The 122,888-nt window shown below is 40.4% G+C and overlaps 6 protein-coding genes and 4 long non-coding RNA genes across 20 annotated transcripts; 4 read left to right on the top strand and 6 right to left on the bottom strand.

Annotated features, from left to right (window-relative positions):
• Positions 1-4,461: 4,461 nt before the first annotated feature.
• On the top strand, positions 4,462-9,158 carry LOC145455320 (ectoine dioxygenase-like). 2 transcript variants are annotated; one of them, XM_080333288.1, is made up of 8 exons: positions 4,462-4,774; positions 6,040-6,145; positions 6,543-6,738; positions 7,338-7,429; positions 7,672-7,849; positions 8,486-8,622; positions 8,679-8,736; positions 9,006-9,158. In XM_080333288.1, exons 1-8 carry the CDS (start codon positions 4,768-4,770, stop codon positions 9,111-9,113), a joined length of 882 nt encoding a protein of 293 aa, XP_080189414.1. In that variant the 5' UTR covers positions 4,462-4,767; the 3' UTR covers positions 9,114-9,158. The 2 variants fall into 2 exon arrangements, with proteins under 2 accessions (XP_080189414.1, XP_080189415.1); XM_080333289.1 differs by lacking the exon at positions 4,462-4,774 and adding an exon at positions 4,815-4,884.
• Positions 9,159-11,784: 2,626 nt separating this feature from the next.
• On the top strand, positions 11,785-117,589 carry LOC145455305 (uncharacterized). Of its 2 annotated transcripts, none has more exons than XM_080333262.1 (18): positions 11,785-13,436; positions 13,889-14,081; positions 14,458-14,619; positions 15,946-16,067; positions 16,457-16,581; positions 16,843-16,998; positions 17,655-17,759; positions 17,818-18,018; positions 18,966-19,152; positions 20,231-20,301; positions 20,824-21,070; positions 21,657-22,683; positions 23,363-23,482; positions 23,538-23,651; positions 24,109-24,303; positions 25,133-25,253; positions 25,806-25,961; positions 116,977-117,589. In XM_080333262.1, the coding sequence occupies exons 1-18, from the start codon at positions 12,899-12,901 to the stop codon at positions 117,142-117,144; spliced, it is 4,008 nt and encodes a 1,335-aa protein (XP_080189388.1). In that variant the 5' UTR covers positions 11,785-12,898; the 3' UTR covers positions 117,145-117,589. The 2 variants fall into 2 exon arrangements, with proteins under 2 accessions (XP_080189388.1, XP_080189387.1); XM_080333261.1 differs by lacking the exon at positions 116,977-117,589 and adding an exon at positions 26,498-26,814 and having other exon boundaries at positions 11,788-13,436.
• Positions 13,226-17,724, bottom strand: LOC145455328 (uncharacterized). The gene is made up of 2 exons (XR_013920316.1): positions 17,611-17,724; positions 13,226-17,051 (listed from the first exon to the last, which is right to left on the bottom strand). It is a non-coding gene; the product is annotated as an uncharacterized LOC145455328 (long non-coding RNA).
• Positions 20,093-23,430, bottom strand: LOC145455326 (uncharacterized). Its single transcript, XR_013920314.1, has 2 exons — positions 23,308-23,430; positions 20,093-22,733 (listed from the first exon to the last, which is right to left on the bottom strand). It is a non-coding gene; the product is annotated as an uncharacterized LOC145455326 (long non-coding RNA).
• On the bottom strand, positions 28,835-64,706 carry LOC145455231 (uncharacterized). Its single transcript, XM_080333178.1, has 5 exons — positions 64,422-64,706; positions 36,606-36,668; positions 34,530-34,577; positions 30,159-30,302; positions 28,835-28,998 (listed from the first exon to the last, which is right to left on the bottom strand). Exons 1-5 carry the CDS (start codon positions 64,690-64,692, stop codon positions 28,835-28,837), a joined length of 690 nt encoding a protein of 229 aa, XP_080189304.1. The 5' UTR covers positions 64,693-64,706.
• LOC145455914 (uncharacterized) lies at positions 37,974-41,522 on the bottom strand. Its single transcript, XM_080333944.1, has 4 exons — positions 41,147-41,522; positions 39,946-40,054; positions 39,188-39,330; positions 37,974-39,133 (listed from the first exon to the last, which is right to left on the bottom strand). Exons 1-3 carry the CDS (start codon positions 41,425-41,427, stop codon positions 39,298-39,300), a joined length of 423 nt encoding a protein of 140 aa, XP_080190070.1. The 5' UTR covers positions 41,428-41,522; the 3' UTR covers positions 37,974-39,133; positions 39,188-39,297.
• LOC145455325 (uncharacterized) lies at positions 52,163-61,764 on the top strand. 2 transcript variants are annotated; one of them, XR_013920313.1, is made up of 4 exons: positions 52,163-53,178; positions 54,482-54,656; positions 58,651-58,770; positions 61,322-61,764. It is a non-coding gene; the product is annotated as an uncharacterized LOC145455325 (long non-coding RNA). The 2 variants fall into 2 exon arrangements; XR_013920312.1 differs by lacking the exon at positions 58,651-58,770 and having other exon boundaries at positions 52,769-53,178.
• Positions 79,827-81,721, bottom strand: LOC145455324 (uncharacterized). Its single transcript, XR_013920311.1, has 4 exons — positions 81,240-81,721; positions 80,484-80,571; positions 79,952-80,024; positions 79,827-79,886 (listed from the first exon to the last, which is right to left on the bottom strand). It is a non-coding gene; the product is annotated as an uncharacterized LOC145455324 (long non-coding RNA).
• On the bottom strand, positions 89,226-121,995 carry LOC145455317 (uncharacterized). 7 transcript variants are annotated; one of them, XM_080333279.1, is made up of 10 exons: positions 101,340-101,595; positions 99,491-99,553; positions 98,866-98,928; positions 97,889-97,942; positions 93,878-93,940; positions 93,009-93,071; positions 92,044-92,204; positions 91,890-91,986; positions 90,520-91,007; positions 89,226-89,283 (listed from the first exon to the last, which is right to left on the bottom strand). In XM_080333279.1, the coding sequence occupies exons 1-9, from the start codon at positions 101,575-101,577 to the stop codon at positions 90,889-90,891; spliced, it is 921 nt and encodes a 306-aa protein (XP_080189405.1). In that variant the 5' UTR covers positions 101,578-101,595; the 3' UTR covers positions 89,226-89,283; positions 90,520-90,888. The 7 variants fall into 7 exon arrangements, with proteins under 7 accessions (XP_080189405.1, XP_080189408.1, XP_080189406.1 ...); XM_080333282.1 differs by lacking the exons at positions 99,491-99,553; positions 101,340-101,595 and adding an exon at positions 119,959-121,910; XM_080333280.1 differs by lacking the exon at positions 97,889-97,942.
• On the top strand, positions 108,850-112,439 carry LOC145455319 (uncharacterized). Of its 2 annotated transcripts, none has more exons than XM_080333287.1 (5): positions 108,850-109,200; positions 110,367-110,529; positions 110,611-110,678; positions 110,745-110,917; positions 111,627-112,439. In XM_080333287.1, the coding sequence occupies exons 1-5, from the start codon at positions 108,957-108,959 to the stop codon at positions 111,858-111,860; spliced, it is 882 nt and encodes a 293-aa protein (XP_080189413.1). In that variant the 5' UTR covers positions 108,850-108,956; the 3' UTR covers positions 111,861-112,439. The 2 variants fall into 2 exon arrangements, with proteins under 2 accessions (XP_080189413.1, XP_080189412.1); XM_080333286.1 differs by having other exon boundaries at positions 108,859-109,200; positions 110,742-110,917.
• Positions 121,996-122,888: the final 893 nt, after the last annotated feature.

The following is a 122,888-nucleotide window of genomic DNA, read 5'->3' as shown; positions in this document are numbered from 1 at the left end:
CATGTTAATATTCTAGTTCGGAATACACGGTGTTGCTATCATTCCAATTCTAATATAGTTCGGAAAAAACGTGTAGCTATAATTTTGATTCTAATCTAATTTGGATATCTGAAATTTGTCTATAGTTGTCTAAATCTGTCTTGAAAGGCGTTTCTGTTGTAATTACAGCCTTACCATATTTTTAACACCCCAAAAAAAGACAGTTTTTGTCGGCAAGTTAAACGAAAGGAGAATTGTTACGTTTGAGTTTGATGTTTTACATTTCCATGGTAGTTGCTAGAGCAGGAGCGGGCAACTTCTCCCGTCGGCGGGTCGGATATGGCAAAATGTAGTATACTTGGCGGGCCGGATTCTTGAATCGATACATATTCGCCTATTTATCCACCTATACAAGATATAAATCGCATTTAATGTAAATTTTAAGCGTATGTCATTGAGACCAAAATGAATTTATTAACTTAATGCACTCCAATATAGCTGTTGAAATCAATGAGACATCATGTATGGTCGATCAAAGTTTTCAACAAATTCTTTGAACCCTCGCAGCATGTTGGACGTTCAAACCCGTAGTGAGGACTGCACGTGAACATAAGCTTGCCCTGCCCGACCCATTGCCAGACTGTGGTTAGGTAGGCTTTGCGTATGAGCTAGACAAGCGTCTGCAAGAAATAAGAACATCGCCTATACGCAGTAACACTAATTTCACACACACACACACTCACATTTGCTTTATTAATAGCCCTTTTTACATGAGAAGTTCTGCTGCAATTTTCTGGCTCAATCTTGAACGTAACAGACCCACGCATGCAAAACAACGGCACGTAAAAAGGCCCAGATGTTACAGAGAACGTCTACCCATATCTGCAATAACAACCGCAACAAAGAATGGGCTGGTTCGGAAATTTGTTGGAAACCCTTTTTCATACGAAACATGTAGCAATTGTAGCACGTTAGCGGAAATGAAAATCTGTGAAGTCGTGAACTGATATAACACGGTGGCTGTACGGTGCAGTGTGTGTTGTGCTCAGGGTTGCATTTAAAACAAACGGTGTTTTAAAACACTTTGTCTAAAACACGTTTTAAACAGTGAATTAAACAAAGGCCTTTAAAAAAAACTGTGTTTTTTTCAAGTTGTAAAATTATGCCATAATTGTGTAAAAGGGATGGTGTGAACCTCTGAAAGGTTCAGGTTCGTGTGAACGTGAACCTTTTTGAAAGGTTCTGTGTGAAATCGAACGTGAACCTCACGACGTGACGTGACGTCATATTGCTAATTCCAATTCGACGTTTCTGTGAAGTGGTAGCCTATATTAATGTACACGATACCGAGCGACGACTCAGGCTACATATTGCCGCAATGCTGAAGTACGCGTTGACCTGTTAAACCGCCAAATGTATCAGCTGGGGCAATCAAATGATATAATAATCCCATAAAATCAATATCTTCCGTCGCTTTGCAAACAATTTCGACGAGGACTTGCAAGGGAATATAAGCTTACGCCTTAACGGCCTAGGCCGGACGGGCAATGTATTCGGCGTCTGAGAATTGCTACGTTGATATTGAGCAGAGTGTGAAACTGGTTTCTGTACTTGCTGCCGATATTACGCCTTCAACAAGTTATACAGCAGTAGCCAACACCCCAATCGCACGGACTTGGTTTATGATACAATGAACATATGAAATCAACATTGACCCCGTACACCTGTTAGATTTTTTACATCAGACAACGATATCAATTTCATTGATTGGTTGAATAAGCATCATTCGCTGATTACCTACGTGTAGTGTATTCCGCTCTTGATGTTGTGTGATTGCGGGTCAAGCTCACAGCAGAGAGTCACTAAATTTTCCCCAACAGAAAGCTTGATATTTCGAGCAAACTTTTGTAACGAAGCCAGGAAAATTGTAGAAAATGTCAAGGTGGATGCTCGTTTAGTGTAATTTTTTTATGCTGCCAGCGCCATGCATATGAGTGGTCCGCAATTGAAATGCGATAAATTTCAACCAAAGATGCTTTAATGAAGCTAAATCTGTAATATATGAAAAAGGTTCACAGTGCAGAACCTATCAAGGTTCGTTTGTGAACGTGAACCTCTAAATTTCCGAGGTTCACACACAGAACGCGAACGTGAACCTCAAGTTCACACCATCCCTAGCTAAATACTTTCCAAAAACATGTTGTATGAGCCTACGGACAATTACCACCCGATATAGCTGACGTCAATCGATATGGGATGGTTGGAACCCTCAACATCGTTAGTTCAACATCAATAGTGTAGATCAGTGGTTCTCAACCGGGGGTCCGCGGACCCCTGGGGGTCCGTGAAGCATTTTCAGGGGGTCCGCGAAGCCTCTAAGTTTGCAACATGATTGATTACCTAATTTTTTAAGCTACGAAGTTCATGAGGCAGATTGGCTTCGTAACTGCTAAACCTTCAGGACTTACATAAACAGAATGGTCGTCTGAAATGAAATATCCACGCTAGTGGTTCTTAACCGGGGGTCCGCGAGGCCTCTAAATTTGCAAAATGACTTATTACCAATTTGTAACTTTTTTAAAATTAGGGAAATGACGAGACAGTTTCGCTTCAAAACTACTAAGGCTTCAGGAGTCACATCAATAGAATGACACTATATGATATGAATTATCCGACCATGCAAACTAACTTTTATTACCAATAGCATAGGCCTACTTATACAAGCATATTGTAGTTTAGAGATGTTTTGTTTAGGTTTGGTGAAAATTATTTTTTACTAAAAAGGGGTTAAATCCACATCATGGAATCCATTTTCTCCTATGTTATAGCCTACATATGTGGCAGTCCTGCTCTGCAATACTGCCCTTTATATCAGTTGTATAATAATTGCGTCGTGGTTTCACTTGCTCTTTTGTATCCAGCCGCTTCGGCGGTAGGAAACTTGATAAAGTCTCTCCAGCAGTTGCTGAATCGTGTTTGATTAACTCAGGTATTTTACACATATAACCACTATATATTCCAGAATATCTTGAAGATGAGCTGCAGACAGAAACGACTAGTCTGGACGTGATAATTTCATTGAAATCTATTTCTCAATTTGGGTGTCAAATAATATGTTTCGATGACACACGAAGGTGTCGTCGGAAGAGTCAGGTGGCAATGTTACATTCGCCTCCACCTTTACCATTTTGGAAATGGATTTTCGGAACTTGTTCATATCACATCGAAATGCGTGAATTTTCAAGACACGACCACATAATTTAAGAAATGCAGCTGCAGAATACACTTCGGAATAATAAAATTCCGGCCAATTTGTACATATAGTATGATTTTATTGTCAGGAACGGTCATTATGTGGCGGTTTATCACAAGCCTATAGTTGATATATGCAAATGACAGATGCCGGTGGCAAGACAATTGGGCTAAATTTGAACTAAAACTTGAGAAGGTCCGCGGGGTCCGTGACGGTTCAAAAGGGGTCCGCGAAGACAAAAAGGTTGAGAACCACTGGTGTAGATATTTCGTCAAAGGAGCTATATTTATCCTATATTTTCAATCTACTATGACGTCACAATTGAATCTTGGTGACGTCATAATTAAAAAACAACAACAAAAAACAATGAAAACATGTTTTTAATAAGGGGATTGTTACATGTTTGTTTTAAATTGACTTTACAACCCTTTGTGTGCCTTTTGATTCCGAGGTGATGTAGTCGTTGAATTTTATGGGACATTGGTCGCAATGAACATGAGCGCAAATAGTCTACTTTCATATATCCACAAGTGACATGTTACGATACCCAACCTTTGGCCTTAACCTGGCCGCGACCGTAATTTGACGAGCCCACGACCAATGTTCCCTCTAATTTTTGACGAGTATGCGCACACTCACAAACTCACTGCGCAGACCCTTGGACAACAGTGCGTAACGACTAAAAAAGGTCATCACTTCGTATTTTCTGTGCGCAACTTAGATTTTCTGTGCGCAGAGACCGTGTCAGCACTGCGCATTAGCGCACGTGCGCAGCTTAGAGAGAACATTGCCCACGACCCTAATCTCACGACACCCTATAGCCCAAATCCTCACTTTATAATACCACCACCTTCATTTAACAACACCCAACCCTAACCCAACCCTATTTTTACGATACCCCAACCATCCCAAACCCGATCCTATAAGTCAATTATAAAGCCCATATATTTTGACGCTTTCATAGGATATACCCTGATTGGTGAAGGTCACACTTTTGCGGATAAGAAATTACACGCTATAGGAATAGCGCGCTTTTGGCTTCTGTTCAAGATCAGTTCTCGCAAAAGTGTTCGGATTGCCGAGAGTCAGCCAGTATTGTGAAGTCTCGCACAATGCTGTCACGGGGATATTGTTCACGGTCGGCTTGATTTTGTTTGTTTACATTCCCGATCCACGCTCGGAATCGGAAAACAATTTCGCAGGAACTCGCGCCGCGTCCGCCTGCTAGTTTTTATAGCGCGAGGTGCGGACGGATTAAAATGTGAGCAAGGCACAAAGTGAGGCTTCCGTGCGAACCGCTCGCAGCTGCAACGAGTCAGCTTGTCTTACAGCTCGGATTTCTTCTATCGATTCTTCTTCGGATGAGCTTTGAAGACAGCATTGTCACAAAGAGCAATGAAAACAAGTTGACTCAACATCGACGACGTCATCTCCCGATCAAAGTCGCATATTCGCCTCGCGCGTCAATATTGACATTATTGTAGCCACTGCAAGCCATTCTGACGACCGAATAGCGGCTTTCAAATCGAATAACAATGGCAGGTGAGTCATTTTATTTCGCGTAATTTGTCGCAACGGATGTATCGAGTGAGAAAAGCGTATTTAACTATATCATATGTGAACCTCAGGTCTCAGATCACAATATTGATAAGGTAAATTACCAGAGCATTTCTATAATCATCAATGAACAATCTGAATATACTGTCGCTCATATCTTGCATAACATATCACAATCACGCCTCGCATAGCAGAGGATACGTACAGGGTGTTTGCCCCCGAATTGCAATCAATTGCACTTATCTATTAGATATGAACCTCAGGTCTCAGATCATAATAATGATAATGCAATGCGCCGAGGCATTCTGTAATATAAGCTACGGAAAATGGAACTGAATAATGTGAATAGAGTCGCTTATTATATCTTGCAGCTCATACCAATATCACGTTTCGCCTTGCGCGGGTGTACTTGAGGTGTTGTTAGCTCTCGAAATTTTAGTAAATTGCAATGAAACTATAACAATAGTCATTTTTACTTCGCTTAAACCAGTGGTTCCCAACCTTTTTCGACCGATTCGCCCCCTTTTCAAGGTCAACACCGATCATCGCCCCCCAAATTTTGTGTACCGAAAATTGGGGATGCAAATTGCAATCACCGGCGGGTTGACTATAAAAAAAAAAGTCAAATTTTCGGCTCGATGTCTGATTTGACACACTTTTGTAACTAAATTTCCGTGGGTTGACTAAAAAAAAAAAAATAGGTCAGCCGTTTTCACGCGTCATCGCCCCCCTATCGCCCCCTTCGCTGTATTCGCCCCCCGTCGCCCCCTTTGTCCATTTTCGCCACCCTGTCGCCCCCTTCGTCATTTTCGCCCGCCTAGACCGCCAAATCGCCCCCTGGGGGGCGATATCGCCCACGTTGGGAACCACTGGCTTAAACCGTTACTTTTACTCGAACGGAAATATTCGACGCCAAATACTACTTTTAAACAGTTTTATGTATTTTAGGCAAAACTATAGGCCTAATAATAACAACAGCTTGAGTAGCCATTTTAAGTATTCTAGTCCTAGTTTGCGCTACTTATCCGAGTGGCCTTGTTTTTGTACCACTGCTTTTGGATATATACTTATACTTAGTATTCTCTAATCAAAACCAGGCCTAAAATACTCAATTTTACTTATTTGGAAATAGCTACTTCCACTCGAGAAGAAATTTACGACTTTACTTCTGCTAAGCAGCAGCTGAAGTCAAAGTCTCAGCCTGAAAGAATTTGCTTTCACTTTTACACGATGTAAATCATAATTTGCAGATAACTCATCATGCCCGCCTACCTTTCATCGCCAGCCAGGCGTGAAGTTTGATGTCACAGACGAAATGCAACGCGATTACAACGAAAGCGGATTTGCGATTGTCAGGTAGGTTAGCCAGAATATTTTCATCTTTTCCAAATTTGATCGGAATTACAATGATAGCTACAGTTTTTTTTATTAGATTGGAATTGTAATTGGAATAGCTGCACACTTTTTCCCAAATTAAATTGGAATTAGAATTTCTGAATTCCTCAAAACTTGGAAATTGAACTGAAGGGGATGGCGAATGTCTGTCTCGTTTCACACTACAGTTCCAGGGATACCTAGGACTTCTAGACATCCCTGTACAGTTCTCCTGTTGCATTTTCAGGAAAAGCAGAAATTAGATTAGAATTAGAATTCGAGCACAGAAACAATTCACAAATTAGATCAGAATTAGATTCGCACTGATTACACAACTAGAATTATCTTAGTCGTCCAAGTCGTGATTTGTGTTCCACAGAAATTTGTTTTCCGGAGATGAGATTTCCCGGTTGCGGTCGAATCTCGAAAGTCCGGACTCTGAACTCATGAAAAGATCGTACTCGATTTCCGACGGAGATGGCGGATTCGTGAAGATGATTCTGTGGAATCACCCTGGAAATGATTACTCTGGGATGATGGGGCGCTGCGAAAGAGTTGTGGACACTTGCTCTAAGGTTCGAATCAGATCGCTTATAGGGTGGCGGCCTAAACATTACAACGGGATTTTTTTTAGAAAATTGGGGATCGATCGTATAGGTTGACTAAAAATATAGATCATTTTTCCTAGTCGACACCTTAAAACCTGCTTCCACGTATAATTTAGGTTGGGTTGACCTTGCCAGAAAATTCTAAAGTACTGTAGAAGTTGTCTAAAATTCTAACCTCTTGAGGAAGTAGTTTGAGTGAGCAAAGTCTACTTCAGTGCAGAGAAAAGGTAAACGCACTCCGTTACCGCATTGTAAGCCATTCCAACAGATGAAAATCGAAGATCCACCTATTCTTATGAATTTGTTTGCCTGCGCCACCCCAATAGATGATCTCAAAAAGTTGTTTCGCGTAAACAAAACCCACTACATCTAGGGATTTATCTCCATAAGAATGGGTGTGTTCCTCATTATCACCTATTGGAAGGGTGTGAAATCACAATGTGCTACCTTAAATGGTGTTTACGTGATTTCCATCGTACCATACGGTGAGAACTATGGGAGTATAGACCATTTTCCATCCACGGATATACGGTGCCGATGCTGAGTATGGATATTCTCTTTTGCAGCTTGCCGGTGGCGAAGTATTTCACTATCACACCAAGATGGTTTTGAAGGAAGCTTTCACGGGAGGAGCGTTCCAGTGGCACCAGGACTATGGGTGGGGCTGATTTAATACCCTCAAACTATCTGTAGAAGACTTGATAGCAATATTTATATAAGCTTGACCAATTATAGCGGAATGTCTGTAATGGAATTGGTGAGATGTTTTTTCGATCTCATTTTAATTCTAATCTAATTTCTGGTTTCCTTAAAACGCTTCAGGAGAGCGTATAGTGCGAAACGAACTAAGCTTGGTGTAGAAATTTGCACATATCTGCTATCCAACTTTAATCGTGACAGGTACTGGTATCTGAACGGGATACTGCGACCCGACATGATATCCGTCCAAGTTGCGATCGATGACGCGGACCGCGGAAACGGGGGCCTCCAAGTGGTCCGAGGATCGCACAAAATGGGGCGCATCGATCACGGAAGGGTGGGGCAGCAGGCTGGGGCGGACTTGGAGCGGGTGGAACAGGTCGTTGATTTTTCAGTTAAGATTAGGGGGTCTCAACCTGGATCACAAGACATTTTTTAGGGGGTGGGTGCAATGAAAAGAAGTGAATAATGAGATGACTATAAGCAATAACAAAAGAAATACAGTAAAATTCAATAATGAAAAAGCAAACTCTCTAAATTGCTAGAAAGACACTGGCTGGTTGAGATTTGAGAAAAATAGTTTGACCACATTTTTTAGGCAAATATAATACAATATTTTCATCTCATTGCTGTTACCTTTCCCATCCACATATCATTGTGAATGTGGATTTTCAACAATCTTTTGTATATTCAATATGACGCGTGACACTGGTCCCTTCACCCCCATCCACCAAATCAGCAATTAAGACATTGTCAAAGCAAAAAGTGAATATGTAATAACTACTATCATTATTATTGTGCGTTGTATTTACATCATTATTAATTCTTACTACAGTGTAAACTGGTTACAGTGTAAACCAGTTTTTAAATTAAAATATAGATTCTTAATTGTTCACAATGGTAGAAAAAATAGGGAGGTATGATTTTTCAATTTTTTTAATCGGGGTCACGGTGTAAAAAAGGTTGGGAGCCCCTGTTTTAGACATAATTTGGAATCTTTTTTTGTTACTGCCAGGCGTTGAAAGTGATGCAGAAGGTTGATGTCGATTTGAAAGCTGGAGACGGATTGTTTTTTCACTGCAATCTTCTGCACACCAGCTCGCAGAATAAAAGCCCGCGTAGACGGTGGGCGTACATATCTTGCTACAACAGGTTGGAAGAGTTGAATGTATGTACCGTTTGGTTAATCGAAAAAGTTCTATCCGCAGAGCTGACAACGATTCGTACAAAGACCACTTTCATTCGCGTTACACTCCGCTTGATAAGGTAATGAAAGTCAATCCGCTAGTTGCGCTGTAGGGCTATAGAAGCCTTGGCCACCCTTGCGCAGACATTTGCTATTCTCGTACTTATGAATGAACTCTGATTTGATATTAAATAATCTTGATTTTTGTTGTTTCTTTCTAATCCGGAATTGAATTCAATTTCCAAGGTTTTGCGAATAAAGTAATTTGAATTGTAATCCGATTTGCAAGAATATCTAATCTAATTTGGAAAAGGTAACAATTTTCTAGTTGTCCAACTTTGTTTGCGAGGTTCCTGATTCTGCCGTTCTTGGATGCGACGATTTCGTGACAATGGACGGCAAATGGTTTCACAGGCCTGACGAATCTTCGTACGATTACATTCCGGAGAAGAAATAATATATTTCGTTGGAACTTGTTGATGTAAATATACAGATCTGTAACCACGAGAGTGTTGTGGCCAGTCAGTTAGTGGGGCAGTCATGTCGTTGACATTTTCATCATTTCAATGCACCACAAGACTGCGATACAATAAAAGGATAGGAAGGTGTCGATGTCGAAACGACCAGGAGTATTGTCTTTTGAATGTAACACCAGTCCTGGCCTAATGGCATGTGACTAAGAGGCTTGTTCACTGAATAAAAAGTAATAGAAGATAACATAAAATGATTAGAGATGAAACCGAACGCACGGAATTTGTCGGTATAGGCTAGGTCGATATATCAGATCGTGGTCCGATAAGCTTGATAACTGATAGTATGTAGTAAGTAGTGTTTGTATTTCGACTTGAATGAGGGCAATGGGCATGCTCGACTATTCTCGACATACTATACCACAGTCGTGGTTTTCACGTAATTGACGATATATATATACTCTTGGAGGTTTATAACTTCAACATGCAGTTTGAATAATATATTGACATTGAAATGAACCCGAATATTTTCGGCTAACACTCGTCAGGGGTAATCGTCAGCAACTCGTAGAGAATTGGAAAGAACATTGTATATAAAATCAACTGTCGTACAAATATCTTATCCATTCTCTGCTATTTTAGTTGCTAACGATTGCAGCCGAAAAGAATCGCGGTCATTTCAATATGAATATTGAAATTTCGTGAAATTTCCGCCGAGCATATGTTAGTTGGACGAAAAGGACGAGGATTTTGAATCCCAGGTGAAGTATATTCGTTGAAATTCGTGGGACAGCGACCGCAACTGAACTGATAACAAAACTTGACAATTTCTATTTTCCTGGTAACTTTGTTCTATGTCTAGAATACCGAATCTTTTGAGTATAGTGATCGTATCTATCGCTTCATTGCGCGGTTCTCATGAATCGCTTCCATTGTCGCGTTGACTCCGCCACAGATAATGATGTCACCCATGAGTTCCGCGCACAAATTGATATCTCGGCTTATAGATCCGAGCTCGAGATTTCGAAATCGTCGATCAATTTGTGGACGCGACGTCTGATAGTCGTGAGATAGCTCGACCGAGATTAGATAACGCGTTTGGGAATATTCCGCGTAGTTCTTAGCTGCCAACTATGGGACAAAGTAATAATTAGTCGGCAGTCAACTACAGTTTTTGTTGTGGTTACGGATTTTAAAAGAAATAATAGCTGCCGAACCACTAGAGAACACGAGTATTCGTTTAACCGTGATGTTCTTTCGGGCACTGCTTGCTCAGAGTCATCACTACTAAGAGTGGCGTAGTCAGGGGTGATTTAGCGGTCGAAACCTGTACTGATGCCAATCCGATTCCGATGAGATCAACATTATTGAATATACAGTTAGTTGCGGACTTTTGACGGTCGTTATTTTAGGCAAAGTTTTATTTGTGAGTTTGGAAATGCGAATCTTGAAAATCACGTAGTTTATAAGTCTGAATCCCAACCGGCCAATCAGCTGATCAAACAGCGCGCGTTCACGGCGGAACGGATCCAATTCTTCGCAGTCGCAGATCAGTCGAAGGCCGTTCCATCTCCATTTGCTCCTAAAATCTGAAAATCGCTTGTCAGGTTCAGTCATGGGTGACAAAAGTACGATATCACACGGGCGCGTTGATTCCTAAAATCATATTTCGCTAAACAGTCAGTCATGCAGCGACATTTCCGTGAGACCAAATCGGGTTTGTATCTAGCGCATCGTCTTTTAAGGTCCTTGTCGCATGATGAAAATCATAGGCATGCAGAGTGACTGAAGAGTAACGGTTTAAGGTACGAGAAGGACATGTCAGATTGTGCCGAGTGCTGAAGAATGCTCATTCAATAGCATCTGCAGCTAGTCCGACTGCTGTATTGACTTGGCGTAGCACTGTCGTGCAACCGCTGCAGCCTTGCTCGTCAATTACTGGAGTCGTTGCAGCAGAAGTCCTCGAGATGCGGCGTTGGTGGCCGTTCGATAACGCAGCCATTGTCACTCGACACATTTGACCGGAGAAAACAAAATATTTTGCAGAAAGTTGGCGGCGTCGAGATTACCGGCTTCTCGAATGCCGATAACGCGACGACAACTATTTGCCTGGAATTTCGACGACGCTCTCTCTTACAAAGTTGGACACAAAGCGGGCGACAGGTTCGGATGTTGCGTGCAAAAGGCCGACTTGAGAATGGCTTTGCGCAAAAGTCAGCTCCGAAGGGCGAAAGTTCAATGAAGGAGCGGGCTCTGGAAAATGGTGATTTGTTAAATAGATGTTAAAACATCCCCGAGATGGTTTTCCAATCTTGCTTTCTAACAACAGAGATGCAAAGGGAGAATTGTTTTACGTCTTGGAAATTTTCACTGTCTTGTCGCTCTATCTCGCTATCGGCTCGTGTTTCTAATAGGCTCCCAGCGGGACGAAAGAAGCTCCTTTCTCCTTACGAGTAGCTTTTAAGTACGCTGGTAAATGGTGACTTGGGAATAGGACGAGGGCATAGTTTATGATAGTGAGCCGACGCCGTTTTCGATAGATAGAAAGGTCTTTCGAGAGCTTATTGGAGGTGCAGAACTTCGGCGTATAGGTCACAATTACGATGATGATTCCAATTCGCTGGTAAGCTTCGAAATAACCTCGTGAGGGTTTCACGAGAAAACAAAGTTAGAACGTGATTCGCGGTTTTGCGGCATCCTGGAATTTTGCGCGATCGGTCAATGTCGAATCCCACGAATGTTCGCTGGAAATTGCATACTGATCGCGACTTTCTTCCGGAGATGTCGGGATATTATTGTTGATCCAAAAACTCAGCAAAAGACAACGAAATTATTAGCCAAGTGCGGAAGGGGGGATTTTGGTGTCGAAACAATCGCGGTCAAAAAATAATTATCAAGTTGCTTCGGAATTGAATCTAGTTAGCTGTGGCTCCGTTAGTTACTTGCGGATATTTTAATGTCGTTTGTGCTAGTTGTAGTTCTAGATGCGAGTTTGTAAAATGGAGTATAGTTTGTAAAAGTCTGGCGTATATCAATAACTTATTTCTATATACATATCATTATATTATTCAATTGTATACTGTTAATTTGCACCTTCAAGAGTCCATTCGGTGATATCGAGATACTGCTGTTGATCCCAAACCCAGCAGTACACAACGAGAGGCTTGTACGCCCGTGGGAGTTTTGCAGATAGCAGCATTTACGTCACGTAGCGCGGCACTGAAGTCGCTTTCATGTCAATTTCTCGGCTTACGAACAATCGATGACGTTTGAGGGTCATGACCGCGTCAACAAGCCAGAACAATCGGCCGTTTTATTGCGTTGTTTATTGAATAGAGAGACAATAAATAAATACTGTATTACAGAAGACGTTATCACAATAAGACTTCCAACACTGCATTCATTACAGCATGATATAGTTAACTATAACACTTTTCTCGTGCCAAGTGTGCAGTTTCTTATTAAAAAAATTATCACCAAAAGACTGCGGTACAATGAAATGAATAGGAAGGTCTTGGACTAACTCTCGATAAGGGGCAAACGAAGAATCTTGGAGGCATATCAATTATACTGCGATGAATTTACGCTCTTAGTGTGGTACACTGTAACATAACTGACAGCGTTTTCTTATTTGTGTGTTAAAATCTAATTATTACAATTGGTATTTTCTTTATCAAAATATATTCAATCGCTGGCTTAGTTCTACTGGTTACTCTGCGGAAGAGAAGGCTGTCAATGATTCAGGGATTAAAGCGCTGTTAAGAGTGTAGTCATGCAGTATCCCGCCACCTATTCAATGCATTACAGTACAGTTTTTATTGCAATTGATATCATTTTCCCAGAGCTTACTTCGAAGCATAAGATGAGATTACGAGGCCTGCTGGTCCTCACCCTCCTCACCTCGGTATCGGCCGATACTTCGCGCCGATACGAGAGGCCGATGTCCAGCGAGGCGATCGCCCGCGCTAAATTGCGTGTTATCGCCGCGAGAAAAGCGCTCCAGCCTCGAGGATCGCGCGCCTTCACAGACTCTCATTGTCCGGAATCGTGCATTTGTGGCGTTGCAAAGCAAGTTAGTTGCAATGCCACGTCACTAAAACGAATTCCTCGCGGTTTTCCTGCAATCGTGGAAAAACTGAATCTAGGAATGAACAAAATCGGTTCTCTGCAAAGAAAAGACTTCAAAGCGTTCGGTTCGAATTTGCTCGAACTCGATCTACATGACAACGAGATCGCGATTCTCGGAAACGGAATTTTCGGGGATACGAAAAATCTTCAAGTTTTGCAATTGAGCCAAAACAGGATCGAAGGTTTCTATGCCGAAATAATTGGGTGCCTTTATTTTGTACAATGAAACCAATCAGCATATGAATCCTGACGAAACTTGAATGAACTTGAAAAAAATAACCAGCCCCTCCCTGATCCTGGGTTAGTAATGTTCAGATTCGGATTTTAGCTATATCTATATTCGGACATATTTCAGTCAAAATTTAAAATTCAATCGAAATTTTGAATAATTTAGAGAAGTATTATCCTAACATGCACTCTACTAATGCATAATAAGGGAGGATCTGCCGGTTAGTTTGGTTGGTTTCTCAAGTTTATTAATGTTTTACAATTATCCCTGTGTTCATTAGTTCATTTGATATATTAATTTCATTTGCTGCATTAGTTTCATTAGCCACTTAAGTTGCATTGGCTACATGAGTATCATTTCAATAAAGGCACCCGATGGCCAATTCCTAATGTCACGTGTTTTCAGATATCCGGAAGACCTCATTCCGCGGCCTCCGCAATATCCGGTCACTGCATCTGGATCACAACCGGATATCGAAGATACATCCGCTAGCCTTCCGATCTCTCACCAGGCTTGAGTTTCTGCAGCTCGCACACAACCAAATACGCGCAATCGACAAAGGACTTTTTGTCACGCTTCATTTTCAGCGATATTTCAAGTAAGTCGTCTGCATGTGGAAAACTAGAAAATTTTCAGCTTTTACAAATTAGAACTTGGAAATTAAAGAAATACAATCAAAATTAATTTCAATTCGTATCAAACCAGAGTTGATTCTCATATGTACGAGAATGGAAAATGTCTGTACCCCGAGCTTGGCTCGTTTCTCATACACAGTTCTCATGTATCGCATTTTCATGAAAAACCATGAATTATAGACTAGAATTTAATTATGAGCATTACATTTCACACATTACATTAGAATTATATTACGGTCATTTTGCTCTAATTAGACAAATTAGACAAGTGAAATTATTTAGTTGCCCAAGTCTGTTTGTACAACTCCATACTTAAAACTTATTGGCTTTCATTCGCAGATATTCAAGCTTACGAAATCTTCATTTGGAAAACAACAAAATCACGAATCTTCCACGCCACGTATTTGACCATATGGATCAGGACGCGTCCATTCACCTTTCGGAAAACCCGTTGTATTGCTCCTGTCAATCGAGATGGCTGTCAGAGCAATGGAATCGTCGGTGGGTCTTTACCTAAACCAGCAGTGATTCTTATCCTTAACTGGCTTGATGAACCCTTAAGCTAATCTTCAAGCTATATTCGATGAATCACAAAACAAAAATTCACCACATTACACATCTAACACATCTATAGCGTGAGATATGGTAGTGGTATGATCCGCAGCTGCAACGCCAAAAGGTTGTGGGTTCGAGCCCGACCGAGGTACTCTCCAGGATCCAAGACCAAGTGTTGAAAGTTAATCTAGGCCCCTCCCTCCTACAAGTCGGCAGATACGGAATCCAAATAGAGAATATCAGCGAATTTATTAGAAAATTACATTGGCTAACCCGTGAAATTGTTGCATAAAATGAAATTGGTTTCCTAAAAAAAAAAATAGAAAATAGAAAAAAAAGTAGAATATTTTGGATTAGAAAAAATAATATTTACGGTTGGAAATTGTATCAAATTGTCGCTCACAATGCTCAGTTTGTGTGAACGTGGAGGTACGCGTATTTACATGTCTTGAATAAAGAATAATTGCCGTATATCTGAAATGATTTTGACACAACTCTTTTAAAATTTTGCTGCTTAGCCAAATGAATATTTCGACGTAAATACTATTATTTTTCAATCCAAAATCTTCGACTCCAATAACTTCGTTTCTTTGGATCGGAATTGGCTCAAATTTGGAGTTCGGCATTATGTTAGGCAGTCTAACAATCCCGTGATTAGGTATTCTTCGAAATTCAGTAAACATTTTCATACCCACAGTCTGCGCACTCCGCGCGTCTTCATCGATCAAGTATTATCGAAATAGATCTATTCGAAAATGTTACGTCGCACCTGCTCACTATGACGTGGACAATGATGGATTAAATCGGTCGTCTGCTTATGTTTGGGGCGCGATTACATTGTCTTACTTTACTTGCATCCAGTACTGATCACTTGGAATCAATGGTATTGATTCGCTTTGGCTAGATCAGCGTTCAAACGAATCCCAAGGGTTCGCTAGCTGAAGTCACTCTGATTTGCAGGAAACATTCATTACCTGTATCTGTTTTTTGTGAAAATCACGTTTCAACGGTTTTGTTCTTTGAACATTGTTGTTAATGCACAGTTCATGTGTGTCAGTGTTCTATATACTAATTTATTAGATGTATGCTGTAGAAAATTTATGTTTTTGTGACTATAGGCGAATATTTGCGAAATTCGCTAAAGGCTTGAAGATTAGAAGGGTTAGCAATTACGTTAGACATCGCTGATACTGAATAAAATTTGATTTGATTTTTCCCGCGAATCTATAATTCCGACCTGTGAGAGATTAAAAGTTTTTTTTTAAATTGCAGATGTGACATCGGCTGTCCGCTGTGCCATTCTCCCGAGCGAGCCAGAGGCCTTCCATTGAATTCGTCAGTGGAGTGCTCGCGCTCTCCTACGAAGGAAATTCGTTCAATCGAAACAGAGAATGGTTCGCATCTTCATAAGAGATTGGACACCTAGATAATTCTAGTTCTAACCTAATTTGCAAAATGTTTCTATAGAAATTTCGCATATATGCTCTCATTCTGATTATAATCGAATTATGGTCTTCCTGTAAATGCTACATGAGATCTCGTGCGAAACGAGCCAGGCTTTGTGTAAAGGCATTTGCGGTTCCCATGCTTCTAAGAATGAACTGAGATTTGATATGAACAGAACTTGATTTTACTTTTCCGAATTTAATTCGATATCCACTTTTTTTCGAATTCGGTCATTCTATTGGTGATCTATTTTTTTCTTCTTGTTTACCAACCTCTGATCATCTGTATAGCTGGCCACAAATTGTCAACACATGTCTCACCGTTGATTGATTTTCAGATCTTATCTTGTTTGAAAACAGCAACGTTACGATGACTCTGGGAATCGTCTTGCACAGCAATCATCGATCTCTTATGACGTTGCGTTGCGAGTTGGCAAACGAACCAATCACGTCAGTCCGTCAGGTATTTCTCTTCTCGGTATCTCGCGCAAATGACATACGGGTCAACTCACCTGTAGAATCACCATTAGCAGTATAAATTCCCCGTTGTTATGTCTGTTATTAAAATTTGATAAAATTGTACTCTTTTTCGAATCTGAAAATATGGTTACCCTACTGTTTTAATGGTACCATTTCGAATTCTTGCATTGAACTAGAAATAATATTATATAAAATGTTTTGGATGAGCAAAAATCCCAATGCGACTTTATCCCAATACCGACAGATGGCCGACCAACGATTGCGAGCTTCGTTCGAATCTCAGTTCCGATGTTCCGCCCTGTTTTTGTCCTTGGGATTATCAGAGGAGGTCGTGAGGATGTACGAGAGACACTCGATCAGACTCATCCCACGGAACGGCAGAAGCGGATTCACAATCGAGGTTTGAACAGAGGTGCTCTACAGCGCAGTAGGATACTTGCATTTTCCCAAGACCTACGAAGAGATTTCACACAAATATAATTACTTTTGCTATTTAGAAAGGGGAATGTAGTTTTGAGATAACTTAGTGTCATTTTTACGAGTGAAATTATTACGAAAACCTCCTGAAATAACACGACGTAACAAATTCTAATGAAATTTCTGTTTGATACCATATTTTCATCGTTTTTGGCTAATTTTGGAAGACTGATTACAAAAATGCTATTACTTTTTCGCTATCGTCGATCATTAACCCTGTGTGTACTTTTTACTAAAGAAAGTCGTTTGGAGATCAATTTGCATCACTGGATCGGGGCAACTGAATATATTTTCAAAATGGCACTTTTCTGAAAGCTACTTCAAACTTTTCAAAGTTCAAATAGTGAAAGTAGTTTTGACTAAAACCTGTACTTTTTGAAACCTTTAGTTGAGTACTTTTCAGACATGTCATTTCTACTTCCACTGGAAGCAGTTTTAACACGTCCTGGGAATAGCTGGTTTTACTTGTTCAGGGTATCAATTTTTGGTATTACTCTTACTTGTACACTGGGTGGCAACGACTACTTTGACCAACCTGGGTTTGAGTCACCTGTCTTTGAGTCAAGTCTCTTGGTCCAGGTTCCAGGGGTCGAACAAGAGGATGCGCTGTTCACCGGAGCTACCATTGGCACGGATTCCGAATTTCTTGTCAACAGCAACGAGGTTACGATTCGATTCTGGAAGGTTCGATATTCGATATCACTGTCGAGTTGACTCAACTATGGAACCGTTCTCTGCTCAGATGTCAAACTTCTATCGTCTGGAGTTGAACTCCTCCTTCAGTCAAGAGCCTCATCTAGTTTCGGAAAAATTTTCTAAACCGGCTTGGGTTCAAATCCGCTACCCGGATCCGGCACTTATTGACGTGAAACTCTTGGAAGCTGGAAAGAAGTTTTCGACGAAATGCAAAGCCGTCGGTCAGCCTAAACCTTCCGTGACGTGGGTACGTGGACGTGATGTGTATACTGTGTATGTGTGCAGAGCTTCTCAACTTTAAAATTTTCAACTTTTCCAAATTAGATTGGAATTAGAATTATAGTGTAGCCTGTAGCGTCCCTGATACGGCTGTGTACCTAACAGGGAATCGGGTGTGTTCCTGGGCTCGGGACCTCATCTCTCTGGGATCGCCGCCTGCTCCGCGCTCGTGTGACGGAACGCCTAACACAACACAAGTCCATACGGTTATATTAAGATTGTATTCCACGACACAATACTCAAAACGGCGTTTCACACTAAACTTATATTCTCACAATACAAAGCGATACATGCAAACTGATAACGGAAACATACGACCTACCTATATATATGAGACACAGGCCTACATACAGCAACCGAACTTCACACAGCTAACCAAAACCTACACCAGCAGTAGTCTTGCCATCCACAGGCGAGGGACTAACTGCGAGACAATATCACTCCCCAGATGCTAGCACAGCATCGTCCGTGATCTTTTCATGCCTCAGTCAATCTATCGGTGCATGGATTCCGACAGGATTCATCCACCTCAAGTCCATACGATGACAACCTCCTGCTACTTGACACCCTTACTGCCTAATACTACAACTACTTCACGCTGCTGCTCTCGACTACTCATACTTCACGCTACCGAACACAGATACATACTCACTCACATCCATCTGCAGTCACGCTCTCAGTCAACTCTCTCATCAACTAACTCCACACGCGGTCTCCAGCCATATCACGCGCAACATAATTTCCAAAAGGCTAATACAGAACATTCTGGAAACCCCGGGTTGCCACAATATAGAACATTAGAACATAGGAATATTTCAGTAGTCAGATTAGGATTAAATACCGACATTTTGCAGTAAATATTCTAATTAGACAACAAGAGTCATCAGTTGTATCAAGAGGTCTGATCTGATTCAGGTTCTTCCTTCCGGAGAAAAACTCGGAGCCGGCGAAGAGAGCGGTCGGCACTCTGTGATGAAATCCGGAAAACTGAATATTCGGAACTTATCTCCGGACGACTCCGGAATCTACCGATGCATCGCCAATGTCGAGGAAGCCGCCGATCTGGCAGCTGTCAAGATCGGAGTCGTGGCTACCGATGGGGGTGATGCTTATGTGATTGAAAGCAAATTGGAAATAAATGGATCATTAAATTTTCGTTGTGGTTCTCTAAGTGGGGTCTGAGAACCCCTTAGGAGCCCGCCCTGGCCGCGGACTAGTTTTATATAATTTTATAGCTCAGTGGTTTTAATGGGAAATCCCCAAATATCTTGAACTGCCGTCGTCGCGATTGCTTGCTTTACTGCTCACTGCTCAGTAGCGCAAAACCAGCGTAATTGCTCATCTCATAACTACCGACCCGAATGCTAAAATTAAATAAACTTGGTCCTATCCGAAAGCTACTGTAGTGCCAATTTCCAAAATATACCTTAATATCAATTCATGGCAATGGAACCACCCAGAAATGTCCCTCACAGTCCGAAAATCGGCAGTGTTCCGAATACTTGCCGCGACGCGATAGAATTTGAATATTGCAATTAACAATACATGATAGTCCGCGGCTGCAACACCAATGGGTGCGGGTTCGAGTCCGACCGATGTCGACTTCCGAATTCCGATACCTAAGTGTTGGAGGTTTACCAAGGCTCCTCCTCGCCACCTCATCCGCGTCAGCGGTGTCTTACAAAAGCCTAGAGGTGGGCCGTGCTATAAGTCGGCAGTTATGGAAAATAAGAAGAATATCGGCCTGGTGTAAATGACCATAGTAGTCGACAAACACCATGAATACCCCAAAAACAAAACATTCGTATTTATTTTCTATTTTAATTTCAACTTATTCACTCCGAGGTTTTAAACTTTTCAACTGATGAAGAATTTCTATAAGCTAAGCCATCTTGACATATATTGAATAAATTGTCATTGTGAATATTTTGTTCGCTGCAATAGAATATAGATATTTATCTGGATGAGAGGGAGAGAGAGAGAGATCGAGAGAGATCATTGCTTCGTCAACCGGAACATCAATAACAAACAGATTGAGTATGTAGTAAAAGTACAATGCGTTCATGCCGTGACTCCATGAGTGAACGTTGTACGTGAGTTCCTCGCTGCAAATGTAAAAGTACACCAAACTAAATATGGTTGAAGAGAACTGCTCTAGATTATTGTCTGTGAATTTTCAGAGCCTCAAACTTCGCCAAACCAGGAATTCGTCTCGAAAGGAGGCAACTGGACGTCTCAATGCAAGATAGAGGTGACTTATTGATGCATTTTCCTAGAATTCTGTCAATAAACTGTGTGTCAGTCAGAGATTAGCACGGGTTTGGGTTTGAAAATAACGGGTTTCATGATTTTCAGCGGATTCGTATCGAATATGGATACGAAATTTCTTGTATCTCTTCAATTGCATGCCTCGCGATTTTGACAAAATTTGATCCATTACAGGATTTGTACTTGGATTCATGGTTCACGACAAGGTCGTGATTCAGTTCAGTTTGTCGCTTGTCTTTTTGTATTATCTTCTTTTATTTTTCATTCAGTGTGCATTCCTCCTGTTTACATCGCCTGGGCCCGGATCGGTGTCTGATTTCAAAGACTACTCCAAGTCGTTTCGACACCTTCCTATTTTTTCATTGTATCGCAGAAATGAACTGAACTGAACCCTGATTTATGCACGACAAGAAATGAACGATGTATTTGTATTTGCATCTGTAACCTAGAAGAGGATTCAGCTCGTCAAACACGGAATCCTTTCGATCAATCAATCTTGTTTCAGTCTCTCCAATTCTCGAAGACAGCCTGGATTCTACCAGATGGTCATGTGATCGCGGGTGATGGTGTGTACCGACACGGTCAGGTGACTACGCACCACAACGGCACGATCTCTGTCACCCATTTCCGGCCGGCATATCAAGGCTTGTACTTATGCGTGGGATCGAATGTAGAAGGAGACGAAATCTACCGTGTGCAGGTTCACATCTCTGCTATAGAAGACGATGATATCGTCGAGAACACAATTGTAGGTGAGTTGGCTAAAACAACAAAGGGGCAAGCGATGGAAAGATGACTTGACTCGAGTCACCTCCAAAAAATGAGTGACTTGACTTGACTTGAGTCACCTTCGAAGATCGATTGAATTGACCTGACTCGAGTCAAAATGTGCAAGGACTCGTGACTCAAAGGTTGTGACTTGATCCCAATGCTGCTGGAGGGTGGGTATAATCTCAGAATTATGAATGAAAAACTCAAATAACGTGTTTTATATCGTTTTTGTATGTAGCTCAACAATTTCATAGGGTCAACAGTGAAATTTGGAATTTTTAAAATATTTTTTATATTAAATTCAAAATATATAAACTACTGTGCGTTCACATCCACCAGTTGGAGCCAAATTTGATCAATGAATCCTGGAATCCGGAAAAAAGAAGTTATTTTTGAACAGCAATACTGAGGATATTCAGTTACCTACTTCAGAGCAGTTCCATATTCTAAATAAATACCAACTTCATTTTTATTTCAATCATCTTGCAAAATGCAATGCCTCGTACTTCAAAAATTAGACTTGACTCGAGTCAAAATGAGTCCTAAAATACAAGGGACTCGTTTCAGACGAATCGGAAGAGGAAATGGATTTGATCGAGACTGAAGTCGTGGAAGAAATCGAACTTTCCGAATACGATCCAGATTCAGACCCGGACTTTGAGTACTACGACAGTCTCGACGAGTCTCCATTACTTAATTCAATCGATCCGATCACGGACCAATCTCCCGAACCTACGTCTAAGTACGAGGACTTCTTGAAGACTCCGAGCGGTCGAGCAGATGAAAATGTTCGAGTTTTATCAACGGTCCGTACTCATCGTATCCCTCCTACAACAAATTCGAGGGCTTCCTACTCGACAGACAGCCCAAAACTAACTAACAAACAGACATCTGGACGTCCATACTTCGAAAAGCCAGAGTCATTACAACCGGAGATATTTGACCCAGAAATCCGGTTAGTCGGGGAACTCAGGTCTACAAACAACGACAAAAACAATAGCATCGACATTTTAACGCAAGAAATGGGTGATGACGCGTTACTGCCAGACCAAACGTATGAAATCATAGACGATGACATGTCCATCCCGGATGAAATGTACGAATCGAACTTTATCGAACCCGAACTTGACTCGAAAATGACTCGAAACCAAACCGAACCGTTCAACGAATCGAACTCAAACTCGATCGAACCAGGGTTCGACAACGCTCCCCTTGATCCACCGCTTGATTCTCCATGGTCTTCCTTTTTTGAATACGAAATACAAAAAGCCGTCGAACCGGAAACCTCAAATTCGACCACGGCCTGGTTTGATTCGAACTCGACCGAACTTCTTCTCCTGAACGCGACACAACGAGGGGCGCCATCAAACAACGAGACTACCTCCAATCCTCTTCCTTCTCAGTATGAGGTCACATCACGGGACTTGGACTTGGCACCAACAACGCAGACCGTCGTAACAACACAGGCTGACCCGATGACCATACCTGACACTACAGCTGGTCATCATGTCACCGTGCCAGATCAGAACGAGGTTTTCGAAATCTTGGACGATCCGGAGACTGGCAGAAAACCGACAGTACTGCGGGGAAACCGGTTGGTACATTTATCCCTGTTTTAACATCTCCTAAAACCCAGATGGTAATCTGTCAATACAAAATAAACTGATCACTCTCAACCATCTCTTGAACTTGAAGTGACTAGCACCTAAACGTTTGAAAAGTATCAAAATTTTCAGTTTATATATTTTTTTGAAATAATACGTTTATAAAACCAAGTAAAAATTGCAAAATACTGTTAGTGTTTTATTTCACTGCGAAAATGTTCTTCATTGTAAAATTTCATTATATCGATTCACCGTGAATCAAAATTTTTTATGAAATATTAGTCGTAAACGATTTACTCTAAGTTTTTTAGAAAGCGAGCATCCACGCCTGTGTTTTGCTAATCGTTTTATGACCTAGGTCTGCCATGTTCTGAGTTATGGAACCTCACAGCAAACTTTTCGAGACAAAATATACAATATTGAAATTTCTCCAAGATGAGTTGCACCTAATCTTTCAAAATTTTGCAACAAGTTGGACTGTCCTAGTACTTCCTAAAGCAGACGCTAGATCGGAAAAGGGGCATCACAGTTTTGAGTTGATATTTCACGCGTGAACGCACTTTTCTCCTGTAGTCCAATTTTTGATATTTTGTTTATAGCATAACGACACCTACCAGTCTGTGAAAGTTTGATGGTCATGGGGTAGCCATTCACAAGTTTTTCGTTCAGAGTCGTAGTCCACGGTCGACAAGGAGGAAAAGTTCTTCTTCCTTGCTCTCCTTCTCAAGTCGGTTTCCGCTCGTACTCTTGGACTTTGCCGTCTGGGGAGGAATATAAGAGGCCGGACAAGTATGCAGATGACTCGCAAATCTCGTTTACTGTTGAAAACTTTTTGAATTTCTAGACTCGCGTCTCGAGATTGGACCAAGTACGTACACAGGAACGGATCTCTGCTTGTCACCAGACTCAAGCCTCAAGACGCGGGAGATTACTATTGCGTAGCGCTAGACAACAACAAGTAAGATAAAAGCCTCAAAACAAGTGGTTCTCAACCAATCCTTATATCTGCTCCAATTTAACTATAGAACTAAATTGAAATTCAATAAAAATCCTAGTAAACCAATGACCCGCATCCCCAACTTTTCTCTCGGCGTGTTATTCTGTTTTTCCAGTCATGGGACTTGGAATATAGATCTAAAATATAATTGGATCTGGATTGGGTTGGACCACGCATTTACAAAAAAAAAAAATTTGATCAGCCATGATCCAGGAGTGCATTTGAAATTTTCGACACTGGACTCGGACCGAAAATATCAGTGGTGCTGACTACCTATTACCGAATAAACCTGTTTTTTGATTAAAATCACGTTTCTCACAGTTTTCAAAAGATTTGAAAAATTGGGTGGCCATGTTTTTTGGAATTTTACAAGGAGAAAAAATGACCTGATCTAAACAAACTATATTTTATTTTGAAGCGTGGAATATCGCAACCGCGTTTACGTGTTCGTTCTTGAGCGACTTCGTATTCGGAACCCCGCCAACGAATATCTCAGAGTGAAGATAGGAAGTGACGTCACTCTACCTTGCGACACAACCGGCAATCCGGAGCCAAAGATCGTCTGGAGAACTCCGTGGGGAGAAATCGCCTCGCTCACGAGATATGTGGAAGGGTGAGACATTCAAATATGCATTTTTATGTTCCTTTGCGTTATCTTTTATCGTCACGGACAGCATAATCTCCAAATTTACGAATTTATTCACCTGATTACTGGGGTTTCAAAAATTAGCTTTTGTGATATTCTTCAACCACAATATTTTCACTGGGATTTTTGATTGACATTTTTGAGATTTTTTACTTGCATTGTTTGTTAATATGATTCATATTAATACAAGGGCTTGGCCAGGATCGAGTGCCTGAGTGATTCGATTCTGAATCGAGTATCACTCATCATGACGTTATAAAAGTATGAATGATGGGGAAAGTTCAATTATGTACCCTTTATGTGACTACAAATAATATAATACCAGTTCTACATTACATTAAAGATTGTTTTTTTTCTAACATACCTATTTCATTGCACTTTTTGACAATGCTGCAGGGATGTATGCGTCGAACATAAATGATCTCCACTAACTTGCGTATCTTTGTACCACATGTTTCGTGTGCTTCGATGCGACCAATCGAAGCTTACAACTTTTCACGGCGGAAAATAATATCGAAACTATGCTTCTGTGAATTGATAAATAACTCTTAGTTGCAAGGAGAGTGTAATTTCACTACCAGACTTTAGAATTAATACTCAATTGAGATTCCAGTGCTCGAAACATTTTGCTCAGCCTTAATTATTACAGACCAAATAATTCACCCATTTTGCATTTGACTCACCATGTTGCCAAGGTGATGAGAGTCATTCTAAAAGCTTTTAGTGAAAAAACCAACAACATCAAGTTGCGATGAAATCCCTTTCTGCTGTCCGATGACGAATGGTGTTGTCGCAGGCTGGAAGTTCTGTGGAACGGTTCTCTCCGAATCCCGAACATGAGAGCCCAACTCTCAGGTTTGTTCGAATGCGTGGCTCGAACCGAACTCGAACTCAGGACCAGGAAGGTTTCCATATCGGTGAGTCTGCACACGTTGGTGTTTTAGGCTAATTTTACTTCTACTCAAATTTCTGTTTTTTTTTTACTTGAGATTTTGTAAAGTATTTTGTATATCACATTTTGTTATGTTATTGCTATTTTTACGTGTAGCATTTAGAGAGGCTACGACTACTTCGTACTAACTACTGAAGATTTTTTAGACTATTTCTACTTCTACTTGAGCTTCCTGTGTTTTGACGAATATCAAACTTTTTATGCTCATAATTTTGTAAAGTATTCTGTATATTGATTGCGTATATTTATCGATAGTTCTACTGGAAGCAGTTTTGACATGTCTTTCAAATCGCGACATGTACTTGCGATTAATTAGAAATTGACAAATTGAGTTATTTCTACTTCTACTTGAAGCAGTTTTGACATATCTTTGGAATTGTTACTTGTACTTGCAATTAAGTACAAATGTAGGGCGTTACTTGTACCTCTACTCGAAGCAGCTTGGAGATGTCTTTGACATTGCAACATGTACTTTTAATTCCTGGCTTTATTTCTACTTGAAACATCTACCACACAGACGATGCGTTTCCCGCCCCGGTTCGTGTCTCCGCCGAGCGGCATGTTCGTTGTCAAGCTTGGGAAGTCGATTTCTCTTCCGTGTGCTGCCGAAGGTTTTCCAGAACCGGAAACAAAATGGATGCTGGCCGGTGGAGGCAGCATCAGACCTAATGAGGTAAGTTGCGAGGTTGTGTATGCTTTGAATCTGGATTGACCTCGTGCTGTAGTAGAAATTATGATGATAGACCTAGCCGGGTGAGAATGTAGGGCTTCTCTATCAGTGGCTCTCAACCGGTCCGTAAAATATATTCAATTCAATTACAATATGCAAGAGGTCGAACGCTTTTCCATCATTGTGAGAAATATAACGTCAAATTCTAGATTGATATCGAAGTTTGGAACGATTTTCCTGCATGACACCGAATGGTGCAGGTGTTGTAGCCTACTAAAAACTGTAGCATACACCTCATTTGGGACAGGTCATATGTGAAAGCTATACACGTTGACTTTTACAGAACCTTCATTAAATTCGACAGTGCGATCAAACGAATGGACAGTATAACAGAGACTAATTATGAGATGTTTTGTTGGTGTTTTGGAAGAAAACTTGTTTTACCTGTGATAAACAGAACTGCTATTTCTGAATAACTTCAAGATGAGCTATTTATTGAGTGTCATATTCAATAGTCCATCATCCAGCTCATTTTTCAGGCCATTTTCTCCGGCAGTAATCGCACCGTACCTAAACTGCATGTCGAGAAGAACGGAAATCTTTTGATATGGAATGCCGAGAGACGAGACGCGGGAACGTACCATTGCGTCATCTCAAACTATCTGGGCCAATCCGCTTCAAAGGCCAGACTGGTTGTCACTGACTGAATTTGCTGTTATATTTGTCGTAGGCAATCTAAATCCTATAAGAGTTTATATAAGACGTTTTATTTTTCTCTATTCTGTTGACGCTGCGATCTGTATCAGAGATGATCTGATGTATCATTTTCAATTCGAAATTTAAATCCAGCATTGACTTTTTCTCGCGTCTGAATGCAAGCTCAAATCCGATGATGGTTGAAATTTATTCGAAATTCGCTTCAAAATTGATAAGTATCACCAAATTCGTGCCCAAAGCCATGTTGTCAGCACTGAATATTTAAAGAGCTCGTGATATTATTCACGTTTCATTGCACGTTGTGCTCCCTCTAAGACAGTGGTTCTAATCCTTTTTTCCGACACGCCCCCCTTTATGATAGTGAAAAATTTCGCGCCCCCCTTACCGTCATATCACAAAATCCAACCTGGATGCTAGCAACTCCAACAGATTGTTTGATGGCATGGAAGGTTATGACTGTTGATGAAAGAATTAAAAAATATGAAATTCGGTCAATAGATAGAGAAACACGCGTGAATTGGAGGTAAATCGCGTAGAGCACGATTTTTTTTTCAGTTGGCCGGCCGCTTCTTCGCCCCCCCTTTCAGATGCTTCACGCCCCCCAGGTTGAGAACCACTGCTCTAAGATGTCACGTTACGAAGATATGGTTGATTTTTGTAGCTGTTTTCAAGTTCCTGAATTCTTTTATTGCATTTTTGCGAACTATCCTTTATCCGCTAGATATACATATTGCGTTGTCACGTCGTGACAAATTGTGGAATCGTAAGTATCTAAAATCGTGGCAGATCATTTACAGAGTTTCTCGAACTTGAGCCAAGTTAGAATATGGCGCTTGAGGTGTTTGAAGTTCTTAAAAAACTTGAAAGCAGAGTTGTAATGACCCGACCCGAGTCGCAATTTTCATTGACTCGACCTGTGCATTGACTCGACTTGTGCTCGTACTGCGCAATGACTCGACATATTCTATATGACTTCTTAGTCAGATCTTATTTATCAGGACCGATAATTGAAAAATAAGCTCGGAAACTGTCGTATCTTTTTGAATGAACATGTTTAGAGTGAGAAAAACGAGTATATTATGAATGCGAGGCCTTTGATACCAGCCAAGAGTTTCAAAAAAGCGAGTTGAACTTGAATTGAAGTGAACACTATATATGATGGCTTAGACTCGAGTCACAGCACCAAGACTCGCTGATTTGTACTCAGGCGTACGTCGGTGTTAAGTTGAAAATGACTCGAGTCAAAACTAATAAAGTATGATTGACTTGTGACTCGTCACCTTGTGACTTGGTTACTTGCAACCCTGGTTGACAGACTTATGCCAGTAAGAAGTAGCGAGTCAGCTGATGGTCCACAGTCAACACAAATAAATTAAATGGCTGATATTTGATTAAACTCATTCTCGATGAAATATTTCTTGCTGTTATATAGCGTGCAACAGTGGAGCTTATCTACGTGCTAATGTCCATCCTCTGTCATCACGAGGAACTATGTCCGATCCACCAGGTACTATCAGCCTTTGCGCATGGAAACGATCATCACATGAAGAGATTATGGGAGATGTGGTACCGATGGATCACTGGGGCCGAAAATACTTTAGAAATTCTCCATGATAATTCCATGTTTACATTCGGTGAACGTGTCTACAATTGCATGCTGGCAAAATCTTTCCTCACATACAGAAAAACTTTTGACGTGCGCGAGCTATGGGACTTTTGACAGGGGGGTGTAAACTAAATTTCGAGCGGCGCATAGCCTACATTTTTCTTTGTAACCTTCAACACGAACAAAAAAGCAATTATTTTTAATGTGAAGCGTATCTGTAGGGCTTGTATCAGGCTATGGTACCCATTATTTTATGCAATACCTTCCTTGAGTGGAATTTTTTTCGATTCATGTACAATGTTTGTAGGGTGGTGACCTATGATACAAGAGCCAAATCAAGCAAAATAATCAAGCATACCTACTAATCATGCGACAACTGAGACATGCCTACGTACGGCTGAACATCTTGAGGCCTGCGATCATCACATCTCTCATATATTTGCGATAAAAATGCTGAGACTCCAGATTTCGCGTCGTCAGCCGTTGTTTTGTTGAAGTTTCCGCTCAGACTGCATCGGTTACACTATAGCTATATCACCAGGCGCCTTCGCGTTCAGAAGCGCGATTGTACGACTGTCGTGGCTTCGTCGAAGATGCAGCTTCTCAACGGCTGGAGAGTTCTGTTCAGTCTTATTGAGTGTTCTGGACGCAAACACGACCGGCCTTTCTGGCTCAAAACAGCAGCGACAGCCGGACCCTGGACCGATGCGGAAGGAGCTGGAAAAGGAGAACAGAGGTTCTTTGTGACGTATCTGGAGCGGAATGCTCAACTGTATTTAACGGCCCAATAAATTCCCTTTTTTTTCGTCATCATCTTGATTTTCAGCTCCATATTTCCTGCCTTTGTCAGTTGATACGACGCTTCTAGGCCTGACAAAATAAACCCGAATATTTTTGGTTGGCAGTCGGCAGGCCTAATCGTCAGCAACTAGTGTAAAGCTGGATAACTAGAAATTTTCAGCTCTCTTAAAATGTACAAACCACCGGTCTATGTGAATCTCGATTGGAACTATTGCAATTGTCATTTGAAAATTCCTATTTGGAATCGAATATTCAGATAATGGACTCACGAGAAAATTCAAATCTGAATTAATTTCCCTCCTGTTTCATAAGTTTCCTTGTTTTATTAGTTCCCTGTACAAAATAAAGTCTCAAAAGTTTCATAAGTTTGCTTGTACAAAATAAAAGCAAATTAACATTGTGACTTGATTACAACACTGATATGACTACTTTTCAATACTATACTTACTCAAGTTGATTCAAACCTAATCAGCTCTACTTGAACTTGAAGTAGTCTTGGGCTGCTTCGAATACGTGTGCACTAGACAGGCTTCGTGGTACGTCAGCCAACGAACCGTGCGGCGTGGGAGACGCCGGTCCGTCGAAGAAAGATATACGCAACGAATCAAAAGTAATTCCTTCCGGAGTCAAATTACATGTACAACATTAACAAACATTCGCTCTGCGTTAAAGCCATGCACACCGACTCGTACTTGCGTCAAATATTAACTCAATATCGATTGCGGAAAAAAAGTAATTCTATCAAGGCTGGCGTATCCTGATCGCTCATGTTCTCGGCAATCCTGTTACAAACGCAACTCTAAATCTAGATGGCGTGTTCTTCATTAATAACGTTTGTAACATAGTTTGTCACCACGCTTATGACGGCTCGGCGCAATTCATTGATAGAATAGGTCACAAAATTTATAAATGAAAATCCTCACCCAACCAATGATCTTGCAAATCGCCGAATCCTTTCACGTAATCATCCCAACCTCTGAAGAAATCAACGTCTCCGTTCATTCTTCGCTGGAAAACCTTTCATGAAAATGGAAATAAATCAAAAATTTTCCGCAACAATCGCGCGTTCAACTCACGGTCCGGGTTTCCTCTATCGTCAGTTACGTCACAGAATACACCCCTGAATCCAATGGTGGGTATGTACGAGTTGAAGACTCCCCCAGAATCATTGCGCGCTAACGCTGATTCCAATTGGGCGTCCTGACAACTTCTTACAAGAGCTACAAATACAATTCGTTTCATAATCGTCAATCGGCGAATGATAGCGATGGAAATCTATCCAGCCTTTTGTCTTTTCTAAACATGCTTTGCTAGATCAGATCCACGTTGACGACTCGTTGAAGGCATGCAGGTCAAATCTGACCGTAAGTCAACTGCAAGCCTCGTAAACATTGTGAGCAGTGATTCCCAACCGCGGCCCCCAAGAATATTAAGAAATCGAGGTATGACAAAACATTTATAGTTATGAAATACACTTGCTTGGCTTGGAATCTGGAGTTTTTAATTAGGATTGCTGGAAAGTCGTGAGTAGGCAAGTATACTGCCATGGTTACGTAACTATTGTTTCAATGCAATGTGCCATAACTTTCTAGTTGAACGAGCAGTAGCTATAGATATAGGTAAAGACAGGACCAAAACTGTCGCACGCCAACCCCCCAATTGTGAGGGGGGCGAGCTCGAACGGAGCCCAAAATTATTTCATTTATTAGCATAAATTGTGGAGTATTTTTTGAAAATTTATGCATCTTTTTCATTTTTTTGCTCTAGGCGTGATTTCATGCTGTCAAACATCTTGATTTTTGGGTACTCATCCCCAAGAAAAAATGCGCAAGATTTATAGAAATGGGCATTGGTCATATCGGCGTTGGCCATGGCCGCACCACAACACACCACAACATATTAAGTTTTCAGCCATGTATGTGCGACTTCGAGAAGTGTGTCTTAACGACCGGCAGCGGGAAAACCTTGGCCGAACAGGACTCATGCCCTTATGCTGACCGAAAACTTCGCTATATATACAAAATACTGTCTTGGCAATCCTAACCTCACGAGACAAATACCATTCCATAGGGAAAATTATATTCCAGTGAAGAAATACCAATTTGAAATCGTGTGCGCCTTTTATTTCAGAAGCCTACGTTTGGGCGATTCTATATTTTTTTGATATAGCAGACGAGGAATTCACGAAATAACATGTTACGGAATCATACGAACGGGCCCTACAGTTTCCAAGACACCTCACTCAGCTCCAGAGGTGGTCAGTAACGAAGTAATTCTACTTTTTCGAAGTACTCAAGTAGTTTTCCTCTACTTCTGGTACTTACTCAAGTAGATCTTTTTTTCGCTTCTTCTACTTCTAATTCGTAATATTTTATGAACTACTTACTTACTTATAGCTATTTCCAGTTCGTCAAGTAGAAGTAGTTTAATCCCCCAATGAGAAAGATAGCCTAAGGAATTTCGGGGCTGTTTTCACGTAGTACAAACATTTAATTTTCATAAAAGTCATGTCATACCCAGAATTTTCGTTGCGCTTCGCGCGCAGTAGATATGATGTGAGTAATATGTTTTAACAAAAGTATCGCTCAATATAATTTAGATGGCTCCGTTCACACCGCATTGTCGCCTATATACCAAATATTTCATCACAGAAAGTATGCCCCCCCCCCCATAACGCTTGAAGCTATCGTTTCGCTATCTAGCAATTACCTATTACACCTAACAGCCCATGACGTGTCCTAATCTGGAATAGTGGAATTTGATTTTTTTTAATGTTAGAACTGTTTTAGCAGACCACTGTCGAAACTTTCTGGAAAAAAGACGTGAAATATATTTTCCGGTTTTTAGAAGTAGTATTTGTATTTTATTCAATTACGAGTAACGTCGAGTTCTCATAGTTTCATAGTCTCATAGTTTCATAGTTTCAGTTCTTTTGTCTGGAAAACATACATGTTGAAGTATAAAAGCAAGTGTAGTAATACCTTATATTTTCCGTAAATAAAGCTGTTCACTATATGGCATTTTTGCGATCTGCCATATTTTTAATTAACGTATACTAATCGGGCAAAGTGTTAAAGCCGTATCCAACACAACTTCTCCGTATCAGTTTTCGACTGACTACTGACTAGGGGCATAAAAATATGGGAGAGGGCGCCATGCCATGATATTCTCTAAAATGGGGTGTTCGAGGAAACAAAGAATTAGTATCGCATTCCATATCAATACTATCATTTACATCCCATGATATGGCCGACTGCTTACTCTGTCAAGAATTGACACCTCCTGGGATGCATCAATATGAATTAAGCTCTCTACACCTTCCGCATACCTCAATTTGCAGCTTTTGACAGTCCCTGCCAACGAATTACGATCGTTTTCAAAACTACTTACTTACTTGAGTAGATTTAAGCCAGTCAATTCTACTTCTACTTCAAGTAGTTTCAGGGTGCTTATGAAAGAAGTACTTCTACTCGTACTTGAGTAGATTTTTTCGTCGCTACTTTTACTTCTACTTGAGTAGCTTTCTTGACTACTTTGACCACCTCTGTTCAGCTCTACCGGTAAATCTGATTACGTGAGCAGGTGGGACAAGAAATTGACAGCATTATATATGCAAATCCCGATCATATTGACCGATTTTATCATGAATTATCGAAAATTTTTTCGCTTCGCGCTGGCTCACTATACAGTACGCCTAGCTTCGTGGCAAAAGCGAACACGGTGATAGGGGTAGGTTTATCACACTATGGGATCCCAAGACCCAAGTTTATTTTATTTTATTTGGGGGGGGGGGCTGACGAAGTGCTGTTTCGTTCCCGCCAACGGGTATATACGCCCGAAGATGTTTAATTATTATTGAAGAGCCCTGTACCTTTTCAAACACACCTTAATTCCTCGAATCTACCTGTAAAACTAATTACGTGAGCAGAGAGAGGACGAAAATTGATGGCAGTAGCCTATATATGCAATTCCCGATCATATTGACCGATTCAATCATGAATTACAATAATTTTTCGCGCTTCACGCGTCTATAGGCTGACTTACTGAACTGGCGTAAGATATACCTTATGTATACTATTAAATCAGGGGTGGGCAACCTGCGCCCGTGCGGCCGCATGCGGCCGTAGAAGGGAATTAGTGCGGCCGTCGACGCCTAATTCAATTAGTAAGTGTTGGCGGCCGTAGACATGCGAATTGCAATTACGAATTCACTCCCGAATTTTCGAGACATTTTATTTAATCTTGAAATTTTCTTCGCGCTCAGCGCAATTCAACAAGACTTCATTTTTCGATTTGAATGCATTAGCGCCCTTCTTAATCTGACCCGGAATGGGAATCGTCAAGAAATAAAAATTCATTCGCGGCTCTGAAAAATTTTCGCGCTCTGCGCGACAATATGCACTTCCAGCAACTGCACATAACATTTCCACTCGCGATTTCGGTGCGTACAATAGGCCGTTGTGAAAATTAGAATAGTCCGGAGTTCACCGGGAATGGAAATGGACAGTTTACCATAGGTATCTTGTGTCCAGGTCGTTCAATGCGGCCTTAGGCTACAAAAAAGGTTAAGAACCGCTGCACTATGCTGATTACAAGCTCACTCACTCTTACTACTAAGAGACATAAATGAAATCTAGTAAGTGGTCAAATACCATAGCCTATCTCTACTCTACATGTGCTTAATCAAGTATTCAGAACTAGGAGTTGCAGTCTTTCTTGATCATTTGTTCGACCCAAATAGCTAAGCCACACTAAAAATATTTTAAATTTTGTCAAGCGGGAAATATCGTTTGGTTATATTTACACAAATTTTACAAAACCAGTCGATGCATTTTCTCTGTCATAGTATCATGGTATAATTCCAAAAATTGCATCAATTTTGACTGCATCGCGAAAATGCATATTGCGATTTTCTTCCTCTATGCAACTGAATTGTAATTTGCAAGCAATGTCTTTATCGATATGAGGGTTGGCCAACTTTTTGGGCCAAAGGGACACATGAGATACGAAAAGATACTGCATCGGTTACACTATAGCTATATACTACCAGCCGCCTTCGCGTTCAGAAGCGCAATTGTACGACTGTCGCGGCTTCGTCATAGCAGCAGCTTCTCAACGGCTGGAGAGTTCTGTTCAGTCTTATTGAGTGTTCTGGACGCAAACGCGACCGGCCACCTCTCCTGCCCAAGTGAATTCCCCCTATTTTCTGGAAAATCAAGTACTTGGCGCGCCGGATTGCTGAATGGATAATTTATTCGCCCATATATACCTAGATAACAATCTGTTGACTATCTCCTTTTGCTCGCGGAAACTGTAGGGTAGAGGCACCTCACCACTGTGAACTAAACCTCACCAAAACACGCTGTGAAACTATATATTACCCGGGGCCTACGATATCGTAGGCCCCGATATTACCTGAAGTTAGATTCGCATCACGGCTAGTTTACGTGCTAACGCTGATTCCAATTGGACACCGTCACAACTTCTCACAAGAGCTGGAAACAATTCAACAATTCGTTTCATAAGCGTTAATCGACCAATTTCTCCAGCCTCGATTTTTCTAAACATGCTTTGCTCGATCAGATTCATGTTGACCCCTTGAGGGGATGCAGGTGAATTAAGTCATGTCATCTGAAAGCCTCGCAAACATTGTGACCATGCGGGTCAATTCTTTAATCAAAAGTGGTCAGCAACAAAGGAATTCTGCTTGTAGTAATACTCAAGTAGGTTTTGACTACTTTCGTTACTTACTCTCAGTGTTTATGACATTAGAATACTTCTACTTGACACTTTCCAGGTTGTTTGGACAAACTATAGGTTTAGAATGCTGACTACTTTTCTTAATTGTAAATCGCTAATACTTGAACATCTACTTCAGTACCTCAGTGTTGGGATGACTCGAGTCAGGACTTGACTCGAGTCAGACTCGAGTCAACTTTTTCGAATGACTTGACTTGACTCGAGTCACTTTGCAAAAATGACTTGACTTGACTTGACTTGACTCGGCGCTTCAAAAATGTGGATTGACTCGTGACTCGGAGCAAAATTTACGATGAGTCAATTTCAAATCATCAAGTAAAAGGTGTCGACCAAATCATTGTGCATGTTCGGATTATTCACGATACGCCGTTGTACTTGTGAGAGCAACCAGTCATTCACTGATTGTACGTTTCACTGATCCTATTACATCACAAATACACTGACGGCATACGAAATGATCACAGCTTGCGTTGTCGTAGTAGCAGATTATTCTAGCAACGGCTCTGTCCTTACATCGCACGGCGCTCACCTTTACCAACCCTCTTATATGATTTAAATCTAACAAATATATTTTATGCATTTATATCCTCACGGATGTGTATAGATGACTAGTGTATTGTACGATATCAATTTCTTTCATCTACTCGACGCTTCGTATTCGATCCTCTATTTTGGCTGATAATAAGAGAATATATAGCATGTAGCTCAGAGCTGTCAAACTCAACTGACGTCGCGGATCGAATTCAAATATACAGATCAATTGCGGGCCGCACTAGTCAAATGATTCCAAAATATTAGCCTACTAATTTTTAACAGACTTAACTCAATATATGCACTTTTTCTCATTCTCGGAATCGGGTGTTAATGTCAGCGATTTGCTCCTGACGATAACTACAATCACATCTCCGCTGTCGGGTTGTTATAATGTGGCCTATGAACATACTCGAAATTTGCTATCTTGAAGGAATATTTATTCGTAGTATTTCTTACTACGAATTCGAGAAATGTGTTGGATAAAATCACGCAATTTTCAACATATACTTGATGTAGCTATACAGTTACTTACGTGTTTTATTAGCAGTTCTACGTGTGCGTGGGCGATATAACGCATTTTTGCAGTATATTTAACTTCGTTAATTCGTTATTTGATTCAGGATATATGACCAATTGATCTCTTTAACACAGCTAGTAAAATATAATGAATTTATATGATCACTCATACTTCGAAAAGTCAATTTGACTTGAATTGTGACTTGACTCGTGACTTGACTTGACTCGAGTCACCTCCAAAAAACGAGTGACTTGACTTGACTCGAGTCACCTTTGAAAATCGATTGACTTGACTTGACTCGAGTCAAAATGTGCAATGACTCGAGACTCGAAGGTAGTGACTTGATCCCAACACTGTAGTACCTACGATGACTATTTCGGCCAACTCGGCCTTTAATACAAAATTACGGTAATAAAGGCAGTGAGGGCTATAGCCTAAGAATAATTAGAACGATAGGTTCGCAGTTGATGGCAGGTCATGACTCACGAGTAGCGAATTCCAACTGCAATCTAGCGCGAACTTTTTTCAAGAAATGAAGAGATTCAACAGTGGTTGCATTTTAACTTCATGCATGCCGGCATGGCCGCAGACTAAAGTAAATTTGAATCCTATTCTTGGCCACAGATTTAGGTTTGGTTAAAATCCCTGGCCTAGTTGATCGTTTGCACTATGATTGATCAAATATTATAAAACAAAATAACCGACCATGTACCTGTCTTCGGATTGACAAGGTGCGATTCCAAATCATTCGTTTTGATCCTCAAGGCGTTCAACTCTGAAATCACATAGACACCGCTTATAGGCGCCGGATTAGCAAATTGGAATATTTGGCAGGACACACATCTACCAAATGCAGTTACGTACGTCCGTGGGTAACTTTCATACCTCCCCTTCTACCGTACCTCATGCAGCTTGAAGTGGTTTTGACAAATCGTCGAAATTGATACTTGTGTACTTATATCTGCTACAGACTTGACCTCTCTACAAACCAAAGCTAATTCCTAGATTTGTAAGATGACTGCTTGGATGAAAACCAACCGACTAACCATTAATCCAATTAAGACTCAGGTAGTGGTCTTCAATTGTAAAGCTACCTCAACTTTTTCACTAAGGGTATCTGATGTCATTATTGCACCCTCAATCCATACAAGATATCTGGGAATTATCATTGACTCCAATCTTAAATGGAAGACCCACATTTTCAATCTATGTAAAAAGCTATCTGCTACGGCCGGAATTCTAGCGAGACTGAGACATTCTCTCCCTAGACAGACCTTGAGAACCATATATTTCTCATTATTTCACCCTCATCTGCTTTATGGATTATGTGTATGGGGGAAGACCAATCAGACGGATTTAAACAGAATCTGTGTCATCCAAAATCGAGCCATAAGAAATATATGTGGCATAGATTCTAGGTCATCTGCTACTCCTGGTTATTTAGCTCTCAGGATACTTAAGCTACCCGATTTGTATAATTATGAAATGGCAGTGGCTACTCGTCCAGTACCGGACGAATAATTTTCTCAGGCTATTCGTCCGGCACCGTGTGACGTAGGCCCGTTACTATGGAGACTGTATGCGTTTTTGACAGGCTTCGGTTTTGTACATTATTTATTCGCATTTCTGGTTACTGATTTGAATGGTTACTGTTACTGATTTGTATGCTCATAATTATAGCTCCGAGGGAAAGTTTACGCCATACTAATAATTGCAAATTGCTGTCGTGAAAGTACCAGAACTTGACGCCCACCTTTACCTTTACAAGATATGTTCACCTACGCTTAATGAAGTAAGAACAAGTAGGATACTGATTTGTATGCTCATAATTGGAGCTCCGAGGGAATGTTTGCGCCATACGAAGAGTTCCGAAGTGCTATCGATAAATAACCGGATGCAGTCAGAACACGAACGATTCGCTGAAATTCTTGCTGCCTCCACCTATTTCTGAACTCATGCAAGCGTCGTTGACCTAACCAATTGTATGTGAACTTGTACAGCTAAGACGGAATTGTCACCTCTGCTGTACTACGAGTACTCATACTTGATGTTGCTGCGCAGTAATGATTGGAATACCAACTGAGAGAGACTGTGCGTCTTTATTTTCATACAACAGAAATACAGAACAAATGGACAACAGCAATGATCATACAGAAAACATGTGCATGCACAGTATTTGGTGTCGGATAGGAGAGATCGATACAGCCTTGGAAGTCAAGTGGTCTGATAAAACCCGCATGAAACAAGTATATGCCTACATTGTCTCTGCATCATCCGTCTGTAACGAATTGTAGTTGAAGATGAAGAAAAATTAAATGATAGCAAATGAATGAATGAAGCAATGTCTGGGCGAAGTAGGGCAACAGTGTTAATACAACTATCAGAGGTAATCAGGTATGGCAAGAGTGTTATTACGGCGACAAGAGGTAATGAGGTGTTATTTTTATAATCTGCCATACAGCAATTCACAGATGGTAATCCATTCAAAATGATAGGTCAGTCGATAGATCTCTTGGTTAGGTAGCTATTAAATGGGCCCAAGCAGATATTTCCCTTCGACGAGGGTCTTGTATTAAGGGAGTGAACAACTTAAGCAGGTATGAAAAAGTCATCGAACACATACGACAAACTGTTCGAAAAATATTTGTGTATAACTTTCAATGTATATATGATCATTGGGTGTTAATCTGGTATGCATGCTGGCATTTCCGCACATTCCATATTGCAAGTGACAGTAAATGCTGTGCATACAATTTGCTGCTTCCAAGATATTCAAGCATTGATAGCGTGTTTTCACTGGGGACATCAATTATGAAAACTAACATTGAAGTACTTTCAATGTCAAAGTTGCCGCTACATATTTTTCTTACAGAGGCATCTATTATTTTTTGCAGCGGCCACAGAACCATTTGTTTTGTTTCGGGGAAGTGTTTAATCCAGCACATAGGAGATGATCCCGGTTGAGACAGGAGTCACAACGAATTGAATTGCTCTTTGTAAGTTGAAGGTCGCATACTCCACAGTACCAGTCCTTCTGACTATATTTACTTTGGAATGCCTTCATCACAGCAGCCCATCCATCATATGCGAAGTTATTTTTGATGTGGAGTATATTCACAGTCTCATCAAGGCAGCTGTAGGGGATGAGACGAGTGTCAGACGTGACAGACTTACTGCCCAATTCCTTTCCATACACTGCTTCATTAGTGTCTGATGGTGATACAAACCATGACAGCATCACTGCGAATGAGGCAGAAGTGAAATTTGCTGAGGTTCTGCATGAAATAAACTTACATCGGTCTCTGTCTTTAGGATGTCTTTTTGTAAATGGAACTGGAGCGTCACATTTCTTCTTCGGAAGGCCAACCACAGTTTGTTCCAAGCCTTTTGGGAGTCCTCTTTTTTCAGTTTTGATGGCAGATGAATGTTGGAAACATCTGAAACAGCAAGATCAGTTTTATTATAGTGTAGCAAGATAAAGTTTGGATTAATTTGACACCAACCCGTGAACTTGTCTGGTGTCATGGTGATTTTGCTACAGACTACGGACACTGCTGGGGTGCTATTTTCTGCATCACAGACTTCGGACACTGCTACAGCGCAATTGACCAACCAATTTGAAATCGTGTGCGTCTTTTAGTTTAGTACGTATGGGCGATTTGATTATATCTTTTGACATAGCAGACAGGCCACGAAATGTCATTACGTAACGAAGTCATTATACCCACGGGTCCGCCCGAATATGTTCAATTATTATTTACGGGCCCTACATTTTCCAAGACACCTCACTCAGCTTTACCGGTAAATCTGAATACATGAGTAGAGAGAGGATAAAAAATTGACAGCAATATTTATGCAATTCTCAATCATATTGACCGATTCAATCATGAATGGTAGAAATTCGAAGGCGACCTGCAATAAATTCCGATAATATAACGGTGATTATGCATTAGTTGTCATTTATTGAATCATCAGATCAAAATGAAAAAAATATAACGGTGATTATGCATTAGTTGTCATTTATTGATTCAATAGTGATAATCGCATATTACCTTGCTCAACCCATGGTTATGCTGTTCATTCATACTCTTCACTATGAGATACTGCCCATCCTCTGATGTACCAAACCTGATATGAGCTTGGCACTCTTTACGGAAAGTGCTGCAATGAAATCGTGATACGTTACCCTGTGTTTCAAGCGTAATGCACAGCATGTGTGGCAGTGCCGCTGCTCGTATTCCAGTAGCGAGCAAAAAAGGGGGCACTTCGTTATTCTCCACACATCGAGAAGTGATCCCCATGAAACCAATGCTTCCCATGAACATGTGAAAATTTATAAACGTTAAAATAAATTGTTTTTCGCGTTGGGGTGGGGATATCAGGGTCGGGTGGGTTAGGATTGGGGTGGCGGGGTTGCGGTTGCATGTGTGGGGTTAGGATTGGGGTGGCGGTTGCATGTGTGGGGTTAGGATTGGGGTGTCGGCACGCGTGGGGTTAGGATTGGGGTGTCAGCACGCGTGGGGTTAGGATTAGGGTGTCGTAAGATGAAGTGGTGGGGTTGCAGTTGCATGTGTGGGGTTGCGTATGCGTAAGATGAGGTGGTGGGGTTGCATGTGTGGGATTGCGTATGCGTAAGATGAGGTGGTGAGGTTGCAGTTGCATGTGTGGGGTTGCGTATGCGTAAGATGAGGTGGTGGGGTTGCATGTGTGGGGTTGCGTACGCGTAAGATGAGGTGGTGGGGTTGCAGTTGCATGTGTGGGGTTGCGTATGCGTAAGATGAGGTGGTGGGGTTGCAGTTGCATGTGCGGGGTTAGGATAGGGGTTGCGGTTGCATGTGTGGGGTTAGAATTGGGGTGCCGGCACGAGTGGGGTTAGGATTAGGGTGTTGTAAGATGAGGTTGCATGTGTGGGGTTAGGATTGGGGCGTCGGCACTTGTGGGGTTAGGATTAGGGTGTTGTAAGATGAGGTGGTGGGGTTGCAGTTGCATGTGTGGGGTTAGGATAGGGGTGGCAGGGTTGCGGTTGCATGTGTTGGGTTAGGATTGGGGTGTCGGCACGCGTGGGGTTAGGATTAGGGTGTCGTAAGATGAGGTGGTGGAGTGTCATAGGAATGGGTTGGGGTTTAGGCTGAGGCTAATCCAACCCTAATTTCACGATACCAAGACAAAATGCTCATGGGGAACATTGCTTCTTGATGTTCATGTGGTTGTGGACCTGGTGGAAATTCCGTATCATACGTAAAGCTTACTTACCGTTGGTTAGGTCGAAGACCCTTAGATAAGCTCTGAAATCTGCGGCTGCCGTGGATGCAGTGAAAAGATATCTGGCCATACTTGAGCGCATCATTGAAATTTCGCCGAGTGATTCGCTTTCTTACTGCATCGAGCGTACGTGAATCTCTCTTGTAGAGCTGGACGTAATTTTCTTTCTGGTATTTCTCCAAAGCACTTTTTAAGTCTTCGTAAGAGGCGAACTTACTCTCGGAATCCATGCCGCAGTTACGGCCCACAGTTCCGGAAATCCCGGTACCCATTCTGCAGTTGCGGCATGCTTACGCCGGACGAATAGCCTGAGGAACTTAATTCGTCCGGTACCGGACGAGTAGACACTTCCTTATGAAATAGCCAACCTGATGCATAAATTTACAAACGGTAATATCTCTCCTTACTTTAATAGCTTGTTTGAGCAATCTTCCACTGTGCATGGGTAGACGATTTCCACTGGCTGCGCATGGGTGGCGCCATTGTTACGAAAGGCTGGCCAGGTGTCGGATCGGAGGTTTTGAGGTTTTGATACCCCATCACTTTTGAAGGGGCGTAACGTAGGTTATTATAGTTGTAGATCTATATGTGTCGGTGCCTGCATATAGCATGTAAAAACGAAGCCGAATGGTGTCTCACACCCTCATTGTTGCGTTCCTATGTGCATTATGCAGTAATGAGAGAGTGGTGAATGGTACCGGTATAGCTTGCATCGCAAAGGACAAGAAGCTATAAAGAAAGATTGTATTACGTTGGAACATAGGAGAGGTTACTGTAGAAAGGATTTTATTTAAGCTTTGTGTATCACTGGCATAATTTGTGAGAAACTTGTTATTTATAACATTCATTTCCATATACTTCTATCATAAACATCATATTATATGACATATCATATTATTATTGCCTCGACTCCTATTTGTGTTTCTTCTTCTGTTACCTCCACTGAGCTACATCCTCTGTAAAAATGACTGCACTGTATTAGTCCACTGCAATAGTTGCGACGAGTAGTATAAGACCTTTACATGTGATTTCATGATTTCCAGTCAAATTTGTTTATTTTTGACGAAGCAATAAATTGTCACTGTCTGTAGTTTGTGATTTACATTTCTAGATCACTCAGAGAATATATGAGTCTGTGAAAGACATTTCCACGATAGTGATATCAGGCTCAGTCAGTGATTTACATTACTAGAGCTCTCGGAATACAAAAGTATATGGAAGACAATTCCGCGATGTTAACATCTGGCTAACGCATTGCTGCAGACAGAATACGAGATATCGCTCTGTCCCATCTAAATTTCCGTGGCAAAAGATTTCAGTCGAGCAACAACGAGTGAAGAGAATCTCTGACAGATTGTGTGTTGACGTGGATATTTTTCTATATAGCCTACTCATAGAGACAGATCGAACCAGTTCGTACAGCAGGGTTCACCAACTCAATACCAGTCTCAAGGCAACATCGAGACGAAATAAGTCACACATAGTTACCACACAAGAACTAGTATTTTATTGAAGGAATATAAATATAACAAAGACTATCGGGACCATGAATATCATTTTATTCTACAGTATGAGCTGCGTACGATACCTGACAACAGTTTGCATAACAGTACTATCTGAAAGACATCTCTTAATCTTGTGGGAATCCCCAAGTGGTTTTCTAAGACTCTCAGTCTTGGCAGTATCTGCGCCATCGCACGTCAAGCCAAGATACCCCACACATTCTGTCTCGATTAAATGCTGTTACCATCGCCGAAGCTGTTTCAGCTAGTGAGACAGGCCACCCCTGGGTTTTTCCACCCAGATCTGTGGTTTTCGAGCATCCCCTGGGTCTATCAGAGTGTTCGTCAGGTCAATTTTACGCTCGAAAATCAATTATTAGACCATTATTAGATCATTATGTCGTGAAATGTACGTCCTTCAGTTCGAGTTCGCCATTGTCGATGGATTCAGCTGTTATTGTAACGGGAGAGTCTTGAGAGACTGTTTACATTTTATAGTTTCACTACTAAAATGAGATGCCTTGCGATGCGATGGAGCTTCATTGAATGCTGACTGTCAGGCACTTGGCTGCAATCATGTATGTCTTCATCTTTGCAAACTGAAGATTGAATGAGCAAATAGGAGTCAATATTGTTATGCCGTTTTTTTGGGTATGCCACATCAAGATAGGCAATCATCTCCAAATAAGTTTCATGCAGCATTAATGCCAATAAATGAACACAGTAAATTAATATGTACCGGTGCTGTGTCTGAGAAAATGAGAATACTGAAATCCATGTTTTCTACAAACATTTTGTAGCCTAGTAATCAATGTTCCCTCTAATTTTTGACGAGTCTGCGCACACTCACCAACTTACTGCGCAGAGCCTTGGACAACAGTGCGTAACGACTAAACAAATGGTCCTCACTTCAGATTTTTTGTGCGCAACTTGAATTTTCTGTGCGCAGAGACCGTGTAAGCACTGCGCACGTGCGAAGCTTCGAGGATACATTGCTAATAATCTATTATTTCCAGATCAACTGAATTTCAGTGCAAACGTTTCAATGTCCACAAACGTAAAAACTGTTGAATATGCATAGGCTACACCGGTAGCCATGCATCTGTTCGCGACAATAAGAAGCCAAGAACTACGTTCTTTACAGCTCCAAGCTGAACTTCTTACAAGATGTTAGCATAAACTAATATTAAATCACCTTATATATACGCGGCTTCCTTACATTCCAATGGCACGGTATTCAGAAACGTCGGCAAATAACCTCGTCAGGGGAGCAAAATGTGACTGGTTCTAAACTTGGCCAGTCATACACTACTGGCGCCAGAGCGCTGGAAATCGTCTATTCTACTAGATCATCGGAATCTGGTCATCTTTATGTTCACCGCATGAACTCCAGACTGACCCAACAGTCCATTGAATATATGGGCCCAAATATTTGGAATGACGTGCCCAGCAGTATCAAAGAGCTACCTCAACATGAATTTAAAACCCAATACCAGGATTACCTTTTTTCAAATTATAATTAGAAATGAGAGTATCTACTATCTAGCACCCGTTGATTTAAAAATTAAACATCTATTTATTGACTTCATATTGCTTTACCTAGTATGTTGCCATGGCTACTGTCTTTGCTATATATTTGTGATTATTATTTTCTTCTATTTGTGATTATTATTTTCTTTTTATGTTGCAGACTGTCCACTGTTATATTTATTGGGATGAGTGCACTTGATTATTTCACTGCCATGGAGGTGACGAGTAACAAGGCCTTTATAGGCCATATCGTCACCTCCAGTCAACTTTTTATTTTTGACGAAGCAATAAAATGTCTGTCCGTCTGTCTGTCTGTCTGTCTGTCTGTCTGTCTGTCTGTCTGTCTGTCTGTCTGTCTGTCTGTCTGTCTGTCTGTCTGTCTGTCTGTCTGTCTGTTCGTTCTACTTGGAGTTGAGCTAATCTTCACAGCATTACTTCTACATTGACATTCTGGCTGTTGCCAAAATTGTTTTCACGCTGTCCACTAGGGTTGTTAAAAATTTGGAAAATGTTTGGAATACTGCATATCCATGGCTTATTCTGTAGGTTATTGTTAAAAAACAATATTGGGCCTGAAAGAAGCTCGCAGGAAACTCGGTAAGATTTGTCTATATGCGTTTGAAAGTCGTTGGTGAAGAGTGGGCGGGCCACCGACAGCAGAGTTGCAAAAAGGCGGGCAATCACGAAAGAACGGTTCTTGATTGGATAATCGGCTAAGCTTCAATGATTACTGCAACAGCTGACTCGGATTCGGGTGCTTCGCTTTACTATTGAAAGTCTGCTTTGCTGAGGTCGAGTCTGTTAGTAGCGGCTGTGGTACTGCTGTACAAGCGCGTTGTGGGTTGATGATTCATTAGTAGTAATATAACACGTGTTCTTTGAATGCTTTAGAGCCGATAGCAGTAGTTTATGATTTGGAGCACCAATATTGCAGTCATGGCAGAGGCAAAACGGCGAAAGATTGTACACATGCTGCAGCGAAAAACAAGATCTAAATCTGAGCAGTACCGTACTTGGTCGGATATACTTGCGATTACATCTGTGGCTCGAGACTACCTACTATACGAGACGCAATGAGATACTTTCTGCATATGAAAGAGCATTGTCCTCAGTCAACCCCTACTCATGAACTATGTAATGTGGTGGTGGATGATGTATGACAGTGTGGAAATGGCGAGGATTGCGACAATGCAGAAATCACATGTGGTGCGATCACTGCAAAACCTGCACGAAAGATGGCGTGACCACATGATATGTCCACCTTAAGAAAAGCTTGAGCACTTGAGCAGTCTTGACAGAAAACAGCAATTCAAGACTCTGACTATTCCTACAGGTTTTCAAGAACGAGCAGCAATGACAGTTGATAACTTCAAGCTACTACTGACCAGAAAAGATTTCTTTACACGGGATGACTATAGACAATGTGTGACTAATGCTCTTGCTCATCTCGGTGCAGGTGAAGATATACATCATCACAAACCTGGTGCAACACACCATGCTAGATAGATGGGCACAATTCTGTATGCTCAGAAGATGTTCATGTGGGCTTAGCAGTTGCATTACAAATCTGAAGAAGTGAAACTACTGCATCACTTGAATTTGTTTTAGTTCACTTTGATATACCTGCCTGGGTTGATTCCAGCATCGGTCGTGATGACTTGCTGGTAATGACTTGAGATTCACGCAGGACATGTTGAGTTACAAGGAACATGATGAACAAGTTTCCAAAGCTGCTTTACAAAAGCTTTTAAAATATGACTGGTATATCGTGGAGGAAACTGCTGTATATGCCTTGTTTAGGCCGAGTGAAAGCATTGAAATCCGAGAAAATATGGCAAAGGCGCTCCTGCAGGTAGAGCGAACTTCAAGTTTCAGAAGGGGCCCGGTCTCGTTGAGTGCAACTGTACATATCAACAAGGACGCTACTTTGTCTGATTTTATTGGGCCACAGTCGTGGTACATATTTGATCTTTTTGAATGCTCTTGGGCGTGGCTAACTCGACCGGTTGATGTTTGGAACTTATCAGATTCCTACACCAGAATGAGCTCCTACATCAGTTCTGTCAAAGTCGTTAATGGTGCCGCAGAACGAGGTGTAAAGCTACCCAGCAAATATTGCGACGCAGGAATAGGGTATTGCGGCGACAAGCATTTCGTGGCTAGTCGGTCTTTACAATGGTTGCAATTGTACTGCAGTACGTCTAATCGTTTGATTGTTATTTAATTTGATTAGTTAATTTAATTGTTGCGTCGTCCGTTCTCGTTTTCCTTTATATTCCACTGTTGCTGTTTCATTTTCGCCAATCGACTTCTATATCGGACGAGCAAGCAATCTTGCGAATTGTTCCGACGCGGCACTGGATTCAATGAGTGGCGCTTTATCAGGTGTCGGGATCCTGTCTTCTGCACACTAAACCTTGCAATGGGACCTCGCCATTTACGTATCATTATAAACTGAACAAGCTATTCCACATTCTTCGTCTTTGGACTGCTTGTATTAGAACAGAAGATATTTGAGATACGCAACGCTTGCCGAGGTCCCATTGCAAGGCTTTCTAACTTGTCATTTAACGACTGCGCGCCGGATTTGAAATCCAATTACCGCGAGGCCTATTCAAGATTGCTTTCAGCAGAGAAGACGCTGCGCAGGGATCCTGACAAGTCGCGGAACTATGACGCTGCAATCATGGATTATGAGAAAAACGGGTTCTCGAGAAAATTAACGCAGGGGGAATTTGAGCAGATTGGTAAGCTTCCTCATTACTTTGTCCCGCACCACCCGGTATTCAAAGAATCCAGCACCTCCACTAAGCTTCGCATAGTATTTGACGCGAGTGCTCGAGATCGTCAAGGTATGTCGCTGAATGACTGTCTACTCAAGGGGCCTAACTTGTTACCCGACATTGCGTCTGTGTTACTGCGTTTTCGTACCCACAGGATTGCGCTCAGCGGGGATATCAAAAAGATGTTTTGCCAAACGGGGGTTGTTCCCGATCATCAAAGGTTCCAGTTATACCTTTGGCGTAATTGTGACTCTACTCGACCGCCCGATGTTTATGTTATGACCCGGGTGATGTTCGGCATTACCTCTAGTCCGTTTCTAGCAATTCAGACCATTCTGCATCACTCTCGTTTGCAGAGAGAGGATGTTGAAATTTCAAACATAGTTGAAAGAAACATGTACGTAGACGATGTGCATCTTGGTGGTGATAACGTCGACGAAGTACTCGCATTGCAGCGCCGATTAGTCGATTTTTTTCGGGCAGGTGGATGGACACTAGTCAAGTTCGGATCGAATAGCCGGGAGTTGATCGAAAAAATCCCGCAGAACGCGAGATTGCCGAACTGTGAGCTGGATTTGGACGATGTGAAGTGTGGCGAAGCTTCTTCGTTAGGGCTAAAATGGCATACACTTAATGATCTGATGTATTGTAATGTGACTCCAAAACTCTGCGAGCAAGACAAATTGGTTACTAAAAGAACCATGCTCAGCAAAGTCAGTCAAATTTACGATGTTTTCGGATATTTTGCAGCCTTTGTACTTCGCGTCAAGATTCTTCTTCAGGATTTGTGGAGGAAGAAATTGGATTGGAACGATGAAGTCGATGAAGTCACAGCCGTCAAGTACCGTCGATGGACAGAAGAACTGTCCTCGCTTGAATCTATAAAGATACCAAGGTATTTATTCGTTGGGCTTCGGCGTTTGAAGAATATTCAGCTTCACGGATTCGCCGATGCTTCTGAAGCTGCTTACGGCGCCGTCGTATACATCAGAGCCACGGACGAGGAAGGTACAGTAGTGATTCGTTACCTGATGTCGAAAACGAGAGTCGCTCCTTTGAAAGCTATGTCCGTTGCGCGACTAGAACTAATGTCGGCAAATTGCCTCGCTAAACTAGTTCGGTATTGCTTGGACGCTTGGTCCTCGGTTCTAACTGTCGACAACATTTATTTGTGGTTAGACTCGGAGATTGCTCTTGCCTGGCTCGCCAAACCGAGTACCTACTGGAAAACCTTCGTGAGAAATCGAGTGCAGGAAATACATGATCTCGTCTCGCCGGACGCCTGGCGTCATTGCCCCGGTTGCGAGAATCCAGCAGACCTACACAGTCGCGGCATGAGTCTACACGACTTGAAGTCGAGTAGCGTATATTGGTATGGACCGCATTGGTTAATTGAGGATGAGTCATGTTGGCCAACCAAAATTCTCCCTAACAATATGACTCTTGACGCCCCATTGTTGGATAGAGCAAATAATGTCCTTGTCGCTCAAATTAAAGATTCGGTTCCATTTTTTGAGAAAGATTACCGCGACTTCAACAAGATTGTTCGTATCACCGCGAGAATTCTTCGTTGGAAGAATCGCAACTTTTCGACATTGGACCCACATTGCAACGACGACCTAATTGGACCGAATGAATACAATCTTGCTAAAGATCACTTATGGCGCCTTGTCCAGAGATCCGAATTCGCGCGCGACTTCGACGATCTTCAAAGTGGTAAAGACGTGTCGCGTAAGTGCATATTTATCAACATGGACCCTCAGTACGATGATGATCGCAAATTGATTGTAGCAGGAAATCGTTTGCTACTATCCGATTTACCGGAGTCCGCTAAACATCCCGTAATACTTCCTTCAAAACATTCTTTCGTCGAAAAATTCATCTTGTATGTTCATGCTACGAATTGTCACTCTCCACAAGATACCACTATTGCGATCATCCGCGAATGTTACAGTATCATTCATATTCGAGGCGAAGTAAGGCGAGTCCTACGTAAATGTATCACATGTCGACATTGGCGCACGAAACCCTTGACCCAGAAAATGGGAATATTGCCCCCAGAAAGAATTCGTGAAGCTCCTGCATTTTCAGAAGTGGGTCTTGATTTCACGGGTCCCGTTTATATCGACACTGGTACGAAAACCATGCAGAAGGCGTACATCTGTCTATTTACCTGTCCTCACAGTAGGATGGTTCATTTTGAATTAACGAACAGTATGTCGACTGAAGAGTTTTTAGCTGCCTTGAGACGCATGATGAACCGAAGAGGTTGGTGCAGAGAGATAATCAGCGACAACCAGAAAACTTTCAAGAAGGCCGAGAAGATCATCGGACTATCCATCCGTGCGTTATTCAAAGGCACTGCCGATAACGAAAAATTGCAGAAGTTCATGACTGACAACGGTATTCACTGGAAATACATAGTAGAGCGTGCGCCTCATCGCGGAGCGTTCTACGAGAGAATGAATCGCTCTCTTAAAGAGCCGCTTCGGAAGATATTGGGTAAGGCCAGTTTAACCTACGTTGAGATGTATACCGTTCTTACAGACATCGAATGCGCCCTCAATCAAAGACCGCTGACCTATTTGGGAGCAGACTCCGGGAATCCGCAGGCTATTACGCCGGCTCATCTTTGCATTGGACGTCCGCTTGGTCAACTGCCGTACTTACCTACAAGCGCCAACGTCACAAAGCGGTTCCGATATCTGCAGACCCTGCTCAAACACTTTTGGACAAGGTGGAACAAGGAGTATCTTCCTTCGTTGCTTCGACGAAACAAATGGAACATTCAACAAAGAGCTCCGAAGATAGGAGATGTCTGCCTTATTGCAGAAGACGGGCGCAACAGACCGAGTTGGCTCACGGCACGAGTCATCGATACGATTGAAGGCAAAGATGGCCTTGTAAGGACGCTCAAGTTGAAAACGGCAAAAAGCATATTGAATCGCCCCATTCAGAAAATTCATCTGTTAGAACCTGTTGACTGACTACTGTCGGTCAAGGGGGGGGAGGATATTGCGACGCAGGAATAGGGTATTGCGGCGACAAGCATTTCGTGGCTAGTCGGTCTTTACAATGGTTGCAATTGTACTGCAGTACGTCTAATCGTTTGATTGTTATTTAATTTGATTAGTTAATTTAATTGTTGCGTCGTCCGTTCTCGTTTTCCTTTATATTCCACTGTTGCTGTTTCATTTTCGCCAATCGACTTCTATATCGGACGAGCAAGCAATCTTGCGAATTGTTTCGACGCGGCACTGGATTCAATGAGTGGCGCTTTATCAGGTGTCGGGATCCTGTCTTCTGCACACTAAACCTTGCAATGGGACCTCGCCATTTACGTATCATTATAAACTGAACAAGCTATTCCACATTCTTCGTCTTTGGACTGCTTGTATTAGAACAGAAGATATTTGAGATACGCAACGCTTGCCGAGGTCCCATTGCAAGGTTTAGTGTGCAGAAGACAGGATCCCTACACCTGATAAAGCGCCACTCATTGAATCCAGTGCCGCGTCGGAACAGCAAACACCCGATATCCCGTGGAGTTACTGGTATGTCCACAATTGTTCCCACTCGTCCCACCTCCCACCCTCAGTGACGGAGGACTTGCTCAGTATGCCCAACATTGGACGTCAATTTATGTAACTCCAGGTGACTACCAGAGGAAGTGAATTTTAGAATGCTCCTGTGCCAGTCACCATTGACCATTCCAGTGGATGTCATAATGGTGTGATGCCTGGATGCCACCTACACAGGAGTTCGTCAGGATGTCCCTACTTTCTATGAATTCAAGTGTGCATTGTGCAATCAATGCAAAATAGTTTTCTGAATACACACTCATGAATGTCATGATACATTTCACCATTTGTAATCTATCGGAGTGAATACGAGAATGCTGATTGATGATATGGCGATGATTTTCTATCGCGCGGAACTTCAGAAGCCCGGCTATCGATGATCGCGGTTGCACAATGCACATTGTTAGAGATATAATGTACGATATAGAGACATACAGCTATTTTATTGTGACATTACTGGATCGAAATGTCCACATCAAGGCAAAAGATATGTTATTTCAAATATACCGTATACCCAATGCATGTGAAATCTTCCGAAATGAAAACTTGACATCCGTTATAATGGTATGGTGATGACTATTCCAATCACGGAACTACTCAGTCTGCCCGGCTATTATCGATAATTGAGGCCGTACTGCGCAAGAGGCCAGCGATAATGCATATAGCTCAGTGATATGAGGCATTCCGATACCTGTCGAGTGTCGAGCCGAGCACGCCTGTTGCTTGAAATTCATTCAACCATAAAACCAATAAAGACTGCGTTCTTCTGTCTGGCGAGCATGCGCGCGCGTGATTCAGTTTGAATTTGAAAGAACAGGTTTTGTAGTAATGGCGGAGTGACGGGTTTATCACAGGAATGGTTTACTTTAGAATAGGATACTTAACGGCGTGGATGGATTATGCGTGCTATTGATTATTATTGATATTGTCGCTGTCATGAGTACTAGAGAGGCAGAGAGCGGGGAAGCTTGGTATTTGAGTGCTATATTTATTGAACAGCAACAGCCTCGGTCATCATTAACTGCGATAATCGTCATGAATTTCACTATGATTCTAGTGGCACGTCTGCGCCGCGGTTTATCATGTACGAACGAAACTAATCGACCCGCCGCTAATCGTAAACCTATGCAGTACTTGAAATACTATATAGCGATGAGCATGATCATGATAATATTTAATTATGTGCAATCATTGAAGTTCGATTTGCAGCACACTGCACAGTGGGTTTCATGTTGTTTGATGTGTACGGTATATACTATGAAAAGTTTGAAAAGAATTTCCAAAGACTGCAAGATCCATGCAGCAAACCAGATGCAGCATCGATGAATGTATTATAGCCTTGGTTTATATCGTCGCAGTGGAATCAAAGTGACTTATGTCCAGTTTTCAAATTTTCAAGGCCCATTTTTAAAACTTGAGAAAAGTCAAGTATTTGAAACATTTTCAATTTTTGTCGGCCATATCCTGGCCATGGTTATGTCAGTTTCATTAGTTCAACGTCAATCAGGGCCAATATATGGATAAAAGAAGATGAACACTTTACGCAAAGTCAATTTTCTCAGAATGTGCAAAATGGACATAAGTAACTTTGATTCCACTGCGACGATATAGCTACATAATTTGAAAGTGTATTATAGGATGTTCCTTTACGGAATGTGAGATTGCTGAATTTGTGGCTGAAAACTATTGTTGCACAGTCTATGGTAATGAATATTTGCATCCTATTGACTGGCAGATTTATTATCGTATTCGTTGCAATTTTGTGTTGTGTCCACAACAACATTATAACCATTGAAACTATAGTCGAGGTTTTCGGTAAACATATCAAAATGTATGGCTTTATTATTAGTTTAATGTTAGGGTATTCTAGGAACAATCATTATAGTTAACTCAACTTTAACCTCAGCCTAATTTAATGATACCCCAATGCTAAACCAATTATATACTACATGGATTTTAACATGTTCATGGTGCAGACGGGTTGTCGCAATGTCGGCAATGTCGCCGTGCAACATACTTGAACTGCTTACTTATAACTTGCAATATAACGATAACTTATAATTTACATATAGCTTATCTATACGATATCTTGAAATCCCTGGTAAGAAATAGTAGTCGCAAAAATTATAGTCGCATTTATAGCTCATTGGATATCTTGCACGTTCCTTGTCATGTATTATGAAAGTTTAAAATTGGTGAAAGTAGATAATTATTCCATTTGAATTTTCACTTCTTCTCGGACCTTCAGTTGACATTGATCTTGATATTTCGCCCATTACCTTCCAATAAGTATATTGCACGGAGACATTATGCCGACATTCACAAAATATATTGCACGGCAATAACATTGCCTACATTACAGCGACATTCACAAAGTAGATGGGCCCTAGGGAAGACTGATTGCTGATAGTCATGTTGTCATGAATAAGAAAGCACACTATTGACCCTTATTATCAATGGACTCTTAATGCGGATGAGGCAGGGGCATATATGGGTCTGCGTATACAACATCGCTTCATTTTTAGCAGGAGTCTAAATATGGAACAGGCAATGTTATATAGTACTTTACAACTTCGGAGCAACGCATCCCAGTCGTGCATTGTCCATGGATTAAGAAGATGAATCATGTAAGTTGGAGTGATGATTTATGATTGTTCATGTTCATTAATCAGCGATTTATTAGCCTGAAAAAAGTGTCATAAATGATGCGCAAATAGACTCTGTGACGGTGGTTCCCGATCAGGATTTCGCCAGTGGTGCTCAGAATTGCTGCATGATATTTTGATATTGTAACTCTACGACCTGATGTTTCGTTGAATCCAAGTGTGCCATAATTCACAGTGACGCTAATCTGGTATACATGATTTCCATAGATATCTCAGGTTGGCTGCATCACTTCTGTTCTGATTAGTAGGGCTTGGCAAAATCGAGCACCTGAGTGAAGAGTGATTGATTCTGAATCTGGTGTTAAATGTCAAGTATTCGATAATCACTCATTATGATGTTATACTCATAACAGTCCAGTATGAGTATTATGGAAAGTTGAAAACATATCTTTTATGTTTCTACTAAGAACATACAATGATGCAATGCTAGTTTTACATCACACTAAATTACAGATAATTTGGTATATTTTCGACCGATACCTATTTCATTGCACTTTGTGACTATGCTGTGGGTTAATCATGACTTCACAGATATGTCATTTCCACTAAAGTGAATAGCTTTGTACTACGTATTTTGTATGCTACTTCCACATTGGAAAATGGTATCAAAGATATAATTTTATTGATAACTGTACTCTTGGTGGCAAAGAGCGTATAATTTCAGAAGGCCTACTTGAAAAAGTCATCTAGTTGGCTCGAATCAATAGAATTAATGGTGACCAGTAAACTCGGCCCATGACGAATTCGGCCTATTGAACTCTGGCTTCGGTGAACTGGGCCCATGGTGACTTTGTCAATACAAATTATTATAAATGTCGTGAATCGTATTATTAATTGAAGGCAATGGCGAATTGGTGGTGGCGGATATGTCGCATGAATGTTATTCCCACTGGGGGCGGTATCGTATGTCGGATGTATAAAATGTTATATTGAACGTACGGAGCTGTATAATGTTGACCAAGAGTGCAGAACGTCAAGGATCAGATTGCACATCGTGAATTAGGTGCATCCCAAGATTAGGGTTGGAGAGGCTTAGGTTTAGGCCGAGTTCACCTCCGAAGGCCGAGTTTACCGTAGGCTGGGTTCAATGGGCTGAGTTTACTGGTAATCGAATTAATACTCGATTTAGATTCGAGTACTCATGTGCCAAGCTTGTACTTGTACACCATTGTTTTTGTTTTTTCAACAGGATGTTATGGATACCTGGCTTCAGTTCTTGACAAATGCCTTCACTAAACCTATTCTAATCATTTAAATTTTCTAGATCGACAATGTCTTCAATTGATGGCAACAACGTCAAGCAGGCTGTACGAAGAATGCCTTCTAGACTGGGGCCGAGATCGTTTGGAAGAACTACTGTGACCTAGAACAAGCATTGCTTTTACTCTACAAAATCGGTGCTGCGCCATGCTCGGGAAAAACTCAGAAAGCAATCGAAGGTAAAAAACGTTGAACAGACTATATAGAAACCAGAGGTGGTCAAAGTAATCATCTTTTGTACTGAAGTTGAAGTAATGTCATGAATTTATACACACGTAGATGTAACAAGCTACAAGGTGTGTCAAATCTATTTGAAATGGAAGTCGAAAATGAAGTTCTGAAATATCCTCTATTAATTACTTTTAAAAAGTAGATTTGGTCGATGTGTTGCATACGATTGCCCGACATATGAGCATGCGACACAATGGAAAACGACAGTTGAGCATGAGCAATTGGGCATGGAACAGTTTAGCATGCGTCACTTCAGTATGTGACTTCATAACCCCAAAACTAACCCTAACCCGAGACATAACACTGAAATTAACCGCTATATATCCCGACCCCAAGCCCTACCCTAACCCAAGCTTAAATTCAACCCTAACCCGTAATTTAACTCGTATGGTCATGCGTCGCATGCCCGTATGTCCACAGACCGTTGCATACTCAATAGTTGGTGGGGTGATCAAAGTAATCATTGTTTGCACTTGAGTAGAAGTAGTAGCAACGCTGTTAACATCTACTCCAGTATAATTAGTGGTTCACAAGGTGACAGTGGAGCTTACGCGTAGTTCGTCGAAGCGAAAAGACATGCATTATCGGCACTTACGATGTACACAATAGGGTGGAGTGAAAAATTGAAAATTTTGAATTTCAAAACGGACACTTGATATGTGGTGCCAAATTAAAAAAAAATTATTTCTATAATAATTTTGGGCTCGTGCACCCTCTAGTGGTCGTGCAATTGCACCGAACGAGCCAAAAATAGCTAATTTTGCTATATATTGATTACCGCTTATGCTAGAAAGCTGGTTTTGGGCTTAAAAGATGCGGAAGCAACAAGTTTCTATCTCACTTCCACAGAGCTTTGTCTTAAAAATGAACAGAAATAAAGTTACGAGCAAATTATTGAATTTTAGGCTGTTTTTAGGTAAAATTAGGCACTGAAGCAGGCGCTATTATGCCACAAGCTTGTAGTGATTGATCTTATGACTGACAACTCTATATTAAAAGCACATAAAAATTGCAAATCCATATTGAAAACACAAAAACATCAATTCTATATTGAAAAAAGATATATTTCGAATATGGTTTCACTACCAGAGTATTATTATGCACAAACTTTAAAATCTTGTTTCGTAATAAGGGATTTCATCTGCTTTCGAGATTTCAGTTTTTGTGTGATAAGGCCATCTCTACGTTCAAATCCCAACACATGGGCAATCGGCATATGCTTCGGTCACCACTTTAACGTCTCTTTCCACACTGCCTGGTTCTGCCAAGGATGATTGATCCTTAATGGTGATGACCTTAGATTCTCCAGCTCGAGATATGAAAAGTTTTTGATTGCTGGCGGCTGTTCCGCATCTTTTAGAAGCAAGTTGACAATTTGGTGGTATGATTTGGCCTTGATGTTTATAATTGGGATTTTTAACAATCTGATTCTAGTGTCAAAGTTGTTTGTAGGTTTCGGTTCATTAACATATCCTCTTTCTAGTCGTCAATTGGAATCTGATATTCTGTTTGATTTGCTCATAGTGGTAGTCTTGCAAGTCTTCTGAGGCCTTCATCATCATCACCGAGCATTCCCAGATGTGCAAAACATGCCTTTTGTTGTAGCAAAGATAGTGCAAGGTTACGAATTGTGTATTAGAAAGCTTTTGTAACATGGGAAACTATGTTGCAGAAGGTTTTAGCACCATCAACAATCGAATTGTGCCTTTTTATTTCAAACCATGACGGAAAATAAACCTCAATGCAGAATTGAGCAAGAGGTTCTATACATAGCATACATGTGCGACAGAGTCATCCATCAAGCAATCTGAACTATCTTGCTTAATTCTGCATGGAGTTTTATTTTTTAGTCATGGTTTGAAATAAAAAGTCACAATTGTTCATGGTGCTAAAACTTGTGCAACATAGTTTCCCATATTACAAAGCTTTCTGATACACGAATTCGCAACCTTGCACTACCTTTGCTACAACGAAAAGCATATTTTGCACATCCGGATAATGTTTTTTGGGAATGCTCGGTGATGATGATGAAGACCTCAGAAGACTTGCACGATTACAACTATGAGCAGATCAAACAGAATACCAGATTCCAATTAGCGACTTTGAAGGAGGATATGTTAATGAAACGAAACCTAAAAACAATGTTGACACTAGAATCAGATTGTTTAAAATCCCAATTATAAACATCAAGGCCAAATCATACCACTAAACTGTCAACTTGAATCTAAAAGATATGGAACAGCCACCAGCAATCAAAACTCGCCATGTCTCGAGATGGAAAATCTAAGGTCATCTCCTCCAACATCCCTGGCACAACCAGGCAGTGGAAAGAGGCGTTATAGTGGTGACCAAAGCATCTGCCCATGTGTCGGGATTTAACAGTGGAGATGGCTTATTCAGCGAAAAACTGAAGTCTCAAAAACAGATGAAATCCTTTAATACGAAACAAGATTTCAAAGTTTGTGCAGACTAGTACTCTGGCAGTGAAACCATCTTCGAAATATATCTTTTTTCAATATGGAATTGATGGTTTTGTGTTTTCAATATGAATTAGCAATTAATGTGTTTCCAATATGGAGTTGTCAGTCATAAGATCGATCACTACACGCTTTTGGCCTCGTGCCCTGCTTCAGTGCGTAATTTTACCGAAAAAATGGTCTAAAAATCAATAATTTGCTCGTAACTTTTTTTCTGTTCATTTTTAAGACAAAGTTCTGTGGAAGTGAGATAGAAACTTGTTGCTTCCGCATCTTTTGAGCCCAAAATCAGCTTTCTATCGGAAGCGGTCATCAATATATAGCGAAATTAGCTATTTTTTGCTCGTTCGGTGCAATTGCACGACCACTAGAGGGTGCACGAGCCCAAAATTATTATAGAAATTATTTTTTTTAAATTTGGCACCACATATCAAGTGTCCGTTTTGAAATTCAACATTTTCCATTTTTCACTCCACCCTAGTACACAATCCTAATGTCATTTGTGGTAATCACGGTTTTTGTCGACTACAATGGTCATTTACACCACGCCGATATTTCTTATTTTTGATTCCGTAACCGTCGACTTATAGCACGGCACACTCCTGGCCTTTTGTAAGACACCGCTTATGCCAGGGGTCGCCAACTCAAAATGGGTCGCGCGCCACTTTCAAATTCCGAGGCCGCTGGCCGCATGAATTCAATATCGAGATAAAATAGGCCACACAGTTGAACAACCACGCTATCTTGTCACCTATACTAACCCCTAATGCAGTGGTTCTCAACCTTTTTGGCTTCACGGACCCCTTTTGACCGTCACGGGCCCTCGCGGACCCCCTCAAGTTTTAGTTCAATTTTAGATCTATCATGGTGCAACCTTCATCCATCTTGTGCAAATATGAACTGTAGGCTTATGATAAACAGCGAAATAATGATTTTTTTTGAAAATAACATCATACTATTTATGTGGAAGGTAGATTTTTATTATTCCAAAGCTAATTTTGCTGCTGTATTTCTTGAAGTACGTGGCCCGGTGGCCATGTCTTGTAAATCCGAGTCTTCGTTATGACATAAACGAGGAGTGCCGAAAATCATTTCCACAAAGATAGATGGAGGCTAATGGAATATTAACGCACAACGCTTCCGACGATACTTATGGTGTGATCGCAACATTTATGACACCAAAATGAAGAAACATATATTTAATGAATATATCACGTCCAGCATCTAGCGCAGGGACGGGCAACATACGGCCCGCAGAGAGTTTCTACCGTCAAAGTGAAATCCTAATCTAAACGTATAGACAAATTTTGTGTGCCAAACAATGGATCCAAGTTTTCCAACCTGAGAAATAACTTGTTCTGTTCGTTTTACATGTATATTTACGATCAAACATTTTCAACCATGAACAATTGAACATTAACAAGACAAGGCTGCATACCAATAAAACTGGTGATATGAATTTCAGGGTTGGAGAGTAATGCTTTGATAGCAACGAAACACTCCTTGTTCATCAAAAAACCAGCCTTGTCAATAGGGCATCCGCAGTAAGAATGCACCGAATCTGATAGCCGAACTTTAAGAGCAGGTATATCATTGTCCGATTTATCACGAGTGTCAGCCAAAAATATTCGGGTTCATTTCAATATGAATATACTATGCAATTGTATATTAAAGTAATGTACCTCCAAGAAGCTGTTCAAAGAGTGGTTATGTATATCACAGGATACAATGGATTTCGTGGCGAGGTTTCAATCCCTGCATTGGGACAAATTAAAAAATAATCGAAAATATTTATTTTAAACGACTGTTCACTAATTTGATGAGACTGACAACTTCAAATTCAGAAGGTTTCGCAGAAATTACGAAGTCACCCTGATTGACGTAAATATCTCCATATTTTTATTTTTCCCACAAACCCAAACTGAACGTCTCTAAACAGCAATATGTTTGTATCAGCAGGTTATTGGAAAATTGGCAAGGAAAATGAATTTCCACACTACGATAGTTCATGTCAGACGATTATTATGATGATATGATTCATGAGGTTTTAGCAGTTGTGGCGTGAAACTGCCTCATTCTTTTCTCAAATTAAAAAATAAAATAAGAATTAGTATATCAACCATTTTGAAATTTAGCGGTCTCGCGGACCCCCGGTTGAGAACCGCTGCACTAATGAATTGATATCTTGGTAAATTTGGGGTACCGGGCTTATCGAACGCCTTGAAATCTTCATTATTATAAGGATTGCACAGTGTGTGATATATAGAATCGAAATTCGAATTCTCGGTAAAGTATTATATAGTTTCGAATACTGAAAATATATAATACTTTACTGAGAATTAGAATTTCGATTCTATATTCGTACACGAAATTTACTTTCACTTACTCGACTCGAATCATTGGAATTAATACTCAATTCAGATTCAAGTACTAGAATCATTGTGGCCACTGGCCAGCCCTAGTTATTCTAGGTGGTCGCTTCCAAACAAAGATGGTCGGAGACTCGGAGTAGTCGTAGTTAGTACTTAAGTATCAATAGCGATTTACAAGACATCAAACTACCTTTCAAGTATAAGTAGAAAGTGAAGTTCGAAAAAGTAGGCTACTGGGGTGAGTAGTTTCAAAAAGTGGACACAGTCGAAATGTCGAGGCTTATTGTATGTAGTCGTAGCAGGGTTGTAATGAATCGAGTCATGACTCGACTCGTGTCCCGATTTTCTGATGACTTGACTTGACTCGAGTCATTTTCGCAAAATTCGGAAATGATTTGACTCTACTCGAGTCAATCTGTATATTGACTCGACTCGGACTCGAGTCATTGCGCATGACTCGAACCAAGTCATATGACTCGAGACCAACATTTCATTGCAATTTCGAAGTATAGTAAAGTGACCACACTATTGGGAATTCATCTATTGGTACTTGTATTCGAAAATGCGACCAGAAACTGCTAAAAGTGAGGAAAATTAGTAGGCTATATTTTGAATGAGAATTGAGAACCATTCGATATCACCAAACACAGTTATAACAAGTGGGTTAACAAGGCATTAACTGGAAACTGAGCGTCAACACAATGACTTGGACTCGGTGGTGAATTGAAAATGACTCAAATTGACTCGAGTCAAAACTATAAAATTGAGATTGACTTGTGACTTGGTTGTTGTAGTCGTAGGTGCATGCTTCTGAACAGAGATGGTCAAAAACGTAGTTGTTTTCAGCACTCAAGTAGAAGTATTTGTTGTGTCATCAATGGAGTAGAAGAAGTAGTAACGCCATGTATTTCCACTATGGTACAAGCAGTGATTTACAAGTCTTGTCCAAACTAATTGATGTGAAAGTATAATTTCTGAAAAGTACTCAAGTATGTACTTTAGATGTTTCCAGGGTTGTAGCCAAGTCACAAGTCAATCTCACTTATATAGTTTTGACTCGAGTCAAGTCGAGTCATTTCCAATTCACCACCGAGTCAAGTCCAAGTTAGCGAGTATAGGGTTGAGTGCGAGTCATGGTGTTATGACTCAAGTTCAACCATTGCGTTGACTGCTCAGTTTCCAGCTAAATTCTTGTTTAATCCAGTTTTTATAACTCTGTTCGGTGATATCAACGGTTCACATTTATAATATATAATATAGGCTACTGATTTTTCTCACCTTTAACAGTTTCTGGTCGCATTTTCAAGTACTGCTACCATTAGACAAAATACCAATAGTGTGGTTACACTAGTGTGTTTGTGTTATCGGTCTTAGCCGTCCGAGTCTCGATTCATATGACTTATCCGAGTCATTACATAGATTGACTCGAGTCGAGTCATTTCCGAATTTTGAGAAAAAGACTCGAGTCACCAGAAATCGCAACTCGACTCATTGCAATTACAGCCCTGGGTGTTTCCACAAGTTGATTTGATTGGCTGACGCATACTCTGTATCGCTAGTTGAGAAGCTCTCCACACTCAAATAGACGCAGTAGTCATAGTATCGTCATAAATTTTCACTCAAGTACAAATAGAAGTAGCGATCTACAAGACATATTACAATTAATGCAAGTGGAAATATATAGTGAAGTTCTGATACATATTTCATGTGCTATGAAGAGTGTATCTACATACAATTTGCTGACATTGTTTTTATTTGCTTCAGGCAAAACAAGGACTGAGAAGAAACCTGTTGTTGCAACCAAAGTTTATTGCCAAAGACTAATACGCGCTCGCGCTCTTAACATGATGCGGTACAGCCGATGCATCGTTTTACGTCTTGCAATGGTAGTTCCTACTTATGATTGCTTATGTCTGTTTTTAATTGTCTTAGCGGTTGTCCTTTGTCAAATTCCTTTGACACGTTTCTTTCAAATTTCTCGTATGCACCTCAATTGGAATGTTTGTCTTGTTAGTTAGTTAAAACTAGCTGATATTTCCAAAATTCATGTGACACATTTATTTCATATATTTATAATTTTGTGATCGAATTTTCACTTAATCCTTAACTTTGTTAAATTAAATAATAAGAGTTCTTTAATTAATGTTTTACTTGAAATTTGCAATTGTCGTTTTCCAGTAACCCAATATAAACAGTTTGTGAGCTTATATGATGTTGGATTCTATGTAGTTGGGATTCCATGTAGTGGGAGCAGAGCAGGTATCGAAGTGGAGGAGGTAATCATAGAGATCATTAAGTATTCCACAGGGAGTCCTGAGGACTTGAATATGGGCGAATAACACGTCCGCAGTACGTGGACTGGCGTCCACAGTACGTCAGACGCGTCCTTAGGGGACCACGTGACGTCCAGGATAGGTCAGCCGCGTCCATGAGGAGCCGCTTCATGTCCACAACACGTCATTGCGGACGTACTCAGAGAGCAGACAGGACGTCCCTAGTTGTCGACAAAGTCACTCCAGGGAGGTGACGGCCGTAAGTTACCGGACGTCCTGCCGGCCATTCCACCGGAAGTCAACTGGACATCGAGTGTTTGCTGGGATAAGAACAGACTATGCTGCAATCTTGACTGTCAATGAACAACAAAGAAACAGTCCGCTTTAAGCTGTGGAGCAGCATAGGAAGATAGTCGGAGACAGCAGGAAGTCAACTCTAATCAAAAGCCTGTAATCTGCAACTTGTGCCTGACAATGCAACACTGATCCTGCAGCGTACTTTTTTAATGTCTTTTTGCCTTAATTCAATAGTGAATCAAAAGTGTAATATGCGTTCGTTTATTGGTGAGACGTCGACTAGACATAACAAGTACTACTGAGATGTTGACTACTGGTGGGAAATTTAGAAGTTTCACTCACTGTCAGTAAGTTTTGGAAAGGTCGAAAGTAGCAAGAAGATGCATGCATCTAGTTTATTCGTAGCCTATCTCAACTAGCGAGAGCACCTGTGCAATACATAGCAACACTGTTATACACATGCTGCAGGTAGATAATAACTTAGGGGGTTGCAATGTTGTACTATGAACTCTCGATGATAACATTAACAAAGGCAATATATCATGTCCGCAATGCCACCAACAGAAACGACTGCACAACAGCACGCAAAAATCATTACCAGCAGTGTTCACAAAGTTGGTCTTTCAGCCAATCAGTAGCTTGTTATTACCGGCTTCAACCAATCAAGATTATTGGCTTCTGTTTGCCCGCCCGCTTCATCGATGCCCCGCCCACTCGCCGACGGCTACTTTCAAACGCATTTAGACAAATCTTACCGGCTTTCCTGCGGGTTTCTTTCAGGCCCATTATTGTTTTTTTAACAATAATCTACAGAATAAGCCACGGATACGCAGTATTCCAAACATTTTCCAAATTTTGAACAACCCTACTGTCCACTTTAATTTGTGACGGCATCATATTTAGACTGCACTGTCGCGTTGAGAACTATGTAGGGCCCACATGATACTTCTGTAACCGATCACCAAATGTTATTCCGCCATTAATTTCACGGAAAGTTATTCTGCTTCGACCCAATCGCTTATCATTCTGGCGATCAATTTTTGACACCCCGAAGACCCCAAAGATGTCAAAATTTTGTCTAAATTGTTTTAAAAGGCAAATTTTTGTGGCAAGCTGTGTTTCGTTGGTACCGTAAAGTTTGCGCTGTCGGATAACTGTTGTGGATGGCCCATTGATTACACATTGTGAATCATTAACCATCCAATGAAACAAATAAGTTGACATGGCGCGATGACCTAAAAACGAGTTGAAGTTTTAGTAGGTCCGAAGTTTTCAAGCTCACACCGATATCTCAAATCTCAAATTTGACTGCCAAGTGGCCATTAGATCTCATAGCACAGTTCGAGTGTATCGCGTAATGCAAACAAAACTTGGATTCAGGCTGCGGGCTAAAAAGTGCGATGTAGACAACATTGTCGGTATGAAGCAACAAATATGTTACTATACACTCCAGCTTTAATCTACGTGCTGTGATAATAATTGTGTAACCGACGACAATTTCGAGGATTCCAACCATTCCATATATTTTGGGATGGATATGAGGTGGAACATATGTTTCCACCGTTTTATAAAGGCGGAAAAGTCATTCCACTTATTTTACCTATTTGAGAAGGTGGAGACGTGATTCCACCTCATTTCCACCGTTAAAGGTGGATGTGCTGTCCACCCCTATGATATCACACTCACCACAAATGCTAGTATTAACTCAGACAGGTGTATATATTGATCTGTGACATAGAAGTTGAGTGGTGAGTGGCAATTATACCTCGATAGCGTAATTACACGAATATATAGAAATAGTAATCATATACCATCTAGTACAGGATACAGGCCTGGAGCCGCCCAGTGCGAGCACGACACGCGCCGAAGCGCACGACAATGGACCATCCGGATAAGCCGACCCGCCCCCGAATGGGTACAAAGATGGAAATAGGCAAGTATTCCACCTTTAAGGGTGGAAATGCCATCCATTCATATAGCGTGATTTCTGTACCCTGCTTTAAAGGTGGAATTCCATCCACCTTTTCAGGGTGATTTTTGTATCCACCTTTAAAGGTTGGTCCAGTTTTTACAGTGTATATACGTTGATTATATCGAGTGCGAATCTCCTGTAGGTTCGTACTACATTACTTTCGAAGATATTTACACAATTATCGCATAATTATACAAATTTAGGAAAAAATACTTTTTTAAAATGGCATTTTTAAACCACCGTTCAAAACATGTTACAAACAAATTGTTTTAAAACATCATTTGTTTTGGATGCATCCTTTGTACGCACACAATCGAAGTACCTGCTTGTAAGATTCTCATTTCCCTTTTCAATTCGTTATAATCCTCCCCGTCTTGAACGGATGTCCTCACGCAAGTAACAGGATATTCATTTGCGTTCAAACTAGGAGACAGCGGTCCTGGATCGCATTTAGCCAGATGACAACCTGGCCGTGCTTTGCAGCGCATTTCCTCGTGTTGCCCCTCAGCCAAAATGATCCCCAGTATGCATGACGTGATTATCCCATTCGCTATCCTCATTTCAGCAGAGGTCATGGTCAAAGTTGTCGACATTGGTATACTCGAGTCGAAATAGAATTAACGCTATACATTTCTACGTACTTACAAGTATATGTAGCGATATATAAGACGCGCCAAAACTATATTTCGAGTGGAAATGGAAAGTGAATAAGGCATTAAAAGTATTTGTAAAGTATTTGGTCGAAGTGTGGCATAGTTGTAGCAGTTCACTTCAGAAATCGCAGAGCACAACTTCTCGGATGATGCCAAGTGTCTAATGACAGTATGAATAGCGATATTTTCTAAACTACATTCAATTGCTTTGATACAAGCGTTATTTCGACTAGTTCTATTGGCACTTTCACGCATAAAAGCGATACAAACATATTTCAAACCGTGAGTAAGTGTAGAGCAAGCACACAAAGCCTCATTGTCGAAAAAGTAGATGGGTCCCGTTACTGACCACCAGTGTTGGGATGACTCGAGTCATGACTTGACTCGAGTCAGACTCGAGTCACCTTTTTTGCATGACTTGACTTGACTCGAGTCACTTTGCTAAAATGACTTGACTTGACTTGACTCGGCGTATCAGAAATGAGGATTGACTCGTGACTCGGAGCAAAATTCACGTGTCAATTTCAAGTCATCAAGTAATCGGTGTCGATAAGAATCACGGTGTCTTGGATATGTTCGGATTGTTCGCGAAACGCTTGCGTAACCCGTGAGAGCGACCAATCATTCAATAACCGTGCGTTTCACCGAGCCTCGGTTGTTCTCTCACAAATAAATTGACCGCAAACGAGGTGATCGAAGCTTACAGCTTAAGTTGTCGTAACTCTAGTAGTAAAGTAATAAAATAACAAAATGTCTAGTTCTGTTCTCTGTTAACCAAACCTCTTGTTTTATTGAAATTGAAGTCGAAAATAGTTTAGATAGTCCATTGGCGCAGGCTCGAATGGTAGCCTGTCATATCTATTTGTAAATGGGTAATGTATTGCATCTTATCAATTCGTTTCTATATTCTATATTTTGGCTGGTAACTATGAACTGAGGCTACGCAATTACTTATATGTCAGCGATACAGCGCCTGCTTGTGTGTATATTTAACTCCACATTCGTTCATCGGTTCGGAATCAATGACCACTCAAACTGTATTTCAGACAGCTAGCAAATTGCAATGATGTAATCATGCCTCATACATACTTCGAAAAGGCAACGTGACTTGAAATGTGACTTGACTAGTGACTTGACTTGACTTGACTTGACTCGACTTGACTCGAGTCACCTCCAAAAATCGAGTGACTTGACTTGACTCGAGTCACCTTTGAAAATTGATTGACTTGACTTGACTCGAGTCAAAATGTGCAATGACTCGAAATGACTCGTGACTCGAAGGTAGTGACTTGATCCCAACACTGCTGACCACCTCTGCATTTCAACTACTCATAATATCCAATCGCTACTATCCAAACGAAAATGGTGTAATCTACCGATTTCAGGGTTCCACCTACCGAATAAAATCATCGACACTTTACGAAATAAAAATTCTATTTTCATTATCTTTCCTCGTATTTGTTCTTCACCTAGTCGCGAATACTTTTCTCGGTGATCTAGACAGGAATATATTCTCATGGGAAATTCGGCCGTGATGTGTTTTCATGTGTAGGCTAATATCTGATCACTTTCCAGTTCTTGCGATAGTTGAAGTCCGAAGAAGCTAATATATGTCATTGCATCATTACCAACGAGGGCTATATGGTATTGATTTTTACTATTAGCCATACTGAATCTCTATATGTGTTCCCCAGATTATATACCGAACCTTCATCTTCGAATATAATTTCGTAGAGTATCCTTTGATATGTTTGAGTAGTCTACAATACTGCAAGTGTCACTTACAACTGCAAGTGTCTAATTGATTAGTCACTGTAGTTCTTGAATGCTTTCTTTGTGAATAAGAATCTTTTATATCATTGAATTGAATTGACCGAGTCAAACAGTATTTGGATTCCGCAACCGTCAATGCTTTGTTCCGAAGCTAAATTGGAAAACCATCACACCGTAGAAGAATAATGCAATGTAAAAATGTTGTGCAACCGTCACTTTTTATCGCTCAGTAATAGCAATTCGCAAATAACTATCTGCTCGTGGCATTGCCAATATCTATATCTTACACAATTGCACACGCCTCTTATGGTCAAATCGAAGTTAAATCGAAGTCTCCATTCACGTTCTATAAACTAAATTCATCCATGAATGACGCGTCAATCTCAATTTCACTGGAAAACAGCTTCTTATACTTTATAATTATTTCTGTTTCATGATAAAAAAAATCGAATTTGCATGCTCAAAGTAAAACTAACTATACTCGTCACAAAACTAAAAGTCAGAGTAACGCAATTTCTCTGCCATTGAGCTTCTCCGACATATTGCAGACTAACGAATGTCAACGTGAGATGAACTCATGTTTGGATCAAACGACATACCAAATAATTTATGTAGCCTCCAGTAAATCGTTGCATTATTTGATTTTGCCGAGGGCGTGTTGATTACAAATATGTGAAAGCTTACAAATATCATACATTTTAATAATATATTCATATTACAAATACATTAAAACCCGTAAAAAGCACAATTCGCAACCCAATCATCGTGATCCGCGTCCTTCGTTGAGAATCGTCGATTATTGTGACGTGCGAGAGCATCTTCGGTTGCATTCCCGGAGTATCCGGATACGTGCAGTGTGTAGTTGTCGGATCCGGGGCCGATGCGGAAGGAGCTGGGAATATCCGGATGCTCATTAGCGGCCGCTAGGGGTGTTCAAAATGGCTTATTGCCAAGGCTACTTCGAGGAGAATGGGGAGTGGATCTGACGCGTAATATTGCGAGGCTATTTCAAGCTGGCAACAAGCATCTTGGCAATATTCACAGGATTGTTCAAAAAACGGTTGCAGGATAATTGGCGTTGTTGTTTGTGGTATTCACGGGGTTTCTCGACTACGATGGTCATTTGCATGAGGTCAACATTTTTTATTTTGCTTCCGTAGCCTCCGACTTGAAGCACGGCAGGCATTTAGCTGAGCATGCTACTTGCGCCAATAATTATAGTGACGACAGATTCTCAATTTTGGGTAGAGGCGGCACACTTTTCCACTTGTCCGCGCTGGAATCGACATTCATTAAGATCCATCAACCACGCTTATGCCAGCAGAAGGAACGTTTGCTTCAGCTAAAAATTGGCCACTACCTGCTACCAATAATATATCTTCAATGTATATATTATATCATGTCTTAAAATCTGAACAAGAACTTTGGTGGATCCATTGCGGAAACTCTGTAGTCTGTACTACGCCCTTACGGGGCCCTGTGGATATACGCAGTTCACGCAGATCACGCAGGTATCACGCAGGTATCACTCTCCCCCGTTGTTCTGGTGCTCAGGTATCAAGTCTGGAGTGTTTTCGGGGTGTGTTCAAGTTTGTTTAGTAATCAGGTATCGCGAAGGTGAACCTCCAGCACTTAGGTATCGGAATTCTGTGGTCGACCTCGGACGGACTCGAACCCGCACCCATTGGTATTGAATCCGCGGTAATACCACTGCGCTATCTCGGCCCACAATTATATTGGTGAACAGCAAATAAATTATATAGTAGCCAATTATTCCACTACATCAATGTTGATATCAACTAATCTGAGAACAGCTGCGCAAACTCCATATTATCTGTCCGACAAAATTAGCATCTTTGTGACGTACGTCCAAAGTAGACCATGAATTGACTATGACGATATTGAGGTGTTATTTCTTTAATTAATGGACAAGCGTTCAATTGATGTATTTGGAAATAGAGATACGAAATCCCGTTCTTCACATTCGCTTCCTTTTCGCTCCTTCATCAAGGATCACAGATGATCTTTCGCCGATCGTGATCTGCGTTCCAAATGTTGGAAGCAACCTCTGCCGGTAAAAATCGGCGACAAATAAACTCAAGACATGATACCAAGCGTGAACACACCCAAACATAATACCTGAATGACACATTCGTGATACCTGATTATTAGACAAACTTGAACACACCCCAAATACACTCCAGACATGATACCTGAGATACACAGACAAGATGCAGAGTGATACCTGCGTGAACTGCGTATATCCACAGGGCCCCCTTACGGGCGTAGGTATTAGTTTTTCTCGCAATGCTGCCTTTGGCAGCTTAACATTGTGAAGAAACTCGGATCACGCTTCTGGATTTGATTTTGTCTGTGTAATTCTTAGCTTGGTTAAATAACCCGACCACTTGATATTATATAACATTTAATCTGACAGCAACCCTTCTGTATCTTATTCCAGACCCCATTTCCAGCTTCTCTTGATAATTCAGTTATCCTTTCTTCATTTTCTTATATACATTAGTACACAAAGAGACGCTTAGGAGTACAGAACTTCATGACACATTTGAATAAAATATTCATTTTATTCCCGAAGCTTTTCGGCTGACCCTCGTCAGGGGGAATATCGTCAGCAATAATACGAGAATTCGAATAACTATGTTCAGCAACAATATGTATCGCTAATTATGACGTCACAGAGATAACATACAAAGTTGGGAAAACGAGAGAACTGCAGCGTTGGCATGGAGATAGCGAAGCAAAACAAGTTAATGCGCGATTTTCAAATGATACACAAATTCTTTCTGTTGGCATAGACTAGGTTTGCTCATAGTAATGATGGTGGACTCAAGAACAGACAATTGAAATAAATTGCGACCCTTAGCCAATATAGAGAACATGTCCTCGTGATAGTTAGCAGCACACGTTTGATTTTCTAGTAAATGTTTGCCTATAGAAGATTTTTGACCCATGGCCTGGTTACGTTCAAGAACAAGCGGATTGTTAAGCTGAGAATTTGAGATATAAGATTTGACAGACGGTGGAATGTGTTCTTTGATACGGTCCTGCAACCGTTTGGAAGTTCTCCCTACGTACCGACAATCACAGTGGCACTTGAATTCATAAATTACGTTGCTTTGTTTTATAGCCGGGAGAACGTCCTTTCTGGTTGCAGGAAACATTGGTATCGTGGTAAAAACAACATTGGTTTTCACCGCTGGATAACAGCGGTAGACTGCTGAAGTTATCTGTTTCTCAAATCGATAAGAAACCGGGCCAATCCAAGGAAGATGAATGTACACATCCCTATTTTCACGAGAAATTACTTCGGGGGTTTCTTCTGGTTTGGTATCATTCCAATGACTTAACTTTTTACTTATTGTCCGCTTAATAACATACTCTGGGTATCCGTTGTCAATGAAAATTTTACGGATGTAGTCAAGTTCATTATTCAATTTGACCTCGGAACAAATCATCAACGCCCGGTGAACCAAGGTGCCGATTAAATTGATTTTACGACTTTTTGGGCTGAAAGAGCTCCATCGAAGGTAATGACCCGAAAATGTGGGCATATATACATTATCCTAACAACCAGCCCACGGCAATTCAACATGCTATGATCAATCCGGATCACGATATATTTTTGAAATTCTCTTTATGCCGACGATGACCCCTGAAGAGTGTTGGCTCGAAAAGCTTCGGGTTTTATTATATTTGTAATATGAATATATTATTAAAATGTATATTGAAGTTCTGTACCCCAAAAAGTCTTACAAATATCGTCATAAATATTGCATATACTCGAAAGCAGGATTTTCTTATATTTACAAGTACATCCTGCACGTCACATCAATGATACGAATAACTGTACGTTAGATAATTATAAAAGGTTCAACCAAATTTAGCAGGCAGGCAGAAGCCTATAACAGGGGTCGGCGTACTAATTCTGGGGCGAGCACGCCAGTCTTCCAGAGTCAGTAGAAAACACGCATCAGCAAAGAGCGGGTATTTTTCATTGAGCCGAAAGGGAGCAGCCAAATATGACCGTGTGGCGCGATCTGCGGGTTGCTGCTACAATCGTATTTTGCCAAACTTCAAATGTGTTCTTCATCAAAAAAGAAAACTCGGATGGCTGAAGAAAACCTGCTGCTGGCGGATCAAACGACGACACGGATGAGAAATCAAATAACAACGTTGGCAACGTCATCAAGCCTGTTATAGGTTAGTTATTGACCAACCAAGCCCGGCACCCGATCGAGCCTGATCAAAATGTTCACAGCAATTCAAAAAGAGAAGTTCAAGGCTGGTGAGGCACCGACCCCCCCCCCCCCCCCACACACAAACACGCGCGCACATAAAGTAGCCTACCTGATAAAAAGATCCAAAATATGAATAACAACATCAGCTGGTATAGAGAGCATTTTCTTTGCACACTGATAGCCGTTGCAATCCCACATTATACAATACATGTAGGAATGGTCGCTATTGTGCTGAATGGGCAAGTTTAGACGGATAATAATTAGGCTACTATCTCTTCAAGTAATGGTATAAATAATTCGAAGCATAAAGCATCGACAATGCAGCCTATGCAAGTAGCTATCACATAGGCTACCGCAATTTAACGGGAAATAAATAACAGCTATGCCTAAGTAATAGGAAAAGTATTTGCTCCGCATTACGTATTGGCCGTCGCTACTAATCCTACAAGACAGTCAAGACCAGGGGCGGGCAATTATTTTCCTCCGCGGGCTAAATGAGGAGTAGAATTATCTTGCAATAATTACTGTAGGCAGTACATGTTGTTAATTCGTGACCTCCGGTATGTTATATAGTCAAAAGATATTGTAGTGGCCCAGACTTAGCAGACTAAAAAAAAACTTTCGTGAGACGCACACACAAATTGTCATGTCTAATGCTCTGTGGGTGCCTGCGTGGAATTTGCATCGTGGGCTCAGATTGGAACGACCTGACTGTTAGTCACGCCCACCCAGCGCGGCTATTGAATGTGGACACATACCCCGAATTTCCGCCAACGTCTTTTTTTGATAGCACACTTCGTAGAGTCGCATGTTGGCCGAAACTGCATATGTCTTTTGGTGTGTCGGGGCGCGGTATTGACTAGCACCAAAATGCCTATTACTATGAGTTATGCATTTCGAAATCAAGCTATCTAGGGACATTTAAATGACAAAGCTCCAAGAGAATTTTCAAGTTAATGAAATCTGTCGAGAATACTCTATAATTTATGTTGGTTCACGAAATACTTCCTCTCCAAGCACGCTCCCCACCCTATTGGGAAATTTGGGTTGCAGCAGTTATGGACCTGGCAAGAATTCAAATCATTGGGTGCGATAAGTCGTCCTTTATAAAATGGGCAGTATGTACATTATGACGTGACAAGCAAATGTCGCATCTGTTTTAATGAAATATGTTATCTCATTAGGCCTTTTCAGCGCAATCCATGTATTGTCTTCCAATATAACTACTAAGATGCAAAATAAATATAATCGTGAGTAATCGTGACAACTTTTCCAATGTAATCGTAATCGCAATCGATTACATTCATGAAGTAATCACCCCATGTCTGATCCGGATAAGACCGCGTCCGGCTGGGTATAAAGGTGGAAAATATTATGCCTCTTCTCTACTTCGCCTAGGCCAGGGGTTCTCAGCCCTTTCTTGGCCGTGACCCATTTTGCGGTTTAAAAATGTGCTGTGGCCCACCTGACATCTTAGAGTCGTAATCCTGTTTAATGCGTGGTCATGGACAGCGCCGACATGCCTATTCCTCTCAAATATGCACATTTTTCTCTAACTGATGATATTTAAATATCGATTTCCCGGGACACGGAATCGCGCGAAGCGCGAAAAAAAATCAAGTTGAATAAATATCCTCCAACAAACGACCAACGACATAATCTTGGGCCCCTTCGAGTTCCGCAATTGGGGGTGTGGGTGCGGTAGTTACGGCCCTGGTTGATTATAAGCTATAACTCCTAAGTAGATTATTTTCGTCCGCAGCTCCAGTCGCGTCGCGAAACACGATAATCCCCGCACTGTGTGATTGGGACTTTAGTGATACTATTGTGGGGAATATTATAATCATTCTAGTCCAGCAACGAACGATTTATTGGCGAGAAGTGAAGTGAAGTGAAAAAAGATTTTTCAATATGCATTATGTACTTTGTATGTCTTGTACCAAAACAACTGAAGTTGCAATGTCAGAATATTCAATCCAATGATACAATCAATTCCTGTGACTCTTTTATTATGTAGCCTACAATGATTTCCAAGCCGGACATTTTAAACCGACTTCAAAGATTAATACGCTCCGATAAATCCTCAATCCATTCAGATTCGTTGCGGTGGTGCAGTATTCCTTTGCCAGAAGTTGCTAATAATTTGCAATTATGGCTATTTTAGCTTACAATAATACGGCCTGCCGAAGTACAGTAAATCTGTACATCAATTTCACTTCATTGCGAGTTCATTGCATACCCCTTTCAACAGCATACGGCATATGACGCTGCTGTAATACTTGGTTACTTCAGCATTATCTTCCAGTTATTATACGCTTGAAATTATTTTAGTTGCTGTTAACCGTAGGTTGTCATAGCCAGTAGAAAAAGCCACCGTTTCTCCCTTACGATTTCGATTTGTACATGCTGACTTCACACGTGCCACTACGTCTAATCAGGGTCGGATGAAAAGCTTTGTAGCTATGTAGCCCACGTATAATTGGATAATACGAATATATTTCTAGCGAATAACATAAAAAATATAACTAAACTTACATTAATTCTGAAATTTTCTAAATAGCTCTGTGGCCCACCTCAGAATGCGCTGTGGCCCACCCCTTGAGAACCCCTGGCCTAGGCCAAGGTGGGTGTCCGATCTCCGCGTAGAGTTGCGATCCAATCGGCGTACGATTGCCCCGGCTGCATTTTGCAATTGTAAAATTCGTACCTGGCTGCCTGCACATGAATTGAGTCCTTGAAGTGTGTAGACAACTTCTCAGTCAACGCATCGAAGGTTTGCGCACTGACATCAGCAGCACCAAACAAATTACGTAGGAGCGAGTACGTTTCAGGTCCAACCCATGAGAGTAGACACGCTCTTTTTTTCTCCATTGTGGAAATACCGTAAATTGCCAGGTGATGGCTGAATCGTTGCAGATATTGGTCCCATTTCTCCTTTGATTTGATGAACGAATCAAACTTGGGAGCGATAGCTTCAGATGTTGACGCAGGGGGATTCAACCTCTGCGTCAATTGCGCCATTTCTGTCATGACTTTTGCCATTGCTTCGTCATGTTTTTCTTGTTGTTGCACCATCATCTCTTGCTGCTTCTCAAGAATTTTCAAAATACCCGATTCCATGATATATATTCGTCGCAGAAATAACTTTGAATCCGACTTCTGACACCAATTGTTATATTCTTGATCTTGTTCGAACAATAACTCAATACGACGAGGTTGCAATATGAAATCAGTATATATTAACAGCAGAATAACTTTAAGGCGAGAACGTAGCGTTGTCGGATAACCTGTAGCGGTGGCGAACGCCTGGCCCTGCGTTAGTCCTTGATCTGACAGCTCAACGATGCATGCGACGACAATTGCCTCAGATAGATGTATTGGTCGAATGAACATGAACAGTAGTAGCGTATGAGTCCCATGTCGGATATCTGAATGTGCGCGTTTATATGTGGCGCGATACAAGAAGAAGGGCGTGGTCACGTGATATACAGCGTGGTACAATGTGATATTATGGCGTGTTTTATATTATAGGGTGTATGAACCGTAAGAGGGCGCAGGGCGTTCCACATCGTCCTCTTCTAAAAAGAGCTAATTATAGCGACAATCCCAATATATAGGAAAGTGGATATCATAATATTCACATGAATGAATTCGATAGCAGCAATCGAAAGATGAAATAATGTATTGATGCAATATTTATACACCGTGGTAGAAATGAAATGGTATGAGTTAGTGAATGAACTAACACGTTATGGGTTGGATTGAATATAACCTAATCAAAATGAAAAGGACAGTGAATTGCGTATCTGAGGCAAAATTTTGTATTTTATTAGAAGGACAATACCGGACGAAAACGAAAAATAAATGTGTGGAAAGGAAACGGCATCGCATTATGTACGCAGTGTCCGTTATATCGTAAAAACAACATCCCGATTGGAGACCGAACTAAAATGCCGGGCAGATTTGGGTACATGTATGGAGTATGGCGATGGGTAATCGTATGGTCAATTGGATAGGTAACGGCAATAATTGCAATATAACAAGTGTGTAATAATGTGTATTTTGGGAATACCGTATTCTTAAAGTGTGATAGCCGAAAACGTGGTTCAAGATACCATTGCATTACGGCATTAGGGTTAAGAAAAAGGCAATTGTATTATTGCTTTATTAAAATGAAAGAGAAAAAGGGAAACGGATGGCGACTTAAAGGCGACACGATCCAGAGTTCAGTTAAATGAAAGGCCACGAGACAACAGAACACAGGGTATAAATACGAAGCACGACACACGAGGAAATAATGATTGGCAGTAATTACTAATCCTAGACAAATGAGACAAAACGATACCAACGTAAAATGCACGAACATAACAATTATTAGCCACTGAATCTCAATATGTGTTCCCCAGATTCTATATCGAAACTTGATCTCCGAGTATAATTTCGTATAATGTACTTTGATATGTTTGAAAGTATAGCCTACTGCTCGAGTAAGTTGACTATAGTCTCTACAGTTCTTGAATGCTTTCTTTGCGAATAGGAACCTTTCACAATATTGAATTGAATTGACCGAGTCCAACACTATTTGGATTCTGCAACCGTCAAAGCTTTATTCCGAAGCTTTACTTAGCAAAGCCATCACACCATGGAATAATAATGCAATGTAATAATGTTGTGCAACGGTCACTTTTCATTTCTCAGTAATAGTAATTCGCAAATAACTATCTGCTCGTGGCATTGCCAACATCTATATCTAACACAATCGAACACGCCTCTTATGGTCAAATCTATGGTTGCATTCAAATCAAAAATCCATTAAAAACAAACATGTTTAAAACAAGGTCCTTGTTTAAAACATGTTCTTTATTGTTGTTTTTTGTTTTGATTTTTAAGGCCCTGAGGTCACGAATATTCAATTATGCGGTCATAATGGATTGACATTGATAAAAATCATAGGGTAAATATAGCTCCTTTGACGAAATATCTGTACTATAACTGTTGAACCGTCTATTTTGAGAGTTCCCACCACCCCATATCGATATGCGTCGGCTGAATCTTATACTTCTTATACTTTATAATTATTTATGTTTCATGATAACAAAATCGAATTAGCACGCTCAAAGTAAAACAAGCTATACCCGCAACATAACTAATAGCGCGAGTAAAGCAATTTCTCTGCCACTGAACCTCTCCGACATTATACAGACTAACGAATGTCAACGTGAGATGAAGTCATATTTGGAATCAAGCGACATATAATAATAATTTATGTAGCCTACAGTAAATCGTTGCGTTACTTAAAGTTGCCCGAGGGCGTGTTGATTGCAACTATGTGAAAGCTGACAAGTATCGCCATAAGTGTTGTATATACTCAAAAGCAGGATTTTATTCACATTCACATTTACTTATATTTACAAGTACATCCTGCTCGTCACGTCAATGAACGAATAAATGTACGTTAGATAATTATAAAAGGTTTAAACAAATTTAGAATGCTGGCAAAGCCTATAAAGCTGATACTCTTCACGTAAATCGTTGCATTACTTAAAGTTGCCTGAGGGCGTGTTGATTACGAATATGTGAAAGCTGACAAATAAAGGAACTGTGGCATCGGGCAATATAGGCCGAGGTGGATGCCGGTTAAAGAGACTACTACAACTATGGTCGTTCGGCATCCTCCAATCTGTTCATTACACCGCATTTTGTCTTAATCGTATTGTACATTTTGTGTGTCTTGTTCAGATGAAAATATAATCTGACGATTATGAATCCCGGTGAAGAATCACTGTAATGGATAACATATGTTCGATTCTAGGATGGATTGTCCTCTATTTTAAATAATAGTAAATTGCCCTCGAGGACGCCTAAATATCCTTTTTTTGCTTTAAGTTTTAGGCGATTAGACAGCGAAGACCCGATACAAACTACACAGCATGGAAACAAGGGTTTTCATACATTGCGTCGAAGGTTGAGTAAAATGCACAAGGAGATGTTCGATCAGGCGGATCTCACGTATTCACAATTGAGGTTTGATCAAAAGTGCTCATGCTTCGTAATGAACTTTTCTTCCTTTTCCCTGCTGCTGAAGAAGTCTTCCGACAAAATTACTCACTTTTTTACAAAATAAAGTTGTTTGGAGATAAGTTTGAATGACTGTATCAGAGCAACTGAATATACTTTTGAAATGGCACCGGATACACGATCAAACCGAACTGTTCGACCAATCGAACACGAACTCAATCGAACTAGCGTTCGACGGCGTTCCCCTTGACTCTCCAAGGTTTTTTTTTTTTGAATACGAAATACAGAAAGCCGTCGCACCGGAAACCTCAAACTCGACCACGGCCTGGTTTGATTCGAACACGACCCCGAACTCGACCGAAATTCACACTGCGAGAGAACCTCCAATCCTCATCCTCCTTCTCAGTATGAGGTCAAATCACGGGACTTGGCACCAACAACGCAGGCCATCGTTGCAACACAGGCTGACTCAGCGACCATACCTGACACTACAGCTGGTCATGGCGTCACCGTGCCAGACCAGAACGAGGTTTTCGAAATCTTGGACGATCCGGGGAATGGCAGAAAACCGACAGTACTGCGGGGAAAGCGGTTGGTACATTTATCTCATAATTTTGTAAAGTATTTTGTATATTGATTACGTATATTTATCGCTAGTTCTACTGGAAGGAGTTTTGACATGTCTTTCAAATCGCTACTTGTACTTGCGATTAATTAAAAATTTACAGAATTATTTCTACTTCTACTTGAAGCAGTTTTGACATATGTTTGGAATTATTACTTGTACTTGCAATTAAGTACAAATGTAGGGCGTAACTTGTACTTCTACTTGAAGCAGCTTGGAGATGTCTGTGACATTGCAACATGGACTTTCAATTCCTGGCTTTATTTCTGCTTGAAACATCTACCGTAATGTGTGGAACGCGTTTCCCGCCCCGGTTCGTGTCTCCGCCTTGCGGCATGTTCGTTGTCAAGCTTGGGAAGTCGATTTCTCTGCCGAAGGTTTTCCAGAATTGGAAACATCCGAAATATCAATAATATAGGTCAGGGGTTCTCAACCCACGGCCCGCGGGCCGAATGCGGCCCGCAGACGGTTATTATGCGGCCCGCGATATCATTCATCGTAAACGCAATTGCTACTGGCACGATATTGTTAAATAATAATTTCGCTACTTAGCTCTCTTATCGCACAGTCTCTGTCTCGCTTGATTACTGATTCTTTGATGTTTTCTGGTTTCTTGATATATGCTCCAGTGTGGATTGTTATTGTTTTGAATCGATATTCGGCTGGACTCTGGTTCAAGACAATTCCGTTGTGTAGTACACTTTTAAAGAGTGTTTCACTCACCGCGAATGGTTTGAACAGATACAAGAACAAGAAGGGAAAATTAGACGGCGGGAACTGGGTTTGTAAGTCTGCGTGGATCAATCAATTTGCTTTCTCAGATACAAATGGAAAACCGATGTGACATATTTGTCGAAGATCAGTTGTCGTAACGAAGCGTAGAAGCTTAAATTTATACCATGACACTTTCTTCTGAAATTACACGTAGGCCTATCACCTGATGTTAGAAAAAAAACATTGCTAGCTAGGTGCAAACCCACCAATCCATATTTCGTGGCATTGTTAAAATTGTCGACGATGTTACAGGAAAACAAAATGGATGCTGGCCGGTGGAGCCAGCATCAGACCTAATGAGGTAAGTTGCGAGGATGTGTATTGTGTATGCTTTGAATCATGATCGACCTCGTGCTGTAGTAGAAATTATGATGACAGACCTAGCCGGGTGAGAATGTAGGGATTCTATATCAGTGGTTCTCAACCGGTCCGTAAAATATATTTAATTCAATTCCAATATGCAACAGGTTGAACGCTTGTCCATCATTTTGAGAAATAAAACGTCAAATTCTAGATTGATATATAAGTTTGCAACGTATTTCCTGCATGACATCGTAATAGAGAGCTCATGGTCTACTTTGGACTTGCGTAAGAATGGTGCAGGTGTTGTACTAAAAACTAGCCTGCAACTCATTTGGACAAGTCATATGTGAAAGCCATACACGTTGACTTTTACAGAACCTTTATTAAATTCTACTGTGCAATTATGCGACAATTGGCAGTATAATAGAGGCTAATTTAAAGATGTTTTGTTGGTGCTTTGGAAAAAAACTTGTTTTACCTGTGATAAACAAAACTGCTATTCCTGAATAACTTCAAGATGAGCTATTGATTGAGTGTCATATTCGATAGTCCATCATCCACCTCATTTTTCAAGCCATTTTCTCCGGCAGTAATCGCACCGTACCTAAACTGCGTGTCGAGAAGAACGGAAATCTTTTGATATGGAATGCCGAGAGACGAGACGCGGGAACGTACCACTGCGTCATCTCAAACTATCTGGGCCAGTCCGCATCAAAGGCCAGACTGCTTGTCACTGACTGAATTTGCTGTTATATTTGTCGCAGGCAATCTAAATCCTATAAGAGTTAATATAAGACGTTTTATTTCTTTCTATCTGTCAACGCTGCGATCTGCATTAGAGATGAGCTGTTGTAATATTTTCAATTCCAAATTTAAATTCAGCATTAACTTTGTCTCGCGTCTAAATGCAAGCTCAAATCCGATGATAGTTGAAATTTATTCGAAAGTCGCGTCGAAATTGAAAAGTATCACGAACTTCGTGCCCAAAGCCATGTTGTCAGCGCTGAATATTTAGAAAGCTCGTGATTTTATTCACGTTTCATTGTACGTTGTGCTTCCTGTAAGATTTCACGTTACGAAGATACGGTTGATTTTTGCAGCTGTTTTCAAGTTCCGGAATTATTTTATTGTATTTTTGCGAACTATCCCTTATCCGCTGGATATACGTATTTCGTTGTCACGTCACGACTAATTGTGGAATCGTAAGTACCTAAAATCGAGGCAGATCATTTGCAGAGTTTCTCCAACTTGAGCCTAGTTAGAATATGGCGCTTGAGGTGTTTGAAGCTCTTACCCTCACCATCCCGAACCGTATCTTCAACCTTGCTATCGATCTCTTCACTTTCTGTCAAAAACTCTGCTACTTCTCCTCTGCTGATAACCTGTTCATTCAAAAAGATGGATTAGCTATGGGAAGTTATTACTCCGCCCAATCCGCAGACCTTACCCTCGCCATATTTGAAGAAGAATTGATATCCGAAATTTCCACGACCTGGCCCATCCAATTCTTCCGTAGATATCTAGATGACGGACTTATTATATCCAACCTCCACCCTTCACACCTCCCCTATTTCACCCGTTACATCTCCCAAATTTACCCCAGCCATTTCAAGATCACCTTTAATTGCAACCCCATCCACAACCCTTTCCTTGACCTCACCCTCCGTTTCGACCATAGAACCCTTACCAAAGGATTGATCGGTTACAATACTTTCTTCAAACCCGCCTCCCTTTACACTTATATCCCTTTCGACTCCAACCATCCCTCCCACACCTACACCGGAATTATTGCCACTGAACTAACCCGTTATCAAAGAACCAATTCGAACCCCCATTATCTCCAAAACACCATTTACCGATTTAAAAAACGACTTACTAGATTAGGATACCCCGACCGACTTATTAGATTAGGGCACAAAATCACCAATAGAAATACCCAGAAGAAATCCACCCCTACCAATTCGACCTTCATCACTTACCCTTTCTCCAAAACCATTGACCATAGGAAACACATCCGGCGCATCACCCATCCCACCTACCCTTTTCCTTTCCGCATCGGTTTCAAATCTAGGAGAAAACTAAAGCAATTAGTGACTAATAACAAACTGATACATCGTAAAATGAAGATTTGGAAAGAAAAAGTTACCAAAAAAAAGAAATTTAAAACACCTTGGAAAAAGAATTGAATTTCGACGACTATATTTTTATTACCTTGTTGATTCTATATTATATCTCACCCCTTATACATCTGTTTTTCTTTACATTTAGATATTATAGCTATTACTATTTACAATATTATTGTTACTCTTTCTGTTTAATATATGTTTATATACACAGAGTCGACTCTTTCTTGTTGGTTGCCAGTAAATTCGGCCCCCGGTAAATTCGGCCAGTGAATTCGGCCATGACCTTAACACTAATCCTTACCCTAACTCTAACCTAACCCTAATTCTAACCTAACCCTAATCCTAACCTAAACCTAATCCTAACCTAGTCCTAACCCAAATCATAACCCTAACCTAACCCTAATCCTAACCCTAACGCTAATCCTAACCCTAAACCTAACCCCTAACCTCCAAATCACTTGATATTATTATGATTGCGTAATGTGGTACACATTATTAGTTATTAGTAGGTTTAGTGTTAGGATTAACGTTAGTCCACTATAAACACAGTTTATATGAAGTTTTTGATTTTCTCAATCACTTCAAACTTGATACACATAACCAATTCACCTTCTACTACAGGACAAGAAAAGATTCCACACCATCTTTTTCCTGCAACCCCACACGCATACACAGATATCTGTCTTCTTCTTCCACAGATCTCTTTGCCAGCACCCCTGGTTTTACTTTCTTTATATATCCTGTAATTTAAATAACAATTGAGCTCACACTGATACACTATACACAAACACTAACTCATAACCGCATGGCATACCCAGCCTTCATTTCACAACCCTAACCTACCACAGAGTATAATATCCTTAACATAACTCTAACCCACTATCTCATTATATCAACCACAAACCATAGCCCTAATACAAAACCCTATATTACATCTATATTTTGTATATATAAAAACAAATTAACTTACATATCACCATTGATAAGGATACACCGCTGTAGAACTCGATCAAAAGGAATTTCCCATCAGACTGCTTCCATGTGCCACAAACTCAACCAGCCAAGCATAACATACGCTAATTACTACGAGCCATATTCTACAACACAAATAAAAATGCACTATGACGTCACAACGATATTATTCGGTCGTCAACAACTACGGTAAACATAAGATTTACAAATTCAAAAAATCAGTATACTTCCACTTGTCATCGCCTGCAGCTTCGAATTACAGCTACGCTCAGCCATTATCGCCATCCCAACCATCATATCAACAAATCAAAGGTTCGTTTTTATTACCCATTACCTAAATAATTGATCATTAAATGACTTTAAGTTATTGTATATTTTATTTGCATTAATTTCTGTTATACTCACCTTATATGCATGATGTAAATATGCACTTTACTTCTATCTATCTTATCATTTTATATCCTTTTCGTAATACAGCACTATGGATATTACTCCCAAATTATATAAAAAGACGCAACTGCTCCTTCGGGTGTAAGCATTACCGGTTATTTGCGACAGAAAAGGAGAGGCTAAGGCCCTACCTACATCTTTATACCCCTGACGACGTAAGGTGCTATGGTAGAGTTGCTTTGGAACGAGTCAATATCCATTTTACTATATTCATTCCCTCTGCTTATATTGTGTTTTCACGAGTTTATATCTGTTTTATTTCAATTTTATACATATAAATATATCTGTTTGCAACGAACAGCAATTTCATACTCGAATCCTGTACCACATGGAACCTATATATCTTTTTGTTGAATATCTACTACTTCATATATCTATACTACAACTACTTCTCTTAATTGCATCTTACCTTTCATCCACTACTTTTCCAGATTTTATGTTACATTATATCTACCCAAAATACCAATCTTCGGATTTTTGTCGGTAGGGTTAAGCCCGCCTATGACAGCTTACGGAGGAAGATCCTTTAGCTAAAACACCAAATGTCTTGTTTTTCACCATATATTTAAAGACATATCTACAATTAAAACTCCAACAAGAACTTTGGTGGATCCATCGCGCTTTCTCTATAATGCGCCCTTGCGGGCGCAGCTCATAGTTTTTGTCGCTATGCTGCCTTCGGCAGCTCATCACTGTGAATCTATTCGGATCACGCTTCTGGATCTGATCTTTGTCTGAACAATTCTTAGCTTGGTTAACCAACTCGACCAATTGATATAGTATAACATCTAATCTGATAACTACTCTTCTGTTCTCTGTACGCTGACTTCTAATGCATCCCTAACTATGTCACTTTTCAAATGTGTGAAATAGTAAGTATTCAGGACCGATATTTTCCGGAAGTAGAGCAAAAACATAACCATTCGTGTAATTAATACGAGAAAGAAGGGTTAATGAGCACGAGATTGGCTGAAAATGTCAAATTAGCGACTTCCAAGATATGCGAGCAGTGGAAGCGGTAATATATTAGAATTTTCACGAAATTTAGCCATATTACCGTTCCATACCATATAGAAATCCACACATTTATCATAGAACAAGTCATATAGCCGAAAGGTCAATCGGATTATCAGGGGAGAAAGGAACTGGTATCGATTGAGGCGGGGGCCAAAAGTGGCAAAAGTAGAAATAGTAGAAAGGTCACTTCTTGTTTTTCTTCAGATTATAACGCGTCTGTGCACATATTTTAGGCTCACCACATTTTGGAAATTGAAAAAGAGGACACTTTTTCAGAAATTTGCAAGATGCAAAACCGGAGTAGAATTCTCAAAAACCGGTGAATTTTTCCCACTTTGTTATCGGTTGACAAAAAAAAAGGTCATATTTTCGCTCAGAGCTAAAATCCCCGTTTTTCACTCCGAAAAAGAGGACGTAAGGTAAGCTTAACACATTTGATGCAAGCTGCAGGATATGGTAAGAAAAATCTGGTATTGCGAACCGCCAGATGGCGCTACGAAGCCGTATTGTTTTCTACTCTTTTCGCTACCTTTCGCAAATCGATGACCGCGAGAGGGCGATATGGAGAGGGCACCTTTTGGAGCGTGACGTCACAGAGTCTCGAAAATTCAATGTCACGCTCTTCTCCGGATCTTCATCTCCGTGAATCGCAGTTGGTTGACGCCAGTAGTTACCTCCCAATGCCAGATTCCCTTGTAGCCTGTTTTGTTGGAGTTCCCGTTCAGATTCGCCCAGGTGCATCCCCGATCGCGATACCTGCCATACCACCAGCCTCCTTCGTACATAGAAGCGCAATTCCGTGGCGAGCGATCGTTATCCGCGTCCTTCGTCGAGAATTGGCGATTGTTGTTCAATGAGAGACCGTCCCAGGTTGCATTCCCGGAGAATCCGGATACGTGCAGAGTGTAGTTGTCGGAGCCGGGTCCGATGCTGAAGGAGCTGGGAACAAGAATTGTCTCGAACACACGAAATTTCTACCTGCCGGAAAACCACTGCGGTGATAAACTCGGAAGTGAAAAAAGTTTCTTACCATACCAAATCAATATTTAAAAAGTGACAAATAACGAATTCCAATACTTGTATAAATTCGCTTCTCACAAACTTCATAACGACAAAGAACAACTGAAACACAAAATACCTAAGAAGACAAAAAATGAAGTTCACCTGTATTTAACAAACCGATAAATTACATCTCTCTTGATCATTTGGATTTTCATCCCCATATTTGTAAGCGGCCTCGTGATCATCTTAATTTTCATCGCCATATTCCCTTTCTTTGTCAATTGATGCAACGCTTCCAGACCTAAAGGAAGTCACAAACGTGAGAGTTGGCTTTCATTGAATACCACGGTCACTATAGAGTAGGTCACTAATAATGAAGTGCTTTTCCTTTTACGAAGTGCTGAAGCAGTTATCCTCTAATTGCAGTATAGAGACTGTACAAAAGTCTCTATAATTGAAGCACTTGCTCATGTGAATGTCATTTTCAGCTACTTCTACTTCGTCCTGATCTGTGCATTACCATCTTATTTTCGCTATTTACCCTTTCTCAAGTAGAAGTATCAGATTTATCCATTGAGAGACTGAAATATCCATGACAGTTCTCATCATGACGCTCTAACGCACTTTTGACACGCGAGATGATTTTCCATGGCACACTAAAATGATTTTACGTGCACTTGTATGACCATGTTTGTTGCAAAAAATGAAACAAAAGTCTTCAAAATGGAAAAATCTCGATGGTGACTCATACTATTTTGTAATCAACATAAAGTAGGGTCTTTTGATCATATTTTATTTCTCTTAAAATTTTACCCGTACTTCGCGCCATTTAGTGTAACGGTCTTTCTTGATTTTGAAAATATACGTAGATAATTAATATGCATAACTGATACAGAAATCAGTCCAATAACACTGGGCAACAATTTTCAATGAAAAATTAGTTTACTTGATTTAGGCTAATTTTGGCGTGCTGATTCCAAAAATGCCGATGGTTCCTTCTATCGCTTGAAGTCTCCGTTCTATACGGCATATGCCTAATATATGTACATTTCTACGAATTTAGCCATATAACTTTTGCATACCATACAGAAATCCACATTTTTATCAAATGATAAGTTTTTTAGCCAAGGGGCCTATTGAATTATCAAAAAAGGTACTGCATGGTATCGATCTAGGCCGATGCTTTCACCCTTTTTGGTTAAAGCATATTTCGTACACATATTTGCAGGATAAGACAAGAAAAATATTTACAATTTAGTATCAGCTATAGGTACAATGCCACATTCAGCTTATCCAATGTAACTTGAAACTCCTATAAGCTACATAATTTGGATCAAGATGAAGGTCTTAGGGATAGTTGGCCTAATGATGAAGATTTTGAGATCGAAGATGATACAGAACAGGTTTGTAATCAACACATCGTAGTAACAGCCTTGCGCGCATGTCACTTATTTGCTATGGTACCGAAAAAGTGGACTTCGAAACGACCAAAGCAGCCACATAACATCGATTTTAGGGCGAATTCATCTTTTTGCAATAAATTGGGCAAATAGTACGTGGTTCCAATTCTAATCGTACTTGAGTAGAATGTTTCGTCGCTGCATTTACCTACGTAGCTTTCTTCACTACTTTGACCACCTTTGGTATGCATTATGGTGTACCTGGAGTTGGTCGGTAATGACATAATTATACTTTTTCTACTACTTACTGCTACTAATACTACTTACTAAAGTAAATCTAATTTCCCGCTACTTCTTCTTCGTAATATTTTGTGATCTAATTACTTTTTGCTATTTTTAGTTTGTCAAGTATAAGTATTATATTCCTACAATTAAAGAGAGAGAGAGGGATAGAGAGATATTGAAGAATTTCGGGGCTGCTTTGAGTTAAGCAAAGCCCATTTTAAAATCAAGTGCATGTATTGACTCTCTTTTCCGGAAATTAACTACAGTATGTGGCATTTTTACGATGCTACGGGACATATCATACAGGGGAAAGCGTCATGCCATGACATTTTCTCAAACGCGGTGTTCCAGTAAAAAAGATTAGTTTTGCTCTTCCGTAGCAAAATAATCATTGGCATCCATGATGAGGTCGAATGCTGATGCTGTCGAAAATTTATACCTCCTGGAATGCATTACGAGAATCGAGCTCTGTGAACCTTCCAGAGAGCTCAATTTCCAGCTTTTTACAGTCAAGGCGAACATACATGACTGTTTGAGTTTAACGCAAAGTTTATTGAATTCATCTTGACATTAAATTGCCAAACGTAAAGTTCACCGATTGTGCAAAATCTACGATACAAACCAAATGCAGGTTGCAAAAAATTTTGTCTCTGTAAACAATTTTGACATTTTTTGACCTAACGTTAAAATTTTGACCGTATTTTGACTTTTTTTGACATGTAAAAAAAATCGTCCTACTGATGACTTATACAACAAATTTCCGAAACGTTTACAACAGAAATCAACAGTACACTAAGCGATATTTAGCACTGAAGCAGGTGCGCGAGAAAGTAGCTTGCTAACCAATTTGTGGTTGCAATGCGCTATGGGTCATGTGATCCAAGTCCTGCAAATAGCGTATTGAAATGGACTCGACTTCCACTCGGGTCAAAACTATAAAAGTCAAATTGGCTTTTGACTCGGGTGCCTTTATTTTGTAAATAGCTGGTTCGTGGTACAGAACTTGAATATAGCTTTCAATACAATATCCATTGTAAAATAATATTTATTGAACTCGAAGACTTTTCGGGTGCCTCTTTTCAAGAGTTAATGGCACACTAAAGGGATTTAAACAGATTTGAAAGCAAAACCAAAAAGGTAAAGTAAGACGCAGCAATCAAAATCACAGACCATGAAATTCGCATTGTACCAGTGGCAACAATAACAAACTATGAAGTATACGGACAGGTTGCCAGTAAATTCAGCCCTCGGTAAATTCGGCCAGTGAATTCGGCCATGACCTCGGTAAATTCGGCCCTCCGAGAATATTGTATTAAAATGTATTACCAACCGTTAACACGAATTAATTCCATATTTATACTATTATTAAGTGATTTGGATGTCAGGGTATGCGTAGATCGCGTAATCGTGGGAGATAGCGCGGATATTCACAGGGCCGAATTTACCGATGGCCGAATTTACTCGGGGGGCCCAAGGGGCGCTGGCGATTTTGAAGGGGCGGAAACGCTCAGGGGGCGATACGGGGGGCGCTGGACTCATGAGGGCGGTATGGGGAAGCTGGAGAAAAATGGCTTCGCAGTAGATGATGTGATGGTAGGACATATCCTTAATGAGTATTCAGAGCAAATTAACACCGAAAACTTCGTTATATATAGCCTACAAAAGACATATAGGTTAAAATTGTCCATGGGCGCCTAAATAACTGGCACCGAATGTTCCTGTCTTGGCAATCTGAACCCCAGAAGACGAATTCCATGTGGCAGGGAAAAATTATATGCTAGTGAAGAAATACCAATTTGAAATCGTGTGCGTCTTTTAGTTTAGTACGATTAGGCGACAGGGATATCTAAAACTAGACATTCCTGTTGGGCGATTCTATATTTTTTGATATAGCAGACAGGAAGTCACGAAATAACATCATGCAACGAAGTCGTACCAACGGATTCACCCGCCCAAATATGTTTAATTATTACTTACGGGCCCTACAGTTTCCAAGACACCTCACAATGCTCGCTTTACGTTTGATGAGTCTGCGTACACTCAACAACTCACTGCGCAGACCCTCAGACAACAGTGCGTAACGACTAAAAAAAGGTTATAACTTCGGATTTGTTGTGCGCAACATAGATTTTCTCTGTCAGCACTGCCCACGTGCGCAGCTTAGAGGAAACATTGCACCTCACTCAGCTCTACCGGTAAATCTGGTTCCGTGAGCAAAGAGGACAAGAAATTGATAGCAATATATATGCAATTCCCGATCTTACTGACCGATTTTATCATGAATTATCGTATGTTTTCGCACTTCGCACTGGCTCGCTAAACAGTAACACTGATTTCGTGGCAAAAGCGAACAACGTGATGGGGGCCCGTCGGTTTATCACCTTATGGGAGCCCAAGACCCAAGTTTTTTCGGGGGGCCTGACGAAGTGCCGTTTCGTTCCTGCCAACGGGTATACGCCTGAAGATGTATAATTATTATTGAGGGGTCCTACCTTTTCAATCACCCATCACTCAGTTCTACAGGTAAGTCTGATTACGTGAGCAGAGAGAGCATAAAAATTGTTATCAATATACATGCAATTCCCGATCATATTGACCAATTCAATCATCAATTATTGAAGTTTTTCGCGTTTCGCGCGTGCGAGAATAGCTGGCTCAGTAAATGGACACCCAATGTAGAGATGACTAGTATCAGCAAGTAGCGGATAGCCGAAGGGGGGTCTGGGGGCGAAGTCCCCCGGAAGTATTGGTTTATCACCCGATGGGGTCCCAAGACCAACGTTTTTTTTTGGGGGGGGGGCTGACGAAGTGCTGTTAAGGCCCTGGTAACGAATTAATTGTACCTACGGGCACGCCCGAATATGTTTAATTATTATTAGGTGTTATTTATTTTCCCATACAACAGCTCACTCAGCGCTACTGGTAAATCTGATTACGTAGGCTGGGAGGATAAAATGTTTATAGCGACTTATATATGTAATTACCGCCTATTCATTCATGCATTATAGAAAATTTTGGTACCTAGAACAACCAGGCCACACAAACTTTGCTGACCATCGAAATCACGCTACAGGGTTCTTGGGGGCGAAGCCTCTTACTCATAGTCTTTTTAACATTACTCACAATATGAGCTGGAGCACGATAATTTTTGAAAGGGGGCGCTGGAGGAAAAAAAGGTTAAGAACCACTGCTCTAGGGTTACCATATTTCGGAAATCTGAATAGAGGACACGTTTTCAGAATTTCTAAACTTGCGAAACCAGAGGAGAATTCTCCAAAAATGGTCAATTTTTCCCACATCGTGGTTGGCTGACTAAAAAGGTCAACTTTAACGCTTGGTGCCCAAATTACCGTATTTTCCTTCACACTGTCGGGTGGTTGACTAAAAAAATGTCAACTTTTCACTCGGCTCCCGAAATACCAGCCTGAGCGTAACTCTGGTGCTGATTTACGGCATGTCAGTTGAATTATGGTATATATGACCAAAATTCTTAAAGAAGAGGACAAAAGGGCGTCCTCCGAGCAGGGCTTTGGAGCAGCCGTAAATTTTAACTGCTCCGGCTCCGGAGCTCCCTTCTATCATACATTAGCTCCGGCTCCAGCTCCGGAGCCGCATTTTAACCACTGCTCCGGCTCCAGCTCCGGCTCTAAAATTACCAAATGGTCCTGTCTATATCAGGGGTGGCCCACAAATGTGGCCCGCGAGAGGGTTTAACGTGGCCTGAGAGGTAATGTCCTATTATATTATTGAAAATGAATTGCTCAGATTGTGAACTTGCAATGCCAACCAAAAATTTCAATTCTGGCTGGGACACTTGGGATGTTGATGACTAAAATATCAGTTCCGACGCATTGGCAGATCCACGGTCCAGTCAGATTTTCAGAAATCGTAGTACATTACAATAAACTAAAATAGTAGTCCTGCTTCGCGTGTTCAACTGTCACACGATTTCTTGCTTGGTAGCCTACCCCCTACTGAAAATGAAAAAAACGCCCAATTTACCCGATTGAGTCCAACTGTATTCACAATTACGGGAGAAAGTCTTTTCGCGTTTGCGCTCGCATAAAGATCGTCGACGGTGAAATGTAGGCACAAAATTATTGTCTCGTATTATCGGAAACCTTCGATATCGATGTGGCCAGACGCCAAATAGTCGTGCGTGTCCTTGCAAACTGAGCCTAGCGGGCGGTATACAATAGACCAGCAATACTCCAGTAATAATATTATTGACCTTGTTTATTTATAAACTTGGAAAATTTTACCCGCTTGGCGTGGCTAGTGGACCGCGCACTCGTTCGTCAATTGCATGTCCCCCTTTAGCCGAAAAGGTTGGCCAATGGCCATTCTTGGTCTATATTGATTACTAATCTACCCATAGGTTCGTTATCTATAGTAGGCTAATCTAGAGTCTGTCAGCCGTCAGTAACATCCCATGTAGCAACGAAGACATATAGGTGCCGCCGTACCGGCTTGTGACGCCATATTGAATACTAGTTGCACTCTAGAACGCACATTACTCGCTGCCATTGCTGTGCACAGCAATAAAATTCAGGCCTGCTGTTCAATTATGATAAATCAGCAGATGTGGTTGTTGCATATAATAGCATCTTATGAAATAGGTCGGAGCCGGAGCTACTCCTCAAATAACGGGCTCCAGCTCCGGCTCCGGCTGAATTTTAAGTGGAGCTCCGGCTCCGGCTCCAGCTCCGGTGAAAATGCACGGCTCCGGGGCTCCGGCTCCAAAGCCCTGCCTCCCAGGACACTTTCAAAAAAGTGAAAAAGAGGACAAATCCTCTAAAAAGAGGACGCATGGTAACCCTACGATAACCTCCCTGCGAAATAATATAACATAGCAATAATACGTGAATCTCGAACCTCGGCGCAGCAAATATATGCAAAAACAAAGTAGTGCACACTGCACACCCGGACGTTTTAGCGTTAGTTTATTCATTGGTCGCTATCAGCATGATCAATCACTATGGTACCGAGCCACACTAGTATGTCATTTAGGTTTTGCAAAGGTGGCGCAAAAGAAGTCGTCGAAATCTCGAAATTATGCGCAATATAATTCTGGTCTATAGAAAACGATCAATAATAATCTAAATTATAATCCGTCGGTCTCGATGTGAGGTTTATTTGTCATGCCCGCAACCAATATCTACGTGAATTCGATATACCAGACATATCGCGTGCCGAAAAGGGTTAATCCAGTTTTGTACGATGCGTTGATTGATCGCAGACATGGTGACGCCTGTGAGACAATGCAGTTTCACATACACTATTGCTTCCTAGTTACCATCAGGAAGGAAGTGTCGTCGATGTTCGCGTTAAGAAATTCATATTGCAATCAAAATCGTCCCCGCACTCTCTTGCTAGCCGTGATGGCAATTAGTACCGCATGGTTACGTAGTGCAAGACGGCAAAGCCTACTCCCGTGCACCGAATTGGTAGAAGAGCTTCGTCAGAGAGAGATCACCTCTGTATGTCGATCGGTACAAGCAAATCTTTAGGTAGTTTGCTGGGTGCCGTTAGCCAAAAAAGGTCGAGTCGAGAACCACTGTGACAGGGTGTGGCGGACTATATTTTCCATTTACAGAGGGTTCCGCCAGGTTGAAAATTTCGACAACCACTGGTCTATGTGAATCTCGATGGCACTATTGCAATTGTCATTTGAAAATCCCTATTTGAAATTGAATATCCAGATAATGGTCTCACTATAAAATTCAAATCCGAATTAATTTCCCTCCTGTTTCATAAGGAGTTCCTTAATTCATAAGTTTCCCCGCATAAAATACAGGAAAACGAGCTTTGTGACTACTTTTCAATACTATACTGACTTCAGTTGATTCACACCTAATCAGCTCTACTTGAAGTAGTTTTGGGCTGCTTCGAAAAGCACCAAGCACACCGACCGACTCGTACTTGCGTAAAATATTAACCCGATATAGATTGTGGAAAAGAAGTAATCCCATCAACGGAGACGTATTCTGGCCGCGCATGTGCTCGGCGATCCTGTTACAAACGCAACTCCAGTAGTATTTCTCTTCATTAGTAACATTGCACCGCGCTTATGACGGCTTGGCGCAATTCATTGATAGAATAGGCCACAAAATTTATTAATAAGAAGTCCTACCCAACCAATGATCTCCTTGCAAATCGCCGAATCCTTTCACGTAATCATCCCAACCTCTGTAGAAATTAACGTCTCCGTTCATTCTTCGCTGGAAAACCTTTCATGAAAATGGAACAAATCAAAATTTTCCGCAGCAATCGCGCATTCAACTCACGGTCCAGTTCCCTCCATCGTCAGTTACGTCACAGAATACATTCGTGATCCCGACTTCCGGTATGTCTAATTTGAACACGCCGTTGCGTGCTGATTGGACCTCCTCACAACTTCCCGCAAGAGCTGCAGTAGGGCTGGGCACAATGATTCGAGTACTCGAATCTGAATCAAGTATTCATTTTAATGATTTGATTCGAGTAGTAAAATACGATTTTTTCAAATACTGAAATTTTACGCTCCTCGCCAGGGAAACTTAATTTATCAACGAGAATACTTTCGAATACATACATTCGTGATTCCAACTTCCGGTATGTCTAATTTAAACACGCCCCCAGAATCATTACGTGCTAATGCTGATTCCAATTGGACGCCGTCACAACTTCTCGCAAGAGCTAGAAACAATGCAACAATTCGTTTCATAATCGTCAATCGATCAATTTCTCGATTTTTCTAAACATACTTTGTTCGATCAAAGTCATGTTGATTGTTGACCCTTTGGGGGGATGCAGGTCAATTAAGTCTTGTCATCTGAAAGCCTCGCAAACATTCCGGCAGGTTTAGACTGCTGACTATTTTTCTTAATTGTAAATCGCTACTACTTGAACATCTACTTCAGTATCTACGATGACTATTTCGGCCAACTCGGCCTTTAATACAAAATTACGGTAATAATGGAAGTGGGGGATATAGCCTAACGTATATAGAACGATAGGTTCGCGGTTGATGGCAGGTCATGACTCACGAGTAGCGAATTCCAACTGCAATCTAGCGCGAGCTTTTTTCAAGAAATGAAGAGCTTCAACAGTGGTTGCATTTTAGCTTTATGCATGCCGGCATGGCCGCTGACTAAAGTAAATTTGAATCCTATTCTTCGCCACAGATTTAGGTTTGGTTTAAATCCCTGGCCGAGTTGATCGTTTGCACTGATTGATCAAATATTATAAAACAAAATAACCGACAATGTACCTGTCTTCGGTTTGGCAAGGTGCGATTCCAAATCATTCGTTTTGGTCTTCAAGGCGTTCAACTCTGAAATCACCAAGACGCTGCTTAGGCACCGGATTACCAAATTGGAATATTTGGCAGGACACGGTGCCATAAAAAACGACCGTGTTGAAATGAAATAGTCATGGTCACTTGGTGTTCTCGATCAGCCATGTTTCGATTGTATGTCGTTATTCAATTGCTTCGCTTCTATCAGGTATACATCAATGTTTATCATAAGGGTAGTATGAGAAAGAGTAATAACGACACAATATAGTGGATGATCGTAAAAGCTTAAAATTAGCTTGGCGCGTTTTTGAGAAATGAACCTGATAAAAGCATGCATGGTTGTTTTGATCAGATTCATTTCATTTGAAAAGTGACATGATTTTGTCGAGTCGCTATAGGGACCTTTCTTTGCATTATAGTGCATTATTTATGATGGACATATCTTTGAGAATGTCAGATCTTACCAAAAGTTTTCAGATCAGAAGACATGTGTACGGGACGGTTAGAGCGCACGACCGAGTCTCGACCAGTCTGGTGATTTATATTTATGTCTCTTGCAAGTTGCAATAAGAGTGTGCTGTTTTATCATGGGTATGTAAAGCAGGTGAAGCATTTCGCATCGAAAAAGTGCAACCTTGGAGAAATGAGTGCCGGAAATCTCGCACGGGTTAAGAATCGATGATGCATGACCTCCGTAGCACAGACACAACCCATGACAGAGTATAGTAGCTGCAGTTCCAGAACGGCGACTTTCTAACGAAAATGGCAGCTTCAAAAAAAATTTCACACTTGCAATTTACATATCAGATCAAATCATATATTCCTATGTCAACGTTACATACCCTTCAAAAGCGCTTCATTGCTTTGTTCCGATTTCGATAATTGGGTCTTCAGCGCTTCCATTTCTAGAAGTAATCATATTGCAAACATTGTCATCATCATTATACAATGTAGGCTACTTTATAGATACAGCATAAGTTAAAATCGTGGTTGCTTTCACAGGTTCGCGGCAATTCATCCAAAAACATAAAGTTCTTGTCATATGCGAGATATAACACGATAGCTTGCAAATACAAATTTTCATTCTTTAAAATCGTGGGTACTGGGGAATTTTTTGCTCGAAAGCAGGATATAGGAGGCAATTTATACTACCGGCACCTTTCCGTCATACCTCGTTAACAATGTCATTCATAGTGATAACAAATATATATAGCTACTTATTCTTATGAATTCTCAAATTTATATACCGGAAATGGTTAATTGTCAGTGTTGCCGCTCTGGTAGTTAAGTAACCAGAGGTAGTCAAAAGTAGTCAATAAGGCTACTCAAGTAGAAGTAGAAGTAGCGAATAAAAAATCTACTCAAGTACGAATAGAAGTACTTCTTCCATAAGCAACGTAAAACTACTTGAAGTAGAAGTAGAATTTACTGACTTTAAATCTACTCAAGTAAGTAAGTAGTTGTGAAAACGATCGTAATTCGTTCGCGTGGATTGTCAAAAGCTGCAAATTGAGCTATGCGAAAGATGTAGAACTTGATTCATATTGATGCATACCAGCAGGTATCCAATTTTCGACAGCATGAGCATTGAGCATTCGTCATCATGGGATGAAAATGCTATTATTGATAGGGTAATGCGATACTAATCCTCTGTTCACTCGAACAGCCCATTTTAGAAAATATGATGTTATGGCGCCCTCCCCCATATTATAAGGTCCGTATAGTGTACTCGAAGAGCAATACGGAGAAGTTGTATCGGATACGGCAGGGGTGGGCAATTATTTTCCTCCGCGGGCCAAATTACAAGTAGAAAATGCGTTGGCGGGCCAAGTGAACAATTTTAGCCATATTTTCCAACGTATTTTGATATTATTTCTAAATTACATTGTTTTTGATGTTAAGTAATCAGAAAGTGGCGGTTAATTAATCAATCGCCAGTACTCGAAACTATGTTAAACATGATGCATTTTAACGCTATTTAAACCCCTATCCCCGTTCTTCTATTAAGACACTAAAACGGTGGTTGTGAAACTTTTTACGCGCGATTCCCATTATGATAGTGAAAAATTTCGACCCTCACATTATGATATCGCAAAATATTAAAAAGAGCAATCAGATGGTTTGATGGCATGATGGCGTGTAATGTTATGGCTGATGATGACAGAATTCTTAAATAGCAAAGTTGGACAATGCACAGAGCCATAACTATATTACCACAATATCGGAGTAAATCGCGCGAAGCGCGGGAAAAAAATACATTCAACTTCGCGCCCCTTCTGATGATTTCACGCCCCGCGGTTCGAGAACCATTGCACTGAAACATATATGGCATAGTACAAAGATTATTGTCTCGGTCGCTGCCTTCCGAGCAGTGTGCAGCTCAAATAGCTTTAATGTTAAGCAAAGCTTGCGTTTTTTCTGAAATTCGCCTTCCCTTGACCGAGTGTTTCGTGTTTTTGCCACAATAAAAATCATTGATCTCTGCGACATGTTCGGGGGTTCACCCCTAACTCCAGTATACAACTATGTAGTGCTCTAACCTTCTTTGAATTTCAGCTTTCGGCTTTCTTTTTTGACATGAACGTTTATCCTTTATGGGCGATATATATGATGAGTCACATTGTAATCGCGAGCACTGATTGACTTGTTTTACGAATTAGGGTTTTGGAAACGTATCACGTAACAATTTAAAACACATACCACGCAATGCGACAATAGTAACAAAGAAGGTGTGAACTAAAGTATATGGAAAAAGCGATTTATTGTGATTTTGATTGCTACTCATACTTAGGGCTGGGCAAAATCGAGTACCTGAGTGATTCGATTCTGAATCACGTATAAAGCTTCGAGTCGAGTCGAGTATTCGAGTATCACTCATTATGACGTCACAACAGAATATACCATGTCAATCTTCAAATATGTACCTTTTATGCCACCACAAAGAACATAATGCCTGTTATCCGTCACATTAAAGATACTTTGGTATTTTTTCGACCATACCGATTTCATTGCACTTATTGACAATGTTGTGGGATGACCATGACTTCGGAAATGTGTTATTTCCAGTAACGTTCGTAGTTTTGTACTATGCCTCGTATGCTGCGACACGGCCAATCAAGGTTCAAGGCTTCCTCGGTGGAAAATAGTATCAAAACTATAATACTCGTTAGTAAATTAACTTTCAGTTGCGAGGACCGTATAATGTCAGTACTCGAAATAATCGTATTTTACTCATACTTTGCCAGATTGCCTTTATTTTCCATCTGATTACGCATGCGAAGTACGTAGGCAGCGTAATCGTGGCATATTAATGAACAAGCTTCTAAGTCAACGAATTTCCTGTTTGGTTGATACACCCTATGGTTTTGGTCCATGCGTCAACATTCAAAAAGCAGGTTTTATGTTATGAATTCCAAGCAACCTTTCGTGGGCCGCACAGAATGACTTCGCGGGCCGCATTTGGCCCGCGGGCCGCACTTTGCCCAGGCCTGGGATACGGCGTAAACACTTTGCGCGATCAGTAAACGTTGATAAAAAATGTGGTGGATCGCAAAAATGTCATATTGAGTAGCTTTATTTCCGGAAATTTTTTAGGCATTGCTACACTTGCTTCCATAATTCAACATGTATGTTCTCCAGACAAAAGAACTGAAACTAATTAGAACTCAAAGTATGATGCCGGGAATTGTAAGAGAAATATAAATACTACTTCTAAAAGCGAAAAATGTATTTCATGTCTTTAGTCAAGACAAGTTTCAAATATGGTATACTAAAACAGGTCTAAAGCTTTAAAAAGTCAGAGTCCACTCTTCCAGATTAGGACACGCCATGGACTGCTAGATTACGATATGATAATTAATGCTAGAATGCGAAACATCAGTTTCAAACGTTATGATGGGCCATATATACTGTGATGAATTATTTCATATGGGCGACAATGCGGTGTGAACGGAACCACGCAACCCCTCACCTAAATTGTATTCATCGATGATTTCGTGAAATCATACTGGTCACTTCATATCCACTGAGCGCGAAGCGCGACGAAAATTCTGGGTTTTACTCTCAACTTTTATGAAAGGTAAATGCTGATACTCCGTGAAGACAGCCAGGAAATTCCTCAGGCTATCTTCCTGCTAGGTCGATTAAACTACTTCTACTTGACAAACTGAAAATAAGTAAGTAGTTCACAAAATATTACGAAGCAGAAGTAGAAGTAGCGGGGGAAATATCTACTTGAGTAAGTACCTGAAGTAGAGGAAAACTACTCAAGTACTTTAAAAAAAGTAGAAGTACTTCGTTACTGACCAACACCTCTGGAAGTAACATCGTAAGTTGCTACTCGATTACACGTAGAAGTAATTTTGAAGTTATGTCAAAATTACTTCAAGTGGAAGTATAAAATGTAGATATATAAAGTAGTTTTAATAGTAGTTTCAAGCATAATTTTGATCGATGCTCTTTCGCAAAATGACCAATGACAATACAGATAAGTGCAATTCATGAAAATATATTCACTTATCCAAGTATCGTGATACAGGGGCTCCGTCTTGAAGTCTTCATGACACTTTCACTCACACAAAGATGATGCAAGCCTATCCAATTGCTACTGCCTACTTTATAAAGTCCAAATCGTAATGATTAAGTGGTTTTGCCTAGAAAGCTGTTAAGTAGCAGTGACTGCATAGTCTAAAAACCGAACTAGGCAATAAATTAGTACAAGTAAGCAAAATCTACTTCAGTCCAAAACGTAGCACTAGTACCAACAGTATACCCATAAAAATGTGGGTATTGACTATTTCTGAAATATTTTTATATTACCACTCTCAATATCGTATTACACAGTAATAAATCACCTGCGGTTGTTTTCTCATTTTCGTTCTCAAGCGTTGAAATCCTTGATGTAAAATCTGAAGACAATGATCGAGACTGTAGCGGATGATTAGCAATTACCAGCATCGATTCCACGAATTTATATATCGTGGGTGTCACATTATTGATAGCCACGAACGAAACTGCCTTCCCGATCACTGCCTTCATATAGGATACTTGTTCTCATTGAAATTTGGAAAAGACAGGTAATGCGCTGTAACAAATCATAATGACTGAGTGGTTTTTCCTAGAAATCTGTCTTTGGTGACTCGACCGGACTCGAGTAATTTTTTCAAATGGATAAAAGGACTCGATCTATACTCGAGTCATGTGCATGACTCGAAACAAGTTATATGACTCGAGACTAGGACGGCCAATTAATGCAACATTGTTTGAGTACTTAGGCAAATACTTTATATACGCGAATGAAGTTCATTTATGTACATGATATCCGTGGAAGTATCTAATTATGATAAATCTAATACCCCGAAATATAATAATGTTGATATATTTTTATTTAAAACAGTCTTCGGCGTGTCAAAATAAAACGGAGATTGAATTCCTGAACTTAATAGTACTGCTGAGCCGATTTTTTTTATCTGACCCATACAGCGAAAATATGAGATTTTAGTCGAAATATCCCCATATGGATTATCTCTAAAAATAGAGCCACTTTGAAAAACCAAGTTCATCCGTCATATTCGGAATCAGTGCTCCGCAGAACCCGAAAAACCAGTCTTATTTTGTCTGCCTAAAAATATATGTGTTGACCAGTGTTATCCATCTACGAGGGGGTGGGCCTTGTTATTAATTGTTAGTACAAGTAAGTAAAACCTACTTCCGTCCTTAGAAAACGTAGCACTAGTACCAACATTACCCATAAAAATTGGGGTATTGAGTATATTGCTGAAATATTTTTATACTACCACTTTCATTATCGTATTACAATGTAATATATCACCTGAGGTTGTTTTCTTGATTTTGTTCTCAAGCGTTGAAATCCTTGACGCGTAAAATGTGGCATCTGAAAACAATGATCGAGACTGTAGCGGATGATTTGCAATTACCTGCATCTATTGCACGAATTTATACATCGTGTCACGTTATTGATAGGAACGAACGAATCTGCACTTCCCAAACACTTATCCGATGACTGCCTTTATACAGGATACTTGTTCTCACTAAAATTTGGAAAAGGCAAGGTAATGCGCCTGTACGTAGCACTGGTACCAACAGTATACCCATAAAAAATTGAGTATTAAATATATTTCTGAAATATTTTTTATAATACCACTTTCATTATCGTAATACAATGTAATATATCACCTGAGGCTGTTTTCTTATTTTCGTTCTCAAGCGTTGAAATCCTTGACGCGTAAGATGTGATTACCAAAAACAATGATCGAGACTGTAGCGGACTATTAGCAACTATACTGCATCGATTGCTCGAATTTATATATCGTGTCACGTTATTGATCGGCACGAACGAAACTGCACTTTCGATAACTGCCTTGAATTCTTATAGGATAGGCTATAGGCTACTTGTTCTCATTAAACCTTGGAAAAGGCAATGTAATGTGCCGTACCTTCTGAAAGCGCCGCCATGTTTTCGTCCATTTTCGTCTTTTTATAATTCAATAATTCAAATGCTATAATGACAAAATTCACGTTAGTCGTGGCACACACACCGCTCTAGATATTGTGCGGGTGCGAGTGCGGGTCAAGCTCACAGCAGAGAGTCGCTAAATATTTACAAACGGAAAGCTGGATATTTCGAGCAAACTTTCCCAACAAAGCAAGTAAAAATTCTGAGATAGTCAAGGAGCATGCTCGTTTCGTATTGATTTTTTATGCTGCCACGCTATTGATAGAGCGGCCCGAAGTTGAAATGCAATGAATTTTAACCAAATATGTTATAATGAAGTGAAAATTGTAATAAAACTTTTCACAGTAGTGCAGAACCTACCAAGGTTCGTTTGTAAACGTGAACCTCTAAATTTCTGAGGCTCACACATGGAACGCGAACGTGAACCTCACGTTCACACCATCCCTACTACAAAGATGACTCGCAATATCCAGTATATGTCTATCAAAATTTGAGATTTGCAATAGTCTTCCACGGAAGCAATCACTCAAGCCGGCAAATATCGAAGATATCCATTTGCAGAGGTGGTCAGAAATGAAGCTCTTCTATTTTTTCAGAGTGTTCAATTAGATTTTGCTTGCATGCGCTACAGTATCGAATGGTAATTACTTCTACTTGAACCCTTTTTGTCATAAATGCCTGATTTTACCAATTTGAATTTTGAAAATTCGAAAGTAGTTTCGGTATAAGTTCGCATTACTTTTATAAGTTAAATTGTCGTAAGAATCGCGTAAAACATCACTCTAAATATATTTTCAAACATTGTGGCTATTTTCAATGTCCTTAGTCATTTGATGTCAGTCGGTAGATTACTTGTCGCAATTTCAAAAGTAGCCATCTCCAATTTACCAGTGAAGTATACCACCCATCTACCAAATGCAGTTACGTACGTAGGTAACTTACATACCTTTTATATCTACCTCAACTTGATGTGTTTTTGACAAATCTTCGAAATTGTAACCAGTTACCAAATGTTATTACGCCATTAATTTCACGGAAAGTTATTCGATCGGCTTCAACCCAGCAATCGCTCATCATTCTGGCGATCAGCTTTTGACACATCCAAAGATGTCAAATTTTGTCTAAATTGTTTTTAAATGCATTTTTGTGGCAAATTGCGTTTCATTTATGCCGTAAAGTTTGCGCTGTCCATTAACTGTTGTGGATGGCCCATTGATTACACATTGTGACTCATTAACTATCGAATGAAACAAATAGTATGAAATGGCGCGATAGCCTAAAAACGAGTTGAACTTTTAGTATAGGTCTTAAGTTTTCAAGCTCATGCACATCGAGATCTCAAATCTGAAATCTGACTGCGATGTGAACATTAGCTCTCATAGCACAGTGGTTCTCCACGTTCCCGTGTATCGCGAAGTGTAAACAAAACTTGGAGTTGGGATGCGAGCTATAAAGTGCGATGTAGACAACATTGTCGGTATGGAGCAACAAATATGTTACTATAGGATTCCAGCGGTAAACATTGAGCTTCAATCTACGTGCTATAATAATTGCTGAACCGACGACAATTTTGAGGGTTTCGACCATTACATATCGTATACGTTGAATATATCGAGTGCTAATCGCCTATAGGTTCGTACTACATTATTTTCGAACGTATTTACACAATTATGGCATAATTATACAAATGAAAATGGAAAAACTATTTTAAAATAGCATTTTTAAATCACCGTTCAAACATGTTACAAAAAATTGTTTTAAAACATCATTTGTTTTGAATGAAAACCTTTAAAACCTTTAAAAAACCATTAGGCACACAATGAAAGTACCTGCTTGCATGATTCTCATTTCCCTTTTCAATTCGCTGTTTTCCTCCCCGTCTTGAACGGATGTCCTCACGCAAGTAACAGGATATTCATTTGCGTTCAAACTAGGAGTCATGGGTCCAGGATCGCATTTAGCCAGGTGACACCCTGGCCGTGCTTTGCAGCGCATTTCCTCGTGTTGCTTCGCAGCTGAAATGATCCCCAGTATGCATGACGCGATTATCCCATTCGCTATCCTCATTTCAACAGAGCTGGTCCAAGTTGTAGCGTTGGTATATACTCGAGTCGATGTAGAATTATCTCTATAAATTTATACTCACTTACAATTATATGTAACGATTAATAAGACGCGTACACACTGTTTCGAGTGGAAATGGAAACTGAAGGTATTAAAAACATTTCTAATAAAAGTATTTGGTCGAGATGTGGCACACTCATAGCGGTTTACTTCCGAAATCGCAGGGCAAAACTTGTCGGATGATGCACAGTTTCTAATGATAGTAAGAATAGCGATATTGCCGAAACTAAATTCAATTGCTTCGATAAAAGCGGTATTTCGTCCAGTTCTACTGGTACTTTTACACACAAAAGCGGTAAAAAACATATCTCAAAACGTGAGTACACTCTTAGAAATATTCGTAGATTTACTCAAATTATACCGGTAAATTTGTCCCGTCAGTTATATTAACGGTAAATGCCTGTTAAATTAATATACGGGCACGTCAAAAGTAAATTTACTTGTTTTTAGAGGGTAAAAAAATTACAGATTTAATTCGTAGAAGTAATCTACGGGATAACCAGTATTTCAGATTTACTTTTGGATTTGTAAAAGCAATTTACTGGATAATAAGTATTCCGGATTTACTTCTACATTCGTAAATGGATTTACAGGATAATCATTATTTGCAACATTGCTATTGCGATCATTTTACACGCTCACGGTCTTATGGACATATATATGTGATTTTCGTCATTACATCATGTTTCAATCATCAAGAAAATTACGACATCGATGACCATGCTGAATGCTAATCGGTGAATGGCATCCGAGCATTTGGTCGTTGCAGATACCATCGTTTATATCGCTTTATAAATAGTATCCTTTGAGACATCAAGGTCTAGCAATAGTAGCATGCCAAGCGAATTTGGTATGTTATGTATAGTTTTACTGCAGGTATGATCTTTTGTGTAATTATCTGTTGGACCAGTTCTGCCACCATTGTAGACTCCTCAACGCATGTATGATGCAAACTATATATCGAAACACTGGAGCTGGTGTATAGCCGCCATGCTCCTTTGCCATTGCCACGAGTGTAGTATACGTCCTTCACCTTTTTCCTGCGAATGGCCTTATGAATTCGTAGCAGCTCGAGCGAACAGTACATTGTGACGTCATACATATTCCAGACATAGCGGCGTCAGACGTAAGACATATCTGAGCCTGAGCACGTGCGGCTGAATGTTCCGAGATATATATTATATCGACGCGTTGTTTTCGTATTGGATAATGACAAGATGCGTTGCTGTAAGGTGTAAGATATTGAGGGTTTCGAAGCCACAGCTTAACTCTAGCTTTAGAATATTGCAGGTGTTGATAGCAGATATTGTAGGTATAGTAGTATCCGAGCTCAAACCTGGTAAGTTATTCTCAGTCCTGTTTCTGAAGACGTATGCATTTTCGTTACAGTTTAATGGTGAACAGAAGCTATGGCTTATAAGAATGTATTACATCTTCTGACATTGAAATACACGAAAATGGAAGCGTTATGGCATTATGAATCATGAATCGAATGCTTATGTGATAGAAAGGGATCATTTCGCTTCTAGCACGGTGCCGTGCGAAATACATTGGACGTGCGATGCAAAGGAATATTGCCAGAAAAGTTTGCAATCACGCTGGAAAAGATGATTCAGGTACGAAGTCCTAGGCCAGGGGTATCAAACTCAACTTGCGTCGCTGGTCGGATTCAAACTTTCAAACCGCTCGCGGGGCGGATCAGTCAAATCATTCCAAAATGTTTCGGTACATCAAAACGCCCAACCTTACATTTTGCTTGAATAGTTTATTATCAATCCTGTATATATTTTGGTATATTTCATAACATTCACGATCATATCATATGGATATATTCTAGCAGCACCTTTACTCGCAAACAACGGAATTTTGGCAAAAATTCAAAGATTGATCGTTTGAATTCAACCAAATTCAAAACACTGACTCTAACGACGGAATAAGCTGACATATTTGTATGCTCCCTCTGTTTTATTCGTAATCTGCCGTTAACTCTTCGTATGCGCTTTGAGGAACACAAGTGATTTATTTGTAAACGCAGACGTTAGAATTTGGCTCAATATTAATCGTCATTTGGGTTTCTCTGTCTGTCTGGGGCCTTTGAGTAGAAGTGATACAGCAGTGCGACCAAATATATTTGAATTGTATTTTTTATAACTATTATATTCTCCATGCGACCTGCATATAACAGTTTTTTTTTCACTTCACGAATAACTGCTTTTTGGCTCATTTCTTCATAAAAATAACAACTCAGTGTGCACTTTTTGGAGTTTTGGAAATTGGATGTCAGTATCACCAACTTGTTCCTGATGATGACTAGAGTAAAACCATAACACCACTGTCGGATAATTATATCACGGTCTATGATCTTGACATTTGTGGCCTTGCGGGAAGTATTTCCTTAAATAATATCTCAACATTTGTTAGAAAATATGCTGGGTAATACAGGGGTTTTTCAAACTACTCAGAATTGCTTCGCAGGCCGCATGCGGCCTGCGGGCCTTATGTTCGACACCGCTAACCTAGGCCATCATTATTCGAGAAATTGACAAGAATATGAAAAGTCACAGTATGTCATACTATAGCGTCTCAAAGTTTCCAAGTTGTAACTGTGTTGATGACTGCATAATCTTTGTTCAGATTATAGAAGCACGGCCCAAAGTACATTCCTTCAACTGCTGCTGAAGTTTTGATGAAGCCCTCTTCATTGAGGCAGTTGCTGACTGATGATCTCCACAAGAAAGACTGGATTTTCGTCATTATCCACACTTACTGTTTTTTTACGTGTTCCCGCACCAAATAAACCTGATTCAAATTTACTGGTCTCAGGAACGTAATGCAAGGTACCAGACGAGTATATTGATATTACAGCAGATTTCTGTTACCTTTAGTTACGGAAATTTTCCGTAAAATTTCCTACGGTCAGCATATGTAAAATCATATTACGAGGAGAGTTATTTCAAACTTACTGGTCTCATCAGCGTAAAACTGCTGCACTGGACCAGACCAGTAACTTGGTATACAGCCGTAATCCGTTACATCAGGTAACGCGAATTTTCCGTAAAAATTTTAACAGTCAGTCTTTGTAAAAATAAATTACGATCTATAATATTTACGGGAAAATATTTTTCAAATTTACCGGTCTCAGAGTCGTAAAACTGCTGCCAGGACCAGACCAGTAATTTGGCATAGAATATTTTTAACAGTGTAGGCCTATAGAACAAGCACGCAAAGCCTACTTGATTACGCTGAAAAAGTAGATGTGCTCCGTTACTGACCACTTCTGCATTTCAACTACTCAAAATATCCAATCGCCATCCTCCAAACGAAAATAGTGTAATCTACCGATTTTATGGTTCCACCGTACCGAATTAAGTCATCGACGCTTTACGAAATAAAAATTCTCTTTTTCATGCTCTTTTCTCGTATTTGTTCTTCACTGGTACTTTTCTCTGTGATCTGGACAGAAATATATACCTTAACAGGAAATTCTGCCGTGGTGTGTTTTTATGCGTAATATCTGATAACTTTCCAATTCTTGCGATAGTTGAATTCTGAAGAAGCAAATATAAGTCACTGCATCATTACCAACGAGACCTAGATGGTATTGATTTTTGTTATTAGCCACCGAATCTCAATATGTGTTCCCAAGATTCTATATCGAACCTTCATATCCTAGTATAATTTCGTAAAATATACTTTGATATATTTGAGAGTATACCCTATAACTGCAAATGTCACTCGAATAAGTTGACTAGGCACTAAAGTTCTTGAATGCTTTCTTTTTGAATAAGAATCATTCATATTATTGAATTGAATTGACTGAGTCAAACACTATTTGGACTCCGCAACCGTCAATGCTTGGTTCCGAAGCTACGTTGGAAAACCAACGTAATAATGTTGTGGAACGATCACTTTTCATTTCTCAGTAATAGTACTTCGCAAGAAACTATCTGCTCGTGCCATTGTCAACATCTGTAACTTACACAAATGCACACGCTTATTATGGTCAAATCGAAGTTAAATCACAGTCTCCATTCATGTTCTACAAACTAAATTCATCCATGATTTGACGCGTCATACACGATTTCATTGGAAAATAACTTGTACTTTAAAATTATTTTTGTTTCATGATTACAAAATGGAATTTGCACGCAAACGCACACAGTAAAACTAACTATACCCGCCACAAAACTAAAAGCCCGAGTAACGCAATTTCTCTGCCACTAAATTTCTTCGACATTACAGACTATAACGAATGTCAACGTGAGACGAAGTCATATTTGGAATCAAACGACATACCAAATAATTTATGTAGCCTCCAGTAAATCGTTGCATTACTTCATTTTGCCCGAGGGCGTGTTGATTGCAAATATGTGAAAGCTGATAAATATTGTCATAAGTATTGTATATACTCAGAAGCAAGATTCTATTAGCTCATAATTCAAATTTGATTATATTTACAAACACATTCAGCAAGTCACGTCAATGATGCGAATAAATGTACGTTGGGTAATTATAAAAGGTTCAAACAACTTTAGCAAGCATGCAAAGCCTATAGCAAGGGTCGCCAACAGCGGCACGCTAAATCATTTGATGCACAGAAGATAACCATGCGATGTATTTGCCAGAAGTGACACAGAGCTGGTATACTTAAGTGGAGTCTTCTTGAGTCTTGAGTCTTTTTCGGCGGATTTTATATATCTAGGAAAATTGTCCGCGCTTCACGTGATTTACTGGAACCTGATTTCTTGATTATAATGAGGGAACCATCTCCTAAAAATATATATATAAATATATAAATATTTTTCAAATATGCATAATGTGCAGAAATGGGTTCACCCGTATCAGACATTATGAAAGAACGACAGCCTAATATCGTATGAAACCGTCGGACACTTTAGGGCAGGCTACGGGAGTGCGATGACAGTCGGCTATATCAGTGGTTCCCAACGTGGGCGATATCGTCCCCCAGGGGGTGATTTGGTGATCTAGGTGGGCGAAAATAACGCATGGGGCGATGGGGGGGGGGGGAGGGGGGGCGAAAACGTTGGAACTTTCAGTCAAATATGATTCATTATATATATGCTTGATTTTTCGCTCAGTTAAATTTATATGAAATCGATATTTCGCGGCCATATTTCGAAAAGCCAGACTCATTACAGACTGGCAGAAAACCGACATTACTGCAGGGAAACCGGTTGGTACATTTATCCCAGTTTTAACATCTATGGAAACCAGGGTTGCAATCCGTCGTTACAAAATATAAACTAATCACACTCAACCATTTTCCGAACTTGAAGTGACTAGCAGCTAAAAAATTGGAAAGTATCAATATTCTCAGTTTATAATTTTTTGGAAATAATACGTTTTTAAAAATAAGTAAAAATTTCAAAATTTCGATTTTACTAGGCATACCGTTAGTATTTTCTTTCACTGCAAATATGTTTTTCATCGTAAAATTTCATCATATCGATTCCCCGTAAATCAAAATTTTGTATGAAATATTTGTAATTGATTCACTCAAAGTTATTTAAAAAGCTGTCAGCCAGGCCTGTGTTTTGCTAATCGGTTTTTGACCTATATGTTCTGAGTTGAGGAACCGCACAGCAAACTTTGAAACAAAATGCATCATTTTGAAATTTTGAAATGAAATATCCCCAAGATGAGTTGCACCCAATCTTTGAAAATTTAGCAATATGTAGGACTGTCCTAGTATTTGCTAAAGCAGGCATTAGATCGAAAGATTGGCATCACAATTTTGAGTTACGATGTTTTGCGTATTGGCACACTTTTTCTGCTGTCAAATACAAATTCTGTTGAGCGGAACTACAATTTATGATATTTTATTGGTAGCAGAGCGACACCTGCCAGTCGTGAAAATTTCATGGTCATGAGGGTATCCCTTCACAAGTTTTTCATTCAGAGTCGTAGTCCACGGTCGACAAGGAGGAAACGTTCTTCTTCCTTGCTCTCCTTCTCATGACGGTTTCCGCTCGTACTCTTGGCCTCTGCCGTCTGGGGAGGAATATAAGAGGTCGGACTAGTGTGCAGATGACTCGCAAATCTTGTTTACTCTTCAAAAACTTTTGAATTTCTAGACTCGCTTCTCGAGATTGGACCTAGTATTTACACAGGAACGAACAGACAGCAACAAGTAAGATAGGAGCCTCCAAACAAGAGATTCTCAATCTACCCCTATATATGATTTCTGCTCCAATTTAACTATAGGAATAAATTGAAATTCAATAAAAATTCTAGTACAACAATAACCTGCATTTCCAGCTATCTCTTGACTTGTTATTCTGTTTTATCAGTCACGGGTATTGGAATATATATTTAAAATATAATTGGATCTGGATTGAACTACACATGAAAAAAAATTTGATCAGCCATGGACCAGGAATGCATTTGGAATTTTCAAGACTGGGCTTGGACCCAAAATATCACTGGTACTGACTACCATTCACTGAATAAACCTGTTATTTAATTTTAATCACGTTTCTTACCTTTTTCAAAAGATTTGAAAAATTGGGTGGCCATGTTTTTTGAAATTTTACAATGAGCAAAAAGGACCTGATCTAAAAAAAACTCCATTTTATTTTGAAGTGTGGGATATCGCAGCCGCGTTTCCGTGTTCGTTCTCGAGCGACTTCGAATTCGAAACCCCGTCAACGAATATCTGAGAGTAAAGATAGGAAGTGACGTCACTCTACCTTGCGACACAACCGGCAATCCGGAGCCGAATATCGTCTGGAGAACTCCGTGGGGAGAAATCGCCTCGCTCACAAGATACGTGGAAGGGTGAGACTATAGAATGTAAAGGGATCGCCAGACAGGACGCCTATTGCCGAAAACCTAGCCTATAGCCGGAAACCTAGCCGATAGCCGAAAACCTATGCGATACAGACAGGTCGCGTACGAAGAAGCGTTCTCTCGTTTTTCGCGAGCCTGGCCGAAAGCCTACCGGCGCGAATCGAGTTAAAATATTTTTAACTTTATCGGCTATCGGCGCCGACGGCTGGTCGTTCGTCGTGTGCTTCAGTCGTATTCGGCTTGCTGGGCGATGTTTTGTTGAGTGTTGTGAATCGCAGGGAGAAGAGATGCTGTGGCAGTGGCGTTGTTGTTTGAAATAACAGTACTTATTTACTTCAATTGTAGTGGAGTACAGTGCCAATATTGTTTACCGCATTGTATACCGGTACTTGTTGAGAACAATATGAGATGGTCGGCAATCATGGCACCAGATATGTTGGTATATTGAATCATTGATAAATATACAGATAGATAGATAGATATAGATAGATAGATAGATCGGTAGATATAATATGTTGGGGCTCAGTTCTTGTGATGGAAAGGGCCCTATTGTTTTTACTCATATTTTCTTGTATGCAGTGACAGGCCTATTTATATGCTGTGCATTTGATATGAATTTTAATGAGGATCTGATCGAGAGCGTCCGGGACTACCCAGTGCTCTATGACTCCACACATACGAAATTTTTGGATAAAATACGAAAAGATAATATTTGGATAAAGATCAGCGAAAAACTCGCTAAATACGATACAACAGGTAAGCATGACGAGTTTATGGTTATGAGTGTATGGTATGGTATAGCCCCAGTGGTTCTCAACCGGGGGTCTGCGAAGCAATTTAAGGGGGTCTGCGAGACGCGAGACCTATAAATTTTTAAAATGATTGATAAACGAATTTCAAATATTTTAAATTAGGGAAATCACGACGCAGTTTTGCTCCCCAACTACTAAATCCTCATGACTCACATCATCAGAATAATCGCCGGGCATGAAATATCGTACTGTGTAAATTCATTTTAATTGCCAAATTGCCAATAACCTACTGATACAATCATTTTGCTGTTTAGAGACATTTTGTTGGAGTTTGTGGAAAAATAAAAATACTGGTAAGGAGATAGTTAATTGTTTGCAAAACCTTTTCAATTTAAAGATGTCAGTCGAACATAAAAATTCCTCAAGTATTTTCCCTAATTTGTCCCAATGTCTTACTTTTTAGAGGTAAGTGCATGACTGCACCGCTAATATTGCACTCCACCCCAGCTCCAGTAATGTTGTTTTATAATATGAAATACTATGACCTTACAAACATGAATTCACGCAACTTACACATACCATGAAAATATAGTATTTGTCATTTTTCTGCCCAACCTCAAATCTGTTTGCTTTGTTAATATGGTAGGACTGTAGAATGACATTGTGGGAACAACATAGTTGAAGGAATCTGTCCATCAGAAAATTGTTCTGTGAAAAAATTGCACGTCTCATCTTGGCCTCCTCACCCCTACCATTTGTGTAAACAATGCATAACGGAGGATGCAGTGGTATCACCCCGGGAAGTCTAGACTGATCCTATTGTCTATGCAATGTCCTATTTGTCGACCTACACACACTGCTCTTGTTATGCATGTGCAATAGGGGTGTCAAAAAAACAAACTTTTTTTATTCATATTTCGAGACTTAGTTGTCAAATCGTGAGTTTACCTAAAAAAAGTACGTTGCACACCAAATTTTACTCAATTCCAACCAGAGAAACCGAGGTCAGTCGAATTGACATTTCGGCTATTTTGGAAATAATAGTATTTACGGTGACCAATTTCGTCACACCGACATGACCAAAAATTGTCCGGTAGGGAGTTGTAAATAAATGTATTATGTCACAGTATAATGATTGATGTTTTTTATTAATTTTCACATTGTTTACAGCGACAAACTGCAAAAAACGTTGGAAACAACTCCGAGACAGGTTCAGCAAATATGTTGGCGAGTTGAAGAAAGCCAAAAGCAGTGGCTCTGCCGCAAGCACTATCAAGGAGTTTACTCATTATCAGTCCATGTCTTTTCTGCTTGATCATTTGAAGCATAAACCGTAAGTCCTAACATCATATAAATATCTATAACTACAAGATGGCCCACATTTCTTACTTGGTATTGCTTATTTTGCGATCAGAACTATTGGAAATGTTGCACCAGATTCTGATGGGAATGGAGATAGACTGGATGTTTCTTCAAATACTGGTAACCTGCCACAGGATGAATTCATGTGTTTGGTCTGCTTCACGTGTGCAACTTTGTTAACAGCAGAATCAAGCCAAGAAGAAGATGTAATGCAAGTTCATGAATCTCAAGAAGATGTAAGCCAGGTTATGCCTGATGATAGTAGAAATGAGGTAGAGTGTGCGGATCAGCCAACAAGCTCACATACCGAAGTTGTCTCTAGAAAGAGGAAGAAATATGCTGATAAACAAGAATTCCAGGTGAGTTGGATGTGATGAAGGCTTATAGACAAAACGCCTGATTTAGCCGATTGAGTCGAAATATATTCACAATTATGAGAGAAAGTCTTTTCGCGTCTGCGCTCGCAGAAAGATCGTTGACGATGAAATTAGGCACAAAATAATATGATTGTCGTATATTAGCGGAAATCTTCGATATCGAGATGTCCAGATGCCGAATAGACCTGTCCTTGCAAACTGAGCCCAGTGGGCGGTATACAGTCGACCCGCAATATACCCAAGTAATAATAATATTAACTTTGAAAATTTTACGCGCCTGGTGCGGCTAGTTGGCAGCGCACTCGTTCGTCAATTTCATGTGGCCCTTTAGCCGAAAAGGCTGGCCACCCCTGGTCTATATAGATTAGGTTAGTTATCTATAGTAATCTAGAGTCTGTCAGCCGTCAGTAACATTGGTTGCAGCAACAAAGATGAAAATAATCTTGATTTCGCGAAGGCCTGCTGTTGAATTATGTGAACTCAGTAGATATGGTTGTTGCATAATAGCATCTTATGAAATACGTCGGAGCCGGAGCTACCCCTCAAATAACTAGCTCCAGCTCCGGCTGAATTTTATGTAGAGCCCCGGCTCCAGCTCCGGTAAAAATGCATGGCACCGGCTCCAGAGCCCTGCTTATAGTACAAGTAAAGTTATTGAAAGTGGTGATATTCTTATATTTTCCATATGCAGGCCGCAATATCCGACTTCATGAGCCAAAACGTTAAATCAATGAATGACTTTACTGCTCATCTTGCAAACCGTCCAAGAAACGAATATGCCCACTTTAGCAGCATGGTTGCAAAGATGCTGGAGAAATTGCCACCAGTCAAAGCTATTTCTACAATGAGCTGTATTATGCAATTCATGGGTGAGCAGATGTCTTCACTCGAGACACAAGTTATTGATGCACAGGATGCAGAATGATGTATGTTGTATGACGACTGGATATGTGCAACTGGAACTATAACTACTCGCTTTTGAAAATCGGAAACTAGAACGATTCAATTTTCAAAATCTGCAATTAGAACTAGGACTTACTCAGTTTTCGAAATCCGTAACTTAGTCATCACGTCAATTAACTAAATTGGTAGATTGCACAAGTCTGGCTGTATGTTTTTGACATTGTTGTTTGCCTCTGTGTTGATACATGCTAAATTCTCTTCGCTGCATTTTTTGCTTTTGACATTTTTCATGTCTTTCGCTGTGGTTCTACCTTTCTTATGCGGTAACTTGCCCCTAGTTCTCGTTCTTGATCTGTGATATTCTGTACTTAGTTGTATGTGTTTCGTTATACCCTAATGTCAAACTATGTTCGCACAAGCAATTTCCATATCTTCTTCAGTAAAAACTGTTTCAATATGAATGCATTAACTTGCCCCTATAGTACTCGTTCTTGATCTGTGATATACTATACTTCGTTATACACTGCTTAACACTATGTTCACACAAGCAATTTTCATATTTTCTTTAATAAAAACTGTTCCAGTAATGTGAATGAAAGAATATTAATGTTTTGGAACAGTGGTTAACAATCAAATGTACATCGGATAGTGTCATTTCGTCTAGCAATATTTTCAAAAGCAGATTTGGGGTCCCAGAATATCCAAAGCAGATTTGTGGTCCACCAGAGTCGATGAGCTCACACGCGATTTACCACTGCTTCTTGCCATGCAACTCTGCCAATACTGCTCATAAAGTAATTGGTAAATTTCTCCCTCACCTCCTTTGCTTCGTTGCTGTACATATTGGACCCCAGTCTCCCAGTTCGAGACGTGGTCCCGGTTTGAGAAGTGGTTGTAGGGCCTCCAAAATCACTGGAAGTGGCTGGTGCGATGCCAAGGTTTGAGAGTGTGCACGAGGATCTTAGCTGCAAGAAGTTGTGCAAACAACATGCAGCTTTCGTAATGTCAGTGGCAAGTTTGGGCTCGGCAGTAATGGTGCCCCGGAACACTCTCCACCGCGCTGCCATCACGCCAAATGCGTTTTCAATGACACGCCGTGCACGTGATAATCGGTAATTGAAAATAGATTTGTGCGATGGCAATTGTTTGCCGGGATAGGGTCTCATCAGATTCCTGCGGAATGGAAATGCCGCATCTCCAACTATGACGTAGGGAACACGTACATCTGTCCCAGGTACTGAGGTAGGCAGCCATCATCAGGCACATTTAGTTGACCATTCATGAACTTACTTCCGAAGGTCGAATTCGAAAATACCCCACCATCACTATGTCTCCCCGAATCACCTATGTCTACCAGAGTGAAGCAAAGCTGTGAGTCACATGCAGCGAGAAGCACAATACTATAATTTCCCTTGTAGTTATAAAATTCTGATCCCGACTTGGCACTTGGCAGGGGCCTCAATGGTAATATGTTTTCCATCAATGGCACCAAGGCACATTGGAAAATCCCATTTCTCTTGGAATCCCTTTGATATTCTTGCTGCCAATAACGACTCAATGTCACCGTCCTCCAACTCCACGTCCATTTCCAATGCTCCTTCCGCGTCCATTTCCAGTCAGTCAACAATGTTTTGATCGCAACCATATTTTGTTCGGCCCGCGAAAACGCGGTCCGATACACACCAATGAAGCGGAAAGCCGAAAGCCAGCCGAAAGCCTGCCGATAGCCGAAAACCGATGCGCTTCGGCTATAGGTTAGGTTTTCGGCAATAGGCGTCCTGTCTGGCGATCCCTTAAACGTGGAATGGCAGCGACCGATTTTGCAGCTTCGTTCCGCTTCGCTGAAGCTTTACTCAGACTTATTTTACGGCTGCTACTGAAGGATTGCTGGCAATCCAAAAGTTGTCTTCCAGAGCTCAGAATTTACTGAATCCGGTCTTGATCGAAAGCTACTATCGCACTGATTTCGAAAATATCAATCAAAATATGGAGAAGCGCCGTACTGAGATGAAAAACCACCCTCAACATCTAAAATCTGCATTTTTCAGAACAATCGGATGAACGCAAAACAATGAACATAACAATGACCCATTGCGGCTCTTCGATTGTTCGGACAATGCCGATAATTCAGACTTGGAGGGCGAATTCTAAGCGGTTCAGTGCCTGATCATATTTTTATTTACATTTTCGGAATCAGTGCGACAATAGCTTTCGAACAAGACCAGATTCAGTAAATTCCGAGCTCTGGAAGACAACTTTTGGATTGCCAGAAATCCTACAGTAGCTGCCGTAAAATAAGTCTGAGTAAAGCTTCAGCGAAGCGGAACGAAGCTGCAAAATCGGTCGCTGCCATTCCACGTTTACATTCTATAGTGAGACATTCAAATTTAATATGAATATGCTATTCAATTGTATATTGAAGTTCTGTACCTCAAAGAAGCTGTTCAAATGTACATTTCTATGTTCCCTACTATCATTTGCATTATCTTTTATCGTCAGTTTTTTTGTCACGGACAGCATAATCTCCAAATTTTCGAATTTATTCACCTGATTACTGAGGTTTCAAAAATTAATTTCCGTGATATTCTTCAATCACAATATTTTCACTGTGATTTTTGATTAACATTTTAAAGATTTTTTACTGGCATTGTTTGTTAATATGATTCATGTTAATACTAGGGTTTGGCAAGATCGAGTGCCTGAGTGATTCGATTCTGAATCAAGTATCCGAGTATCACTCGTGACGTTTAACAGTGTGAATGATAGGGAAAGTTAAATTATGTACTTTTTATGTGACTGGAAATAATGCGATACCAGTTTTACATTACATTAAAGATTTTTTTTTCTAACATACCTATTTCATTGCACTGTTTGACAATGCTGTAGGGATGTATGCGTCGAACATAAATGATCACCACTAACTTGCGTATCTTTGTACCACATGCTTCATGTGCTTCGATGCGGCCACGTGAGGCTTACAATTACAACTTTTCACGGCGGAAAATATTATCGAAACTATTCTTCTGGGAATTGATAAATAACTCTTAGTTTCAAGGAGAGTGTAATTTCACTACCAGGCTTTAGAATTAATACTCAATTGAGATTCAAGTACTCGAAACATTTTGCTCAGCCTTAATTATTACAGACCAAATATTCTAGGCTTACCATATTTTAAGGACAGTTTTTCAGAAATGTTCAACTTGCAAAACCGGAGTAAAATTCTCAAAAACCGGTTAATTTTTCCCACTTTGTGATCGGTTAACTAAAAAAAGAAAAAAAAAACATCACTTCTGCTCAGAGCTCAAAATAACGTTTTTTACTCCACATTGCCAGGTGGATGACTGAAAAAAAAAAAAAGGGTCAGCTTTTAGCTCAGAGCTAAAATCACCGTTTTTAACTCCGAAACACCCGCCGGAGCCTTCACTTCTGTGCTAATATGCGGCATATCGCTCGCGATTTGCTCTAAATCTGCCTGAATTTTCAAAAAAGAGGACAAAATCTCAGAAAAGAGGACAAAAGGGCGTCCTCCGATGACACTTTCAAAAAAGTCAAAAAAGAGGACAAATCCTCTTAAAAGAGGACGTGTGGTAAGCCTAAAATATTCACACATCTTGCATATGACTCACCATGTTGCCAAGGTGAGAGTCATTCTAAAAGCTTTTAGTGAATAAACCAACAATATCAAGTTGCGGTGAAAACCCTTTCTGCTGTCTGATGACGAATGGTGTCGTCGCAGGCTGGAAGTTCTTTGGAACGGTTCGCTCCGAATCCCCAACATGAGATCCCAACTCTCAGGTTTGTTCGAATGCGTGGCTCGAACCGAGCTCGAACTCAGAACGAGAAAGGTTTCCATATCGCTGAGTCTGGACGTTGGTGTTTTAGGCTAATTATACTTCTACTCAAATTTTCTGTTTTTTTTTAACGAAAATCTTCGTGCTTGGTTCACTTGAGATTTTGTGAAGTGTTTCGTATATCGCATTTTGTTAAGTTATTGCTATTTTTACTTGTAGCATGTAGAGAGGCTACGACTACTTCGTACTAACTACTAAAGATTTTTTAGACTATTTCTACTTCTACTTGAGTTTCCTGTTTTTTGACGATTATTCAACTTTTCATGCTCATAATTTTGTAAAGTATTTTGTATATTGACTACGTATGTCTATCGCTAGTTCTACTGGAAGGAGTTTTGACATGTCTTTCAAATCGCTACTTGTACTTGCAATTAATTAGAAATTTACAGAATTATTTCTACTTCTACGTGAAGCAGTTTTGACATGTCTTTGGAATTGTTACTTGTACTTGCAATTAAGTGCAAATGTAGGGCGTTACTTGTACTTCTACTCGTAGCAGCTTGGAGATGTCTGTGACATTGCTACATGTACTTTCAATTCCTGGCTTTATTTCTGCTTGAAACATCTACCACAATGTGTGCAGATGACGCGTTTCCCGCCCCGGTTCGTGTCTCCGCCTAGCGGCATGTTCGTTGTCAAACTTGGTAAGTCGATTTCTCTTCCGTGTGCTGCCAAAGGTTTTCCAGAACCGGAAACAAAATGGATGCTGGCCGGTGGAGGCAGACCTAATGAGGTAAGTTGCGAGGATGTGTATGCTTTGAATCATGACCGGCCTCGCGCTGTAGTAGAAATTAAGATGATAGATCTAGCCGAGTGAGAATGAAGGGCTTCTATATCAGTGGTTCTCAACCGGTCCGTCAAATATATTCTATTCAATTCCAATATGCAAGAGGTTGAATGCTTGTCCATCATTGTGAGAAATAAAACGTCAGATTCTAGATTGATGTCGAAGTTTGGAACGTAATAGAGAGCTCGTGGTCTACTTTGGACTTGCGTAAGAATGGTGCAGGCGTTGTACCAAAAAGTGTAGCATACAACTCATTTTGGACAAGTCATATGTGTAAGCTATACACGTTGACTTTTACAGAACCTTCATTAAATTCGACAGTGCAATTATGCGACAATGGACAGTATAATAGAGGCTAATTTAAAGATGTTTTGTTGGTGTTTAAGAAAAAAAAACTTGTTTTACCTGTGATAAATATAACTGCTATTCCTGAATAGCTTCAAGATGAGCTATCGAGTGTGTGTCATATTTGATAGTCCATCATCCAGCTCATTTTTCAGGCCATTTTCTCCGGCAGTAATCGCACCGTACCTAAACTGCGTGTCGAGAAGAACGGAAATCTTTTGATACGGAATGCCGAGAGACGAGACGCGGGAACGTACCACTGCGTCATCTCAAACTATCTGGGCCAGTCCGCTTCAAAAGCCAGACTGCTTGTCACTGACTGAATTTGCTGTTATATTTGTCGTAGGCAATCTAAATCCTATAAGAGTTTATATAAGACGTTTTATTTTTCTCTATTATGTTGACGCTGCGATCTGCATCAGAGATGATCTGATGTAACATTTTCAATTCCAAATTTAAATCCAGCATTGACTTTGTCTCGCGTCTAAATGCAAGCTCAAACCCGATGATAGTTGAAATTTATTCGAAAGTCGCGTCAAAATTGAAAAGTATCACGAACTTCGTGCCCAAAGCCATGTTGTCATCACTGAATATTTAAAGAGCTCCCGATTTTATTCACGTTTCATTGTACGTTGTGCTTCCTCTAAGACGTCACGTTACGAAGATACGGTTGATTTTTGCAGCTGTTTTCAAGTTCCTGAATTCTTTTATTGCATTTTTGCGAACTATCCTTTATCCGCTAGATATACATATTTCGTTGTCACGTCACGACGATTATTTGCAGAGTTTCTCGAACTTGAGCCAAGCTAGAATAGGGTACTTTGAGGTGTTTTTAGAAGTGCTTGGAAAACTTGAAAGCAGAGACGTAATGACCCGACCCGAGTCGCAATTTTCATTGACTAGACCTGTGTATTTACTCGACTTATGCTTGTACTGCGCACTGACTCGACATATTCTATATGATTACCAGTGAACTCGGCACTTGGTGAATTCGGCCAGACAAACTCGGCACTTGGTGAACTCGGCACTTGGTGAATTCGGCCATTGGTGAATTCGGCCATTAGCGTACTCGGCCCTCGGTTTTGTAATAAAAACGCATTAAATATATATCTCAGATAAAGAAGAATCACGTGCCGTGGTAGATCGCGTAGCGGTACTGGTCACCATGATTGGTTACTGGAATGTTTGCCGGTGAACTCGGCACTAATCTTGAGATACCCCAACCCACCTCCGATCCCCCTTTTCCCCAACCGTAATATCCCTCTCCCACAAACCCTAATATACCCCTTTCCCCAACCCTAATCTTGGGATACCCTACCCCAACTTTGACCCCAACCCACATCCAATCCCAATTTCTCTAACCCTAATCTCCTCTAACTCCTAACCCTAATCTTGGGATACCCTAACCCGCCTCCAATCCCCCTTTTCCCCAACCGTAATATCCCTCTACCACAACCCTAATATACCCCTTTCCCCAACCCTAATCTTGGGATAACCTACCCCAACTTTGACCCTAACCCACATCCAATCCCCCTTTCTCTAACCCTAATATCCCCCTAACTCCCAACCCTAATCTTGGGATACCCTAATCCACCTCAAATCCCCCTTCCCCCAACCTAATATCCCCCCTTCCCTAATTTCTGAATACCCTAACCCATCTACAATCTCCCTTCCCCAAACCCAAATATCCCCCCTTCCCTAATACACAACCCTAATATCCCTCTTTCCCCAAAAACTAACACCGCCTTCCCAACCCTAATATCCCCCTTTCCCCAACCCTAATATCCGCCTCTCCAAAGGCACAAAAACAAAACAATTTACTTTGACGTTTATAAATTTTTGTTCGTGTTCGTGGGAAACATCTATTGGTGATCCTTACAACTTCGTTATTACATGAAACACAGAGATCCATCTTCTCAAAAGTCGTACGTCCGTCCCTCGCCATGTCGCCAAGTCAAATCAACATTGAGCCGACCACGCGTGCTCGATATGCGAACGTCGCGTTATCTCCCGCGCTTGCGCAATCCGTGATCACGTGATCCAATCACGCCGTGACTGCGTGATCTACGCATCCCCAGACCTCCTTACAAGATTGACGAATCACTTGATAATACTATTATTAGTTTAATAATTCCTATTAATAGCTGTTATTACACTTTAAATTCATATTCATAGTTGTTAATACACTTTATTACAAAATTTCCCGACGGCCGAATTCACCAATGGCCGAATTCACCAAGTGCCGAGTTCACCAAGTGCCGAGTTTGTCCGGCCGAATTCACCAAGTGCCGAGTTCACTGGCAACCTTCTATATGACTTGGTCAGACCCATTTGCTTCCAGCAAACCATTTTCAGCTCCCAAAAAGCGTGCCACGTCTGCTGCCCCAGTGAACACCCTCTATTTTCTGGAAAATCAAGCACTTGGCGCGCCGGATTGCTGAAGGGAGAAATTATTCGCCCAAATATACCTAGATAACAGTCTGCTGACTATCTCATTTTGCTCGCGGGCGGAGGCACCCCACCACTTCGAACTCAACCTCACCAAAGCACGCTGTGAAACTGTTACCAGGAGTTAGATTCGCAACACGGCAATAACGACGTCCTAAACATCAATCACATAGGTACTAGAATAGGTAGCATACTTATGAAATTAAGGTATTCGAAAGTATGGAATATGCATCGATATCTCAAATCTGAAACCTGACTGCCAAGTGGTCATTAGCTCACATAGCACAGTTCGGGTGAATCGAGGAATGCAAACAAAACTTGGATTCGGGCTGCGGACAAAAAAGTGCGATGTAGAAAACATTGTCGGTATGAAGGAACAAATATGTTACTATAGCACTCCAGCTTCAATCTACGTACTGTAATAATAATTGTTGAATGACGACAATTTCGAGGATTCCAACCATTCCATATCGTATACGTTGACTATATCGAGTGCAAATCGCCTCTAGGTTCGTACTACATTATTTCGAACGTATTTACACAATTATCGCATAATTATACAAATTTAGGAAAAAAAAACATTTTTTGAAATGGCCTTGTTAAACCACCGTTCCAAACTGGTTACAAACAAATTGTTTTAAAACATCATTTGTTTTGGATGCATCAGTGTATGCACACAATCGAAGTACCTGCTTTCAAGATTCTCATTTCCCTTTTCAATTCGTTATAATCCTCCCCGTCTTGAACGGATGTCCTCACGCAAGTAACAGGATATTCATTTGCGTTCAAACTAGGAGACAGCGGTCCGGGATCGCATTTAGCCAGATGACAGCCTGGCCTTGGTTTGCAGCGCATTTCCTCGTGTTGATCCGCAGCCGAAATGATCCCCAGTATGCATAACGCGATTATCCCATTCGTTATCCTCATTTCAATAAAGGTGGTCAAAGTTGTCGGCGAAGGTACACTCGATCCGAAATAGAAATAACGCTTTATTTTTCTACGTACTTCCAATTATATATGCAGTTACATATAAGACGCGTCAAAACTATTTCGAGTGGAAATGGAATATGAAAGTATTAAAGGTATTTCTATAAGTATTTGGTCGAAGTGTGGCATACTTTTTCCCTTCAGAAATCCCAGGGCACAACTTTTCGGATGATGCTAAGTGTCTAATGGCAGTATGAATAGCGATATTTTCTAATACATTCAATTGCTTTGATACAAGCGCTATTTCAACTAGTTCTATTGGCACTTTCACACATAAAATCGATCTAAACATATCTCGAAACGCGAGTAAGTGTAGAGCAAGCACACAAAGCCTATGACTACGTCGAAAAAGTAGATGGGCCCCGTTACTGACCCCCTCTGCAATTCAACTACTCAAAATATCCAATCGCCATTATCCAAACGAAAACAGTGTAATCTATACTGATATCAGGGTTACACCCTACCGAACAGTCATCGACGCTTTACGCAATAAAAATTCTTTTTTCATTCTATTTTTTCGTGTTTGTTCTTCACCGAGTCGCGAGTACTTTTCTCGGTGATCTATATACAGGAATATATATTCCCCCGGGAAATTCGGCCGTGATGTGTTTTTATGAGTAAGTCATGACTCGAGTCATCCCAACACTGTCTGAATCTCAATATGTGTTCCCATATTCTATACCGAACCTTCATCTGCGAGTATAATTTTGTAGCGTATGATATACTGAGATATGTTTGAGAGTAGCCTATATACTTCAAGTGTCACTCAAATAAGTTGACCAGTCAATAGAGTTCTTGAATGCTTTCTTTGTGAATAAGAATCTTTCGTATTATTGAATTGAATTGACCAAGTCAAACAGTATTTGGATTCGGCAACCGTCAATGCTTGGTTCCTAAGCTATGTTGGAAAACCATCACACCATGGATCATTGCCCAGTAATGGTAATTCGCAAAAAAGTATCTGCTCGTGGCATTGTCAACATTCATTACTTACACAATTGCACAGGCTTGTTATGGTGAAATCGGAGTTAAATCGAAGTCTCCTTTTACGTTTTACAAACTAAGTTGATCCATGAATGATACGTCAATCACGATATCACTGGAGAATAACTTCTCATATACTTTATAATTATTTCTGTTTTAAGATAGCATAATCGAATTCGCAAGCTCAAAGTAAAACCAGCTGTACCCGCCACTAAACTAAAAGCTCGAGTACGCAATTTCTCTGCCACTGAACTTTTACGACATTACATGCTAACGAATGTCAACGTGAGATGAAGTCATATTTGGAATTAAACGACGCATTGCTCGATTTTCCCGAGGGCGTGTTGATTACAAATATGTGAAAGCTGACAAATATTGTCATAAGTATTGTGTATATAATCAAAAGCAGGATTTTATTCAGCGCATAATTCACATTTGTTTATGTTTACATCCTGCACCTCATGTCAATGATACCAATAAATGTACGTTAGATAATTATAAAAGGTTCAATCAAACAGATAGTACCTTGCCAGACCTATTCCAACATGGACGTTCTGATTCATGATTTCACCCAAGACAGAAGATCTGAATTTTTATTTGGAATCGAAATCGCGTTGAACGTGACAAGCGGAACTATTCACAGAAACCGGAACTTACCAAACAATACAACCCGCCTATGACTCACTATGGGCAGCATGTGATTTCGATACCGTCAAAATCATTACAGAGCAAAAGTGTTCGACAGTTTATTAAGTTTAGAATTCATTTTACAAGTCCATAGTGTCAAAAGTCTTTAATACTTTGGAAAAGTACTTTCTTTCTACTCTATAAAATTCGATGCGTCTCAGTAAAATTAGTAAAAACTATACAAAATCCGGAGTGTAAAGGTCTTTAGTACATCGGAAAAGAGTAGTTTCTATATACTTTAAAAAATTCGCTGTAAAGACTTCGACGGTTTAATAAGATTAGTATTCATTTTACAAAATCCATAGTGTAAAGGTCTTTAATACATTGGAAAAGTAGTTTTATATCTACTCTACAAAAATTTATGTGAACGCGTTCGGCTGTTTAGTAAAATTATCCACTTCACATCATTCAGCGTGAAAGTGTTCGACAGTTTAATAAGTTTAGAATTAATTTTACAAAATCCACAGCATAAAAAATCTTTAGTACACTGGAAAAGGTAGTTTCTTTCTACTGTATTAAATCCGAAGCAGTTTAGTATAATTAGTATAAATAGTACAAAATCCAGAGTTTGAAAGTCTTTGTAACATCGGAATAGTGTAGTTTTTATCTACTTTACAAAAATCACCGTAAAGACTTCCATGGTTTAACACGATTAGTTTCGTCGCCACCTTCAAGAATAAAATAAATTATGTCAACTCAAATGTTGGGAGAAAATCACGTTTTGATATCCACTGAAACTTCCTTTAATACAAAATCACTGAAGTCGGTGGTGACTATATAGTCAAAATATAATTGGAACGACATGGTTCGCGATCACGAGTAGCTAATTACAATTGCAATCTAGCACGAAATGTTTTCATAAGATGAAGTGGTTTCAGTGCTTTCATTGTAGTTTTATGCATGACGGCTTGGCCACAGACTAAAGTAAATTTTAATCCTATTCTTCGCCACAGATTTCGGT

The sequence above is a fragment of the Botryllus schlosseri genome, chromosome 14, assembly GCF_051294905.1.
Source record: "Botryllus schlosseri isolate E-star chromosome 14, Bs_hap1, whole genome shotgun sequence".
In the NCBI taxonomy this organism is placed as follows: domain Eukaryota; kingdom Metazoa; phylum Chordata; class Ascidiacea; order Stolidobranchia; family Styelidae; genus Botryllus; species Botryllus schlosseri.
This window is presented reverse-complemented; position numbering and strand designations above follow the sequence as displayed.

Bases quoted from the DNA above. Each gene is read 5' to 3' on its own strand.
- LOC145455317 (XM_080333279.1), bottom strand. From the start codon at position 101,577: ATGAGGATAGCGAATGGGATAATCGCGTCATGCATACTGGGGATCATT. The intron at 97,943-98,865 runs GTGATATATTAC...CATTGTCTTCAG, and splicing joins AATCAAGAAAACAACCTCAG to ATTTTACATCAAGGATTTCA. The intron at 93,072-93,877 runs GTATGTAACGTT...TGGTGATTTCAG, and splicing joins CAATGAAGCGCTTTTGAAGG to AGTTGAACGCCTTGAAGACC.
- LOC145455305 (XM_080333262.1), top strand. From the start codon at position 12,899: ATGCAGTATCCCGCCACCTATTCAATGCATTACAGTACAGTTTTTATT. The intron at 18,019-18,965 runs GTACGTGGACGT...GATCTGATTCAG, and splicing joins CTAAACCTTCCGTGACGTGG to GTTCTTCCTTCCGGAGAAAA. The intron at 23,652-24,108 runs GTAAGATAAAAG...TTTATTTTGAAG, and splicing joins GTAGCGCTAGACAACAACAA to CGTGGAATATCGCAACCGCG.
- LOC145455231 (XM_080333178.1), bottom strand. From the start codon at position 64,692: ATGTCGACAACTTTGACCATGACCTCTGCTGAAATGAGGATAGCGAAT. The intron at 36,669-64,421 runs GTACTTCGATTG...ATGTGATTTCAG, and splicing joins AATGAGAATCTTACAAGCAG to AGTTGAACGCCTTGAGGATC. The intron at 30,303-34,529 runs GTAAACTAGCCG...TTGTATTTGTAG, and splicing joins ATTGGAATCAGCGTTAGCAC to CTCTTGTAAGAAGTTGTCAG.
- LOC145455914 (XM_080333944.1), bottom strand. From the start codon at position 41,427: ATGGGTACCGGGATTTCCGGAACTGTGGGCCGTAACTGCGGCATGGAT. The intron at 40,055-41,146 runs GTAAGTAAGCTT...ATTTCATTGCAG, and splicing joins GGTCTTCGACCTAACCAACG to CACTTTCCGTAAAGAGTGCC. The intron at 39,331-39,945 runs GTAATATGCGAT...TTGCTGTTTCAG, and splicing joins ATAACCATGGGTTGAGCAAG to ATGTTTCCAACATTCATCTG.
- LOC145455319 (XM_080333286.1), top strand. From the start codon at position 108,957: ATGTTGGGGCTCAGTTCTTGTGATGGAAAGGGCCCTATTGTTTTTACT. The intron at 110,679-110,741 runs GTAACCTGCCAC...CTTTGTTAACAG, and splicing joins GGATGTTTCTTCAAATACTG to CAGAATCAAGCCAAGAAGAA. The intron at 110,918-111,626 runs GTGAGTTGGATG...TTCCATATGCAG, and splicing joins CTGATAAACAAGAATTCCAG to GCCGCAATATCCGACTTCAT.
- LOC145455320 (XM_080333288.1), top strand. The intron at 7,430-7,671 runs GTGGGGCTGATT...TAATCGTGACAG, and splicing joins CAGTGGCACCAGGACTATGG to GTACTGGTATCTGAACGGGA. The intron at 8,737-9,005 runs GTAATGAAAGTC...TTTGTTTGCGAG, and splicing joins GTTACACTCCGCTTGATAAG to GTTCCTGATTCTGCCGTTCT.